We start from the raw sequence: 115,028 nt of genomic DNA on the forward strand, positions 1-115,028 counted from the left end.
ATAGTTGACCCAAAAATTAGGCTATCCAAGGTTGTTTGTTTCTTCATCGGAGCGGATTTGAGGAAATTCAGCACTAAATTGCACTTGCTCAGTAATGGACGCTCTGCAGTGAATGGGTGCCATCAGAACGAGAGTCCAAACATCACAATAATCCCACCCACATATTTGTTCAGGACTGTTTTTGGCTTGTAAACGGCGCTTGATCTGTGCAGATTTCTCTCCTGATTCAGACCAGACCACTTTTACACCAGAGAAAGCAATATTGTGGATGGACTGGAGTGGTGTGGATTATTGTGATGTTTTTATCAGCTGTTTGGTCTCTCATTCTGACGGCACCCATGCAGAGGATCCACTGGTGAGCAGGTGATGTAATGATACATTTCTTCAAATCTCTTCTGATGAGGAAGCACACTAGTCTACATCTTAGTTACCCTGTAATTTAGTACATTTCCAGTGAATGTTCATTTTTGGGTGAATTACTACTTTAATGATATCATGCAATAACATCAGGACTAGTTTATTTAGAGCATGCAACCAGCTTTTTCCCACCTGAGATGGTGTTTAATATTCTCTGCCTGCATCTCATCTAGAAAGTCGTGCAGGAAGCTTTTTGATACATGTCCATGATTGACAGTACTAGGTCGAGCAAACCAACCTACAAAGAACAGTAATGAGAAACAGACACCTGTTACACCAAACCACGTCTGAGCAATATTAGTAATTAATCTCCACAGGAGCAAAAAATGATGAATTCTGATAGATAATTCCCTAAAAGTGTCCAATATCACAAATGCAATCCAGTATTTTTGAAAGCAACAATAAACAAAGCAATAGTGTTATGGAAATTTTTAGTTTTGTTAATCTTGCATTGATTGCATTAATCTCATTAAGTATCTTTTTAAACATACAATGAATAAGGTAGTATATATAGTCCATAGGGACATTGAGTTATTTTATGTAACTTGGGCACACAACTGCTTTAGGTTGAAAAACAACAATTAAAGGGGAAACTATGTACCAGGAATGGGCAGTTTTGGAGAGTAACCAGACGTCTACGATGGATGAGATGTGGATGTGTTATTATGGGTTGATGTGCACTGAGCAACATGATTGGCTCAAAGGTCCTAGTCTGTCCTTCAATGTATCTTTTTACATACTCTAAAATGTGGACTGTGAGTCTGTGTGTTATCACTTTGCACACAGACTCAAGCTGTGTGTAAACCAGATCATTCTCTGCAGAGAATTAAAGCAATACAAAGAGAAAACTCTGTTTGGTTTTTCATTCTCAGTCACTGCAAATTGTTATTGAACTAGAATTTCCACGACAAACTTGGCAATGAGTGACAGCATTCCACAGCTGATCGTCCTTAACAATATAAAAGAGAGCTTGGAAAAATGTGAAAACAAATTAAGAGAATATAAAAAGCGAAAAACAAGCAAAAAGACAAGTTTCAGAAACATAGGAATTTTTATTTTACTTTTTGAATAACAGATGTGAAGCAGCAGAACGCTGAGAAATAAATTTCAATGCTATTTTGGAAAGAACTGAAAAATGATAGTTCTGTAGAAAATGCTGACAAAAGAACAGATCATACCATTCAGAATTCTTCTCTTTATTCCCTTAGACAATTGCATCAACCACCACAGCTGCCTCCATCCTACAGAGAAACTGCATCTGCACCGCAGTCCTTGCCGCCCGACGAAAGACAAGCACAACTTCGACAGCATCATCATCATCCAAACCATCTGCTCTGCCACCAGCAATGCCATCGGAATGATGAAATACTTCATGGCCGGAGTCAGCACCAGATCTAAAGCTCATGAGAGAGTGACACTGCAGCCAGACAGACTGAACGAGAAGAAACTGGAGGTAAAAGGAGAGTACGTCAGAACTTCCCCATGATTCAAGCGGCTTGGCTGAATAGAACTGTGATGGTCTCTCAACCATGGAATGAGAAAGACTTAAACGAGGCAAAACAAAGCATATCGTCAAGCAGTGGAAACACTGTGTCAACGGATCAAGACTGACTTTCCAGTCAAAGTGAACACCATCGAAATCACGCAGAAGATGCAGTGGACAAAGACTGTCTCAGACTGATCCAGATGTTTGCTTTTACTGGTGGAGAGGGGACATTGAAAAATTTCACTGTGCACATTTGATCAGCCAAACGGCGGCTGGACCAGAGAAAGCTTAGGCAGACTGACAACAGACTTTCACAGCAGAAGCTGGAGAAGAAGGGGGGAGTCGGGAGCAAAGTTCACCAAGGCCACGCAGCACAAACAGATAAGTCTGAAACAGACACATTTTCACTAAAGCTCAATGCAATGAAGAAAGTCTGCTTGCTCATGTTTCTGCTCACTGCAAAGAAGATATGCTTGCTCATTTTTCCTTTCTTAGCAATGAAGAAAAATGCTTGCCTTAATACATGATCACATTGGAAGATTAGAAAAGGATAAATCTTCTCTCGACAAGAACATAGGCACATAAATTAGCTTATAAACAAACGCCACAAAGATTATGGGTTAATGGAGTTGAAAGGGCTGGCAACTCTAATTAGAATGGATGAAATAGATCCAATTCCAAAATTAAGTGGAATTTTAGTTTGGTCTACTACCAAATTGCCTGAGAGCTGTTGCATCTTCAGAAAAAGCTATTTTAGCTTCAAGGGAGATTGTGGGGTACTCTGATGTGACTTTGCTCATGCCACACACGGTCTCTGTGATCCTGTTGGAACAGAAGACATCCCATTTGTCAAAGGCCAGGTGGCTCAGGTTCAATGCAATTCTATTAGAATTGCCAAAAATCACAATTAAAAGATGCACAGTGTTAAATCCAGCTACACTGCTCCCTACAAAGCAGGATTGGGAAGAACATGATTGTGTTGCCACATTTGAACAGGTCTGTCAACCAAGACCAGATTTAAAAGAATGGCCCCTTAGAAAATGCTGACTTAATTCTATTAATTGATGGTTCAGCATCTAGAGACCCGTAACCACTGCATATGCAACAATAAGATCTGGAGCGCTCCCCGCGCATTGCTCTGCGCAAGCGGCTGAATTGGTAACATTGATGGAGGCTTGAAAAATTGCTGATGGACAAACAGTTACCATTTATACAAATTCTTGTTATTATTTTGGGGTTTGTGGAAACACAGGAAAAGTTTAAAGTCTGATGGTAAGCCTGATCTAATTCATGATAAAATAGCAGCATTGTTAGAAGCAATTTTGCTACCAAAGTTAGTTGCTATCTGCAAATGCGTCACACATTCCAAAAGTTATGATTTTGTGGTTTTTTAGGTAACAAGTAAGCTGATACCACAGCGAAGGACGCAGCGATGAGAACAGAACCTTTTTTTTACCTGTGTAACATTTAACAATGATTAAGGCCCAATCCCAATTCTATTTTAAAAGATTAGCGTGGCCATATTTTGATTAGCGAAAACCAGGACATTCCAGGCCCAGCAATGAGAAACATAAATGATACTCAAAGTTTACTCAAAGATGCCTTATAATTTCAATACATTTAAAGTATGCCTCCTCAGTATTTCGTAATAACAATTCATACAATCTACAACCAAAGACACAAATTCAGAATTCTCAGAGGTTGCTCAACATGTTTTATTATGACAAGTTTAAAAAAAGAACGAATGAAATAATGATAGAAATAATGTCTCTTCTGTATTAGAAAAATTAATAAATAAATTACAAATAACTGAAAAATACCTCTGCTATATTAGCAATCCAAAAAAAATAAAAAATAGAAAAGCTCTCACAAACTTACGAAAACTAACAAAAAATATCAATATCTTTAGTTTCCTTCCTCATCCTCATTTTCCTCTTCATCCTGTTTCTCTTCCTCATCCTCCTTGTTTGCCCATCTATATTTTGCTGTAGAGCTGCTCTTTCCCAGCAGTTTGTTGTTGCTTAACAAATAAGTCTTTGCCTCCCACTTGTCCCAGCCGGGAGAGTAAGTGGGGAATTTCTTCTGTTGCTCATAGGTTCATGTGTATTTGCACATCGGCATGTTGCAGGCAGAAGTGCTCAGATGGCTGTCTGCTTGCTTGTTGTGACTGTGCAGTGTGCCCTATTGCTAGTCAATGTAATGTCCCAATAAAAAACAATGAAAACCATCATCACTTTCATCACTTTATAAAAAACAACCAGGACGGCCAGGACAGGACGTGTAAACAGGACGTTTGGTCACCCTAAAAAAAGATAAACGTACAGAAGCGAATACACGCAACTTCCATTTCCATTTCCATTTCCATTTCTCTCTCTCTCTCTCTCTCTCTCTCTCTCTCTCTCTCTCTCTCTCTCGAATAGGCAATCTTTGAGAAAATGGTTTAGCAATTTCTAATTATTGGGGGGATTAGCCCCCATCAATATGACGTTATGATATGACGTTAGCAAATATTAGCGATTTTTGCAGACATTTCTTTGAGTAACATGACCGTTAATATGAACTCAAAATTGAATGTAACATAAAAAAAATGATTTGGAGAGTAACCAGGCATCTACGATGTAATGTGGATGAGATGTGGATGTGTTATGGGGTGGTGTGCACTGAGCAACATGATTGGCTCAAAGGTAGTCTGTCCTTCAATGTATCTTTTTACATACGGTACTCATTAAAGCAATACCAATTCAAAACTCTGTTTGTTTTTTTTATTCTCAGTCTCTACAGATTGTTATTGATTTAGAATTTCCGAGACAATGGGTTTCCACAATTTATATCGAATGAATTTCCATGACTTTGTCCATGCAAATGTACTTATTCGCATTCTATGCGATATTTAAAATCCAAACATTAATAGAAAAAAATGACATTGCAAAAATAAATTTCAATTACTTTTAAAGATTAGAAAGTGTATTTTCAGGTTTTCCATAATTGTGTTACACATTCTTCAAGATTATCTTCTTCATAATTAACTTCTTCAAGACTGCAAACATTCATATCCAAAATAATGCTAGGCTTATGACACTTGTTTTAGATAAAGATGTATCCTGAATTTGACCATAAGCAACGAAGAGCAAATAAATCCACGAGTTAATGCTTAATATGAAGGATTTAACAACTTCAACAAAATTTTCAACTATCTTCTGGTAAAATTATGCACAGTGGACAGTCTAATACAACTTGATTCTAAAGTGTGCCATTGCAGATAATTATAAAAAAATAATTATAATAAAGGTAGAGAAACTCACCAATAATAAAGCCAATCAAGAAGAAAGCCGTGATTGCCGTAAACCGGCAGATCCAATTGATTAATTTGTCCTCAGAACCCATTTGATTAAGCACCACACATAACGCGTTGGAAGTTGGGAACTAGTTCTAGGAGGCGAGAAATGTAGGCGATTCTTGGTTGGCTTGTGTTCATTAGTTCATTGTAGCGAATCGATTCGTTTGAGTGAAAATGATTCACCAATTCGCTTGATTTATTAAGCAAAATAAAAGTTGCCGTGCAGCATTTTACGCGTTCCTTCGGAAATATAACTACATAAATTAGACTTATCTGGTTAGTTATTACCAAAAATCTCTAAGAAGCTATCAAATTCTGACTATTTGAAACCAGTTTGGTGAGCAAGAACACTCACGTTTAACTCGTGTTGTTTTCAGTTTTTCACTCTTAATCACATTGATTCAGTTACATTGGTTGTTTCAGACGGTGGTTATTTGTATTATACCAATACATGGCCAAAGGTTGTATTTGTACTAAAAGTGACCTGCTTGCCACTTCAAATGAATCGATTCAGAAGAATGATTCTAAAGATTCTAAAATCGCCGGTTCAGTCAGAATTCATGTCTGTAGTTCACACACGTAATATACAAACGTGCACAAAGTGACTCCTAAAATATTACAATTTCAGTTAATCTCTAATAATATTAGTAAAAGTAAAGTGCAAATGTCGGTAAACGGAATTAATTTGTTGTGTGGTCAGCAGCTAGACCTATTGCTCAATGGCGAATCGACGCTCGGGGAGTTGAGGAATCCGGGTTCTCTTGTGGGTGGAGGGTTATTGTGTAATTTCTTAGTTTTAATTAGATTTACTGGCAGGACACAGCTGGATGCGTGAAATGAAAATAGAGCTAACCATTTCGACGCTGGCACTCGCTAAGCAATAGATGGCGTCGTTGGCCCATGTTTGATTCATTTTATCCGACAAAAAGGTGCTAATCAAACCGCTCCAAGAAACAAATGATTGGGTCCTAAATAAAGAAAGAAAGTTTCAGTAGCCACAAGAAGAAAAGAAAATAGATATAAGTTAACAAAGAAGTCATGAATAGAAGTAAGAACTACTGGCAAGAACTCTAGCAGCTGCATTTTGGAATAACTTGTTTATTGAACATATGAAATAAGATTTTTGAAGGATAAGTTGCAGTTAAATAAAACACCCAGGTCTTTAACTGCAGATGCTGACATAGTATCCTAGTTGGGAATTACATTCTAAGTGAATCTGTGTACCGGATTTGGTCCAATAAGTAATACCTCAGTCTTCTCTGAATTTAATAGGAGACAATGCAATGACAATTACTGGTCCTCCAATGTTTTATATCTTTAATACATTTCTTTCAACTTGTTCAGTTTAGAAATTTCATCTGGTCGTGATGAAATATATAACTGAGTATCATCAGCATAGCAGTGGAAACTAATGCCATGTTTTCTAATAATGTTGTCAAGTGACATTATGTTTATTGAAAGTATCAGAGGGCCTAAAACGGATCCTTGTGGCACCCTATATTCCAAGTAAATAATAAGACAAGAGTTTAGTGTTTTTACTCCTCAGATCAAAATCATAACTTTCAGTAAGTGTTTCATTCCTATGTATTATCATTTTAAAAGTAAATAAACATTATAAAGCTAGATTAAGTGGATAAAAAATAGTCAAGAGTTTAATGTTTAATTTTAATGTTAAAGAAATAGATAGATAGACATATAGTTTGTCGATATGAATATATATATATATATATATATATATATATATATATATATATATATATATATATATATATATATATATATATGATACTCATTTTATTAGAAGTATTAGAACACACTCAATATTTTTTTTATTACTCAGGGGCCCTAAAACGCCCTAAAGACTTATTACTGATGAGCAAACGCTATATAAAAATGTCTTGCAGACGTCAAATAGACGTCCACGGCAGGATTCACTCGACAGGATACAGTTACTGTGGGGTCCCAAACCGGGCGTTTGGTGGGAGGCGCGTGATATGGAACATGAGCGGCACGCGGAGTCCCGGAGAAGCCGGCGGGATGAGCGTCACGGCACCAAGAGTCCAGCGGCTCAAACATCGGTGATGTTTACCGGCGGATCGCGGTCCGAGTATTAGCGTCGCGGTGCGTGCAAAGCGCGCGCGAGAGAACCATGAGCGTCGCGCTGAAGAGCTGGAGGGCCAATGAAGGACCCAAACACTTGATCACGGTGAGGAGGGATTCAATCAACCGCTTCCTGTTGTCAGAGTGTCCATACTGGCCCGTGCATTGAGTTGTCTGAGTTTGAGGTCGATCAGTTGGATTATTGTGTTTTTATTGTTTTGGGCAGATGGTTTGGATTGCTGTGAATGTCTTTCTGTTCTGGAAAACATTCATGGTGTACTTCAGCGGAGCGCAGTATTATTATCTACACAAGATGCTCGGGGTAAGAACTAGAGTTTATGTCAGACGTTTCGGGTGTGTGGGTTTTACAAGTCTGTACCTCTAGAGATAATAAAGTTTGTGTATTTTTTATAGTGTAATGTATATATTTGAGTTCGTTTAGACTTGAATCTTTGTTTGTGTGTAGCCATTGAGAAATGAGTTTGACAAGTGTGTGTTTTTGTAGAGTTTGAGCTATGTGTGTTTGCATTTTATTTTTATTTGAGGTGAGTGTGTATTTGTTTGTACAGATGGTGCCTGTGTTTTGTGTGTTGCTGTGAGATGGGCAGGATTTCCACAACACTCCTGAGTGAATCAGTGTAATTGTTGTCACAGGTTATTGTTTAATGTCCTGGAGAGAGGCTGCACAGGGACACACAACTTTCTGAAAACAGACCACACTCGTGTTAGCTAAGATTTTAAATGTTTATGCTATAATTGGACAATTGCAGCAGTTTAACTCTGTGAGTGTGTGTGTGTGTGTGAGCTGTAATCCCTCATATGCAGCAAGACTGTTGTGTTTCTGTAAAGAGCTGAACAGGCGTGTAACAACTCGCTCATCTCTTTACAGGAAACAATGCTCAAACCAACTCAACTGCAACTCACACACACATACCAACACGCATATATATAAAAAAATCTTACTTAGATTAATATTTAATTAAAAATCATTAGTACAATTGCAATATTATATATATTTTTAATGTTATTTAAATTTTCTCACACAGTATGAATTAGTTTTAAAATGTATCACTGCATTTATATTTCAGGAATGGCATCTTCCGTGTCATTTTCAGTGACCTTGACATTAAAAAGTGTAAAAACACTTGCTCTAATTCATGTGCATGTGTTTCTTCAGCTTGGTCTGTGCATCAGTCGAGCATCGGCCTCTGTTTTAAACTTCAACTGCAGTCTGGTGCTGCTGCCGATGTGCAGATCGCTGCTTACCTTCCTCCGAGGATCTCAGCGGGTGAGACTTTGAGAAAATCTTATATTTATGCATTTAAGACAAGTCTATCTTGTTTGCACATTGCATATATGCTGCTTCAGCTGCTGCATTTGCAGTGAAAAGATGTCAAAAGATTCAAAGACTTGTTGCTTCCATGCTGAATGAGGCTTGTTTTGACTTTCTGACTCTTTCTCTTTCTGTCAGGTGACCGGTAGACATGTTCGTCGGCTGCTGGATAAGAGCAAGACATTTCATGTGGCGTGTGGAGTCACAATTTGCATCTTCTCAGGTGAGAAACTATTGTTAAATTGGAAATTGAAAACAGTTATGCTTTAAAATCTCTAGTTTGTTAAATCATGTGACTACTTCCTCAGAAGCATTATTGTAGCAGCCTGGAAACGTTTTTAACATGATTTTTGATTCGTGAAGTCAGAAAATCATATGTCATTTTGAGAAAGCTCTTGCCATTTTTGTACTGTATGCATCAGACGGTTCATAAACAGACCAAACAGACTCCAGAACAATTAAAAGACCATGCAAGAGACAGCAGATTACACTCACTTCACGGGGGAGGAAGAACTGATTACTTCGGCTGAGTCACAAGTCTGTCTGAAAGCACTCTTTGTGTTTATTTATGCGTGCATGTTTCATTATTACTGTAAAGTAAAACAATAAAAAAATATTAAAATTAAATATAACAAATTATGCTTTTTTCACTCCAAAACTGCTGTAAAAGGTGCATAAACTCAGATTAATTATGGCCTACGACCAAACACTTCCAAAAATGAAAGTACAAAACCTGTGCTAATTGAAAGAAAACAAGTCGACAAAAAGACTGAATCCAAGATTTGGTGATAATACAGCATCATAACAGATTTTTTTTTTTAAAGGCTGGTGATTTTTGACTGGAAAACATCAAATTAGTAAAAATCAGTAAGTAATTAGTTAAGGATTTTCAGCACAGCACAAGGGTTCTGTTTTATTTACATTTTTAGTTACAGTTTTTTTTTAATATGTGCTGCATAAGCTCAGATCATTAAGGCCTATGATAAATCGGTTTCAAAAAGAAATATAAAAACTTGTGTTAGAAAACAAACTGACAAAAAGACAAAATATTTGATGATAATATAGCATAATGAGAGAATTCCAAGCATTTTTGTTCCATTTTGTCTGAGCACCACGAGTCTTACAACATGGGGAGAAAAAATCCCCAAAACATGCAAAAATTATCTCCCCTTTTTTTTTTTTTTTTTTTTGAGTTGTTGTTATACCCCGTGTGAGCAAAGTCAGTACGTTTGATGTTACAGTAACCAGCATTTTTTTGGAGAAAGAAAATCCCCTCTGGGTCAAAATAACCAGAACATGAACCAATATGAAGGCCAATTCAAAACATATCTAACTACGACAGCTGCTGAAATAACTCTGGTATGCTGCTGTCGGAGAGCTTGACCTGGGAAGTAACTCCGTCTAGTGTTGCACTGACAGGCCAGACTAGGTTTTGCTGGTCAACAGGTGTGTGTCTCTCTCTCTGTCTCTCTGTCTCTCTGTCTCTCTGTCTCTCTGTCTCTCTCTGTCTCTGTGTGTGTGTGTGTGAACACAGGAATATCCCGAGGGATTCCCAGCTGGTTTTATCTTGTGTCTGAGAACCCCCGCCCCCCCCTCCTCCTCCCCATTTCCTGTCTCAGTGCGCTTTGGTCTTGTTCTAATTACAGAGATCTAATGCATTCCGTTACCATGATGACTGCAACACACAGTCGCACACAAGAGCTGCTGAATAGACACACTGTCTTCCACACATGCTTGACGTATGCTGTCACCGTCTGAGTCGCTGATGTTTGTGTGTTTGTGTCTGCAGTGGTTCACGTGAGCGCTCACCTCGTGAACATGGTCAGCTTCTCTGTGAGATATTCCCAGGATTTCCCTGCGCTCAATGTCGCTCAGTATCGAGGACAGGTAACACACACAGACATTTATAGCAACATCTTCTGTGTTTGGAATAATTTATTTAATAAAAAAAAACATCCATTCTTCATTAGCAATATGCTGATTTGCTGCTCAAGAAACATTTTTGAGTATTATCAATTTTAAGAACAGTTGTGCTGTGTAATATTTTGGTAATAATGTTTTTTTTCCCCCTGTAGGATCCCAGAATTCTCATCATAAGCACAGGTGTCTGAATCTCTCTTCTTTACTTCCACATCAGTGCGTTGTGTTTAATAAACCGAAATGATGACGTGAAATGTAGGACGATTAATTGAGAAAGCCTGTGAAACACTCATCAAATGTGTTTCCTTTTATTTTGTGTTTAAGTGAAATTGTTAACTGAATTGTTTACATATCTATTTAACTGAATATTTAAAGTTATTTCACACAACTTAAAGTAAACATTAAACAATTCTAAACATAATTGTATTAATAGTTTGAATTGCTTATATTTTCATATATATTTGTCATTTTTATTATTATTAATATTTTTGATATTACTATTAAGGTTTCATTTATTTAGGTATTTGTATTTTTTTATATTATAATATTTTTGTTTATATTAACATTTTAAATTAACTTTTTATATATTTTTGTGCTTTTTTCAGTTTGTTGCCAAGGCAAATCATCTTATATTTATATTACATTTTATTTTAGCTTTATTTAATTTGACAAAATATGTATTATACATTATAACCTTGTTGAGAAGTCATGATCGTGTTGGCTCTTCTCTCAGTTCCTGGAGTTACTGGTGTTCTGTTGGTGCTAGTGTTGTTTCTGATGTTTACAGCGTCGTCTTACTGTATTAGGTGAGAACCTCTAACTCTTTAACTCTTATCTGACCTGACTCTGACCCTAGTCTCCTCTTCTTTAACTTTACACACACACACACAGTAATTACTTAGACTAGCTGGAGGGGTTCTTACCCTCTGATTGATCTGGGGCCGATGGGCTTCACTGCTCCATTGTCCTGTTATTATTGAGGTGCTTTAGTTCACTTTAGGACACTTCAAGAGCGTCTCGTTCCATCTAAGACACCTGAATGCTGTGCCACATGTTCTTTTATCTCACTCTCCTTTTTATTTGAGGGCAATTGTGTGTGTTTTTTCTCAGAGTCTCAAGCTACGAGATATTCTGGTACACTCACAACCTCTTCATCGTGTTTTATGTTATTCTGATGGTCCACGTAGCAGGGTGAGTTTATCAGTGTATTTACTTCAAACACGTACATACTAGATTGTCAAAATATTGCCATGCATTTGAACAGAAAAAACACTCTACATTTTTAGTATGCAAGAGTAGAATTAGTGTAACTATGCATACATTTTTTTTATGAAAGTCCTGCACGGATGGTGTGCTATTTCTAGAGTCTGTACTTGATGCATACTTTTGTATGTATCCACTGCATAATGAAAGGAAACTTTGAGATGTTTTTTTCCCCAACAAATTTCTGGAATGTCACACACAAAATATTTAGCAAAATGAATTGATGTGATTCATAAAAAAAAAAAAAATGAAATTATGATTTATTTATTTATTTTTAATAAACATGATTTCTGTTGGTTTTAAAAAGTCTTAAATCACCCTTTCAGAATGAAGGCATTAAAAAAGTCTTAAATCAGAGCTGTAAGTATTAAATTCATGAAATCATGGCTTTAAATATAACATGCATTACTAAAAATCTTCTTTCGTATTGTTTGTTTTGTTTTCCAATGCAAATATCTAAACATCAAGATACATTTACTTAAGATGCAAAATGAAGATACAAATTAAGATTAGAACAAATATCTCTCAAAACTTGTTTTCTTTTTGATTCTGATTCTGAATTATGTAGTTTTTTCTAAGTCCATTGGCAGATATTTTTTTCACAAGGTTCGGTTAAAGTTTTCTCCCTATTTCTAGTAGTTGAGAATAGAGATATTGAAGACAAGGCATTTTTTTGTGAAATTAATTAAAAAGTTGGAAGTTCTGTGAAAATTTGGGTGTTTTTTTTTACTTGTATGCTTTATGTGATATGATTGACGCCTCTGTCCAATAGCGGAACTTTAAAGTATCAGTCAAACGTGGAGACCCACCCACCTGGCTGCGTGCACAACAATCTCAGTTCATGGACCAATCACAGAGCAGCAGGAGAGAAGGGGGCGGAGTCTTCAGGTGCACCACAGACAGTTTGTCAAGAAGAGGCTCGTTTTCAACCCCATTTTCCTCAGGTCTGTCTGTCTGATTCAATATGATTAAATAATTGCTTCTTTCAGGTTTTTGTTTTTATACGTACATCTGTATGATTATCAGTGTGTGTGTGTGTGTGTGTTTTAGACGTGGTTGTGGGTCTCTGGTCCTCTCTGCCTGTACTGTGCCGAGCGGTTGTATCGTTTCATAAGAGGCAGCGCTGCTCCTGTTACCATTGTTTCTGTCTTTACTCATCCATGCAGTGTTGTAGAATTGCGCATGCTGAAGAGTGGCTTTAAGCCCCGCCCTGGACAGGTAAGCCCCGCCTCCACACAGTTACATTAAAGTTTGTTTACAAAGCATTTAGAATTTTTACAGAAGAAAAACAATGAAAATCCCGACTTTCCTTTCTCTTTTTAAATTAAAGAGTTCAGAAAGAGTGCTGTCATTCAAAAGCACGGGGTCAAGTTTTTAATTTTCTTAGGAAATTAATACTTTTATTCAGCACGGATACATTAAATTGATCAAAAGTGACAGTAAAAACAAATATAATGTTACAAAAAATATTTATATTTCAAATAAATGCTGTTCTTTTGAACTTTTCTGTTCATCAGAGAATCCTGAAAAAAATAAAGTTTCAGGTCAGCACAAAAAATTCAGCTTTGATGATAGGAATAAATAACATTTTACAATATATTCCCTTAGTAAACAGTAATTTTAAATTGTAATAATATTTCACACCTTTATACTGTTTTTGCTATACGTATGTTTGATCAAATAAATGCAGCTTTGGTGATTCTTTCAAAAACATATATGTGTATATGGACCGTTTTCTATACATGTTAGAATATATTCTATATAAAAATACATATTTAATATAAAAAATGTGTTTTTGTGATGTTTTCTCTAGTACATCCTGCTGAACTGCCCGAGCGTCTCGTCATTTGAAAACCATCCCTTTACTCTTACCACAGTGAGTGTGTTTGTGTGTATTACTGCATTCAAGTCATGATTGTACTCATGAAATAAATGCACATGAATATCACCGCAATGTCATAATTACCAGTGGGAAACTCAGGAATTCATTTAGACGCCAACTTGGGTGAGTCGATGAAAGAATCATGGCTAATTGGTATTGGCTGTAATCACATTTTAATTACACGTTGACATGTTTTTATTCAAAGTGACTAGCAAATTATGGATACAAAAACAATTACGAATGCTATTATTCTGAGTGCATATCACATCATAGTTAAGATTTCCAAATGCACAAGCCGGCCCTGAAAGCAGCATATGAACATGTACATTCTTCATAAACCGTGCTGAAGGCGTTTTCAATGATGTAATGCTGTTGAAGATTGTTATAGTATCAAATTGCACTCTCCTTCAAACAAAACATTCCACGATGGCTCACGTAAATGTTTCCATTAGAAAGCACTTTTGAAACATGCAAATTTAAGCAATAAACTTCTCCACACTTACACACTTAAACCGTTTTTCTGCCAAGTGAAACTTTGTGACCCACTCATACACTTCACTTAGAGATTCTTTAGCCGCAGGGGTCTGTTTCCTTTAATGCATGACTGTGCCCTGATCCTCAAACCCTGCTCTGTGTGTGTGTTTGACTGTGCTCCTCAGTGTCCCACAGGGAAGAATGCAACATTTGGCATTCATCTCAGAGTTCTGGGAGACTGGACCTGTGAGTACACACACACACACACACACACACACACACACTCGCATGATAAATAAAAGAGCCTGTGACCTATATGATCTCGTTCTAAGGTTTCTGTCAGAATGTGTGAAGTTTGGGTTAAAACACACTCTTATGCACACATTTATGTTTGCTTAGTCTTCTGTCCACTTAACGAAAGAAATACACAATGCAAATACACACACGTTTAGTTGACAAAGAAACTGCTTTGAACCACTAACAGCCATCTAAAATACTCTAGTGATTGCATAGCAGTGTCTTTAAAACCACCAAGAACAAATTAGCAACTACTTATCAAGAGAAACCCGTAACAACTTCATACTGAAGCATATGGAAGCCCCGTTTCAGCCACTGAATAAAAACAAAAAAGATAATTGCAATATTTTATTTCACTAACTCGCAATTCCGAGAAAGAAAATGATAATTATTAGAGGTTAACTTTGTTTTTGTTTTTTTAAATATTGCTTGAAACTCTTAGAATGCCTTAGCAAACACATAGCAATGTGATAACAATCGCCCAGAAAACATTTGCTAAAAATATAGATGTCCATATGTTGTTGATTTTCTTCTGTCTGTACTTTCTCAGCGAGATTTTCTCAGCTGCTGCTTCAACAGTCGAACAGCTCCGAGATCCTTCCCATGATGCAACAGAGAAGATATCCCATGTGAGTCTGCTGCATTGTGGGAACAGTGTCAGTGGCGTTAATGAAGGTCATGATCTCTCAGTTTACTAGGAGGTGAAATATCACGACCCTCTGACCGCATCTTTCCTGGGAAGAGACAACAGTTTTCCAGCGTTGTGTGGGCGGGGTGTCAGGTGACAGGCTTTAAAAAGCCTTGTCATCCAATCAGAACGAATGACATCATTTCTTTACATAAAAGTGTTTTTACAGTGGAGCAGTGTGTGTACAGTGGGGGAAATGACTGCACATCCTCATCCTGTGTGTGTGTTTGTTTCATTTTTAATGACTGCCTTGTTTTATCATTGCAAAACCTTCAGTGGCTGTTGCACAAATAGTATTTTCTGATTGGTGGGGTGGTTGTCAGATCTGTTTGTAATAGCATACTACCTTTACTAATATTTCCGAATGTATACTGTGCATAATATGCTAAATCTCTCCATGTAATACGCAAATGACCTACTACATTTGTCAAAATGTGCAGTATGGAGCTAGAGCACAGAGCACAGATGTATCCAACAATGCAATGCAAAAATCATATTTTATCTCGTTATTTAACTGGACCATTAAGAGATTTTACACTAAATTGGATTCACAATGCAAATAACCATATATATACCCAGCTATCAGGGAACATTCTCGGAATGTTTTGGCAAGGTTCTCTTAAGTTCTTCCAGTAAAATTATTATTTTTTTTTTTTTTTTTAGTTATTTGGTCTGTAATAATGCTCTCAAAACATTATTTGTACATTGTTCAAAGAATGTTCATGAAACGATTCTAATGTTCGTCTAAATAAAAAAAAATAGAAAAATAAAAAGTTTCTACTTGTTTCAGAATGTTCAGTGGAAATTCAAAAGTAACGTTCCAATAATGTTTGCAAAAGGATAAAATGGAATGTTTGCATAATCAAGATTTTTTTTTTTTTAAACTGGACATTTTAGTGTTCTAAAAACAACATTTTCATAACTTAATGTTTTCATAATGACCCCTGAGAACGTTTTACAAACATTCACACAGAACGCATCTTCTTCAATTCTAGCGTGTTGTATATTGCAGTAACAGACTATGCACAGTCTGCTGAAATAGCATGAGTAGTGTGGAGGTGCGTTTTTCTGCCCACATGCGACATCTCTAATCTCACTGGTTGTTCTGCTTTCCTGTCCCACCCCAGAGTGCATGTGGACGGTCCGTTTGGCAGCCCATCAGAGGAGGTGTTTAATTATGAGGTCAGCCTGTGTGTGGCCGGAGGGATCGGAGTCACGCCGTTCGCTTGTGTTCTACAGGCGCTCTTGTGAGTGAGACGACCTGTAACATTAGATCATTCTTAAACATCTCGGCTGTGTTCTAAATGGAACACTAGTGTACTGCAAACTGCACAGTACACACTGTATACTGCATTCCTCTTGTTCAACTGGTGGTTATGGGTAATAGATCATCCCATGATCCATGTGTACTGAAAAGATTATGCACTTTATACATACAATGTACTAAAAACAGTAAAAGTAAGCTATTACAAATATATTTGTGTAAATCTCTCCAATGTTTTTAACATTAACATTACTTTATTATCATTGTTTTAACATGCATACTGTATAGAAAAGGTATTGTTGTGTGTGTTGCAGTGATGACTGGCGTCAGTATAAGTTGAGAAGGCTGTATTTCGTTTGGGTCTGCAGGGACCTTCAGTCTTTTTATTGGTTTGCTGATCTATTGTGTGGCCTTCATGAGAGGGTAAAACACACACACACACACACACACACACACACACACACACACACTCACTAGCTGGGTAGTAACTGATAATTTGATTAATCAAAGGCCTTAAATGTATCAAGATACAGTAGATTTAATAGGGTTAAAATGCATTAATGTCTTAGAAAAATACTATATGCAAAATATAGACACTTTATGCATGAATGTTTCAAAAGGCTCTAGCGCCACCTAGTGGCATGTGTTATGCATGTGTTAATATCTAATGTGAAAAATCTTAAAATGTTCTTTTTCTAACAGTTGTTGTCCTCTCTCTGTAGCTGTGGCGGGACAATCGTCCAGATTATCTTAATGTTCGACTCTACCTCAGTAACACTCAGGGATTACAGGTGTGCACTTTATTCTCATTTTATTACTACTTCTTTAATATTAATTTATAACTTGAGTTTTGTAGATGCAAGCTTTGCTCTTTTGTTTTCAGAAAATGTAAACATCTAGCGGATTAATATGCATATATATCATATGAAGTCATTTCTTTCACTGTGTGTTTTGAAGAGCATCAGTGAGGAACGCTACCGTTTCTTGAGCTCCAGGCTTCGGATTGGTCGACCAAAATGGAAACAACTTTTCCAGGAAATAGGGAGAGCCAATCAGCTGTGAGTATGATGAATTCACTCATTACTGGCTGAAATAATGTAGTTATGCAGGCCACTTTAATGATTGCAGTAATCAAAAATGACGATGTGTGTTTGTTCTGCAGGAAAAGAGTGGGGGTTTTCTGCTGTGGACCCAAAGGGATGTCTAAAGCGTTACACACTCTGTGCAATTCAAACCCACACACAGGAACTGCATTTGAGTACAACAAAGAGTCCTTCAGTTGAGGGACGTGAACAAACCTATCGTTTAACACCAAATAAAAAGCCTTTAGAGTCTGTTTCTGAGGAATGAAGATGAGAGAGGACAAATGTAGATGAAGATGTCTGCAATTCATGCACAGCATCCTCAGATGAATGGACGGAAAGCTGGTAAAGAGTGTAATGAGATGGAAAACTTGCAAAGTTATGTTCTTATTCAAGAGAATATTTGTGATTCTGCATGTAGAGATAGTCTACGTGAACCTGCACAACCCTTGATAAACCCTTACAGGAACAGTTCACCCAAAAATGAACATTTGCTGAAAACGTCCTCATCCTCAGGTCATCCAAGATTAAGATGGGTTTGTTTCTTCATCAGGTTTGGAGAAATGTAGCATTGCATCAGTGTCTCATCAATGGATGCTCTGCAGTGAATGGGTGCCGTCAGAATGAGAGTCCAAACAGATGATAAAAACATCACAATAATCCACAGCACTCCAGTCCATCAGTTAATGACTTGTGAAAACAAAAGATGAAAAAAATCCTTAATAACATTTCCTTGAATGAAAATGTTCATCCTCTGTCGTCTCTTACGTCTAAATTTTTTCCCATTTTAGTTGGAAGCAATGGTTTGAAGTTAGAACGCCTTAATGATGGGTTTGTTTCAGCTTTTGTCTTCTCCAGATGTTAACTGATGGACTGGAGTGCTGTGGATTATTGTGATGTTTTTATCAGCTGTTTGGACTCTCATTCTGACGGCACCCATTCACTGCAGAGCATCCACTGATGAGAAACTGATGCAATGCTACACTTCTCCAAATCTGATGAAGAAACAAACTCATCCTAATCTTGGATGGCCTGCGGGTGAGGATATTTTTAGGAAATTTTCATTTTTTGAGTGAATTACTCCTTTATAAACTATATAAAAGGACTAGATCACCCAAAAAATGAATATTCTGACATAATTTACTCATCATTTAACATGTCGTCTTGGCTATTAATAGTTGTTTTGGTTTATTTTATACCTTTTCTACAAACTTTCATGAAAACCATTTAAAGTATATCTTTTTGTTCTTTTAAAATATTTATTTCTTATTTCTTTTGTGTTCTGTACAGCATGTTGCATTATTGTTCATATTTTATTAGGACAGAAAATACTCATGTCATTGTCCTAAATGAACTGCACTGTTATTGTATCACCACTGCCAAAGATTTTATTTAATCACTTTTTCATTTTTAATATTGCTTTGTATGTGTATTATATATAAACAAACAATACGTAAGTGCCACAGTGATGATACAAGCACCATAAATATCACCGGTTGACTAGAGACCTTAGTTGTGTTCAGAAAACTGTGTACTATTTATTCATTCTCATGCAAAACAGAATGCATTATGCAACAATTAGCATTTCAAGCAGTAGTATGCAACAATGTCATATGACCTCACTATGTTACATTTATATTTGTCTTGGAAATGAAAATTGTTATTTTGCATTTGAAATTAAGTAACTGTAAAAGCAAAAAAAAAAAAAAAACCTAACTTCACTCAGATTACATAAGGAGATTTTTTAAACGTTTAAACGTGGGGTTAATTCATCGGACTGGAAATTGAAAGTCAAGTCAAGCACATTGCATTATGTGATGCAGTATTTTAATCATATTTTTATTGTATACTGCACTTTTTGACTAATGTGTAGTATGTACACTAACGGTCTAAATTTTGAGGTCAGTAAGACTTTTAAAAATGTTTTGAAAGATGTCTCTTCTGCTCACCAAACCTGCATTTATTTGATTAAAAAATACATTAAAATCAGTAATACTGTGAAATATTTTTACTATTTAAACTAACTGTTTTCTATTGTAATATATTTAAAAACTTTTTTTTTTCGCACATGATGCGCAGCTGTATTTTCAGCATCATTCCTCCAGTCTTCAGTGTCACATGATCTTCAGAAATCAGTCTAAAATGCTGATTTGCTGCTCAAGAAACATCTCTGATCATTATCAATGTTGAAAACACTTGTGCCGCACAATATTTTGTGGAAACGGTGATGCATTTTATTTTAAAGATTCTTTGATGAATAGAAAGTTCAAATGAGTGGAATTTATTTGAAAAGGAAAGACACTTTTGATCAATTTAATGCATGAATAAAATCTTACTGACCCCAAACGTTTGAACAGTATTGTATGTAGAGCACATTATAGTAAGATTCTGAGCGCAGCCCTTGTTGCATGACTCCAGTTTGTCACATGACCTGACTAATGTGTCTTTTTTCCGTCAGTTTGGCAAATCTGTCCTCGCTGACATGTGTCTGTAGGGTTATGCTCTGATTCACAGTGTAGTCTGATATGAAGTCGATCCCTCCTCTTCACTGCTGTTCAGCAGCGGCTGTCTCTCCCCGTACACCGATGACTTTCGCCTCTTCTGGCGTCTGCGACACGCCACGGTGATAATAGTTGCAATAATTCCTGCCACGGCCGCCCCGAGGAGCCCTGCGGCCAGCAGCCAGTGCCAGATCTGCTGAGCTTGCTCTAGATACGGCGTCAGAAACTCCTGCACAAACCGCTGACCTGACAGAGATAAAAGTGATTGAGTACACACACAGAGAGAGAGAATGAAAGGGTAGGAAAATCACTGCATGCATGCTAATCACTCACTCGGGTCCTGTAAATATGCATATTCATATCCCAGAGCTTTAGTCGAGAGGAAATAATCTCCGTTTCTGTAGAGGGGGATGAAGGGGACCATGTAGTAGCCGTCGTTGTGTCCGATCGGGGCGTTGGTGGTCGGGTAGTGTGTGCGGGGGGGCTGGTGTCTCCTCAGCCATTGCTCAAAGATGCTGAAACACAGAGTTGCAATGAGAAAGACCACGGGAAATGAGGTCAAACATGTTTGGACTCATGTTTCATGAAACCTTTTTGGCAATCATTAAATATGCTTTTTAATTTTATTTTCTAAGGTGTGCTGGTTGCTTTCTTACTGGCTGAAGTCAGAAAAGCAAACCCTAAAATTTCTTAAATATAGGGTGTCTATAAGATTTTGCATTTGCATTTTTGTGAGACAGTTCAAATATGCATTAAGCAAAAACACACTTGAAGTTAACTTCAACCTGAGCTGAAGTTCAGAAGCTAACATCTAAAACGAGTCAACTCTTTATATCAATAAATATTGTTTATTAATTGCAGGGTTTCCCAAACACTGTATTGGATGAAAAGCTAAAAATTAAATCTTTAAAATGTAAAATTAAAATAACTTATCTTAAAATAAAATGATATATGACAACTGTATGTAACTTTTCTATTAATGCATGGTTCTCCAAAATAGGATTAATAAATCCCTGCTGATTTGTGAGTTGATAAAGTTTATAATAAATGAAATCATAAAATAATAAAAATAAAATTAAAAATGTACTGTATATGTGAAAAAATAAGTTTATATTTTTATTAATACAGGGTTTTGCAAATCCCTGCTAAATTTGAGTTGATGAAAAACTAATAATTAATCACATTTTACAAATGTTAGATTAAAATAAATAAATAATCTTAAATATTAATTTATTTACAATAATAATGCAGGGTTTCCCAAACTAGGATTTACTGATCCCTGATAATGTATCAGTTCATGAAAAGGTAATAATTAATTAAAAAATAAATTAATTACTTACAAAAAAAGACAAAATATAAAGACTGCATGTCAATTGACCATTAACTGGTTTCAGTGAACCATGCAAAATATGTAAATTAAAATCTTAGGGGCACTTCAAGTATACATTTTGGTTCAAATGTGACCCCGGACCACAAAACCAGTCTTAAGTGTCAATTTTTTGGAAATTGAGATTTATGTATCATCTGAAAGTTGAATAGCTCTGACAATATTTGTCCGAGAAACAACTATCTGAAAATCTAAATATGGAGAAAATTGTCTTTAAAGTTGTCCAAATGAATTCTTAGATTTGCATATTACTAATCAAAAATTAAGTTTTAATATATTTACAGTATGAAATTTCTTCATTGAACATGATCTTTACTTAATATCCTAATGATTTTTGTTATAAAAGAAAAATGTATATTTTTGACCCATACAATGTATTTTTGACTATTGCTACAAATATACCCCAGAGATCTAAGACTGCTTTTGTGCTCCAGTCAGGGTCACATAAATGTTCAACTGAAAAGTTTCAGAATCACTGTATAAATGCATATAATATTGCAGGATTTGATGGTGTCATTCATGATTATTGCACATTTTTACGAGTGAATTATGCATTGAAATAATCAGGGTTAGTGGTTCTGGTTTGCATGTTCGATCAAATGTTTGTTACGAGTTCCTGCATGCACCTGTCGATAAAGGCATGATGTAGAAGGAAAATGGGGTCGTTGGCGGATCCCTGCACTGAAGACATGGATCCGTTCATGAAGACGTGTAAGGAGTTGTGCATCAAGCTCTGACTCGTTACTGCCAACCCCGTCTCAGGACTCGCAAAACCTGAGAAGAAGGTGAGACCCGTTCAGTGTTTAGAGCCTGGTGTGTTAAAGAGGTGTACATTCGTATTGCTCTACCTTCCAGAGCGTTCCTGAAGCTCATGTTGGCGCGTCTGTCCATCAGGTCCGTCTCGTACTCTGTCAGGCTCAGCACTGACTCCACGTCTGCGGAGGTGGGCAGACGCGGGACACGGTTTCGGTCGTGGTTCCCTGGATTACGCAGTAATGGTCCCTCTGGAGACCCGTCACACAAAACCTCACGCTGGTTGTAGTCTTCTGGTTGTGAACAGATCACCTGCACAGGTATACAAACACGTATTAAACACCAGCAGACAGTGTTGCATAAAACAAAACAGATCCAGCCAATAAGAGTCAAGAGCACTTCGGGGTCATATTTTACCCTAAACTTAGAGGAAATAAACTACAAACAATACATTTCTGTTCAAAACGTTTTTTTTTTAAAAATGAATTACTACTTTTATTCAGCAAGGATGCATTACATTTATCAAAAGTGACTTCAAAGATAAGAATAAAATGTATCGGTTTCTACAAACATGTGAATCAGCACAACTGTTTTCAACATTGATAATAATCAGAAATGTTTCTTGAGCAGTGTATTAGAAAGATTTCTGAAGATCATGTGACACTGAAGACTGGAGGAATGATGCTCAAACAATCACTGCAATAAATGACATATATATATTTATATAGAAAATGGTTATTTTAAAATGTATTAATATTACAGTTTTTACTGTAATTTTAATCAAGTTAAATGCAGCCTTGATGAGCAGAAAACAACATTAACAAATCTTACCAACCCCAAACTTTTGAATATTAGTGTATTTATTTAATTTCATTATTATTTAATTTTTTAAATAATAAAAATAAATATTACGAGTTAACAAAACTTTTTTTTTCATTGTGAAATTGACAATTTAGATCAGACCACCATATACTCTTTTGTTGTTACAAAAATGCAAAAAAATAAGTAACCCTCATACTAAAAGCATGGTGTTATAAACGTGTTTTGAAAGTCTGTGCATTTTTTTTCTCCTGGATAAAGACTATCTCTTTGTAATGACTAATACAGCTCATTTCTCGTATGTTAATTGGATGCTATTTCACCTCCCTGCTGGTCTTAAGAGATGTAAGAACACCTACGCCAGCAGCAGATGATGAAAGAGAGAGAGAAAGATGAAGCAAAAGAAAATGACAAATCAAAACTCAATTTTAGCCTTTCTGAAGAAAATGGGAGTGGCTTCTGCCTGTATAACACCTGCAGGTGTTCTTTACTCAGCAGATAAAGTCAAAAGCATCTGTGATAATCTGGTCTGTAGATATGACTTCAATCCCTCCTTTTAAAGTCTATCAGGTGTTTTCAAACTTTAATAATTAAGGATAGAAGTTTTACATGTTTTAGTGCTTGTGTACATCTCACACCACAACATCTTTGTATTTCTTACAGAGCAGGGTTATTATAGTTAACTGAAACTAAAACATAAAAATCGTGTAAAAGTGTAAAAATATGTAAAAATAATTATATATATATATATATATATATATATACACTTTTTTGTCAAATTAATGCAGCCTTTGTGAGCATAAAAGACTGTTTCAGTAACAAACAGACCCCAAACTTGAAATAAAATAAATGCTAACTGAAAAAAAAAAAAAAATTTAGCTAGTTGCTAAGAAAACATCTCTCATATTCATTTAGTTTAACTTGATGTTCTAAAATAACTAAAACTGAATTAAAAATGAATACTATATTGACGTTTAAAAAAGCAAAACCTAATAAAAATGACAAGAAAAAAACCAATTACTAAACTAGTAACTAAAACTTTAACCAAAAATCTAATGAAAATGGAAAATATTTAGATTATAAAATGCAAAAGAATTGAAAAATGTTTTAAACTGTAATAATATTTACAATATTACTGTTTTTACATTTTTTTTAATCAAATTTTAAAAAACGTGAAACCGACCCCAAATTTGAAAGAAAATAAATTTGAATTGAAATCAATTTAAATATAAAAAACTTAAATTTATTATATTTCAGCTAGTTGCCAGGGAAAGTTTTTATTATTTCCATTTAGTTGGTCTTCATGTACTACAATAACAACAAATTTAACAGAAATGATTGCTATATATATACAGTACAGACCAAAAGTTTGGAAACATTACTATTTTTAATGTTTTTGAAAGAGGTTTCTTCTGCTCATCAAGCCGGCATTTATTTGATCAAAAATACAGGAAAAAAAATTAATATTGTGATATATTATTACAATTTAAAATAATTGTTTTTCATTGTATTTCTGTGATGCAAAGCTGAATTTTTAGGATCATTATCACATGATCCTTTAGAAATCATTCTAATATGATGATTCGTTATCAAAGTTGGAAACAGTTCTGCTGCTTAATATTTTTTCAGAACATGTGATACTTTTTTAGGATACTTTGATGAATAAAAAGTAAAAAAAAAAAAAGAAGCTATGTTTTTAAAATATAAATATTTTGTAATAACAATATACACTACTGGTCAGTAATACGGGGTCAGTAATTTTTTTTTCTTTCTTTTTTTTAATAAAATCAATACTTTTATTCAGCAAGGATGTGTTAAATTGATAAAAAGTGATAGTAAAGACAATATATTATTAGAATATATATTATTAGAATTTTTTTTTTTTAAATAAATGCAGTTCTTTTTAACCTTTTATTGATCAAATATATGAGACAGCAGAACTGTTTCCAACACTCATAATAAATCAGAATATTAGAATGATTTCTAAATGATCATGTGATCGACTGATGTTACATGTGACACCGAAGGCTGGAGGAATGATGCTGAAAATTCAGCCTTGCATCACAGGAATAAATAATTTTTTAAAAGTATATTCAAATAGAAAACTATTATTTTAAATTGTAATAATATATCACAATATTACTGTTTTTTCTGTATTTTTGATCAAATGAATGCAGGCTTGATGAGCAGAAGAAACTTCTTTCAAAAACATTAAAAATAGTAATGTTTCCAAACTTTTGGTCTGTACTATATATATATATATATATATATATATATATATATATATATACATATATATATATATATAACCCACATATGATAAAATTACTAAAACGTCCATACATACATACTTCCAGCTAGTAATAAATGCTCTCTCACACTACTAAAGCAACACTGAGTCAAAGTGTGTGTGTTGTTGCTCAGTGAAGCTGCTTTGGTTAATTCCCCTGTGGCTCTTGTAGAGGGTCAGTGCTGAAGTTAATGGGGGTTTTAGGGGCCAGACACACTCGTGACCCACTACAGCCCAACTTCACTGTTGTCACACAATCACACCTTTATAAACACATGGTCACACGGACGGCTTCATCAGACGCTGTGCTCTCAGAGCAATCTGTGACATAACCACAGCGCTACATGGATCAGTGAAACTGACATTTAACAAGATATAGGACCAAATATCAGTCACGTGGTTCAAAACAATACGACTAATAAATTCAGCGTGTTCACTTCCCATAGACCTGCACTGAAAACATGTCTATGCAGTATGTAGCTTAAATTCATAAATAAATGAAAGAAATATGTTTGATTTCCTATATGCAAAAGATTTAATTATTTTAAATGTATTTTCTTTTATTTAAAAACGGACACATACACCCCAATCACAATTTTTCATTTAGAATTAAATAATGAATTAGTTATAGTTATTTATTTCTTCTTAAGAACTGTCCATCATTTCTTCCACACAGCAACTATATTTCCTATCATACAATTTTAGTTTAATTTTAATTACTAGAAGGTTAAGTTAAACAAAAACATACTTTAATCTTGAAAACTCATTTAAAATGAAAACATAAATCTGTATGCCTGAAAATAGTTTATGAATAAATATTGACTTCCTGAAGCAACAACGTGTCAATGATTCTTTCAGGTTTATTGCTATTTTTATCCGTGTTGTAATTGTTTTTCTGCATTTTAATTTTTAATTGCTAATTAACGTTAACTGAAAATAAAATTTATTTTCAACTAGTTACAAAGGAAATATTTCAAATTGTTTAGTTAAGTAACATAAAGAAAACTAAATAAACAATTAATGTGTTATTCTTTTTATTATTAATAATGATAATAATTATTATTATTATAATTACTATTTAAAAAATATATTATAGGCTATTATCTTCCCCAAGAGCTATTACAAAAATATGATAATATTGGGATTTTAGTTCTGCTTTATGCGCCTGCAAAAGAAAACATGCATTAAATTGCACTTTTGAGTTAAAGTTGTAAAATTGCATTTCCTGAAATGCAATTTGAAATAAATAGAACAAACATTACTAGAGGGATGAATGACTAAACCATGCTGTATGTAAAGGGCATGTAAAATGAATTTGTAATGTGTTCATGTTTACCTTCCAGGAGGAGAACACCGAGGACGGGCTGATGAGGTTGGGGTTGAGAGGACTGCGCGCCCCCATCAGCTCATCCGTACACACCTGACAGTCTTGTTCATCACGCCAGTCCCAGTACGGGATGTTGAAGTTAAAGTCACCAGTCAGCTTCCGGATCTCATGCTCCCAGAACAGCAGGTAAACGCGATGCCAGGGCAGAAACGCAGCCGATTCATGTGCAAAGTCAATGTCGGCCCAAACGTTCCCGGGACCCCCGAGCAGCGCATCACGGGACACGTAATAGTGCATCCAGACGAACAGATCGTACACGCTGATGTTGGTGAACATGGGCGTCGAACCGTTGTTCATCTGTGAGTACACACCCGTCACGATCATATAATCAGGGCTGACTGTAGTTTTGGCCAGATTGAGGTACGAGATGAACCTCTGCCTTTCAGACACGGATAATTGGAAGATGCTTCTGCGCACAGATTCCCGTCGTTCCCCGCAGTTTGCACCGAAGTAACCGAACTTGCACTCGCCGCAGTCGAAGCCCATGTAGTTTCCAGCACACTGGCAGGTTTGGTTGTAAAACACCAGAGGCCATTGCTCGCGGTCGTCCAGGCCTGAATGTGGGTACTGCGGCCCGTTGGGAAGATCGGAGACCGTGACGTCCTGGCAGAAGCCTCGACCCGACAGGGAGCCGCACACCGAACCGTCGCCCGGCCAAACCGGACAGCAGCGCTTGCTCCGCAGGACGTCCGGTGTAGTGCACGGCCGAGGAAACTGCTGGAGAGACGGACTCAAGAACTGAATGAAGAACAGAAGCAGAGAAAGAGACATGATGAGAGCCAGACGCATTAGACACGGAAGAGTTAGGAACACTTCAGCTTCTCTTTACACTGCTTTGTGTTCCTCCTTTTCCACACACACACACACATACCCTCGTATCACATGCTAGGGATGAAATCAGTGACCCCTGCTTGTGTTTGGTCTCGGGACTCTGAGGAATGCTTGTGCGCGAGTCCAGCATGAGATCATTTCATTTACAGTTTGGGAAGGAACTCCTTTCATCTGAAAACAGGCATTTTAACCCAATAACCAGCAAAGTCAACACAGTTAATGATGATGTACAGATAGTTTTGCAACCTGCTGGTGTATGGTAGAGACAATATTGGTGGTCAAATTTAACAGTTTAGCTTGTTTTATGCATTAAATGCATGCAAGCTTGAATGCATATTTGATTTCTCTTCTCGTTTATTGCATATGCGCAACTGATCAACTGTTTGGGGCCAGAAAGATTATCTGAATGTTTCTAAAAGAAGTCTCTTATGCTAAACAAGGCTACATTTATTTGATCAAAAATACAGTAAAAACTGTAAAATTGTGAAATAATATTATAATTCCAAATAAATGTTTTCTATTGTAATATATAATAAAATGTAATTTATTTCTGTGGTTCAAATCTGAATTTTCAGCATCGTTACTCTAGTCTCCAGTGTCACATGATCTTCAGAAATCATTATAATAAGCCAAATTGCTATTCAAGAAACATTTTGGATTTTTATCAATGTTGAAAAGAGTTGTACTGCTTCAATCTTTTGTGGAAAGATAGATTTTATTTTTCAGAATAAATAGAAAGCATTATTTGAAATAGAAATCTTTGGTAACCTTATAAATGTCTTTAATCACTTTTGATTTAATGCATCCCTAATAAAAGTATTAATTTCTTTTAAACAGAAACACACCCTAACCTTCTGAACAGTAATATATTATTGTAAGTAGGCAATTTTTTATTATTCTAATTTTTTCAATTCTATAGTCCTGCAAATTTGTCAAATCACATCCATATTAATGCTAAAGCACATGTATTTGATGATAATTTATATTTTTGGATTTTGTTAGACCCTTTCATGAGCAACTTCAATTCAATTCATAATGCACTTCTGAAAATTTTCCATAAGTGTTTTTTATAGAGAATAAAAATCTCTAAGAATTTAATAATCACTTATTTGCACTGAGCCTCAAACTACTGAAGAATGCCATGCTACATGTCCAAACTATGGTGTCATCATGGTATATTTTCTAAACAATCGTTGTACTTTTGATGCTCTTGTTGATGAAGTGTATTTAGCTCTATATGTGTGTCATATGTTTTATCATGTGCCGTTTGGTGAAGCTGAAGGTATAGTGCTCTTAGCTTTCTCAGATCATAAGCTTGTCACATGTTAGCATAGTGAGCACGAGGTGCAGATAATCCAGCATCACAGGATTACTACGGCCGTGGGGTTTCTCTCTCTCTCCACAGTCAGGGTCCATCTACACAATCAAACGGTTTGTGCAATTCATTCATGATGCGAAGAGTGGCCCATAAAAGAATTTAGCTACTTAGGAATGTCTGAATGCAACTGCAACTGATGAGAATATATCCTTATTGCCCTTCATTTTGAAGAAAGTTAGCATGAAAGCACATTTTGAGCAAATATTTAATGTTTTTAGGTTTAATAAAATTCTTTTATTGCGATACTTTGCTAGTGAAATGTTAGAAGAACATGTGATTTAAAAATGGCCCAGAAAAAGTTACTTCTGATATTTTTCTTTTAATTGAATGATATTCAGAAATTGAAAAAGTACTTTTAATACTTTTAAGGCCACTGTTTTTGCTTCATGGTGCATTATAATCATTCTGTAAATGACATTTGCAACAGGATTTTTATATTTAACTAAAATGGAACCTTTATTTTCATTACTTTAGATAAATATGAAATTAAAAAATGAAACGATGTACTAAAATAACAAAAATGAAATAAAAAATGGATGAAATCTGCACACACACACACACACACACACACACACACACACACACACACACACACACACACACACACACACACACACACACACATATATATATATATAAAAAACTACAAAAAATTAAAGAAAAAAAAACAAAAGTAATGATTTCAGATTAAGCGAAGTCTAAATATAAAAAGGTTATTCATGTAAATTAGATATACTGGCCCACTAAAATAACTCAAACTAAATATAAAAAGAGATAAAATCTGTATAGACATACATTTAAAAAAATAGAAGAAAAGAAAAACTACTAAAAATGACAAAAAAATACAAAAAATAAATAAAATAAAATAAAATAAAATGGAATGTATGTTACAAAAAAATGTAAAAATAACTATAACAGTATATAAATGATACTAAAATATCACTGGCAATATTTACGTTTTTTTATTAGAAGTTGACATTTCTATTGCAAACGACAAATGCTTAATATTCATGAATACTAGTTTCAGATTCACTGAAAGTAGTTTTTAGAAAGCTATGGTTGTTAGCATGATAAATGGTATTTGACTAACTTGTGGTGTAAATATAAGATAGTTATTCATGTCAGATACACTGGCCTGCTGCTCGACTGCAGTGAATTTGACTTCAATACCTCGAGTGGTCTACAGGAGACAGTGTGACGTGAACTTTCGCCAGTCACTGGATAGAAGCAAAGACACTCACTAAATGGAGAGAAACTCACCTTGCTTTAGTCATTTCCTCATCAGAGCCATCTGTAGGAGTTCCTGTGATTGACCTCTGTATGGTGATTTACTGTAGTCTGAATGGAGGAGACCACTTCAGCTGGTTAAATGCAACACGGGTGGCTTTAACTCTACATGGTGGAAATCACAGGTTATGAAAGGAAAGCTTTAACCAAAGGAGCCAGATGTCAGTTTTAATGATTATACACTACCGTTTTTTTTTTTTTTTAAGAAATGAATACTTTTATTCAGGTAGGATGCATTAAATTGATCAAAAGGGACAATAAGAACACTTATAATGCATAAGATAGCAAAATATTTCTTTTTGGAATAAATGCTTTTCTTTTGAACTTTTGATTCAAATAATATAATATCAAATAATACTGACAAATTAAATATATCAGTTTCCATGAAAATATGAAGCAGCACAACTGTTTTCAACATGGATAATAATCAGAAGTTTTTTGAGAAGCAAACCAGTATATTAGAATGATTTCTAAAGGATTGTGTGACACTGAAGACTGCTGAAAATTCAGCTTTGAACCACAGGAATAAATTACATTTTACAATATATTCACTTGGAAAACAGCTATTTTAAATCAAATAACAATCTAATAATATTTCACGATAAACAGAATTACACAAATACAGTTTTTACTGTGTTTTTGCTGCTCTGGTGATCATGAGGCCTTCAAAAACATAAAAAATATTACCAACTCCAAAATTCTTAACAGTATAGAGTACTTTCTCATTTATACTTTTTTAAAATATTAATATTTCAATAATACTAATGATATTAAATATTAATAATAAACGTAAAGGTATAATACTATGATACTAAAATAACACAATATTTCAGATTTTATTAAAAGTTGAAACCGTTTATAACAAATGCCTAAAAAGCTACACTGAAACTTTTTAACAGTAGATTATTTTCCTATTAAAGGTTTATTTCTGTGTAGACCTTAATTAGAACAAGATGTTAGAAAGCTAAATCGAAGGACTGATTTAAAGCCATACAGCTACTGTCCTGAAAGCTGTAAAACATAATAATATAAATGTAATCAGTGTGATTGACTGAGGTTTTGGACAGAACTGCATGTGGCTGCAGGTGGAGATACGGTTCCTCTCATGTCCCTGTAATCGTCACTTATTGCTAGCAGCTTTTCAGATGCAGGAATCTTTATATATCATCTGTGTTTCTATGGCAACAGAGATTATGTCAATGTCATTTTGAGATGCCATTGAGTAATTGATTTACTGTCATTTTTATGGGTTTTGTCATATTTGTAGAAAGATAATCTCTCTCGGCACACGCCGCCCACTCACAACATCACATCACCGCTGGCCTTCAGTTCACAAGCACACTGAGCTTCAGTCTGTTCCTACTTCTGCAATCTCACATATTTGTGAATATAAGTGCAACAGGACAGACAACAGAAACAGATGCAGAGAAATGATTGAATTGTGAAAATCAGTAGAAGAATGAAGTTACTGGAGAATAAAAGGGATCTGAAAATATTTTTGCACTCATTTGTGTGTGTGTATTCATTTTAATTTATTTTAGTTGTAGTCATTTGTAATGTGCTTTTTTATTATGTGTTATTTTTAATTGTATTTTACTTTCAAGTTTAATAGTTGTAGTGCTAATTTAGTACTAGTTGTAAAAAAATATTAAACATTTTGTGTTACATTTTTGCTTAACTTAAGGTTTTTCGTTTAATATTTGTTTATGTATTTTAGATATTTACATAACAAAAATGTTTTAATAGTGTTACTTTAATTAATAATAACTATACTGATTATATTGTTTGTTTTAGTAAACTTATATTGTTCAGTTTTAGTAAATTCTTTTGTCATTTTTATTAGGTTTAGCTTTTTAAAAAATATATTTTTATTTAGCATTTTTATTTAAGTTTTAGTAAATTTAGTAAATTATTTGTAACTTATTTTATTTTAGTTATTTGCAAAGGCAACATTTCTCATTTTATATTTCAAAAACAATTTTAAATATTGATAGTTTTATTAACAGTAACAATAATAATTTTCTATTTTATATAACATATAAATGTAATATTTTAAAATGTTTTTTTTTATAATTCTATTTAACTTTTTCTTCATTTTAGTTTTATTTTGCTTTTCAATATTGTTAGTTTTATTAACCATTAACAATTCTGATTATGATATATTTGTGACACATGTAAAGAAATTATAAAATTGTCATGTTTTGTCAGTGTACCCTCTCTTAGGCCTGGTTTCATAAACAGGGCTTAGCCTAAACCAGGATTAGGCCATAGTTCAATTAGGACATTTAAGTAATTTTTATAAACATGCCTTAGAAAAAAACATTACTGGTGTGCATCTTGAGACAAAACGAAGGCACTGATATATTTTAAGATCAATCAGTACAAGTTTCTTTCATTTGAAACAACTCAGACTTGCATTTTAGTCTAGGACTAGGCTTAAGCCTTGTCTGTGAAACCGGGGGATAATGTCCCAATATTCAGATTAGCAGTCAAACAACATATTTCATTGGTTGATTAATTTTAGTAATGTTAGCTTAGTATATACCTTATGTAGGTTTTCTTCATTATTTTGTTTCAGCTTTATTTCAAGTGTTTCATAGTTTTAGTTAACAATAACAATACTGATTATAATATATATGTATGATATATAAAAATAAAGTGATAACAATTCTTGTCATGCTCTGTCAGTGTACCATCAATATTCGAATTCTCATATATATTCAAACATTTTTCATTGGTTCATTCCTAAATTGTTACGTTTGGCTCTTCCTGAAAAAAGCGACTGTCACCATGGTTACTTCAGAATGCAACTATATTTAGTGGCAAGTTTGTGTTTTGTCATTACTGAAACTTTGCCATTGAAACATAAAAAGAATATTGTCTTCTAAATAAATAATGTATTTATTACGTATTTTTAATTTTTACGTATTATGTATTTTTAATGGGCGTAAGGCCTTGATTACAGGTTTCAGACCCTCCCTAAAGCCTCAGTGATTCACAGCCAGTGTGTGATGTGAGAACAGCCTTTAATGTGAATCCATGAAGCTGAACAGCAGACCGTGAGTCACTCTCACACCAGTTTGAGCGGCTCTTCCCACGCACGCATCCAGCTTCTGAGTGTGTGTTTGTGTGTGTTTAAGAGTAATTCAGGAAGCTGACATGTACTTCATGAATGATTTCTGTTTAAATTACAAGTGTGTGTGTGTGTGTGTGTGTGTGTGGGTTCGGTCTTTTTTGAACTTTGAATGTCGGACTGTCTTGGAGTTTGCTTGACTTAATGTGTTTGTGTTTGTGTGTATTCTTGCATGTGCATGAGGACTCAATTACACACTTGAGCCTCTGATTACTCGTCATTACGCCTTTAAGAGCGGATGGGAGGGGTTTCCATGGAAACCTGACCCCAGATGCCATTGAACAATTACTCTTGTACTTTCTAAGAAGCGTTTAGGAAGCTTTCCAGCATCTGAGTGTAATTTATTACAAGCCTACACTCTGCAGTCTCAATCATGCTAATTCTATAATTAACAAGCATAATGCTATTAGCAGCATTCCAGCGCGGGTTGATGCGTCTCTGAGTATTTGGATGAACAACCAGCGGTCAAGTGAACAGGGATTAGATGGGTCACATGATTTCAGCGGGAGGAGGTTTTGCATTAGTATTGATTCTAATGATACCGGCCAGTTGTATTAATTGTTCTAAAATATTGTTTATAACATTCTAAAACTCCTGTGGCTCAATGGTAGTTACATTTTCTGATATTTTATGATAACCTGTTCTAATAGCGGGGTATGTTGTGACAATGAGATATAGGAGATGCTTTTAGGAGAGAAATCTGCACAGATGAAGCTGCTATTACAAGCAAAAACAGTTCTAAACTATATTTGGGTGGATTTTGATGTGATAGACAACAAAAGATGGACTCCTATTTTAGCTGGTGGTTTGAAGTTAAAATTGTCTTGGTGGATTTGTTTCTTGGATTCACAAGACTTTAATTGATGGACTGGAGTGCTGTGGATTATTGTGATGTTTTTATCAGCTGACGGCACCCATTCACTGCAGAGCATCCATTGATGAGACACTGATGCAATGCTACATTTCTCCAAATCTGATGAAGAAGCAAACTCATCTACATCTTGGATGACCTTAGGGTGAGTAAATTTTTGGGGTAAACTTTTCCTTTAAATATCATATAACAGCCTGTTTAATGGCCGTTTTGGTGAAATTTAACTGTAATTATAGAACATAAAATGATTCATGCAATGATATCGAACCATCATTCTGGACTACATGCAATTAATAATTGTATGTATTCTAAAATGCATGTGACAACCTGCCCCAACTTGACAATTACGAAAAGTAGGCAACTCTTGTCCTGAGAACAAAGTTTGACCTTTCTGGAAAAATCATTAGTAAACCTTTGTATTCCAGAGTGGTTTTATTGTGTTAATTTGTTTACCTTAAAGCTATATTGGAATTTTTGTTTGAATGGATAGATATTTGAAGTAAAACTTTTGACCTCGTTAGTGAGCCATAGTCCTTCTGACAGCTCCACAATACACATGTATAATATATATAAAAACAATCAAATATATATGTAGAAATACATGTGTTATATCAGCCCTCACAGCATCTTATAGTTTGCAGTATATGTTTGGTTTTGTTGGGTAAGTTTTGAAATATGGTTGGGTTTAGGGTGGGGTTAATGTTCAGCATATTGTTTATTCCTTTTTTTTATGTTTACATGTGAATATGGAAGCAGATTTTCCGCTGTAATCCATTTTGTGGTGAGCTCACTAAACGCCACCTCAGTCAGACATTTAAAAGAAATACTTGGTGAAACTGATTAGGAAGGTTACCTGTGTTTTTGTGTCCTGTTGAAAAAAAAACAGTCTAGACTAACTCATGCTTTTCTTAGTAAGGTAAAGGGGTGAAATCGACAGGATATAAATTACGACTTTGAGTGAGTATGAGAAATGCGGAGAGATTTATGAGGAATGATATTGTGGTAAACATCACAGGAAGCTTCTGGAGTGGTTTTGCCCTTTTAACGGTCGTTAATCCCGCGCGCAGTTGGCGGGCACATTAATCCCGCGCGAAGCCCAAAGCCACTTTGGCTAAAAAGCCCCATTCGGTAAAGCAGCCACCGCTTTATCCACTCGTGCCCGCACATATAATGACGCACGGTTTGGCTACGAGAGGAGTTACACACGAGATATCGATCGACTAACCGCGCCGTTTTGTGTTTTAAACTCTGGTGTGAAAATACGAGCGGGAAAATAAATCCGCGGTTGTGGGCGAGCGCAACGACGCGCGACGAAGATTCAGCGGTTGCCATGGTGAAAAGTGGATTAGTAGAAGTGACGCGCTCTTCCAGATCAAGTAGTAGCTTTAGCAACATCATGCTGGCTTGAAACAGACTCCAGAAAACAAAGTTTCCTGGTGAGTAACTTAAACTGTGGTCATCATAGCATATTTTCTTAAGTTGCTTTCAGAAATAATTAAATATAATTAATATTAAAATAAATAAATAAATCTACTTTTTCATTTTTGTTTGCTAAATATTTATTTAAAGTTTCTTTAATTTATGTTTTTTAAAATACATTTTTAAATTAATAATATTATATATTCTGTATTTCAACTGGTACATTACTGCAATCCTATTTTAGTCTTCTTTCACACTCTTTTCTTAGCTCATGAGAAAATCTAATTTACATTTTTAAAGGGCTAGTTTACACTAAAATTAAAATTCTATTATGATTTACTCTCCTTTATATAGTTCCAAACGTTTAAAAAATAACAGTGTGGTTAATAATAGCCTATAACAACAAATACCAAATTGTAAAATCAAGCAGCATAGTGGACTTTTTTATTTCTACATTTTTTTTACCTTTTTGAATAGGTAAAACATCTTGAAGCCAATTAAACAAATGGCCGCGTACGCTCTCAAGTTAGAAATAAAGTTGATTAAAGAAGATATTTTTAAACTTTGGTTGACCCCTAACGTTCTTTAAAAATATCTTGTTTTATGTTCCACGGAAGAAAGAAAGTCATACAGGTTTGGAACGACCTTCATAACGACAGAGTGTTAATTTTTGGGTGAACTAGCTTATGCTTTCATTTCGCAGCAAGTTCAATCATTTACATGCACGCGACCTCCTTATATATTCACACTGGTGTTAAATTAGCCCGCACCTGATCTTAAATCCACCGAATTAAATAAAACATCATCCCTTAGATTTTGAAAAGAGGCAATTTATATTTCAGTCCCGAATAGTGAAGTGCCACAAGGTGGTGGTCTTCTGCTGGTTTGTGCCTTTTTGAGGTGGGGTACCGCAGGGATTGGTGTGAGGCCCCCCCATATTTTAAAAACATATGCGATCTTGCTCCTCGATGAGGCTCCGAAACAAAAAAATAATTAAACATATTGTCACTCATAAGCAGGCACCCTATTACATGCGTTAGAGCCCCATTCATGCACAACAGCAGAAACGCGTGTTTCGCGAACGGCCCCATGATCGTTTGTCTCACGTTAAAACATTTAGTGATAAAATGATCACTGTAAATAATCAGCACAAGACGTGAGGAGGAGAGGAGAAGCGCAGGCTTGCAGGTGCCGTGGTCGGTTGGATGCAGCCAGTCTCGGGGTTCACGGGTGGGAGGGGTTGAGTCGCGGACTGGGATGTGTGTGCCTGATCACGCTTCGGCAGTGTTAGTGCGTGCCAAGAAGACGAGACGACACAACAGCTGTGGCTCTCCGGTGCCCCGCCGTTTACCGGGCTACCGACCCCAAATCTCCGACGATACACCTGTGGGAAGTACGCGCCATCCGTGACTTTAGTGGATTGTGGCGCTGGGCAGGTAAGAATAACCGTCACCAGAACATCACCACAGATAACCTGCGCACGGACACACGCTCTGCGCGCGAGTTTGGATCTGTGGAAGCGATGATGTTCTGGAATGAGGAACGCGCGCTCTCTTTCTGTGTTTGGCTCTCTGCAGATTATCGACCGCCCGCGATGTCGGTTGCATGGGTACCAGTGTGACTTCCTGGGAATGTATCTTGTGCAATTTCATATGCATTGCATGTATGGCTTAGTACGAATGTTATATTTGCAATGTTAAACATGCAGTGTCTTAACAAGACTGAGGAGATACAGGAGGTTGTTTATGAGATGCATTTGAGCACATGGAGTTCTGTGGCCACTGCAGTGTGATGCGTTTCAGCACCGCGGACAGCGCAAAGCTCCCGTTCTCTCGGTGATCAACGGCAAGGTCGTTCACTCTCATCCGTCCCGTTTCGTTCTTTTAGTGGATCTCTCTGCCTTATCATCCTGGCATTTGCGTTAATTTAAATGAAGTGTGCAATAAATGCCAGCACGATTTCAATGCGAATGCCTGATATTGGCGAGTTTTTTGTGGGATTGCAGTTTGTTTCCCCTCCTATTGTTTCTTTTATGCCGGAGGCAGAAGGAGGGTTCAGTGTGATGCATTAATTATTCTCCCTTCCATTCAGCTCTTGCCATAATCTTTTATTCGAAAGCGAGGCAGCTTTTTCATCGTCTCTCTAATGGACCCCACATTTTAACAAGGACCGAGGGTCCAATCTGCGGTTTGAAACTGGCCCTTGAATGCAGCTGAATGAGCAAATTAATTTATGCTGGTGTTTATTTATACAGATGCAATTGCTGTGAGACTAAAATGAGTTGCTTATGAAAACCACGCAGTACAAGTCCATTCATTCTGTAAATGCTCTCCTGGTTTTATTCAGAAAAATTGTCAACTCATTTTTGGTCTCTGTGTGGTCTGCAGTTGGAATGAATGGTTCTGACAGCCAAAATAAGTGTTTTTTTATTAATGTCGAGGGTATGAAAGATTTCTCAGCTATGTTGCAATGCTAGCTTTTTCATTGCACTTTCAGACTCATACAATACATCATGATACACTGAAACTTCTACATCAGAGATGAACTTGCAATCCTATACACTAAAAAACTGGTGTAGAAACAATTTTCACAAATTTCATAAATGTGTAAACTGAGTTGTCAATATAACAAAAATGATTAAAGTATGTTTTACAAGAAAGTGTTCAGTCTTTCTACTACAAAATTTTAATTTGTGATATTTACTAGCAATTTCAGAGTAAAAGTAAATCCTACACCAACTGTATGACACTTTTATGTTTTTAAAAACAGATTTCCTGTAGAATGATGTCATTAAACAATACTTTAGAAACTGTTTTCACTCAGAAATTACTAGTACTTTTTTAAAAAAATAATAAAAAAACATTAATTTTATACATTTTTCTATAAAAAAAACCCTGCAAATATATTGAATTAAGTGTGAAAAAGCAATAGTATTTTATTGTAAAATGTGCTCTTATAATCTTAATCTGATTTAAAACTTTGAGAAATCATTTTTCATTGTGCATTTCCCATGTCTGTTTGTGTGCAAATAATAACATTGGTGTGTCCATCTCCTCTCATTCAAGGTTATGAGGCCCCTCATCTCATGCCGTCCCCAGCTCCAGGTTGCCACGGCAACGACCCAGCATCCTTCTCAGGGTCGTCACAGAAGCTTTCGGACAAATGACAGCACAGTTCATAAAAGCCGCATGATTCCAGAATCCCCTTTTTGTGCATTCAGTAATAGCAAGTTCAGAGAAGGAGTGAAGCAACAGGACTGAACTACTTCGCTGTGATCGTGTCTTTGGCCTGAATAGGAATAGAATTTGCTCCGATATGGTCAGCTTGTATCTCTTTACGGTTTTGCTTTGGCGACTGGCGTCCTTGGCAGCGGTGGCCCAGTCCAACGAGCGGCGCGTCGTCGCCCACATTCCCGGTGACATCATCATCGGCGCCCTCTTCTCCGTCCACCACCAGCCCCCGGCCGACAAAGTGCACGAGCGCAAATGCGGGGCGGTTCGGGAGCAGTATGGCATCCAGCGTGTGGAGGCCATGATGCACACGCTGGACCGAATCAATGCCGACCCCAAAATCCTCCCTAACGTCACGCTGGGCTGTGAGATCCGAGACTCCTGCTGGCATTCCTCCGTTGCTCTTGAGCAAAGCATTGAGTTCATACGGGACTCGCTGGTTGCTGCAGATGAAAGCGAGGAGGCTGGGGGCGGGACTAGGTGCGCGGATTCGGGAGCCACGGCCATGAAAGGCAAGAAGCCAATCGTTGGGCTGATCGGTCCGGGTTCAAGTTCAGTGGCCATTCAAGTGCAGAATTTACTGCAGCTGTTTAATATCCCGCAGATTGCATACTCCGCCACCAGTATGGACCTGAGCGACAAATCACTCTACAAATACTTCATGAGGGTCGTCCCATCAGACATCCAGCAGGCCAGAGCCATGGTGCACATTGTGAAAAGATACAACTGGACCTACGTATCTGCCATCCACACTGAGGGTAAGTGATTCATTTACATTGTCAACGTCCAGATGTGAGTCAGTAAGCGGATTCAGACTCATTCAGCTGAAGTCTGTGAGTCATTTTGACCAATTCATTACAAGAATTACATCATGGGAGTCTTTTGTTTATGAATTGGATTCAGTGACTAATTCATTAGACTAATTCTTGTGAATTGCTTTCAATAACTTTTTGAATGTTTCATTGCAAAATCAGTCTTTGGTTTGTGAATTGGATTAAGTGACCAATTATTTAAACTGTTTCAATATTTGAGACTTTTTGACCAATTTATTACAGGATTTGTCATTTGTTTAACTGATTAAACTAGTGCCTCTCTGACCAATTCATTACAGAATACGGATCATAAAAATAATTAAATTGTGAATTGGATTCAGCAAGTAATTCATTATACTGAATTAACGTGTGATTCTTTTTAACCAATTCATTACAGGAATCAGATAATAAGAGTAATTTTTTGTGAAGTGGATTCATTAAGAAATTAATTAGTCTGATTCAACTTTTGAGTCTTTAATTATTTGATTCTTGTTATGAACTTCTCAAAGAGTTATTTGTTTATAAATTGGACTACACTGGTCAAGCTGTTCGTTTTCCATGTTTGCTGAAAAGGCATGCCATGGTGGTCTATTGTTTGTGTATTTTATCACAGTAGTGATGTTAAAATTCCATTTAAACTGCAAACTCATAGCTAAAATATGACTTGTTTTGCCATTCTACTTTAGATTCTGCATCAGTGCTGTGCTGCCCACACACACACACACACACACACACAACAGCGATGAGGCGCGATGTGCATGGTGTTTGTTACAGAAGTGTCACATGTGTTCTGTCTTTGTGGACTCTTTTAGTGTCAGATGGGAATTGTGCGTTAAGATGTTTGTGAAGTGTGTGTGTGGACATCTATAAAGAGTAAAACAAAAAGAAACACTTGTGTGACTAAACAAGTGTGACTAAAAGTTTATCACATGACATTTAGAGCTCAAGTGATTGGCTTGTGAACAAATACTGCACTAGTCGAGCAACTACCACTGAGATGATTGGGATAGTTTTCAGAGTTTATACGATTGTCTTCATGTATTTAATTTCCAATGGCTTTTGTTTTATATAGTGTAAGTTTTTTGTTTACTTTGCATTTTTTATATATTTTTTTAAAGCAATAGTTTCCTTTTTAGTTTTAGTTGTAGTCATAGCTCTGCTCTTTAGATGCTCCAGGCTTACAACTCTGTTCTTACACCTTAACATGTTTCTTTTCCTCTGAGGTCTCTTTCTCTCTCTCTCTCTCTCTCTCTCTCTCTCTCTCTCACACACACACACACACACACACACACACACACACACACACACACACACACACACACACACACACACACACACACACACACACACATGATGTACTTCCTTCCCCCCACTCCACTTGCTCTCCTTTCATCCCACTGTATTAGATGGATCCAGAAACACCCCCCCCCCACTCCACGTCTGCTCTCTGAGACTCAAGAGACTGTGTGTGTGTGTCTGTGTGTGTGTGTGTGTGTATGAGTGTGTGCATGTGTGTGTGCATGTGGTTCAGAGTTGTAAGCACTTTTACTGACTGGTCCCAAAAGCTGAGGACCTGGAATGTGTCCCAGACTTAATTAAGATCGCAGACAGTGTAAAACTGAACTGGTAAACACACACACACACACACAGAGAAATGGGCAAAAAGACACCCAGACATACCTGTTAATGAACGGACAAACAAAATATAACAAAAGATTCTCTAAAAATTACACCAAATTAAAAAAACACCAAAAATTGGTCCATATGAACAATGCACTATATTCCAAGTTGTCTGAAGTCATAAAGTATTTTAGTGTATTAAACAGACTGAATAGCTTACAGTAGCTGATAGCTTTCAAATCAAATTTTTGTCATTTGAATATGCACATTTTAAAATTTGACACGTTTGATCTGTTACGGGATGCCAATGATATTCAGCATCAATAACATCAGACATGGTTATGGCCATCTCTTCTGCAAAGCATGCTGGGAGAGCACACACAGTAGTTATGGTAAATGAAGCCATTGTGTTCCTAATCATCATTTAGTACAGAATGTATGTGTGTGTGTGTGTGTGTGTTTGTCAGAATCTGGTGGAGTGTAACCTTCACTTAAGACCTCAAGGACTTCAGCTCTCTTCCCACGCTCGCATCCGTCTCTCTGTCTGCCCATCTCATACCATCTCCTCTCAGGAATAAGCAGCTGTGGAGAGAGCAATTGAAGGATGGAAGAGAGATTAGTTTAACTAAATTGGGTGGAATTTAAAAGCAGAAAAAAGTGGCATGAGACGAGCGCTGGAAAAGAGTCGGAGATGGAGAGGGGCGGGGGAGTGAGAGACGGCCATAACGGAGAGAAAGCCAAATAGCACGATTAAGAGGAGAATATTAGAGAAGAGCAGAAAGTGAAATAGAAAAAATTCAGTTTGAGGACATCTGAGGAGCTCATCATACATGCTTAGTCTTAAAATGATGATGTACCCAGAAATGTTTTTAGTGGAATTTTGAAAGGTTCTCCAGTGATGTCATGATTCTAAACGGAACTCTGATTTTTTAAAGGGATGGTTCACCCAAAAAAATGAAAATCCTGTTGTCATTCTGACCCTCATGTCATTCCTTTCTACCGTGGATCACAAAATGGGCTCTAATTTTGTTGTTTTGTTTCTGTTCTACAGAACAAAGTCAGTCATACAGGTTTGGAATGAGTAAATGATGAGAGAATATTCTTTTTTGGGTGAATAATCACTTTAAAAACAAAGGTTCCATTTAGAACCATGACATCATAGAGCGCTGAAGTGGTGATATTTTTGTTGGCCAGCCCATAAATGATCAACAATCTGGAACCCTCGACAAAAACCCAGTAGGATTTTTCCATTGGCTTTTGGATCATTGACGAGAATTAGCTTTGTGACTAACAAAGGTTGATTCTTACACATTTTGTTCATCATGATGAATGCAACTGGTTTTAAAGGGATGGTAGATGAGACTCTGATTGGTTTATTGCACATTACGCCCAAGACACACCCATGACTTATTAAGAGAATAGCTCCAACCCTTTTTGACCATGTGCCCAGTGCACCGACCATTGTTCACATGGTTAAACTAGCAAAAATGGATTCAGACACATCCTAAGTGCACTTGCGCCGTGAACTTTACACCATAGGCTTAGATCGTTAAAATATGGCCCAATAATCCACAACAGTCCAGTCCATCAATGAATGTCTTGTGAAGCCAAAAGCTGCATGTTTGTAAGAAACAAATCAATCAAGGCGTTTTAACTTTACACCATTGCTTCCAGCTAAAATATGAGTTCTCTATCCATAGTAGCCTACTGCTTTCGAAAAATCAATCTTGTCTGAATCAAGGGAAGAAGCTACACAGATCAAGCAGCGTTTACAAGTAAATTATGATGTGAGAGGACAACAGTGGATGAACGTTTTCCTTGGATGAATCGTTATTATGGTTATGGACTCATAGATTTGGTTATGGACTCATAGATTTGTTTTTACAAACACAGCTTTTGGCTTGTCAAGATGTTCACTGATGGACTGGAGTGGTGTGGATTACTGTGATGTTTTTATCAATTGTTTGGACTCTCATTATGATGGCACCCATTTACTGCAGAGGATCCACTGGTGAGCAAGTAACATCAGAAGATAAGCGAGGTGTTATGGAATATAGAAAGTGAGGTTAGTAAAGCTGTCACATTGAGATGTTTTGGTTCTGGTTTTGAAGAGTAAGCGCTACAGCGAGGGTTTCATCATGACACTGGGCTGCTCTCTCGTCTTGTTTCGATCTGTTTCTTTTCTTTTGATCCCTTTACCTGCTTGCCTGCATTCACACACACACACACACACACAATGTGACACACCTGCAAGCACTTGTTTATGCGCTGGTCCTGTAGGAGAGATGCGTCTCTTTGTTTATCAGACTTCAGTGTGAATGAGAATATTTTGAATGATTATTAATGACAAACCGGCATATTCTCCATGGCAACCTCTCTACCTTCTTTCACTCTCTGTCCTTTTCATTTGAATTGTAAACTCTGAGCTGCGTGGGTGGATGGAGTGAGCGAGAGAGAGAGACAGGCACGAATAAAAGCGGGGTTTTGATGCGAGCTGCGTTTGCGTCGTTTCTATCAGCCACTAGCGCTGATGAGCGCAGAAACACAGCTGGCTTAACGAGGCACAGAATGTGCCCTTAACAAGCCACAGGAACCTTTACGAGGAGCACAGTCTCACAACCCTTTCTCATCGACACACGCAGTGCTGCCTAACAGACTCTGGCCGAAGCGCAAAAGGACACGGTGCCACTTAAGAACATACAGTCCTGCCTTGTTTAGTTCTACTGGCTAATTTTGTTTTTGTGTTTTTGTATCTGTGATGCCAATTGGATTGAATTCAGACTGTCTCTTAGAGGGTGAATCTGGCAAAAACATGTCTGGGTCATATTTCACCCCAAAATCAAAAGAAATCAAATAAGAACTGATATCTTAAAGAGAAATGGCAATTTAAAAAATTAAGCTTATTTTTAAGACTATTTGTGTTTTTATTTTATTTAATTAAAATTTCTCTCTAATCATAATGCAAAACATAGATTTACAGTAATGAGAATTATAAAACCTGATAATAATAATAAAAATTATCTACATGTATAATACTATATTATATAATCATTCTGAAATAAATTTACTGTGACAAATAAAATGTATATATAATAGTATAACTATATAGTATAATATTGATAAAATGTTATTTTATTATATTTTATTTATATTTTATGATTTTCAGTATTGTTTCTCTCTCTCTCTAAATATATATACATACATACATGCATATTATTATATAAATAATAAATACTTCAGGGTAAAAAATGACCTAAACTTTTTCTGATGGGATCAACTACAGGATTTTGTCTGTATGTATTAATGTAGGAATAGATATTTGAAGGTGAAGTGTTTCATCAGTTTAATATGCAGCTACAATTATCTAAAACCTTAATATATTTTTAGATTCATCTCTGCCAGGCAAAAACAGCTAATTTGACTCAACCAATGGACCAATAGCGAGAGTTAGGGGCGGGACTATCTGTTTATCTGCCCAATGACAGTATAGGAAACCTGTTTAAAAACAGTTATTTTAGCAAACGGCCTGGTGATGCATGTGGCCCTGGAATTGCACTCCTCACCTTTCCGGAGGTTTGTGAATCTGTAAATAGTCTTTATATCAGAAGTTGTATGTTTCTTAGCGTGTGTTTCATATGAAGCAGTGCAGACTCTGAAATGCATCTCCAGGAGGACATGGAGCATGTTTTTTTCACCGTTAGTTTCCATTTCTGCAAACGGGGGTGGAATTTTTGAAGTATTACAGCCTTTCTAATGTAAATGTGGCTTTGTTTTCCGTGCAGCAGACACTTCCTGTTTTATAAACAGACAGGTGACAGCTGGAGTCTTCAGTCTGTGGTGTTTTGCACGATGACTTGGGTTGCATCTGGCTGCAATCTGAACATTTTTATCTAATGCATAACATAGAATACAATTTCTTGCATTTCATCTTGTTAGGAAATATATGAATGTTTAAATATATTTATTTTGACATAATAGAGACTTGAAGCAACCAATTAGCAATGCCCTGGCAACCACACAAAACACCTTAGCAACTGTATAACAATGCCCTGGTGACCAGTGTCATGGCTGCAAAATTTTCACAGTAAAATCAAGTTGACTTAATATTATTCGTCCCACCCATGTGGTCTTGATTACATCAGCAGAACAGAAAATTAGTTTCGAAGGCTGAGAAAGTTATTACATTTTCATTAAAGCTATTTTTCTGATTTGGAATAATGTGCACTGATGAATCACTCACAATATGTGCAGGGACATTTATTAAGTGAGAAAATTGGGTCAGTTTTGATTTCACGTCGTTAGGCTCCTTGCACAAACAGCACAAACCCTTTTAGTTGCAGTTTATTCCTATAGAAATGGCAAAAGGAATCGCTAATCATCTCAAACCTCATGGGATTGAGAAAATGTGTTTGTGAATATGGCGTCTCACACCCTGATCTGCTGCGGGCCGTTTACTGTCATCCCAACGCTGCTGATGCTCTCTGACATTTACACAAACATCCATTCTGATCTCTCCGGCCGTCCGGTGACTTCATGATCCCAGACTCATCCGCTCTCAAGCCAGCTCTAGTTTCAGCCATGACTAATTTCTCTCATTAGATTTTTTTGAGGCCGATGTTAAATGGTGGCGGGTGGCTACGCATAATTTTAGAGATTTTGGATCAGAAAAGTGCAAAGACTTTTTTAAGAAAAAGATGGGTTTAAATGCTGAAAACTTGCTCTAAGAAAAGATTAAACATGCAGCATGATGATGACTTTGCAAAATCGTCTCTGTAAAGCCAACATGAAACAACGTTTGCATACCGTTTGACTTCACAATACATTTTATTTTAAAGTGAAAATATACAGTATAAATATACACATATTTATATATTCGATTTCAAAATATCAAAAAAGTGTTTACTATAACATTTTATCACTTTAAATCAAAGACATTGCTGATTTTCTCAACCCAAAAACAAAGTGTAAATGCAACTTTTTAAGAACTGCAACTGCAAGAAAAAAAAGTCAGAATGCACATTTATATTACACAGAATTGTGAGATAAAATTCACAATGGCCTTTTTTTTAATTCATTGGAACACTCTTTAATAAATATGAAAATTTGAAGTAGACTGTTATGTCCCACGTGTGTTTTGTGTATTTTGTTTCGTTTTTCTCTCTCTTTCTCACGTGCTTTTGTTTTGCCACTGTCTCTTTAAACAATTCTCAGGTTCATGACCATTGGACTATGCAGCTGTCAATCATATTTGTGACATCACAAAGCTCGACCAATCCGCTGACGTAGATTAAGTAGCAGAAACAATTTTACTCCGATAACCTTTTTTTACATTGTAGTTATTTATATTTTGCTTAAAGATAACAAAAGTATTTTATATAATAGTGATAATGATGTGCACTGAGAACCAGAAACGTACAAGTTTAAAAGTAAACAGGGTCAATTTAGATTTTATGTTGATTTTCAGGCACATATTTCAAATTATTTTTTAATGCATGTCATTTTCATCAGATCGTTTTGTTTTCTCTGAAAGACATTTATAATTTCACTTTCCATAAAATAAATGAAAGCAAAGCATTTAAGGATTTTCCACAAGTTCCTGTGAAGCTTCACCTGAAGTTATATTTATATTAGATTGAAATGTCATGTTGTTTGAGTGCAATCTTTTGCAGTTATTCAAGAACGTAGAAGGAGAGGAAATCATTTAAAACAAACGTTTAGAGAGATGATAGCCAGATTTTGAATGCATTACAGTGAGAGCCAATATTTTAAGCATTTAACCAAAAACCTATTCAAAAATCCCTATAGACTTCAGGACAAAGGAACTGGAGGTGCTAAAATTCAACTCATTTTTGGGTTTTGGTCTACAAAAACACATACCTCTGTTGTAGGTCATGCAAAGAGATGAGCTATTACAGAGGCCGTTTATTTTTTCATGGATCTGTCAGTTTTGAGATTTTTTTGTGCTTTTTGGCTTTTCATAAAAAAATTCAGTAGAATAGTAGAAAGAAACCATTCAGAGTATAGTACTTATTTATAGCACTTTATCTATTTGCGTCTGTAGATTTCAGTTACAATCCATATTCATAGCAAGAACTTAAATTCAATATCTTTAAAGACCCTTTTCTCAGAATGAGATTTTTTTTCGTGCACTGAGCCAAAAATCTCCTTCAGCAGCACTTACATATAACAAACTTTACAGTGTTATTCCTAGCCATTTTCTGAAGGGTTTTACAGTTTTTGCAACATTTTATACTTCAAAATTTTATATAGATAGATAGATAGATAGATAGATAGATACCTGTAGATAGATATTTGTTCTAGAAATGTATGCATATGTGCATCTTAAATTAGATAACACTTCATTTGGATATTTAACATAACATTTCAAATCTTGTAATGCAAAACATCAATCAGCTGAGGAAGTATGGTATATCTTTTGTCTTGCGTATACAGAGAAGTTTTAAAGAAGCAGCAAGCAATGACTTGCACATTTGGTTTGCAATACAGTGCAGAAGTCATAAGTAGTAATTTTATGATATTTTATCCAGCTTTATTGGTCTGCCCCCATTCATTTTAATTGCATGAGAAAGAACGGTGTGAATTCTCTCCACCAGAGATAGAAGGTCACACTTGTGGAGAAACATGACGGTGAGTAAATGATGACAGAATGAACTTTTGCTTTAAAAGTCGTCTAATGGATTCACACACACATAGAGACACATCTTCTCTGTGTATTCTCCGTGGCAATTAACCATGATGTCTAAATATCACACCAAATCAAAATAACATGCGCAGATCAAATTGTCAGGATTTCAGGACGCTTGTCTTTAAGTCTGCACTGATTCTATTAGGCTATGAGGAAATCTCTTGGCTTTACTGAACATTCAGCCGTCTCCGGTAGCACTGACCTGAGTTACACCCGTTCAGATTGAACTGGAAATCTGCCCAGTCTCGCTCTCCATCTCTCTCTTTTATGCCTTTTAACTGCTGTTCAGTGGTCAGATAAAATGAACGAGGTCACTTTTGTATGGAAATTCAGCGGAAATTAATCAAAGTGGAGAGAGAGAGTCACTTTTCTGCTCTGATGAAAGAAAAGCTTTTTTTATTTCAAGAGAAGAACAGATGAGAGCGATAGTGTGTGTTTGTGTGTGTGTGGGTGTATCCTGATTTTATTCTGCATTTATATTTCTCATTAATTTAGCGTTCTTCACCATCTGCCATTTCTCCTTCAGATGCTTGTCATGTCTTAGACATGCTATTATTTTTTTGAAGCTGTGAATAAAACAGATTATTGAAGCATGATTTACAAGAAAATAGTATTTCAATATTTAAACTTCTTGTTTAGCTCAGTGTGTTATTTTCTGTTTCTTTGTTAATTTCATTAGCGATTTATGAGTTAATTTTTTTTATTTTTATAAATCCTGCATCAATTTGTTTCAGTGCAGGATCATAATTCTTGTCTTTTTCTAAGATGCCACTGCATTTTTGTTTCAATTGCATTGTAGTCGCATTCTAGGCTTGTCTTCATTTGCATACGTGTCCTTTTTGGAAATTAATTAGTAACTAGTTTTAATGTAACCCTCCTCCTCTCAACATTAAGCTCTTTTGAGGAACATGTAGCAAGTTTATGGCATCAGATGATTATAGAAAAATTATATACAGTAATCAATAAGTCATGGCATAATATATTTTTCGTATAACTGTTAACTCATCAAAATATTTTAACCAATTTCAGTTATATTTTATATCCTTAAGAGATTCAACTAGACATAAAAAAGGTTATTATACTTCAGTTGAAATTAAACTTAATTTAAATTAGGAACGTTTTTGAGACATTTTCCAAAATGCCATCTTTTGTGTTGCACAGTAAAAAGAAAGTCGGATAGGTTTGGATTTAACATAAGGGTGATTAAATAATGACAGAACATGTGGTTAGAGATTTATTTGAGTTTTAACTATGGTCAGTCAAAGTCAGTAAGTCGGTCTCTTGCTGTCTAAGTAGGCGATTCTTGGCCAGAATAAGCTGCAATGTGTGCCAGATTTTTAGTCGATAGGCAAACATTTAGGATACATGAGACTAGACGATTTGTTTTGTAACGGATGAACTCTGCAGCATCGACACTGTTATTGATTCAACAATGAAACTGACATCTCCAGCTGAAATTAAACGTGTTTCATAATTGAAGAATTTTGCAGCATTTATCCTGGTATTTTCCTGTTTGTTGATATGAAGCTACTTTGAAACAATCACAATATAAATTGCTGTAGAATTAAATGTGACTTGATTAGACGAGGCACAAAACTCCTCAGCCGAGGGCTCCACACACATCTGTACTGATGGAAACAGCTGGACATCTACAGGTCCACAGGCTGCCATCTGTCATGACCACAACGGGACGCTCCTCTGAGTCTAGACACTGACATCCAGGCAGCTAGAAGACAATATTAGGGCTTCTCACAGAGTCTTCTAAAAGTTCAAAAAGTTTGGGGTCATTAAGACTTTTTAAAAGTTTTTGAAAGAGTCTCTTCTGCTCACCAAGGCTGCATTTATTTGATCAAAAATACAGTAAAATCTGTAATATTCAGAAATATTATTACAATTTTAAATAAGCCTTTTCTATTGTAATGTATATTAAAATATAATTTATGTGGTTCATAGCTGAATTTTCAGCATCATTCCTCCAGTCTTCAGTGTCACATGATCTTCAAAAATCATTATTAATATCAATGTTGTGCTGTTGATGGAATGTTTGTGGAAGCCGTGATACATTTTAATTCAGGATTCTTTGATGAATAGAAAGTTCAAAGGAACAGTATTTTTTTGTAATATTATAAATGTCTTCACTGTCACTTTTTATTAATTTAATGAAACCTTGCTTTAATTCTTTAATTAAGTAGCCAAACATACAAACTGTGAAAGCTTTTTCTCTCCTAAAAATTTAGTTTTTTTTAAGTGTTTTATTTAATAATTCTCACATTATTTTATAGGTTTATTAAGCTGTTTAGACACGACCATGTACAACTTCACATCTTATTTCAGATTGTAATACTTGTGTGAGTATTTTAATGCTTTTGTTTGCTTGCTTGATCATATTTTGTAATATTGTGATTAAATCTGAGCTGGTTGGTTTGGTTGAAGACTTTGACTTCTTTGAAGTCCCTATGAAAAACATAATGGGAATGTGCTTCCAGAACCCACACAGTGCTGGTAAATGACATGTGTGCAACCCATTGAGTGTCTTCTACCTGTCAATCACTCAAGCCAGCCAATAGCCAACAGCAGAGGAGGGGTTATGCGATTGTGATGTAATCCAGCACAATTCTCCAGTTTGAGTCTCACTAGCATAATCACAGATTAGGACATGTACAGTAGAGGAGAGATTCTCCATCACTATGGAGACGTTCATGTATGTGCCATCTGCTCACATGTGTGTATGTGTGTGTCGAGGTATCAGCACAACATTCCTCTCAAACCAAAAATGCTCGTAGCATTTTGATGTAGTACGCGGTTAAATCATGGAAATGATAGTGGGAGCATAAAGCTGAGGGGGAAATGCGTTTTAAGAGATGGATTTCCGATGATATCACCACGGGACATATTTCAGATGACGTTTTTTATTATTTGATGCTGGTGGATACTCCATTTGATTTAGTGCAAATACTTCACATAATGTAACAGGCTGAGAAAGAGCTTTCGCAGATAACAGCATCTGTCTCTCATACATGAGCAGAGGGGAAATTACTAGCCACACGAGCAATTTCTGAGGGGTTTTTCCAGCATTGTACATTCAAATTATAATTAGCACTAAATGTGGTAAGTTATCTTAAAGGTAGCCTATATACGTTTCTTTTACGGTAGCATTTTTACATTCCTTATCTGTTAAACTAATTTTAATTTAATTTAATTTAATTTATTTTAATTTAATTTAATTTAATTTAATTTAATTTAATTTAATTTAATTTAATTTAATTTAATTTAATTTAATTTAATTTAATTTAATTTAATTTAATTTAATTTAATTTAATTATTTTGGTGGAACCATTTTTCAATAACAGTTTCAGAATAATCTGCAGAAATTAAAGAAATGTTATGAATAAATTAGTCATGGAAAAGCTTATTATGAGAGGAAATATTATTATGTTTTTGTTGTAATTAAAATTTTTATAGTTAAATATAAAGTAATAAATATATTACAAACAGTCAAAAAAAACATATTTTACACTATAATTATACATATAATTTTCATTGCATATGGAAAGTCACTTAACAACCAATTAACATTTATTTATTTTTTAGGGTAGCTTTTTTTTCTGTCCATTTTTTTTGTTTGCTTAATTAAATTTAATTTGGTGCCATATTTCAAAAACAGTCACAAAACAATGTCATAAAAATGAGTCAGAGGAGTTTACGACATGTTTTGTTTCAATATACTGTACTAGTACTAACATACTAGTATAATACTATTATACATATTTCAACAGCATTCAACATATCAATCATTATAAGACATGTTAAACAAAAAATAAACAAACTAACTCTGGAACACAAAAGGAGACATTTAGCACAAAAGTGAATGCGTACGACTATGTTTTTATAAATGTATAGATAAAAATTTTGGTCTGTTTCTCACCGACGCCCTTCATATGACATTAGACAGATGGATATAGTCATAGTTACTTCTTTTTGGTGCTTGCTTTACTTCTTTCAGGTTGATCGGCACCGATTCACTATTTATTTGTATTGACAAGAGCAGCTTGAACATTCTTCAAAACATCTCATTTTGTACTCGACAAAAGTTAGTCATATGAGTTTGCGAACAACTTGTATTGAATTGTAATTTTTAGGTGAACTGTCCCTTTAAATCCAGAGGAATGAATGAAGACCTACACATTCCTTCACCTTTTCGTGGCCTAATGGTTAGAGAGTCGGACTCCCAATCGAAAGGTTGTGAGTTCGAGTCCTGGGCCGGCAGGACTTGTGGGTGGGGGGAGTGCATGTACAGTTCTCTCTCCACCTTCAATACCACGACTTAGGTGCCCTTGAGCAAGGCATCGAACCCCCAACTGCTCCCCGGGCGCCGCAGCATAAATGGCTGCCCACTGCTCCGGGTGTGTGCTCACAGTGTGTGTGTGTGTGTGTTCACTGCTCTGTGTGTGTGCATTTCGGATGGGTTAAACGCAGAGCACAAATTCTGAGTATGGGTCACCATACTTGGCTGAAGGTCACGTCACTTTCACTTTTCTTTTCACTTTCACTTTTGCAACAGTTCAGTCCAGAGAGAGAGAGAGAGAGAGAGAGAGAGAGAGAGGGAGAGAGAGAGAGAGAGAGAGAGACTGATAGCATCTCTCTTCAGCTCCAGTGTGTCTGCTGTAATTACAGAAAAACACACTACAACACATCCATGTCAACACTCTCTCAGGTAACACAACTGTTACGTCGCTCTTCCACTAACACACTGACGTATTCCTGCTCGGGTTATAAAGGGCAGCTCAGCGTTTGACGTTCAGATGTTCGATTTTCTGCTGTAATATTTATCCACATTCCAGCCGAGCGAGTGAGCACTTTGAGGTGGAGATGTGTGTGTGTGTGTGTGTAGTTTATAAATTAGAAGGTGTTTAGCCATCCGTTCCCTTTAGGAAATCACTAATGAGATCTCTATCGTTTCTCCTAGACAGCAGTGAGATTAAATGGACACTATTATCGGACTATTATTCTACTCTGTTTTTTTGAAGAAAAAGACTCATATTTGTCTGGAGAAACCTCAAACTGCTTTCAAGATACCGGAATATTCTCTTTATATATGACTTCAAATACTTCTGATGAAATTCTCTCAAAATCAAATGACCAAAAAATCAGATAATTACATGAATTTCTCATTAATTTGCACTTTAATTTGTGCCTTTTTAGAATAAATCATTCGTGGAACATTTTAGGCAATATGACGTGTTTACAGTTTTAACAATAGTTTGAAAGTAAATCAAAGTTAATGTATTGCATTGGTAGATATTTTAGTATAATATACTTAAGATATTTAATGTAATTTTTAACTATTAAGGATAAAATTAATTCATACACTTATAAAAATAATTGTACTATATTATAAAATATTTTACTACATTATAATAATTATTATTACTTTAATTTAATTTTAATTTAAACCATCACAGGGAGCTCAAAAATAAAATAAATTTAAATTGTATTTTATTTTATTTTATTTTGAGCTCCCTGTGATGTTTTAAATGTACATTTAAATTTTTATTTTATTTTATTTTGAGTTCCCTTTGATGGTCCTGAAGGACAGTAATCTCATGCTTTGAAAATGATCTCTGTTCAATGATCTTTGAAAGGGAAGTGAAGGCTGGTGTTCTCTTTATGAACGGAGACTGATTGCGTGTTTACGTCAACAGTGTGTGTGTGTGTGTGTGTGTGTGCCATCTGTTCTTGTCTTCTACTCTCACTGTGAGACTAATTACAGGACTTTACATGTACCCACAACAACCAGGACCAGAACCTGATGAAACCTTTTTGAGGAACCTCAAATCTCTCTCACACACATCTGACACCTTCACAGCTTCATTTATGTGTCGTTATTTAAATCCATACAGCTGTAGTCTGACACAATATCAGTATTTCACACTGTAACACAACTTTTTGTGCAAACAGATGAAATCTGCTCTAGAAGTGTGAATATTGTTAAATATATTTTTCTACATTTTGTTTGAGTTGGCCTGTACACTGAAAAAAAGATGGAAAATGTTTTTATAAAAAAATTTGCTAGTGAATTTTACAAAGAATTACAAAGAAATGTCAAGTAACACATTGAATTAAATGTGAAATTTGAAGCAGAACGACTGAAATAGTATTTCCGTGTAAAACGTGCTCAAGGAATCAATTTTGAAAAAAAAAAAGTTTTTAGAGTGTATTATTATATTTAACCTTATATAAAAACTGAAGAAGTCTGTTTTCATTTTAGTAACTACAATTTTAGTAAAAATTTTTTTTAATTAAAATAGTTTCAAAGCCATTTTTTCAGTGTTCACACAAAAGTATTGAAAATCATCTTGAAATGAATTTTTCTCTATTAAAAGAAGTTAAAAAGTAATATTCTGCCAATATATATATATATATATTTTTGGAAACAACATAATAATTTTTATGAATTAATCAATTCCCCCTGAATGTATGGGTTGGTTAGGATTAATTATTTGTGCAATTTCTAAGTGAAAATTGTTTCTATTCCAATATTTTACAGTGTATTCCTTAGCAATTTCTTATATATACACACACATGCACACACACACACACACACACACACACACGCACACACAGACACGCACACACACACACACTCACACACACACACACACACATGCACAAACACACACACACACACAGACACGCACGCACGCACACACACACACACACACACACACACACACACACACACACACACACACACACACACACACACACACACTCACACACACACACACACATGCACAAACACACACACACACACACAGACACGCACGCACGCACACACACACACACACACACACACACACACACACACACACACACACACACACACACACACATGCACAAACACACACACACACACACAGACACGCACGCACGCACGCACACACACACACACATCTTTGTTTTTGTGTAAAGTGTGTTCATCCCATAGGTGTAATGGTTTACAAACTGTATATTCTATGGCCCTACACCTAACCCTAACCCTCACAGGAAACTTTGTGCATTTTTACTTTCTCAAAAAAACTCATTCTGTATGATTTATAAGCGTTTTGAAGAATGGGGACATGGGTTATGTCCTCATAAGTCACCCTCTCCTTGTAATACCTGTGTCATACCCATGTCATTATACAGAGTTGTGTCCTGATATGACACAAAAACAAGAGCACACACACACACACACACACCTATATATAAAAGTATTTTAAACATTCTGAATATAATACTATGACTCATGACTGGTTTCTTTAGTTAACTGAATATTCATATTTGTTTGTTTGTTTCTTCCCAAGGGAACTATGGTGAGAGTGGGATGGAGGCGTTTAAAGAGATGGCGGGAAAGGAAGGGATCTGTATCGCTCACTCGGATAAAATCTGGAGTAACGCTGGCGAGCAGAGCTTCGACCGTCTGCTGGTCAAACTGCGCAAGTATCTGCCCAAAGCTCGTGTGGTGGCGTGTTTCTGCGAGGGCATGACCGTACGAAACATCCTGATGGCCATGAGACGACAAAACCTCGTCGGAGAGTTCCTGTTGATCGGCAGGTCAGTGGAGGAAAGAATGGGGAAAAACATTGAGAAACTGAGTGCGATTGTACTTGGCCTTCGACTGGAGATTTAATTTGTAAAACCATCCCGTCTACTTGAAGACCAACTTAAAAATGAGAAGTGTGTGAGAAACAGGGTTATTATAGTTAAATAAGACTACAACTATAAAAACATGTTTGCTACTTGATATCAAATAAATCTTAACTAATATAAAATATAACAAAAAAAAATCAGCTAATTAACAAGGCAACATTTCTCATTTTTATTTAGTTTAATTTGATGTGTTAAAATAACTAAAATTTGAAGAAGTATTAATAAAAAATATATAGACATTAAAAAAAAAAAGTTTTAATACATTTGTTGTGTGTAAAAAAAAATCTGTCTGTGTCCTTTTAATTAATTTTTATTCATTTTTTAGTTCTTTTATTACATTAAATACATGTATTTTTAATACGAGTTAAACTAAATGAAAATTAAATAATGTTGCCTTGGCAACTAGCTGAAATTATTTTGGTTATTTATTTTATTTCAGTAAAAATTTTTATGTAAGATTTTTGTTATGAGTTTACCTCTAATACCCCTGGCATGGCCTACTGTTATGAAATCTGCGTGATTTTTTCAGCATCAGCTGCTCAGTAAGGATGAGATCCAACAGGAAGTTATCATCATCCTCATTGTCATCTTCGTAGCCATCATCATCATCATCATCATTACATTATCTTCATCATCATCATCATCATTGCAGGTATGTTTCATAATTTAGGGTTTTATGCATCTTTAAAATAAAGGCTACAAAAGGGCAAGAAGAACCATTTTTGGTTCCTCGAGGAACCTTGCAGAGATCAATTCTTAGGAACATTTAATAAAATATAAAGATAACTTTTTCTACTATAAAGAACCTTTTGTGGACTGGAAAGATTTTATGGATGTTAAAGGTACTTCATGGAGAGATCAATGCCAATAAAGTACTTTTATTTTTAAGAGTTCACTTAGACACAGACACACGTTTCCTCTCTTGGAGTCTGAATGTCTCTGATGGCCTCTGTAAGATCCTCTCAGGCACTGTTAATGCCGTATTTACTGCTTCAGTCTCAGGTCAGATGGAGTGCTTCCTTCTATCTGAAGTGGAATTACAACAAGAGCCGACGGTTGACCGCAAAACAACTCATGTGTAGCGCAAGCATGTGTAGACAGAAATTAAAGTGGCCCTTAAAGCTTGTGCACACACTTTCTGTGAGGAACAGACTGAAATTTAAGTCATTAAGCTCTGGAAAAAAGTTTTTTTTTTTTTGTGCATCTCATGTGAGTGTGTGTGTAACATATCAAATCATTTCCTTTTCAGATGAACTATCCCTTAAAAAGACTCGGCCAGGTCCAATTTAATAGACCTATTTTCAATGGTTCAGCCAAAACTATTGAAAGTGTGTGCATCTCATAACTTTGTTTTCATTTCATAACACCCTAGCAACCACCCAGAAAACATTGGTAATACCCTAGTTACTCCTTAAAATACCTCAGCAACACCACATCAACCAGAACAACTTAGGACTGCTCTAGCAACCTACCAGAACACCTTAGTAATGCCATACCATAGTAACTCCCTAGTATGGTATTTCCATAGCAACCACCTAGAACACTGTAGTAACACCCTAGCAACCAGCCAGAGTATCTTAGCAACACCTGCAACAACCCAAAATGCCTTATTAATGTGCAGTAACCACACTGAATATATTAGCATGACCTTGCAACCAGCCAAAATACCTTAGTAGCATCTTAACAACCTCCTACAACACCCTAGCAACAACCCAGAACACCTTAGCAACACCCTTGCAACCAACCAGAACAAATTTGTAACCCCCTAGCAACTAGCCAGAATAGAAACGCAATGAAAACTACCCAGAACACCTTATTAACACCCTAGTAACCACACAGAGCACCATAACACCACACTTGCATCCAGCCACAACACCTTAGCAACCACCTACAACACCTTAGCAACAACCATGAACACCTTAGCAACACTCTAGCAATCACCCAGAACACCTTTGTAAACTTTGTAATGCTCTAGCAACTACACAGAACAGCTTAAGGCTGCTCTAGCATCCAGACAGAATGCCTTGGTAATACTCTAGCAACCAGCCAGTACACCTTAGCAATCAACTATCAAAAATCTATAAAAGATACTGACTGTAATACAAGTAAAAGCCATATATATGGTTGCTTCTTTTATTACAGTCAGTGTCCTTCTCAGATTTGTTGCACCTCGTTAAATCCCAGTTCTTCCACAGAAGTGTTCAGTATGACATTGGCAACTCATAAACATGACTTTGTTTCCTGGCAGACTGATAGAAATCGGTGCTTCCCGACTCCCGGAAATTGCGTGAAGACAGACAATCAGATTAGAGTTTGTCGCTGGAGAAGCTGTGGCCGTGTTTGTGTGCAGAACACGGCCGTCCAGCTTTCAGGTCAGACACGTGACAATCCAGAAACCGCAAGCAAATGGAGCGAACTTCATGATCATTAAACGCCCTGAGAGTGTTAATGATGCTTTTCCTGTCTGCCTCCCTCTCAGACAGGATGGGATGTTTTTTGCACTGGTCTGTGTTCCGCGCGGAGGAGCTGTCAAGTCTTCGTCATCCTCCTCTTCCTCCCGGCAGAGCCGAGAGTGTGAGAGGAATATTTAACAGATGAGAGTGAAAGAAAGCAAAGAATTCTGGGCCAAAGCAAGGGAATGACAGAACAGGCAGCGGAGATGTGTTTGCACTAATGTGTTTGTTCAAATTAGCCAGAGAGAAAAAAAAGAACACCCTAGCATCTACCAAGAATGTCTTAGTAAATTCAGTCATCAGAAAATCACAGAGACTTAAGTAACACCCTAGCAACTAACCAGAATACTTTAAAACCTTCGTAGCCACCCAGAACACCTTAAGCCCTGTTTCCACCGCTGGAACTTTACCCAGGAACTAGGGACTTTGGGCCGTTACTTGGTGTGTTTCCACCGCAGGAACCAGGATCTGAATAAAGTTCCAGGTAAAAAAATGCCCCTCAGAAAGTCCCTGCTAGCGAGGCAGTACTTTTTCAAAGTTCCGGAACTTTCGGGGTGGGACTTGGGCGCTAAACATGCTGATTGGTTGAGTTCACGCAGCATTGTGATTTCAACCACCATTTATCCAGTTAATTTTCAAAATATTACTGTTATTGTGTCATGAAATGTAGTTTTATAAGTATTTCAGACGAGAATGTAGTTGTTTAAAACTCAAATCTGTGGTTTATTTATAAAGACAGCGCCTATTTATAAATGTGTTTCGCTGATTTCGGAGACGTGAGCCCCACGTGATCAGCGGGAGCTCAGTGCTAGCAACCAACTAGAATACCTGAGAAACGCCCTAGCAACCAACTAGAATACCTTAGTAATGCCCTAGCAACCACCCAGAACACTGTATTATTACTGTGAAACTGCTTTGAATCAATATGTGTTATAGTTATATAGTCAAATGTCATTTGACATGACTTAGTAAAGCCCTAGCAACATGCAAAACAGCTTAGCAACGCCCTAGCAACCACCCAGAACATCCTAGAACACTAACACATTCACACAACCATAGCAATGCCCTAACAACCACCCAAAATACCTTAGCAATGTCCTGGCAACCACTCAGGACACCTTAGCATTGTGGAGACACTTTTTCTTTACTGTAGAAAATAAAAAATATAGTCCTTTGTACTATTCTGTTTGGCGCTGCTGTCCGCACAGAACATGCACTCTTTATATTGGTTTAATTGCTCATAGTATGTCATGTGGCATTCTACACAGGCTTGGCACAACCAATGTGGTTTCGTGGATGGGGCTTGTAGGATTACAAACATGTGAAAGTAGGAATATCCCAGATCCTCTTACGCTCTTGCTGGAGGATCTAGCACACACCAGCCCATCACGAGCGGCTCGCACATCTGCCCTCTCCTCGTTCCCGCCGCAAGCGTCTTGTAGGGTTTACAGAGATGCAACAATGGACCCGTCTCACTGAACTCTCACAACAGTGATCTCTACGGCCTGCATGACATGCATTAGCCCTGTCCTGCCCAAAGCTTTTACCCCACAGACCAAGCGCCAACTGATTAATGATGCTCCAAGTGTGTGTGTGTGTGTGTGTTTGGTGCAGTTGACACAACTATTCTTTTCCGGAACGAAATCAGAACCTATACCCTTCCACGGCTTGTTGCCATAGCAACAGAATTGTCACCCGTACCAACACCACCGCCTCCCGCCAGCCTCAGATTTAGTCAGAGAGGGATGTGAACAGGCGGAGAGAGGGTTTAAAGCCAGGCCTCTGGAATTACCATGAATATCTCGTTTTGCCTCCAGGATTCTCACTGATGAAGTACCACACACTCTCACAGACACAGGTCCAGCTGCTCAGAGTAAACCTGGGAAGAAAGAGAAACACGTTTTATGGTGTTTAATCAGTGTTGGTGAAGCTGCTTCTCATGCTCCTCATAATCTAACATTAACTACACAACCTAACAGCAAAAAATATTTGAACAAAATATTATGAAATATTTTACGTTATATAAAATTCCCTAATTGAGATAAATAATAATGATACATTTTATAATTTATATGTATAATATATATATATATATATATCGGAAAGTGTGGATTTTTAAATGAATTTAATTAGGGTGTTGTTAATAATATTTCATAAAAAATTATGAAATAAAAATGCAATATATACATACTGTATAGACAGATAGATAGATCTGTGTTATTTACATGGTATTATACTTGTTATTATTTTGAATAGCTTTTATTTTGATTCGTTGAGTTTTCACGTCATTCATTTTGAGTGATTTTTATTTATTTATAATTTGAGTGTTTTTAAAATCTTTTTTTAGTTAATTAGGTATTTCGTTTGTTTGATTTTAATCATTTTAGTGCAACATTTTATTTTCAGTTACATTTTTAATTGAAATGTTTGTGCAAGGATTTCGTGTATTTAATACAATTTACAAAAAAAGGTTTGTAATAATTTTAGTTTTGGTTTAATAACACTGATACCTAAAATTCTGAGAATCAGTTTTTGAACTGAAACATTTGCTGATTCATTTAAATGAGACTTCCTAATGCTTTAAATGCGAAAGAGTACAGTTTTACCGTTGAAAAAGGTGTTTGTTTAAGGCTGTAATGGAAGGATACAGACAGAGAGAGAAAACGTCTGTAAGTGTTGAGTGATTGCTTGAGTTTCCACAGTCTCAAAAGTTTCCTGACCTGCCAATCAAAAAGACAGGAACATTTCAATGTGAGAAACCCTGTGGGTCAGTCGTGTGTGTGTGTGTGTGTGTGTGTGTGTGTGTAAAGCCGTCCTATGATTGCCAGCACCCTCTGGTAAACTGTCTGACAAACTTAAGAATGTGTATGTGTGTGTATATCCATCAATCTTATGTGAATGGGTCTGTTTTTCTGTCCTGTCAGATTTCACTGTCTGTGTGTGTGTGTGTGTGTGTGTGTGTGTGTGTGTGTGTATGTATGCAGATGGACACAGCATGAGGTTTTGACCTCATGGATCTGATCTGCAGCAAGTCTAAAACACACACACATACCACTTAGCCTGACGTTTTTTAAGACCAAAAATAAAAAGATGAACACAAAGTGAGAGTATAACTCAAATACGTTTCAAAACTAAACCCATATTTAAAGGGATAGTTCACAAAAAATGAAATTCTGTCATTTATTCTTATTCCAAACTTTCTTTCTTTCTTCTGTGGAATATGATATGTTTAGCTGAATGCTCACACTGCTCGACTTTATACAATGAATGTGTGTGGACTAGGGCTGTCAAGCTAAAAAAATGCCTCAGAAAGCACTGGAAAAGAAGTCCACTTATTAACAATAAACGTTCCCTGCAGTTTTTCCGTCAAAATAAATGAAGAAATTAAGAATATTAGTATTCTATTTTTATAATTGTAATGTAAAATAAAATTATTATTACTATATTATTTTTCTTAAATATCATTTTTTGTTTTTCATTAAAATAATACATTATCAATATTTCTTTATTTTTTTGTTTTGTAATTTTTTACATTTTTCTTTTTAATTTGTGCGAAATACAGAAAAGCAGTAAACCTGTTTTTCAATCACATTTACAATCGCAGCCACAATATTTATTTTTGGTTGCTAAAATGAAAGAATCAGAAACTCAAATCATTTGACTGAAATCCTGTGTTTAGTGATGATCGTCAGGTTAGCTAAGCTCCTGCTCTGTATGTTCAGTGTTGTTTTAGCATGTGTGCTGTGTGAAGGACAGCTGTGGCCAGTGTTTTGACTGGCTGTAGTAATTGCGCTCTATTTTCTGCTCTCTCTATCTGAATGCTTGACGATCCCCCATCATGGCCTGACGTAAACGGATGGAAAGTCCACAGAAATCTCTAGTTCACTATTTACTTTTCATCTCTTCTGACACCTTCACAAACCCTGTTTACCACAAAACCCTTCATGCTGCACTTACTCTGTCCTTCAAAGCCAACGTGAGATTAAAGCGGACCCAATTTAAAGGGATAGTTCACCCAAAAATGAAAATTATGTCATTAATAACTCACCCTCATGTCATTCCACACCTGTAAGACCTCCGTTCATCTTCGGAACACAGTTTAAGATATTTTAGATTTAGTCCGAGAGCTCTCAGTCCCTCCATTGTAACTCCAGGTCTCCTGTCCAGAAAGGTAATAAAAACATCTTCAAAGTAGTCCATGTGACATCAGAGGGTCAGTTAGAATTTCTTGAAGCATCGAAAATATATTTTGGTCCAAAAATGATGACTTTATTCAGCATTGTCTTATATCCGGTTAGCGAACGAATCATTCGATGTAACCGGATCTTCTTGAACTAGTTCACCAAAATCGAACTGAATCGTTTTTCTGCTTCACGCTGAATCACACATGCGCAGTATCATCAGCTCCTTGGTTCTCAAATCTGACAGAAACGGTTCATGTCTCGAGAACGAGTCAATCTTTCATTCATTATCTGGCTCGTTGTTCATCTTCAGTGCTCTCTTCACAGCAGTTCAGTCAGTGTACTGTTTGAGTACATGCATTACTCGGGGATATTGGTTTGTTTGAACTCAGAGGGAGTGTCAGCCACGTTAAAAAAGTTAACAGCTTAAGTAATTTGTGGATTAATGCTTATTGGAGACGAGAACCGTTTCAAACGATTCAGTTCAATTTGGTGAACTGTTTCAAAAAGATCCGGTTACATCGAGTGATTCGTTCGGGAACCGGATATCACTACACTGCAGTGAACGCGCTCACAACAAGTCGTAGTTTTTGTTATTTTTGGACCAAAATGTATTTTCGATGCTTCAAAAAATTCTAACTGACCCTCTGATGTCACATGGACTACTTTGATGATGTTTTTCTTACCTTTCTGGACATGGACAGTAGACCGTACACACAGCTTCAATGGAGGGACTGAGAGCTCTCGGACTAAATCTAAATTATCTTAAACTGTGTTCCGAAGATGAACAGAGGTCTTACGGGTTTGGAACGACATGAGGGTGAGTCAATAATGACATAATTTTCATTTTTGGCTAAACTAACCCTTTAACTTCTTAATACATGTTTCTGGTCTTATTGATCTGTATTACTACAAGGACAAAAAAATTGAATTTTTGACCTGGGAAATGTCATTTATAATTTGGAAAAACATTTTCAGTTAACCTAAAATCTTGCTAATTATGATTCCTCCTAATGTAATAACTGTCACAGCAAAAATAGGGAATAAAGATTCATTTAAAAAACGTTATAAATTAACATTATAAAATAAACGTTAGCATTGGAAAGTAAAACGAGTTGCGAATGTTGTTTCATGTTGATGTTACCCTCTTGCTTTCTCTCTTGCCTGTTTCTGTCATTTGGCATCCAATTATCAGCCCATCTGAAGATGTCACTTCATCTACAGCCGTCACAACATTTTACACATGACAGGAGAGCAGAGAGGAGATGAGAGCATATCTGGTCTGATCTGGGCAGAACAGTCACAACACAATTCATTTGGAGGTCGTAACTGTCAGAGCGGAGAGACGGATCTGATGGAAAGACACTGGCAGATGCTGACGCTGTCCTCCTGTGACCCGTCTGCATGTGTGTGTGTGTGTGTGATTTCTTTAACGTCCTCTGAGTTCCGTCACCTCATGCTGATCAGCACATGTTTGCTGTAAAACCTTGGCGTGTTTTTCTTGTTGTCATGGCAGCAACACTAGCGAAGCACTCAGGTTCGATTCCAATCTTGATTATTTAATATTCATGTACTGTGGCATTCAAAAGTTTGGGGTAGGTACATTTTTAAAGCCACACAGTGTTACAACATTGACTTATTTACAGATCTCTCTTCATATTCATTGGGGGTCAGAGACAGTATTTTGACCCTGAAAAATTGAGCACTGCACCTTTAAAGCGATAGTTCATCCATCGATAATGAAAGTTCTGTCATCATTTTGTTCCTAACCAGAACTACTTTCTTTATTCCTCTGAGCTTAAATGAATGTAATACACACACACATACACACACACACACACACACACACACACATATATATTAATTTCATAAAATGTCATATTAATTGCTGAAATGAAACAGAAATGGAAAACGATGAGAAGGCCCTCAAGCCCTGTATTTTCAGTGTTGTCAAAATAAAGGTCCCAATTTAGCCACATCAGCCAGAACAGAAAAACTTATTGGCCATTGCCAGTAAATATAAATTTCCAAATGTCAGCCAATATATTGGCTGAAAAACTGAAAAATGTATTGGCCAATGCCGATAAATAAAAAAATTTTAATATCGGCCGATAAATTGGCCTTGACTATATATCAGTTAATCACTAATTGTTTCTTTTCTGAAACTCTAGAGAAGCCTCACATGAGGTGTGGCCAAACAGAAAAACTTACTGGCTGGTGCCGATAAAATCACCAAATATCGGCCGATATATCGGCTATATATCGGTCATCCACTAATTGTTTCCTTTCTGAAATGCTAGAAGTTCCACACTTGGGATGTAGCTGAACAGAAAAACTTACAGGCCGATGACAATAAAAAATGCCAAATATCGGCCAATATGACTGTCTTTGCTATATATTGGTTAACCACTAAATGTTCCTCTTTTGAAACTCTAGCACAGTTACATGTGAGATTAGTCAGGTAATTTTCTCCGGAGAAATATTTGAGATGCAGGAGACTTATGTAAAATCTTAATTTGCTCTACATTTGATCTCGCTACTCGATAAACACTCAAGATTTAAAAAGATCACATTTGTTGTTGTTGTTTTTTTTTTAACTACTGAGAGCGAAGCAGAGAGTGAGTGTTTTCTATAATGGTCTTTGTCATGGAGCAGTGGATGAGTTTTTGGGGCACAGCTGTGTGAAAGCAAGGATAGATATGATCCTTCGCAAATAAATGAGTCCAGACCATATCCGTCTGCCTGTTCATCTCCTTTCCTGATGGCACCAATGGAAATAAACAGAACACAAACCCAGTAAATACAGACTCGATCCAAACACAGGGGTAAATGAGTCAATCATGTTCACAGGTAGATGATGCTTATCTGCATTTATTAATAAATATAAGATATTTAATCCCACCGTGGCGAACAGGAAGCTCTTTATACACACCCACTCACACAGAGGCTTTTTGAGGTCTGCATGTTGAAGAGCAGACGCCCACATGTGTGGCGCTTGTATGAAGTATGAGAGGTCTGTTGTAAAGAGCCTTTCATAACACACACACACACACGCTGTAAGCTCTTTCACTAGATTCTTACAACTAAGTCAAAAATTACATAAGTATGTGTGTGTCTTACAATTTTGAGTTTAGTCTTTGTGAAAGAAATTCTTCAGCAAGTAAGCAAGCAGTAAGCATCGGGCTGTTGTTCTTCCCATCTATTAGCCGTGATTATATTCTCTATTGTACCTTTCATTTAATTATTAATTACCATTTGGTTTTGAACTGACCCCTCTAAAGGAATTTAATTGAACCTTTTGTGACAAATTGCTTGATAGGTTTCTCATTTGTCACTTTGCATAAATGAATCTTCTAAATGAATGCATGTAAATGTAATGTAAATGTCAATACCATGGTAAGCATTTCTTCGGCCAAAATACTAGTGATTTATTATTGTTAATATTGCAAAAAAAACTTTGGTAACTTGGTTTTTCAAACAAACAAAATTTTTACACTTTTGGAAGATGATGCCATGTTAATTTATTCTAATTTCACATGAGCAATAACTGTAGTAATTATGGTGTTTTAGTTGAAACTATGGTTAGAATGGAAAAACAGCAGGAAGTTTCATAATCACTTTCTTTCTAGTTCTGTTGTGGCACACAGAGTAGCTCCGCCCCACACTGAAATCTCATTGGGCTAAAATTGTATAATAATATGGAAAATATGAATATTAATCATCATATATATATATATATATTTTTTTTTGGCTGTGATTTTGTTGTTTTGCAATGCAATAGACTGTATGGGTGTGTGTGTGTGTGTGTGTGTAAATTGCTTTAAATTTTAATAAATCTATTACATTTTACTAAATTTAAAGGTGATATCGATGTGAGAACACTATATAATATATAATAATATATTATATTTGTATATGTGTTTGTGTGTGTGTGTATTAATGTTTCTTCAGTGATGGGAGTTTGATTGATGAGGCTCGTCTCATTTTTAAACACCTGCTCAAACACACCCAATGCATTAATAAAGACTGACATTGTGCTCAGCTTTAAACACACAAACAATCAGTCTCTCAGGCGCAGAAAGCACAGGTGTGACCTGTATGAGGCACTCCATAAGAGAAAGAGAAATGAAGTCGAAAAATAGCAAAAGTTGCTGTCAGATTTATCAAACAGTGATAGTTCTATCGCCATGGCGATCTGTCTCCTCGTCTCCACGGGGATGGGCTTGTTCTGATGGAGACGATGAGACAGCGATGTCTGCAGGAAGATGCCGAGAGTCTGAGAGATTTTCAGTTTTCGACTGCTGGAAAGTTCAGATTCAGAGCTGAATGGAGAAGCACGAGGAAGAGATTAAAGCTCGTTCCCTTCGGGAAAACCTGACAGAGATGTGATTAACGATCCGAGCTGAAAGTGAATGCGTTCTGCATTCGGCATGAACTCAGAATTGATCCTGTTTACATTTTTCTAAACACACCCGTGGTGTTATTGTGCGCGATTCATTAGGTCACACATCTCAGGAGTCAATAATCCGCTGCAAATAACAGTTCTTCGCAAGGCTGGTTTGTCAGAGAGCATTGTGGGAAGCTGTAATGGCTCTGGGGACAGAAAAGCTTTGGCGAAGAGAGGAAGTTGGCACTGAAATGGCATTTGTGCCCCTCTGATGACGACCGGACACATTCTGTTAGTGTTTGTGTACGGTCACGGTTCAGTTATCTTTGCTACGCAGCACTTGTTCCAGGCGAGCGTGTGTTTGGATGATGAACTGTGTTGTTGGTCAGAGCTTGTTTAATCCTTCACCTTGGGATGTGACAGCGGCGTCAGCTGCCCTCTGTCTCACTCCGTCTCAGATCAGTTATAGCAAAGACTGATTTCTATTGGTTTTACTCCTGGTTTTATCAAAAAAATGAAGACTTGTGTGTGTATGTGTACTTAAAAACTAGGATAATGTCCTTGAGAAGGTAAAAAGTCTATAGCCAAATGGAAGTGGATTTCACCAAGAATGTCTTAGAGAGGTCATGTTCTTGTTATTAATAATTTGATTTCATCCACTTTATCGCCTGACATGTGTCGATCCTCCACTGGAAGGAATTGCTGTGAAAGGTTCAGTTGCTTTTTGTTGATTTAGTTTGGGACACCTCAGAGTATACTATATTTGCCGAGGGGTGAAGGAGGACAAGGTTTGATCCACCAGAGTAATAGAGGAGTAACTTTTCGATTCCAGTTCATACAGAGGTTTCTGGTGTGGAGACCGCAAACATGCATTATTTCGAATCAGTTGGGTGGACTGGGACTGAGCAGAACTTAATGGACTGAAAACTATTCAACTCTAATGGAGCTTTTCATGGTGGACTGGTGGAAGTGTGGAAAGTGTTCAAATGGGAGGAGATGGATATCATGATTTAATGTCCTGGTTGCTTTAAGAGCCAGTCGTACAGATGGGTCCTAGTCTAATCAAGAAGTTTAGTTTGTCTAATTAAGTGACTTTAAGACATGTAATACAGTTTACAGATACAAACATGGATAATAATCCCATCTCTTTGCCTCATTTAAAGGTGCACTCCACTCTTGCAATCACATTGTTACTCAATAAGTGGAGAGAAGATTTAACAGACTCTGATCGTACTTTGCTGCATCTGTATTGTAATGGTTCTGTTCAACTCAATGAAAATTATCTTTTTCCATCGCTTAGGATCCTCCTAGATTTTAAGGATAGTACAATGCATTGTATATTTAGAAAAGGCTAATTCCTTTGTGTCTGTACGAAATGTTTTATTTGTTAAAGTTCTGCACAGAGACAAATGAAATGATAAAATTGACACTCTGAGAGTTTGCTAAGTCTGGTTGGTAGTGTTGGACCTGAACGGAGAACACCGTACACATTGTTGAAGAAGATTGTTGATCTGCATGCAGCTGTGGCTGTTAATGCTTTTATTTCTGTTTTAAACTCTGGTTGACTGAAACAGTTTCTTATTGTTTTATGGATTGCCTATGTAATATGTTGGGAGTTGATCAGTTTTTTGTTTTTTTTTAATAATTGACTTCTGTTCAAATCCCATGCTTTTAAGAATTTTTTTTAAATACTACAGTATTTTTTTAATTACTGTTTTCTTACTATCATTTTTTTTATTTTAGTTTTACACTTTTAGTATTTTATTTTGTAAATAAACACTATCTCTATAATTGTTTCAGTTTAGTTTTATGACATTCATTTCTATTTTATTTTTAATTTGCCTTTTTAGTTTATTATAGTTTTCATAGTTTCTTTTTTTTTTTTAGTTTTACGGTTTTAATTCAGTTTGTGTTTGGTATTTATTTTGTTTTCAGTTTGTCTTAGATTTAGTTTTTGATAGGTTTTGCTCTCTCATTGTTTCAGTTTAGTTGTATGGCGTTTTCTAGTTTTAATTTATTTAGTTTTTGTTTTCATTTTAGTGTTTTAGGGCTGCTAATTACAAATTAATATATTTGCATCATTTAACAGTATTATATTTCTCAGCACAGTCTAGTGTCATTGCTCTCTATTGCTCTTGCATGTTAAATATACTGTAGGTGAGCTGCAAAGGCTTCAAGGTTTATACTTTAGTCCGCGATCAAAAGTCTGAGATCTCAGTATGAACAATTCTACTCAGAGACCAAAGTATCTAAAAAAAAATCTATTCCATCAATTTATTTTTTTGCATTTATTTTTTTATTTTATTTATCCTAATGCAATTTAGGAGAAACATCTGAGATTAAGCTGATACTGAAACATTAAAGTGATCCTTTAACACACAAACACACAGTATATCATTTTCCTTGGAATCCCCCATAAGCACCCACTCGGATGCTGCCGCCATGGCTACAGTCTCAGCCAATCACGTCGCAGCCAGCTGTGAGGTCATCAGTCCCTCCACACAAGCACACAGGGTGTCAGATGAGTTTGCCCACAATGATGCCATCTGCACCCTGAGTGTGTGTGTGAGTGTGTGTGTGTGTGTGTGTGTGTGTGTGCTCATTTGCACTAGTTTCATTACCGAGGTGACTGTCCTTCTCTGTCCCGACTGAAGTGTGTGTTGTGAAGCAACGTGATTTGATGTCTGTGTTTTGTATTAAGTTTAACCCCGGGTTGATTTCTCCAGCTGACCTGTCGGCAAGGATGTAATTGAGTTCGCAAACACACACACACAAGCTCTGTAACAAACCCTAGTGAGCTGCCTTCCTCTATTTGTTTGGTGCTTGAGATGCTGCCTATGAAGAACATTTCAGTTCTGATGCCCATTAGGATTAAGCTATAAAATCATACATGCACAAACTTGCAACTTTGACATATGAACTCATAAATCACCCATAGTCAGTCTTCTTGTGTGGTTTAGTGAAATAAATAATTCAATACTGTATGATTATGTATTAAATATAATTATAATATTAATATGATATATTATTATATATTGTTATATTCAATTTAGTTTATTTATTTATTTGATTTTTAATTATTTTAATGTAATTCATTTGGGATTTTCTATATATACAATTTATTATAAAATAAATAATACATTCACATTTTAAACAAAATAATATGTCTGTATTTTAAAAAATAAATTTTGTTTTTAATGTGTTTTTATTTTTTATCATTTTATATTAATAATACATTAATTTGACATACTTTAAACAATATAATTTATGTCAATTTTTATTTTCTTGATTGATTTTTTATTATTAATATAAAAAAATGTTCATGCTGTTTATTTATTTACTTTTGTATTATTATTTTTATGATTTCTTATCATTTGTATTTTATTTTTAATTAACTTGAAATTATTATATTTGTTTTAAGGTCATTAGGATTTGGCTACAAAATCATATATACACAATCTTTTAATTATTAAATGTGTGCAACTTTGACATTTTATATAACATATAAACTCATAAATCACTTCTAGTCTTAATGTGTAATTTAGTGCATAGATATCATAGAAATGATTCAGTGGTGTATGATCTGTATGATTCAGTATTTCACACACACACACACACACACACACACACACACACACACACACACACACACACACACACACACACACACACACTTACATACAGATGCATGTGAGATTTTCACATGAACAATTATCAGTCTTTTAAAAATGCCTCTAGTTGTCATGGTTACTGGGGAAACTGGCATTGCAGGCAGAGAAAAATAATGAGTCATTTGTGTGCGGGTGTTCATTTAATTGGCAATTTGTATCTACTTTGTATCAAAACTATTTAATTTGTCCAAATGTATCAGTGTACGTTACGGGAAGGCTTCACGCTGCTGAACCGAATGTTTCAGCCTGATGCTGCCAAAATCACACACACACACACACACACACACACACACAGAGAGAGAGAGAGAGAGAGACAAAGAGAGAGAGAGGCTCAGTTCCAAAACATAGCCTTGCTGTCTGCTGCCTACATAGGGAACCACCTTCTAAGGCAACACCCTTAATTTTATTTAATCTCACAAGTGACTAACTTGAAATGCTGTTATCATGTTGCTAATAAGCATATAAATTATATGTATATATATATATATATATATATATATATATATGTATATATATATGTATATATATGTATATATATATATATATGTATATATATGTATATATATATATATATATATATATATATATATATATATATATATATATATATATATATATATATATATATATATATATATATGAAAATATAAAAGAAATTATACAAGAAAATGTCTTTTAATTTCGTTTCACTGAATAATTTATAAGTGCATTGATAATCAACATTTTTCTCTTTATCTGTCATGTTGGACGGATGATTCCCACTGAAATTGTTGCATTATTAGAAATTAATAATAACAGAATTAATTCTATATATTTCTATGTCTTTATCATTACTGAAATTATTATTATTAATATTGATGTATTTTATGCTGTTTATTTATTTTATTTAATATTATTATTATTTATTTAAAATTATTATATTTTATATTGAATATTTTTTTATTTTAATTATCTTTGGAGTTATTATATTTTATATTTGTTTTACTTTTGTGTGTCATAATACACATTCATATAATAAATAATCAACATTTTTTATTTTATTTGTCATCTTGGATGGATTTTTCCCACTGATCTTGTTGTATTGCATGCTGTAGTTCTCTAAAAAGGATGCATGTGATGCTGCCTTATGACTTTGCACACTGATTGGTTCTCTCCTTCTCAGTGACGGCTGGGCGGACCGCTACGACGTCACTGATGGGTACGTGCGCGAGGCCGCCGGCGGGATCACCATAAAGCTGCAGTCCCCAGACGTGAAGTGGTTTGATGATTATTACCTGAAACTACGTCCCGAAAACAACCTGAGAAATCCCTGGTTCCCTGAGTTCTGGCAGCACCGCTTCCACTGCCGGCTGAAGGGACACCCGCAGGAGAACAACAAATACAACCGCACCTGCGGGAGTAAGTGACCACAGCATTAAAACAATTCAAATGAACCTGTCTGAAGTCTCCATTTGTGTGCTCATGTGCTCCCTCGTTGACGTTTAGCCGTTTGAGAAGAAGAACAGTAGTCAAAGAAAAGCAAATCCTCTCTGTCGCAGACAGAAACATGATTTTGTTCTTTCATCCAGACTTCTTCTTCAGATATCACACCTTCCATTAGTCTCGCTGTCTTTCATTGGCTCCATTTATCTGAGCTTCTGCTTGAGTTCAAAGAAACTTTTTCAAATGATCCCATTAAAAATAAACAGAACAAAGAACAACCTCTGAAACAGGAATCAGAACTGTTTGCATATAAACCCGCATGAGCAGACAGACAGAAAGCAACAGTTTGGACAGAGATGTTGCTTTAATGTCGGTTCAAAACTGAAAATTTCAATCAGTGTGTGCCGAGGGGATCAGACACTTCTACATGAAATAAAATTTGCTGTGAAAGCAAGACTTCCAAGCGCAGTTCATAATCACAAACACAGTCTAATACACAAACATTTAGCCTTTTCAAGAACAGTCGAATCTATTTGATGGAATGAATCACTTATCCAAGTTATAAAATAATAAGCGATAAAATACTCTTTGTGGAGTAGTTTGTTGTTGTTTTTGTTTTCTCTCTTCCATTTCTTTTAATTTGCGAGACAATTTGAATGAATACATATGGCATTTGTAATTTGGGGATATTATTTATTATTAATATACCAAACTCGCACAAATGCTCCCAAATGTATTTTGGGGTCATGCATATTACATTTCGGGAGCATATGCGACCAAAAATTTCGAACCTTATTAGATTTTTGCTGCTGCTGTAAATCAAGTAGCTACTGCCAATAAATTTGCCGATTCGGTGCACAAGTAGCATATTATAACCCTTAGCAGATCTATACAGGTGGAGCTGGGGAAGGTGGAGGATTTCAGGAAACCATCTAAATGTAAAGCAGCAAGCTGCTCATTGGCTGCGTAAGCAGCATGAACAAATCAGCTTGTGTCAAGTAGTTTAACGCTGTGAATATAATCCATCCCAATCATTAATCCCAATTTCCTCCTCCTCCTTCTCTCTCAGAGCGGGATTCTCTGCGTCAGCAGTACGCACAGGACACCAAGATGGGGTTCGTGATTAATGCCATCTATAGCATGGCCTACGGCCTCCACAACATGCAGAAAGCTCTGTGTCCTGGTATGGTGGGACTGTGTGATGCCATGTGGCCCATCGATGGTGCAAAGCTCCTCGAGTTCCTCATGAAGACCAACTTCTCTGGAGTGTCCGGGGAACACATTTATTTTGACGAGAACGGAGATTCACCTGGGAGGTACCAGACCCATCCAATCCAATTTAATAAATAAGATAATCAATCTGCCAATCAATCAAACAGTCACTTAGTCAATGAATGGATCAATGCATCATTAGACTGATGAATCCATCCTTAATTTCCATTCATCTTCATTTCAGTGCACTAAATCGATGCTACTAACTGTGTTCATAGTTACGTGATCATGAACTTTAAGAAGATGGGGAAAGATTACTTCGACTACACGAACGTGGGGAGCTGGGACAACAGCGGACTGCAGATCAATGACGACGAGATCTGGCCCAACAAAGACGACATTATTAAATCAGTGTGCAGTGAACCCTGCGATAAAGGTCAAATCAAGGTCAGGAGACAGCGAGCTGCTTATTTACCCCAATAGTGATGTGTAGTGATTAATAATGCTTAATAATTGTGTTTTTGTTGATTAATATATTGGAGTAACAAGTTAAATCCGACTGGATTCAACTGGTTTGGCTTCAGGGCACATTTTACAGTGACAATCAAGTGGTGACTGTAAAATTAAAAGCATGGATCTTTGATGTCTAAATGAATTTTGATGGTTTAATGCATCATGCATACCAGTTTTTCCAGTCATGTTTGTTGCACGTGGACCTGTATTTCATGTAATCTGGATCTGGAATCTTTTCTTTACCTTGTGCAGTTTTATTCAGTGTTTTTTAGGACAAGGGCCTATTGTACAATCCATAAATGTTGACACTGGTGTAATTCAGTGCATTTAGAATCCAGAAATATCAACGTTCATGTAAAAATGACTACTTTCTTCAACAAAACTTGCTTATATCGTGTCACCCCTTGATGTCCAGAGTACTAGTAAAACTAGTTAAGAACCACTTTTTGTTGTTTCATGTCAACAACAAAAGAAGTTTAAAAATAATATAAAACATAAAATAAAAAATGTAACTGTATTTATATTATTATTATTTTCATTAATTTTATCCAATATAATGTAATTTACAATATTATACATTCAGTATTATTTACAATATACTTACAATTTTAAAAAGCTATTTTAAAAGTAAATAAACATTCTAAAAGTAAATATAATATTTATATTTACTACACAAGTATATACTACAAAAAAAATTATATATTGATTTTCTAAAATATTATAAGTTATATATTTTTAATATTATAAGGAAATAATTTCTTCAGATTTTTATAGTATTATATAATAAAATATTTTTTTACACAATTTATCCACTTTAACATGACCTGGAACATCACAACTGTAAAGCATAAATTAACTTGTGAATCATAGGCAGAACATGATATAAAAGCAAATCACATTTTATGTTTATTTATATTTATATTTATTTAATGTATTTTCTTCTGAAATATTTAATCTTTTAATTAAAATTATGCAATATTGTATAATTTATATATTTTAGAAAAGAAAAAAATTTAGTAAATAAACACTGCAAAAGTTTATTTTTTTCTGAAATATTATAAGCAGAATATTACAAGCTATATATTTAAAATAATATGAGGAAATGTTTTTTTTTTTTTGTAAATTCAGTTTATGTTTACAGTAAGTGTTTTATATACATAATTTATCTACTTTTCGATAAATTTAAATATAAATTGACTTACTATTATCATCTGGTGAATCATAAGAAAAACCAACAAATAAAAATAAGTTAATAAAATTAAGTTAAAACATGATATAAAAGTAAATCTAATGTTTATACTTGCTTTATATTTATTTAATATATTTATTTATTTTCTTAAATATTTAATCTTTCAATTAAAATTATGCAATATAATATAATTTATATAATATGTATAATATTTTAGAAAAAAAAACATTTTAGTTAATAAACACTACAAAAATTGAGTTTTTCTAAAATATTATAAGTAGAATATTATAAGTTATATATTTTTTAAATATTATAAAGATTTTTTGTTGTTGTTTTTTTTTTACAGTAATTGTTTTATACTTAATATATCTACTTTTCCATGACTCCAAAGCATAAACTGACATAAAATCATAAATTTACTATTTAGTGTTTTTCCTCACTGCCACCTTTCTGTGTCACAACCCTGCAGCTGAGAAGCTGTTTTATATCCTGATGTGATTATCTCGTCCGCAGGTGATCCGTAAAGGAGAGGTCAGCTGCTGTTGGACATGCACTCCCTGTAAGGAGAACGAGTTTGTTTTTGACGAGTACACGTGTCGCGCGTGTGAGCTTGGATCATGGCCCACCAATGACCTCACTGGTGAGTCCACAAACACATCAACCCACCGACGGATAAAGACTGCAGCGTAAAGATCAGAAAGATGACACAGATCCGTCTGACCCCGATTCTCCTGCGTTCACTGCCTGTGTTTGTATTACACTGAGGGTTCAACGACACGTTTTATCCGTCTCTATTCATGTCCAGTTTAGTACATCTAATTCTGTAAAGTGCTGGAGCTCCGGCCACACACCGATACTCAAATACAAATCTAACATTTCATGGAGTGTCAGATCTCCAATCACGACCAAAACAAGTTATTTGCAAAGTGCATGATTGCATCTCTCTTACATTGCCAATAATAGAAAGAGAAGGAAATAAAGAGAGATATGTGTGCTGTAGAAAGCAAATGCATTTCAATAAATCATTTCAGGGAAAAGCGAATACACACACTCATTGAGTTAAAAGGTTAACAGCATCAAAACCGTCTGAGCTGAAATGATCAAATCTGTCTCTGTCATCAGCCCACACATTTTATTAGCGAATATTTATACAATCAGATAGAAAGAAAGAATCATACAGCCAATATTATCAAGTACTGTACACTGCAACACCCTCTTCCATGATGTTGGGTTTTTTTTCGCCACACTCAAATGATAATAGTTAGTCAATATATACTTTTTCAATTTCCAGGGCCTAATTTTTAAGAGTATAACATTTTTATAGAAGATATTTATATAGATTGTTACGATGTCACAAGATAAATATTCTATTTATGAAATGTTACATATATACATACATATATATAATATATAAGATTTTAGAAAATATTTACAGTACATATACATTTTCTATTTATTTGTAAAGTCTGTTTTTTTTACAATAAAATTTTTAAATGTTTGCTTTCTAAAATGTATATTTTGTCCAATAGAAATTGCTCATTTTAAGTGCAATCTCTATAAAAAAAATTTTTTTAATCCTTAACATTTTAGAAAATTTAAGTTATTTTCATATTTATTTTATTGATTATAACAAAAACTTTAAACATTTTATGTGTCTTTGAGACATTGTCACAGTTCTTCTGGATTGAGTCTGTCTCAGTTTGTTCTGTATCTTCATGTTACTCCAGACAGACTGATGATGATCAGATCAGATCTCTGTGTGGAGCACTGACTAGATTGTTCCAATTAATGGCAAAAATTATTTATGGAAATATAAACTGATATTTCCTACTGACACACTACAGCAAAATATAGAAATAACAGACTTAAAACCATTTTTGGTTGGTGAAAATACTAGTGGCCTTAGATTTTTGCACACCACTGTATATATATATTTTTAAAAATTAAATCCTTATCCAGTAATCACGAGTATTTGGAAAAAATCTTACAAGCACCACTAATTCTTATTTTCTTCCTTTGTTTCAGGATGTGACCCCATCCCAGTGAAGTATTTAAGGTGGGGTGACCCTGAGCCCATCGCAGCCGTGGTCTTCTCTTGCTTGGGCCTGATGGCCACGTTCTTTGTCACCTCTGTCTTCATCATTTACCGTGACACTCCGGTGGTGAAGTCGTCCAGTCGCGAGCTGTGCTACATCATTCTGGCAGGCATCTGTCTGGGCTACCTGTGCACCTTCTGTCTTATAGCCAAACCTCACGTCATCTACTGCTACCTGCAGCGGCTGGGCATCGGCTTATCACCCGCCATGAGCTACTCAGCCCTCGTCACCAAGACCAATCGCATTGCTCGGATCCTGGCCGGCAGCAAGAAGAAAATCTGCACCAAGAAGCCTCGTTTCATGAGCGCCTGCGCCCAGCTGGTGATCGCTTTCCTACTGATCCTCCTGCAGCTGGGCATCATCGTGGCGCTCTTCATGATGGAGCCTCCTGACGTCATCCACGACTATCCCTCCATCCGCGAGGTCAACCTCATCTGCAACACCACCAACTTAGGCGTGGTGGCGCCGCTGGGCTACAACGGCCTCCTCATCATGAGCTGCACATTCTACGCCTTCAAGACGCGCAACGTTCCCGCCAATTTTAATGAAGCGAAGTACATCGCTTTTACCATGTACACCACCTGCATTATCTGGCTGGCCTTCGTGCCCATTTACTTTGGCTCGAACTATAAGACCATCACCATGTGCTTCTCCGTCAGCCTGAGCGCCACTGTGGCTCTGGGCTGCATGTTCGTGCCGAAGGTTTACATTATCCTGGCTAAACCAGAGAGGAACGTCCGCAGCGCATTTACTACGTCAACAGTGGTGCGCATGCATGTGGGAGATGGAAAATCATCATCCGCGGCCAGCCGGTCCAGCAGCCTGGTCAATCTATGGAAGAGACGAGGATCGTCGGGAGAGACACTCAGGTGTGTTGAATTGTGCACATATAGTATTCAAAAGGTACCTTTTACTAATAAACATCCTTTAGGGGTAAATAATGTACAAAGGTGTATCTTTTGAAAGGATACTGCCTCTAGTGACAGCTTTTGTACCTTTTTTCTGAGAGTCTAGATTTGCATTTCCTAAAGGAAACTTCCATGCATTCATAGCACGAAATAAATAGTGTTAAATTTTGTTAAGTTCAGGTTTTATGCTTCGGTTCTGTCGCTCTGCTGTTGTCATAACACTGAGCGCACGTCTTTTTGTGCGGTAATGATGGAGCTGTTAAGTTATTGACATCCATAAAAAGAGAGTGTTTACCTTAGAAGACCTGTGATTATAGGAATGAATGTATTCAGTGTGTCTGCTCACACTGCCGGAGTGTTTACCACAAAATATATGTGTTCACATATGCTACATAACGCATAGATAAATAGAACCATAAGTATTAGTTTAGTCATTTTACATTTGTATGCTTAATAAAATAATTACTGTAAAATCTTTCTTAAATACTTTTTTTTCTTTTAATTTGCAGGGAAATATTATAATAGTTCCTGTTTTGGTTAATATTTTTATAATGATAATAGTTATTACTATTATTATTGTTATTGAGGCTTTTTTTAACATCATTTTTATTATTATTATTATTATTATTTTTTGTGAATGAAGCACAGCATGCTTGGAGCTTTTTTAAAACAGTGTTTTAAACCATGATCGCAATTTTTATCAGAAAAATCACAATTATCATTTTTTTCCCAAAAATGTTGTGCCCTGATAGATAGATAGATAGATAGATAGATAGATAGATAGATAGATAGATAGATACTTTTTTATTTTACAGTGAATGTAAAATTTGTGTAATATTTTTGTAAATTATAATTATTATTATTATTATGTACATGTTTGGACAATTTGTGAAGCTTTACAAACAAGCACAGCAAAACCTGGATTTAGATATGAACAGAAATAGTGATGTTATTTGCACTGGAGTAATTTTGCAATCATTTTAACTGAATATATTATTTTAAATGCTGTTTCAGCTCTAATGGGAAGTCGGTGACGTGGGCCCAGAATGAGTGCAGTTCCAAAGGTGGCCACCTGTGGCAGCGTCTATCCTTCCACATTAAGAAGCGTGAAAGCAACCAGACGGCCGTGATCAAACCTTTCTCCAAAACGTCTGAGGGACGCTACTGCGGAGGCAGCGACATCAACACCGACAACAGTAACACCAAGATGCTCTACGAGGTCACCGAAGTGGAGGAGCGCTACCCCATCACCTACCGGCCCCACACACCCTCACCGATCAGCACTGTGACCCAGAGAGCAAGCATCGCTTTATCACAGAGCGCCTGCGCCACCAACTCCCAGGTCATGAGTGTCTCTACGTACATGTGTCAGCCTCCACACCGTGGCAGCAATGGTGGAAGTGCGTCGCAGGGCTCTTTGATGGAGCAGATTAGCTGCGTGGTGAACCGCTTCACTGCTAACATCAGCGAACTCAATAGCATGATGCTCTCCAACTCTCCTCCAGGGAGCCCTGTGGGTTTGTCCACCAGCGCGTCCGCACATGCTCAACCTGTGGAGCCCTGCTCCGCTCCGCCCTACCGCCTGTCCCGAGAGATTTCCATGCCGACCACCATGATGACCTATGCTGAGATCCAGCCCCTCCCACCGGTGGAGTCTAACGTGGGAGGGAACGTAAATCGCCCCACCCCTCCCTGCCCACTTTCTGGTTCTTCACGACTCAAAACCTCGCCCACGACAAGTGGGAAGGAGCTAATGGGGGGCGTGTCCTCAGCTCTGGAGTCGCCGCCCAATCAGCAGGAACTTGAGGAACTGCTAGCGTTGACTCCGCCCTCCCCCTTCAGGGACTCCGTCGGGTCGGGCAGCGGCTCGCCGAGTTCTCCCTCTTCTGATACCGAAATGTCCGCTCTTCCGCCCATCCCAAAATATGATTGCCTGGTGCTCCGACACTACAGCCAGAGTTCGTCTTCGTTATGAGGACGACAGATGGAAGAATGATGTAATTCACTCCGGCGGAGATGGCTTGAGTGTGTGTGTTTACATGTTCTCACCTTCGGACCAATGCAAAACAGGGCCCTGTGGAGGAATATCTCCAGCATCAGACCTGCAGTTGAATCAAAACGGTGTCTAATCGTTTCATCTAGTTGGCGTTCCGTTGGTCTATTTTGGTAGTGGCCTTAAACAAACATGGCTTTCATCTAATTAGTGCTGTTTTTATGATGACTACAGTATGTTGTTGTGCCCCCAACAGGACGGAGGTGGACGAAAACCCAACCTGGGACGTTCCCATACACGGACATTACAAGCTATTTTGCTACGTTCATCATCAAACAATGAGATTATTAAGGGCTGGGAAAAGGCACGGCAGCAAAGGGAAAAGTCTGTATAATTACATGTTGAGTAATCTTTAGCTCATACACTCGTATGCGACTGCTAGTGCACTGTAATAATTGAAGAGTGCGAGGTGAAGTCTCCGATGCTTTCTGAGATTTAAACGCAATCTTTGAACAAAGTGCTTTGTTTGATGTACCACAGGACAGCGTGAGAGAGACCGATACTCAGACACATCAGTCATTGTCCATGATTTTCTCCTTATTCTCTTTTTTCACCTTGTTCTTCCAGTTTTTTCCCATTTTTCTACCTGCCTTTTTCAGGAACTAATATATTGGTGAATCTCATGGAAGCTGTCAAGATTATATATCATTCATTCATTCATAAATAAATAAATACATTAAAAAAATTATATATGCATATAGCAAAAACTAAATTTATTTTAGGACAATTTGTTATTTTTTATTGTAATCATTTTTTATCTATATTATTATTATATTATTTAAATTTGAATATTGGGTCAACATTTAAAAATACATGAAAACTACAATTATCTTAAAATATGCTATATTTTATTTTATTTGAAGGTTTATTGATTTATAATAAATAATAGATTTTTTTCAATTTTATAGATGTATTTGCAAATGTGGGTTTTGAAATTTAACCTGAACATGACTTCATGAGATTCATCTGAATGTTATTTATTTATTTATTTTTATTGTGTTACCAATCTCCTTCCCAAATCATTGTGGTACCATGATACAATGATGGTACCAGATGATGGTAATACCATGACACTCCAAGTTACTTCTAAGAATACCATAGTAATTACATGGTAGTGGAAGAAGTCCAATCACCCCTAACAAACTAGTTCACTGTGGTTCATCATTGAGCTGCATCAAATAAAATCACTCAGTGAACAACATTTTGGTCCAGTCAACATGGAACGAAAATGCACCATGTTTACTTTCTTAATACACATTCCTGGTGTTATTTTAAACAATTAATATGTTATTCCAAAGAGAAATAACTTGCTCCACCTCTGAAATTATGTACAAATTATGCCACATTACAGAAGTATAATGGGCTGCAAATGGTGTTTCATGTTGTCCTTAATCAAATAATACTTTTCTCTAGCAGAAGGGCTTTTTTATGTAATCTTAAAGATGTATCTAAACAGTTTATTTTCCTGAAGCTCTATCTATCTATCTATCTATCTATCTATCTATCTATCTATCTATCTATCTATCTATCTATCTATCTATCTATCTATCTATCTATCTATCTATCTATCTATCTATCTATCTATCTATCTATCTATCTATCTATCTATCTATCTATCTCTTTGGTTCTATCATTCTTTCGTTGTTCTATTCTATCTATTAGGTTTTGAATCATAAAGAATGTGAGTTATAAGTTCACCATGAAGCCATTCTAATCATTTTGATTTATCGTTCCTATTAATTGTGTAAATATCAAGGGCATGCGCAGAGCAACAAGTCTAGTAAAGTTTTAACAGTGATTTATAGTCAAACCTGAACAATAGCAGTAATCTTACATGGATTACACAAGGATGGAATACCAGAAGATTTTACGAGTCTAAAGATGATTTTTTGTATCATTCCCTTGTGTACAGAACATGCTTAGATGAATGTGAGGCTATTCAAGTGTTAAGCAATTATATGAAAAACAAAAAAGTGAGATTTACAAGTAATATTTATCTTAATAGAGCTTTTAGTGCCAAAGGGGGGAGGGGAGGGTGATGGGACGAAATGTGTGTTTTTCGTAAAATAATAATATGAATAGTTTTTATGGTGATGAGTATTCTTTTTATATATTATAAATATATATTATAAATATACCAGACTTTGGGACTCAAAGCAATACAAACCATACGCATATACAAAGCACATCGGCTTTAGGCGATATTTGTGCCACATCAAGTTTTTTAATCATTCTGAAACTTCTTTCTGTGAATGAGAACTACTCTTGCATCCTATTTCAGGGATTTAGGCTGCGTCTAGATCAGAAAAGCATCAAAACTAGATTGCTCGCATTAAAATCAAATCGGTCTACACTGAAATCTGCACACTTTATAACCCCCATTAACCTGACATAAAATTCTGTTTCAAAATATTGTGCATTTGAATTAACACTGTTTTATGAATTTTGTTTGTTGTTTAAATAAGTACCTACAATTACATTAAATCCAGTTGACTATTGTTGTAGCAATAGTATCATTATAATAAGTAGTATATGATGATAAATCATGTTGGTCACTTCCAGTGTAGACAGCCTCCTAACCAGGCACAACACGATAAAATATTAACACTTATTTCTTATTATGACTTTTTTTCTCACAGTTCTTTGATGATAGCTCACAAGAGATCTAAAAACTGAATTCTGAGATGAAGACTCAGAAATCTGAGATATAAACTCAGAATTTCAACAAGAAGATCAGAATTATAAGATGTAAACTCAGAAGTCTGAGAAACAAAATCATAATTGTGAGATCTAAACTCATTATTCCGACAATAAAGTCAGAATTGCTAGATCTAAACTCAGTATTCCAACAGTAAAGTCAGAATTGTAAGATATAAACTCAGTAAACCAACAAAGTCAGAATTGCAAGATCTAAACTCAGTATTCCGACAATAAAGTCAGAATTGCTAGATCTAAACTCAGTATTCCGACAATAAAGTCAGAATTGCTAGATCTAAACTCAGTATTCCAACAGTTTACCATAAAGTCAGTATTGTGAGATCTAAACTCAGTATTCCGACAATAAAGTCAGAATTGCTAGATCTAAAGTCAGTATTCCGACAATAAAGTCAGAATTGCGAGATGTAAACTCAGTATTCCGACAATAAAGTCAGAATTGCGAGATATAAACTCAGTATTCCAACCATAAAGTCAGAATTGTGAGACCTAAACTCAGTAAACCAATAAAGTCAGAATTGCGAGATCTAAACTCAGTATTCCAACAGTAAAGTCAGAATTGTGAGGTCTAAACTCAGTAAACCAATAAAGTCAGAATTGAAAGATCTAAACTCAGTATTCCAACCATAAAGTCAGAATTGTGAGATCTAAACTCAGTATTCCAACCATAAAGTCAGAATTGTGAGATGTAAATTCAGTATTCCGACAATAAAGTCAGAATTTCGAGATCTTAACTCAGTATTCCGACAATAAAGTCAGAATTGCGAGATCTAAACTCAGTATTCTAGGAAAAAATACCTTCTGAGATTGTGCAGCAGATCAGTGTGAGCCGACAACTGTTTGTCGTAGGAAACTTGTCACATTGTGCCTGGTTAGAACAGTGTTTAATTCATGGACTGCTATTGTAATAGAAAGTGCAATTGTGTTTTCTATGTATCAAACATCAAGATGATCAGAGGAATATGGTTTTAAAATCTCGTCACACAGTTTTGCTAAATGGCTATTTCCTCAGAGAAAATACTGTGGTCAATGTAATTCATCTTTCTCTTTGTTTACTTTTCTAATATATATCAGGGTCATATATTGAATCATTTATCTGTGTGATTTCCAGATGATCTATAACATGCATGTCATTTGGTAATAAGCTTTATTGTTTTTGCTACAGGTACACAGGAACAGCCGGAGAGATTATTCAGATTTATTGCGGTACATTAGGAAGCAGATGCGGTTTGTCAGGAAAGGCTTAAATTTCATTCGCGAGATCAAAAACATGATGCTTGAAAGATCCTGTGAAATATTAATAAATCTGCCCCTGGAAGGCGATCTCTCCTTTTTCTCTATTTCTGTTTGCAAGCTCTTCATTAAGTGGGTTTATGAACATGACAGATACATTTGGTGCATATGTAGGAGCTCTGGGTGGAATGTCAATGTTGCTGCCTATAGTAGACTCACATTGATGTTTACATTTTGCTACATTATCATGCTTGCTGGAGTACATGGGATCTTTTATTAGTGGTGAAATGCAATCATTTAGCATTTGGGCTACAGAACATATCTGTTCTGAATGTCTCGCACAAGTTTGTAGCCGAAGGACGAAACCAACTCTGTGACTCCATCTCAAGTGCTAACATCTTTTTGTGTATAATTCTTTACTCTCAAGTGATCGGTTCTATTTTTGTTATATCTATATGTATAGCTATATATATTGGGACTTGTGTTTGCTGATTCTCTGATGTAGAGATTCTGTAGGATGTTGATCATCATTGACGTGGTACTGCAGATGACTTTTGTTAACATTTGTTGATATTCCAGTTTCTTGCAGTTTTGTGGGGAAAATAAAAATGTGAGAAAATGCTTACGGCTGTATAAAAACATTTTCAATTTTCTTGACATGGAAACCGTTGTGGTGTGGTATGAAATCTTTTCAGTCATTATTAAAAACATGGAATAAATCCACCTGTCTTTGAGAATGAATTACTTTGTTGAGGCAACTTACACACACACACACACACACACACATATATATACACAGTAAATATATACGTTTTAGTATACTCATGGTGTTGAACGTTTTTTCCATTTTATCTATTTTATTTTTTAAATGTCTATATAGTTGGTAACAAGGTTCCAATAAAGTTAATAAATGTTGTTCAAATATACTGCACATTATTAATTCATAATAATAGTTAATTTATACTTATAAATAAGTTCACATTCTTCCAGTTGACATAATTTTTTTTAAGGGGGACATATTATGCCCCTTTTTACAAGATGTAATATAAATCTCAGGTGTCCCCAGAAAGTGTTTGTGAAGTTTCAGCTCAAAATACTCGATAATTCATTATATAATTTAGAAAATGGCCATTTTGAGTTGAAGCAGAAACATGCCTGTCTCTTTAAATGCAAATTAGCTGCTGCTCCCCGCCCCCTTTTCCAGAATAGGGTGGAGCCTTTATATTTACATTTACATTTATTCATTTAGCAGACGCTTTTATCCAAAGCGACTTACAGATGAGGACAGTGGAAGCAATCAAAAACAACAAAAAGAGCAATGATATATAAGTGTTATAAAAAGTCTCAGTTAGGTTAACACAGTACACCTAGCATGAGATTTTAAATAATATAATATAAAGAAAACAGATAGAATAAAAAAAGAATAGAGCAAGCTAGTGTTAGAGGTCTTTACACACACACATACAATTGCATAATTAATGAAAAAATAGAATATAAAAAGATTAGAAAGGTAGTTCGATTTTTTTAAAGAATAGAATTAGAATAGTGAGTGTTAAAGTTAGAGGGTCAAATAAAGATGGAAGAGATGTGTTTTAAGCCTTTACAGCTCGTTCGTCAAATACTCTTCCAAAACAAAACATTTGTATTTTTTTAAGGTTTTGATTATCACGTCTATTGCGCTGAAATCATGCATTTTTAAACCAATATCCGTTTAAACTTATATATGGTATATATTACAGATACAGTATATGTATATGGTTTTCTGAACACACAGAAAGCAGTTGTCATACTAAATTAAGTACTAAATTAAGTTCTCTTTCATGTCTTATTGCACTTAAATTGTCAAATACTCATAAGTTATAAAAACACAGTTAGTTATGTCTGTGAAGTTAAACAGCTGGGAAAGAAATATCAAGTTTATATTAAATAAAACTTTGCCATGTTAAAACTTAAAATGGGGGGTCTATGGGATTGACTGCCTTTTGGAGCCAGTCTCTAGTGGCCAGTCTATTAATTGCAGTTTAAGTCCCTTCCATGTTGGTTTCAAGGGAGAGACCGGAAGGTTGCTGCTTATAAAATACAAGTTTTTTATCGGGGTTCCCCATGTAAAATTCACATTCCAGGGGCTAAACATCAAGTTATCGGGGTCCCTTCAACCCACAGACATGAAAAACACCACATGCCAACAGTGCTAAAGTAGCCCAATTTTGCAGGAAAACTGGGGACTTGGCAACACTGCTAATATGGCATTGTTGCCCGTCAACAGCCAAATAAGTTTAAATTGTACTAACATTTATTTTAACTAATAAAAAAAAAAATTTTACTTTAAATTTTTTTCTAATAGAATAAATTTACATTTTATTTTGGTTAACATTTATTTTAACAAATTTAATTTTTTTGTTATTTTTAGTTAATAACTGATTGGGGGTGCATGGTGCACAGTTATATACATTTGGCAAATTCTTTTTATCCAAAGCAACAAAGCTACTTACAGTGTATTAAAGTCCTATATATTAATATCCATTCCCATGGGAATCAAACCCATGACCCTGACTCTACTGTTTGAGCTACTGTAATGTTGGTTAATGGTCACATTAAGGCAAATAAATACCTCAATAAGGAAAAGTTCCGATATTATAAGATAATCAAATAATGTGTAAAATAGTAAATCACCTTCTATACAGTGCATTGCCATTTTGTTTATTTACACATCATCTTCCATCTTATGGACCAAAGTCAGAGATATTCTACTTTATATGGATCAGCATAAGTTACCAAATGTGAATCTGCTTCAGCTTAATCCGTTATTATTGGCTGACTGGTTCAATATGATGCTGCTGAATAATGTCTGTTATTGTATTTCCCATTTCAGAGCTCATAGCCAACAGCCTCCACAATGAGCCTCATTCATCACTCACAAGCAGAATGAATTTGTGTGCGAATTGTTCATGCATCCATTCTTACGTAAATTGTGCATTGAATTGCATTCGACAATTGGGGTAAGAATAGTTTCAATTCTGCAGACAAATACTCAAACTCTGAAGCGCTGACAGACTGATGAACATATGAATGAAAGTGCGTCAGTATTATTTTCCATCACTCAAACAAATGTCTTGCTCTCACCCGCACACATGCACACACGGCTTGTGTAGAAGTGGGCGGAAGTTTCCATTATCCAGTTTTCATTCTCTTTTAAAGACTCGGAGCATCAAACACGCTTGGCATCTTAAAAAACCCAGACTCCTCTTTGCTCATGTAGCTCATGTTGCGTATATAGTTTTTTTTCCCACTCTGTGCCCTTGTTACTTGACAAATCTGAAGCATTCATGAAATACATAAGTAAACTAAACTGCAGAGAGAAAGCTGTGGACAATATTAGAAAAATCTCTCTCTGTGGAGGAGGATTGATACTGTGTTGACACGAAGGCCATCGCCTGCAGCCATTCAAAAAGATTTAACACTGTTAATGGATTTGTGCTTTATAAAAACAGATATAATTCACATATGATACTGGACAGACCTTTAGATGGAAGACTAAATCTGCCTGGCTTTGGGCAGAATAAAATGAATTGAAAACACAAATGGAAACCAAACTAGCCATGTTTCATTAAGAAAAAGTTAATTTGCTGCAGTAAGAGTTTTGTCACATGACTTCATTGCAGAATTTATTCTGTACACAAGTTTCCATTGTAGTTTATGCACACTTTTTATTGGATAAAAATGTATCTGACTCAGTTGCGCACATATGTTTTTTTATGCACATTTTTAACATCTTGGGCTTTACATGCTGCATTTTATTTTTATTTTTTTAATGAGATATCCCAAAATGCGCATATAAATTGCATTTGTGCTCCATCTGTCTGTCATTGGTTGTACAAGTGAACCATCCTTTCTAGATCAGGTGATGCACAAGAGACTTTTTAGCTACTAATTTATTTGTAATTTTAAAAGAATCTTTTCCTCAAAAGCACTGTGCTGCAAACCTGCTGCATGAACTCTTTCCCCTGGAGCTTTTTATTTTTTCTCACTCACGGATAGGATGGAGATCGTATCTCAGCAACTCTAGTTTATAGTCTCACCCAGCATGAGACCTTTATTTCACCAGCCCAGATCATTTAGCAGCAGACCAGCAGTGTTTCACTTCTGAGCTCATTTATCAGCACTACATACACACACACACGGCAAAGTCATGTGAGTCACTGAACATGCAAAGCAAAAATGGTTACAGTACGTTCAAAATACAAGACGGCACAGTATATACTGTATATGTAAAAATAAACATTGGAGTATTTAGGTCACATGACCTCATTACTTTGATTAAGTATTGATTCATAAATACAGTTCTTTGCATTTTTATTTATTTTTTTACTTTTGGCAGTCTGACCAAATAGTCTAGACAGAGATGTTAAAAATAATAGTTACTGATTTCTGGTCACTAGAAATACAGTGTAAAAAAATGTTTAGCACATTTTAGTACAATTTTAGAACATTTACATCAAATTTTCACATTTAATTCAACACGCTTCTGTTTTATTGTAATTGTTTGTGAATTGTACTATAAGTTAATCTTTTCTACACCATGTTTTTCCTGTGTAGTAGTCTCTATGGAAGTCTGTTTCCTCCATGCAATAAAAAAAGGTAATTGCAACTTTTTATCTAACAATTCAGATTTTTTGTTTATATATCACAGTAATGATTTTACTAAGAGAAAAATTACAATTGCAAGATATATAATTTTTTTTTATTGCAATTCTCTCAATTGTGACTTTTTTCAGAATTCTTGCAATCCTGTTTTTTTTTTTTTTTTTGGTTCTACAAAGAATAAAAAGTAAAATGTGACTTTTTAATCTCACATTTCTTCAATTTTATATCTCACAATTTTATATCTCACAATTCCAGGTTTTCTTCTCAGAATTGCAAGATTGTCTCTCACAATTCAGACTTTATATCAATTATAAGTCTAAATTGTGAGATACAAACTCACTTGTTTCACAAGTCTCTGTCTTTGGTTGTTCAGTACACATATTGTCAAACGCATACAGAGTAATTTATGCATAAAGGATAGTTTTATACTAATAATGCATACTGCATACTATAGAAGTAGCCTGATTTGGTGTAAGATGCATGTGTAGTGGAGTGACAGCAGATGGCGAGCTTATGTAATTACATGTGGGCTAGAGCAATGAACAGCAACACGTCTAAATTCAAGACCCCGAGATCATGTCATTCAAACACACACACACACACACACCATGAAAATGTGTGGTGATTACACTAATCACATATGAGACTGTTTTAGGCGCACACACACACACACACACACACAGAGCTGTCAATTTCAAGAGCCCTCATACTCAAGCCCCTCCACATGAGCATATAATGTAATGCTGTTGCATTTGTCTTGTCTTAAAGGCTGCTTCCTGTTTCATGTGTGTCAGTTTACTTGTACTGTGTGCTCATCTGTAACAGCAGAGCATCCCTGAACAATAATGATGGCAAATACATGCTACCATACTGCAATTTCTGCAGTATACAGTATGTATACTGAGGACAAATACTTATGATTTAATTTTAATTATTTAATACTTGTGATTATTAGTATTAACTATAAAAATTAATAACTTATGATTACAAGTATTAATGATATTATACTATTACATCTATTTCATGTCATTATTTGGTCTGTCTGCCAAGGGTTAAGATGTTGAAAAATGATAAATAACCTAAATGAGTAAGATAATGAAGTCATATGACAACAATGTTGCATAATACACCCTTAAAAATAATGTTGCTGTTTTTTGTTTTTGCATTGATGGAACCTTTAACATCCATGGAACCTTCTATGTTCTTTATTGCAGAAAAAAAGTTCTTAAGATTAAGAAAATGGTTCTTTAATATTGTATAAATTCTAAGCAGTATGCTAGTGCTCTGCAATCTCTCCTTTACTATTCCCACTTCACAAGCGTAACAGCGACAGGAAACTGCCCTGAAATCATCTTCTCATTAGTGTCAGCAGTACGGCAATGATTCAAAACAATTCTGGCAGACCAAACCCTGGTGCCGCACCAGGACTCCAAGTAAAACAGCTGTTTTAAAGTGGACACACTCAAACTCTCACTTCCTTCTGTCTTCCTAACACACACACACACACACACCTCTGGCAGTGCTGCACATCTAAATAGCCCCAGTGACTAATTCCTGTGCATTTCAGCATTCAGCGCTGTCTATTCTGGGCTGTTAGGATGGAGTGTGTGAATCATTGTCGCTGTGGTAATTGCTCCTCTTTGTCTTCCCCCACCCTCTCCGTTCTGATTGGTTAATGAGGCTCTTTAAATGCACCAGCTTGTTCGTTCAGTTGAAGAGACAGCTGAGCTCAGAGGGGGACATCAGATGGCCTTTTCTGTCTTAAACAGCTCTAAATTTAATCAGCCAATAGCATTTAGGAAAAATAATGCAGGCAATGTTTGTTGGCTCCATATATTTTGTTGCTTACTGCATCATTAGCTGTTAAACCATTAATGGGGCAAGGAAGTTTTTGTTCGTACAGCAGTGGGGCACATTACTGTTCCCAAAGGTCAAAATATGTGTTATGTTGTGTAAAGTCTTAGTGATTTAGTGTGTGTGTTTGCAGAAGCTACATACTGCTGCCTAGCAATTATATGTTCATACTGAAAATCGTTTGGGTTTTTCTACACTGTTTTTCAACCAGGTTCTGAAACTTGCATGAACTGTTCAGGGCACATGAATATTTAATGAGGCAAGCTTGACAAGTTTGTGACTGGTTATATATACTGGTTAATAGTTCAAATAAAAATTTACATTTCTGGACAATATGTGCTCATCCTCAGGTCATCCATGATCAGGATGAGTTTGTTTCTTCATCAGATTTGGAGAAATGTAGCATTGCATCAGTGTCTCAGCAATGGATGCTATGCAGTGAATGGGTGCTATTAGAATGTGAGTCCAAACATCTGATAAAAAACATCACAATAATCCACAAGTAATCCACTCCACACACTGGAGAAAGTGTTATTATGGATTATAAAATCATATTTTGGCCAGAAGCAATGGTTTGAAGTAAATCTTGATGGATTTGTTTCTTACAAACAAGCAACTTTTCGTTTACATGGGATTAATTGATGGACTGGATTGGTGTGGATTACTTATGTTTTTATCAATTGTTTGGACTCTCATTCTGACGGCACCCATTCACTGCAGAGGATCCACTGGTGAGCAAGTGATGCAATGCTACATTTCATATTTAGGTCAACATTTACATTAACTTTCTGACAAGCACACAATGTTTGTGCTATTGAAACACACTGAAGACCTTAAAGAGCAAACATTTAAGCAAATAGCTGAATCTTGTATTTGCAGGCCTAAAAACCGTTAACCTCAAATGCTTAAAATAAGTCAGAAGTGAAATGAGTAAGTTCTCCCTGGCACGTCCTTCTGTTGTTTTGCTGATAAAGCGGTTATAAAAACCCCACAGAAGACTTGTCAGAAGTGTGTGACTCAGGTTTTAAATGTCATGACTGCAAAATTTCACTTAACTAAAGATCTGTCTCCAAGGGTTTGCATATTTCTAATGCAGATATACTTTGGAGACATATTTGTTGAAAACATCATTAGAATTTAAATTCAAGACAACACTTAAGCTCTGTAACAGGATTTCTGACTTCAATATGACTGTTGTTTTTGTTGAGTAATTGTGTCACTGTAAATGTGTGTGCATGACTAGATTATATGTAGTCTATTTGTCCGTATGATGAATGGGTTTATATTTTTTTTGGTCAGTGTATGTGATTGAGTTAATGCGTGTTTTGTCTTAAGAGCTCATTATTGTGTGTGATAGAATCAAACGCGCCTTGTTTGCATGATAAATGTGTATTTGTTGGTGTGATGATAGCATTATTTCATCTGCGCGCGCTCACTGGCATGTCATGTGACTCGTGTCATATGATCGTTGCTGTATAAGTTCAGTAGCACGGGGCTGGTGAGTTTTAGTGCTGCAGGTGCGCTGAAGGACACGAAATAGTTTCCTTGCGTCCGGTCAGTATTGAACCCCGCGCTGTCCCGTTACAAATTACCGTTCGTCTGCCATCGCGATGCGCGCACTCGCCCTCATTGTTTTGTTGGCGTTCATCGGCGGGTCTGCGGCCGACACCCCTGCCAATTGCACCTACGAGGACCTGCTGGGCACCTGGATCTTTAACGTATATAATGTGGGTCAAGACCGAACCATCAACTGCTCCAGCACAGGTCAGACCTGATCAGACCATCATACGCTTTTGTCTTCCACGCGGAAGTTCAGTGTGTTACTTGAGGTCTTCACCTGAAGATCTGTGCCTTTTTAATACAGTCGACCTAATTCTAGGCGTTATTCTAAAATGATGCATTAAGGATGGCATGAAGATATACTTTTGGCTTTTTGAATGGCCTACTCTTAATAACGCTGGTACGGTGGTAGTACAATGATTAGCGTTTCTTGTACTTCGATTTATTATTTGCCATGCTACTGAATGATTACCATGTTCCATGTTACTCCCAAAACATTGATGCTGTCTGAGAGTGCAGAAGTGTAAATACTATTGTCTCTTTATGATTTTGTGTATATTGTTTACTTCCGTTGTGTTTTAAAACCTACATAACTGCCCACGAATGCTCTCTATGAAGGCGTCGTGGGTGCATCTAAATATTCTAAAAAGCATATGAAGTACATAATACAGTCTATAAAGAAAGCTCTGTTAGTATTGCTGTAAGACTTTGACATTTACCATATAACATGCTCCTATGCCATGGAATTTCCAAAGTAACTACTTTATACATTTGGCTTTTTGTATGTTCTTAGCAATGACATTATAGTTCAATATTTACCATGCTCATATACCATGGTTTTTCCAAGTTACTCAAAGAATACAATGCCAAAAACATGGTAGTACCATATTAATGTAGCATAGTAGTTTGTCAGTTTCAATTAAAGCATATTAATTGTATTTAACAATGTTGCATTAGCATTTTAATGTTGCCTGAGAGTACAAAATATACATTTCTGGTTAACACATGGTTTCCTTTTCCTATTGTGTATGTTGTCTGTGTTTTAAAACCTAGTGAACTGTCTCCAAAGGCAGCATTTGTGATCTTCATAGCACATATGATGCAGACGCAGGTTTTGAATTGTAGCCGTTGTGTTTGCATAACACCAAAGCTACTTCCTTAAGTTTCTAAATTAAACTTTGTTGACTCTTCAACAGGAAGGTCAGTGAAAACGGTCACTGTGGACCTGCAGAAGTTGTCTGTTGCTGTGGATGATCTCGGTCACACTGGCTTCTTCACTCTCATCTATAACCAGGGTTTTGAAGTGGTGATCAATGACTACAAGTGGTTCGGGTTTTTCAAGGTTAGCATGATGAGACACTTTTAGTCTTGGTTGACAACACATGACTGGTCAGATGACTGAGATTTCAAAACCGAAGGGAAATTCTGACATCAGTTTCACTGTTTTATATTGTACTGGTGTGTTTCACTTAAGAAATGTGGTATGATTTTACACATGCAATCTCTAGGATCTGAGTTCTGGTGTTATTTTAGTGTCTCTGTTATATTTTCAGCTTAAATTATTTTTAGTTTTAGTAATTTGTGTGCTTTTGTCATTTTTCTTAGTCTTTAAGTATTTCAACTTACTATTGCAGTTATCATATATATATATATATATATTTATATTATATTATTACACATTTTTTATTATATCCTATTACTACGGATCACAAGATGTTGCTGGGGAGTCACATAAAATGGTTATTTAAAAGCAGTTAATTAATAATAATAATAAATGTCTAAAATGCGGTTAAATATTGTGCATTAACAGTAACTTTACTGCATTGAGATTTTTTTTTTCTCCCTCTCTCGGTGTCTAGTATTCGAAGCAGGGTTCAGAGGTCACCAGTTACTGCGATCAGACACTGCCCGGTTGGGTTCATGATGTTTTGGGGAATAACTGGGCCTGTTTTACTGGGAAGAAGGTGCAGCCCATCCCACCTCGAATCGAACACAATCACATGTTTGGATCTGAACACAATCTGTAAGTGTGTCAGCACTCTTTGTTCTTCTCTATTGTGATGCAACTGTTCTTTATCCTGCTGTATATCTTGATAAGGTCTCGTGTGATTTCATCAACCATAGTTGATGTATTTATTGGCTTGTATTGGTAACAAACATCTTATGATCTCTAGGCTCATGAAGCTGCCATACACAAACAACATGGAGTTTGTGAATCAGATAAACTCTGTTCAGAAGTCCTGGAAAGCGACAGCATACAGTCTCCATGAGACCTTCACCATACAGGAGATGCTGAGAAGATCAGGAGGACATGCTTCACGTGTACCACGGTACACTTACTTTAATTGGTGCAGTCAGGGCTTTGTGTAAAAAAAAAAAAAATAACTGATGCCTTTTAAAACTGAGTTTGGGCTCACAAATGTCTAGTGCAATTTTAGAAGCATCTTGCACTAAAACAATAATGAACTGTATTGGAGAAATATATAAAAAATTGGTTGCAGTATAATTTGTACTGAAAATGAAGAGCAGGAATATTTAGTTTAGAAGATAAATTGTCAATTGTGATGTCATGTTGGGTTTTTCCTCTCTCTCTTTCTCTCAGACGTGTCAGACCTGTGACGGTTTCTGCTGACAGTAAGATGGCAGCCGGTCTTCCAGAACACTGGGACTGGAGAGACGTGAACGGAGTCAGTTATGTTAGCCCTGTCCGCAACCAAGGTGTGTGTGTGTGTGTGTGTGTGAAAGAGAGAGAATAAGAGGAAATACTGCAACAAAATGGTTGCTTCAATCCATGTCCTGTATTGCTCAGAGTTGAGCATGTGATTTCAATCAAAAAAACCCTTGCAATCCTGTACCACCTAGAGTTGAGTTCTGGGAATAACTTCAATATGCTACTATTGATTGATAGTGTTCACTCTCCAATCCAGGAAGTGTGTGTTATTTTAGTAATGTAGCTTTTCTTGCTATAGAACAGCCTGATAAGTGATGCTACAAACACTACCAGAAAATTATGAAGGTTTTGTCTAGTGTGTTTGGCTATTGTTTATTTTTATAGAAATTTCCGTAAACCTAATCCCGTATTTTTTTTTTTTATTGAAGTGTATAATAATTTTGAAGTAAGGTTTCCATAGAAGAACCTCTGGATACTTAAGTAAATTTCATATAACCCAGGGTTTCTTTCTGTCAATTCTTTAGGCCATTTTTGCCATTGCTATTACAGAATTTAGTGATTTTTACTTTTAATTTACTACATTTATGTAATTCATTTTCATTTTTTAAATTAATGGCTTTTTCAATTAACACGTGTGAATATTTTTTGTTTGACGTGTGCAACATGCAGTAACTACATCTTGTTTTCAAATATATTTAGTTGTGTGTTACAAGGATATTTTTGGGAAATGGATATTTTGGACTGAAGTGATTTGGTTTAAGATCCGTGGTCTCTGAGCAAGGCCTCATCACTAGTTTGTCTATTTAAAGCGCTCTTATTTCTGTCTTAAGATGTCTAACTGTCTTTGACTAAAGGTTCTGATCACATTATGATTTTTTGAAGAAAAAAAATTTCCACTTGTACCTAAATCATACTACTCTAAGGTTTACCGTCTCATCTTTTCTGGTCAGTCTTTTACTGTTGACGAGAGGAACGGACTGATTTTGTCTGGCTGGTGGCTTGTCTCTGAAATAAGTGTGAGATGATCATTTCTTCAAGTGATGGTCGACATGTCTGGAGTGGCCCGTTCCTTTCAGAGTCTGATAGCATCTCACTTTTGCTAAGAGCGCCTTCAGATGCACAGGAGGCATTTGAGGAGGAAGGAGAGAGGATTAGAGGATGGATCTGTAGGACAAAGTATTGAGGTTGTAAATTGTCATTTTTCATCTCTAAATGTTTTCCTCTCTTCTTTCTTAAGCTCGATGCGGCAGCTGTTACTCTTTCTCCACTATGGGGATGCTAGAAGCACGAATCCGAATCCAAACGAACAACACGCAGCAGACCGTGTTCAGTCCACAGCAAGTGGTGTCCTGCTCCCAGTATTCTCAAGGTAAAAGCACGTGTTGATGCACGGGGGCAAACGTTAAATATGACCCATGTCTGTGCTGAACTTCAGAGGACCTGTCTGCATATTTGCAGTTATAAAACCATGAATGTTTGCTTTTCCAGCACCCTTAGGATTATGGTTACACAATCCGATTGAGATCAGAATGGATTCCTTGCGTAAATGTTTGACTTTGGTTTCTTTTTTTTTAACTTCCTGTAGGTTTTATTAAATCAAAAAGATTTTTTTTTTAGGGATGCAAAATTGTATATACAGTACATTTTAACATTGTTTATGCATAATTTAAGCTTTTCAATGTTTTAAATGTGTAAAGTTTCAGGATAAAATTTATTCTAATTTTAGATGCATTTAAGTAACTGTCTTCATAACACCTAATGGGAGGGTGGATTGGGAGAGAAATGAACGCATGTTAAAGAGATTGTTTTTTAGTGAAATTATTATAGTTAACAGCAGTTTTAGAATATAAAAATATGTATATAATTTGTGCATGTATGTTACTACCAAAACAATCTGTTCTGATCTGTCAGTTTAATTTATTCATTTTACTTTTATTCATTATTTGATTTATAATACTATTATTTGTTATATAAATGACTAATAAATTATAGAAATATTATAAATTATGTAATCATTTAATTAGAAGCATTGGTGTCATTCCATTGATATTTTACTTTTAAGATACTATTACTACATGTTTTTTTTGTAAATTTAGATCATTTATTTTTTCAGTTGTAGTTATTTTGAGTACTTTAACTTAAAATAAAATAAAATGAGTAGTGTTGCCTTGGGAACTTTATTATTTTATTATATTATTAGTTAACATTTCAAGTAATTAATGTCTTTACATTTTAGGTAATAATTATAACCCTAGTTCTTCAATTCTTTCTTCCACCTTAAATTTTGCAATTAAATGGATGTTCTGACATTAACATTTTGGATTTTTTTGCGTCTGTATTTCAAATGATTTTGATGTCTTTTGTACAGGTTGTGATGGAGGTTTTCCGTACCTGATTGGTAAATACATCCAGGACTTTGGTATTGTGGAGGAGGATTGTTTCCCGTACACCGGGGATGATTCTCCCTGCAAAGTACCTGAGAAATGCACAAGGTACTACGCCTCTGATTATCACTATGTGGGTGGGTTTTATGGCGGCTGCAGTGAGGCGGCCATGATGCTGGAGCTGGTCAGGAATGGCCCCATTGGCGTGGCCCTGGAGGTCTACCCAGATTTCATGAAATACAAGGAGGGCATCTACCATCACACTGGCCTCCGTGACTCCAACAATCCATTTGAGTTGACCAATCATGCAGTGTTGTTGGTGGGGTATGGGAAGTGCCATAAGACCGGCGAAAAGTACTGGATCGTGAAGAACAGCTGGGGAACCGGATGGGGCGAGAATGGGTTTTTCAGAATCCGTCGTGGAACGGATGAATGCGCCATTGAGAGCATTGCTGTAGCTGCTACACCAATCGCCAAACTTTAGAGAGCATAGACGAATTGGTCCGTTCAAACAAGCATGGTTGGGTGAAATATTTCGAAGTATTTTGATAATGGCAATTCTGAAAACTGTAAAACACTGCTGTTCTTTTTTTTTTTTTTTTTTTTTTTTGTGAAAACCGTCTTTTCCCATGACCTTCAGCAGACAGGTTAAGTGATCAAAGAGGCCATGAAGATTGAACTTCAGAATATTTCTCCCTTTCAGGTTTCTTTTTGTAGCAAACAGTTTGAACATGTGAAGTTACAAGTCTCTATAGATTTGATTCACTCTCGTTTCGCAATTCATCATACATTATGAAGCTTAAAACTAACTTTATTTTCGCTTCAAGGTCTTCACCTTGGTCTGGTTTCATGGGAGTCTACAAAGCTTTGTCTTTCTCTCTCTTGCTGGCCTCTAGGGAATGTATATTTCTTCAGTGCCTTTTACTGCTTCTGTTTTTGGTGGGGTCATTTAGTTTCTGCTTCTTCAAATTCCCCAGTAATCATCTTCCTCTGAGCCACCTGATTCTTGGGTCACCAACTCCTCCAATTGTTGCCCTTACCCAAAACCACCCCCATCTAGAATGTAGTTTTGGTTTTAAATTGATCTATTTCTTAATTTGTTTGTTCTTTTACACACAAAGTTGTCCTGTCCTTTTTGTACTATTCGTGTGGATTTCCACAAGGACTGTGTAATCGAAAACAGCATTATATATATATATATATATATATATATATATATATAATTTTTTTTTTTTTTTTTTTCTCTCATGTTATACGTGTGCTAATGAAAGTAGAGTGTCTTAAGGTCCTGCGACCATGCCTCGGCTTCTTAAAATAGTTTTTTTTTTTTTTTTTTTGAAAAAAGGGATTTCAGATTTTCATTGATCCATGTGAGCTCTGAAAGTCACATTTGTACTCTGCTTCCTCAATTTTTATACCACTCTTTTATTTGGACAGAGTAATTTTTTATTCCGAGAATATCAAGTTGGCAGTTATTCTCAGGAAAATCAGTACTTTTGGTTTAAAGAACGACACTTTATCAATAGCAGTAGACTAAAGGGATGTGTATGTATATTTTGAGTCCTTTGCCAACAGTTAAGCTTCTCAAGACCATATGAATCCAATGATTTTATCATAAAATCTTTGAATTTTTTTTTTTTTTGTGTGTGTTTGCTCCTGTATGTAATGATTTTAATAAAGTTGCTTTTTAAGGTACTTTTGACCTCCGGTGTGCTTGACTTTATTTTTACTTTTTTGTAGCCTAAGTGAAAAGCGCATTAGTATAAACTTGTTCTGTAAATCAATTTCAGTTATTTTTAAGTTCAAGTGAGTGTCTGTCATTTGAGATGTAATGCACCTGACATTTGTCATAACTACAGCATCAATGATCTCTGGGTACACAATTGTTTAAAGCTTAAAGGAACTGCTTGCATCAGAATTAGTTAAGTCATTGTTCTCTTGTCTCATATAACCAATCCAATGCATTTTGCACTGTTTGAAGGAAGCAATTTAAATTTACAATGACTGAAACCCCTTACAAAACTGTGCTGTGGTGGTGCCATGGGACTAAATGATTACTATATAACTGTATAAACTGGGTATTGAAAATTACTTCAAACCATACCATGGTATCATGGCTCCATGATACAATGTCCAAAAGTGTGTGTGTGTACTTACAAATTTGCACCCAAAAGTGAGCTAAACCTGTCGGTACTCACCAAAATCTTTTAGGGTTGTTGACATTTGTAGAAATGGTGTAAAAAAAAAAAAAAAAATAGTTTTTTTCCCTTGTAGAAAAACAGAAGTGGTGTACTAAGTCTATGTAGTGTCCCCATTTAGATAGCTAAATGTGTGTGCGTATTTTCTGACAATTTCAGTACCAGGTTTAACATGTTATATTTTTACAGGGGTTCTCAAACTTTGTGGGACCCCCTCATAATTTTATATATAAAATTTTGGGTTCAATTGTTCAATGAAATCGTAGTAATCAAAAACCACATCTAATGAGCTTAATAAAACATAAAATGTAACAATTCATGTATTAATTTATTTGTACAAATATAGGGCCCTATAAAATTATATCTAAGAAATTCTGTGTTGCCTGTTTAATTTTTTCTGGATGTATGATTTAATACAAATTTATAATCAAAAACAGTAGTAACAAGATGAAGGCATCAAAACATTAACTTTCAACTACTTAACTCGTTACTTGTACTGTGCTGCACAACATGTTTACTGTTAAAACTTAAACACGGAAGAACATTTGTGATTATTCCTATAAAAATAAGTTATTATTATTAACTTTGAGACGTGCATTCTATTGCACAATGGTGATATATTTCTATTAAAATATATTCAGGTTAAATCTGACTTTTATTTTGATGGGTTGTCGTAAAGACCTTTGATTTTCTCTAAGTGTGTGTGTGTAATATGATTTCTCAAATGAAATGGTGAATTGTTTGTTTAGTGAAGATGAAGTTCATGTAATGTCCTCCTATAGTGAGGTCTACCCTCATGTAGACATGAGATTATTTCGCAGACCCCACTTTGAGAACCCCTTTATTTTTAGGATAATCAGTGTAAATTTACAATAGGCCTTACATTTAAGTCTAGTCTTCGCACAGTTTTGAGACCTTTACCACTGAAACTGCTGATGAAAACATGTCAGTTGCTGAAGGCGTTGATCATGCGAAGTACATTTCACAGCTGTTCTATCTGCTAGCCTACTCTTTGTTAGCGTTTAATCTAACTGAATAAATGATCTTTTTTGCCAACTGTGATTACCATACCGATGATGAAGTATCAACAGATGCTCAGCCCCTCCGTTTTCTCACGTATCTGGTCTCATGCTCGACTGACGAGTCACAAGTTGTGCTTTTCTCTCTGCGGGGCGTTTCTGTTTCTCCCCTCAGAGTCTGACCGCGGATCACACGCGTCCATGATCGGCTCCGTCTCACACAGACATGCAGAACCATCACCTGAAGGAGCACTTGTATAAAATCCTGGTGATCGGGGATCTGGGTGTGGGGAAAACCAGCATCATCAAGCGCTACGTGCACCAGAACTTCTCAGCGAACTACCGCGCGACCATCGGCGTGGATTTCGCGCTCAAAGTTCTCAACCTTGAACAGGAGACCGTTAGACTGCAACTCTGGGACATCGCCGGTAATTTACACTTTAAAAAAATATATTCTTCAGATTTTTTTTATTTTCTTTTTTATATAAACTATTCTTCTGTGCCTAAGATTTGTTTAAAATTGATTATATATATATCAACAACAATAATATAAGCAAAATAATGACACAATGAATTTTAGAAATATATTCATTTGTATAATATGTACAGCCTTAGACACTGACTATGTGCGTATTTTTAACTTGTGAAAGTTCATAACTTGTATAATATTTGATAGATTAAAAGATAGATAGACACACACACACACACACACACACACACACACACACAAAGGCTTTATATAACTTTCTTATGTTGTTATTTCTTATGTTGTGGATCAAACGTATTCAAATATGTCGTAATCTAATTACGAAGCCGCGTTGTTTTACTCTCTCTTGAATAACGTTCCTCAGGCGCGCGCTCGCTATGCGCGGTCATGTGTTCGGCGCTCATGTGAGGGAGATTTCCACCTAAAAAACACAGAAGGAAAACAGGAACGTTGTTGTAAATAGATTAAATGAGCAGAGACATCAGACAGGAGCGTGATTTGCCAACTCTATTACAGAGGTATTTGGGCACTTAAAACGTTTACATGACTGAATGTCATTCCATTTGTTATCAAAAAGCCATTTACAGTAAAGAAAGCATAATTTATTTGGTTTTAAATGGAAACTATTTATCTCTCTGCTGTCGCACTCGTTTATAATGGACGTCTCACTACCCAGATACAAAAATGTGTTAATTCTGAAATTATTTCCGTATATTTTTTAAGTTCTATAAGTATAAATATCTATAAGTTTTAAAAGTTTTCTTGTTTATGGAAACATTAAGGGAACATTCCATTTTAGAATTTTGCAAACATTATGGAACGTTACTTTTTAATATTCTCTGAATATTCTAAAACAAATAGCAACATTTAAAAAACTTTCAACTACAGTGAATCTGAAAAGAAAGAAAAAAAACCCATGAACCATGTAACAGATAATGGTTGTGTGCTAACATTTTTAGAATGATATTAAAGACCACATAATTTGAACAAAAGTTCTTGGAAGAACTTTATTCTTAACTTGGTGGCTGGGTAGTTTCTCCTCATAGTTTCTCACTTCGCGTCTCCAGGAACTTCTGACACTAATCCTGAGCACTGAGCTTTAAGTTTAACGGCATGAAGCTGGAGCTCAGTGGAGTTGATCACTTCGAGCCGTTGGAATGTGCTTTTCCTCATTAACAATATCCAGGCTTTAGTTCTGACCCTTGGAAATGTGTACAAGAATCTCAAAGTATGATCACGTGGATCAAAAAGAAAAAGAAAAAGCAAAGAGACTGTGGTTCTAGCTCATTCGCCCAAGGCTTCAGCTGAGGATAAACCTCTCATTGTTGTCTTTGAGTTCTGCCGTGATCATCATGAAGTCACGGTGAAATGTATGTATGTTCATGACCTATCTATAGCTTTATCTGTCATGTGGTTTGTTCTAAATCATTCTCTTCCGTAGGCCAGGAGCGTTTCGGGAACATGACGCGGGTGTATTACCGAGAGGCCATGGGAGCCTTTATTGTTTTTGACGTCACACGGCCATCAACATTCGAGGCCGTGGCCAAGTGGAAGGAGGATCTGGATGCCAAGCTGAGTTTATCCAACGGCAAACACGTGGCGGCCGTATTGCTCGCCAACAAGTGCGATCAGGGCAGAGACGTTCTCACCAACAATGGCATCAAGATGGAGCAGTTCTGCCAGGAGAACGGCTTCGTGGGATGGTTTGAAACTTCAGCCAAGGTACTTGTACATGAATCATCTCAAATCACCATCAGTTTTCAGATATTCAAGATCAGTGTACACAGAGGTTAAAAGGTCACGTGAGAGGTCACGGTGAGGATAAAGAGTAAATATGATTTCTTTGTTTATTTTTTATTCCATGGCAAAATAAATAAATAAAATAATTGTGAGGTATAAACTCGCAATTTTGAGAATAAAAGGCAGGATATAAACTCAGAATTGCACAATACAAACTCAAGATATTAACACTCTGTTCTAATAATAAAAGTCTGGATTGTCTTAATTGCAAGAAAAAAATCACAATTGTGAGAAAAAGTTGCCTTTTTATTCTGTGGTGAAAAAAAACACAGAATTGTGTGTTTTTATCTCATAATTCTGAAAAAAAAAAATTCTTGCGGTTACAAGATTGCACAAAAATTAAGAATTGCTAGATAAAAAGTTGCAATTACCTTTTAATTTTTACATTTAATTTTTAACCAAGAGATTACAATTCTGTTGCATTTACTCACCCAGAAACTTGTGGTCAGACTCCTCAGATGACAAGGTTAAAATTCTCAAATTTCATTTATATTTATTAATTGTTATAAGAATCTATACTACTGTTCAAAGGTTTAGTTTCTGTTACATTTATCAGAAGATTTTTTCCAAAGTGACTTACATTGCATTCAGGCTATACAATTTTTTATTTTTACCAGTATATGTTTTCCCTGGGAATCAAACCCATGACCTTTTGCACTGCTAATGCATCGCTCTACCACTGAACCATAGTTAACGTTTTTATTGTTTTTGAAAGAAGTCTTTTCTGCTCACCAAGGCTGCATTTTTTATGCAAAATACAGTAAATACAGTAATTTTGTGAAATATTATTATGATTTAAAATAACATGTTTCTATTGTAAATATATTTTAAAATGTAATTTATTGCTGTGATCAAAGCTGAATTTTCAGCATCATGACTACATTTGTAGTGAATCAGGTGTGTTTGTGTGTGAAGATTATCAGAGCTGACAAAACCGCTCACACACTTTCTGCTGACTCACAGTCCTTCGGCTACAGTATGTCATGAATATTCACGAGCTAATTAATGCAGTCACAGCCAGAGACGAGGTGTGTGAACACTGACGGGATCTCTCTCTCTCTCTCTCTCTCTCTCTCTCTCTCTCTCTCTCTCTCTCTCTCTCTCTCTCCAGGAGAACATTAATATAGATGAGGCCGCACACTGTCTGGTGAAGCACATTATAGCTAATGAGAATGATCTGCTGCAGTCCGAGGTTGCAGACACCATCTCGCCGCAGCAGGAGACCAGCCGAGGAGGAACCTGCTCGTCGTGTTTCAGGTCCTGAAGAAGATCTCCAGAGGCTCTCTGAGGAGCGCCTCTCCATTCAACCTCATCCTGGTTCTTTCAGGTCTTTCCATTGGGTTTTTTTTCTCTTCCCATCTCATTCACGTCTCCTCTCGACTCTGTTTATCTGTGTCAGTGCCGGAGAGGCAACCCTGTCGCCTTGTCTCGGTTTCTATGATTACAAGCCTTATCGAACACTTTGCAGATCAGAACATTTTTAAGGGAAAGAGACAATGTTGAGAAATTCATCTGCAAAAACTTCACGAGAACTTCAGGTTCCTGCAGAATCAAAACCCTGAAAGGCCAATGCTGCGTTTTACCGTCCATTCTTTCATTTTATTATCATTTCGCTGACCTACTTTGCTGTTAATTCATAGTTTTACTTACAAACAAAAATCAGCTGAATAAGCAAAGCCAACAAATTAAAAACGTTATGAGTAAAGTGAAACTGAAAGTGAATTTTCCATAATTTTTGTCAAGTCAGCCGAAGTCATTCAGCTTATGAATTATTCAGGTATGATGAATTTGAACATTTCTGGTTCAAAATGTGCAGTTGCAGATTTTTCTAAAACAGTGTTTCTGAAAGTAAACAGAAGAACCACGTAAAGGACATTTAAAGACTAAAATGCAAGGAAAACAATATGTCAATATGGTGTCTAACTGTAAATGTCTTGTATTCACAACCCTTCAAACTCTGAAAATACAACTTTACACAGATCTGCATTCATTTCTTGACTTCTGCTCCTAAACACTAAAATATGGAAATCACTTTTAGTGATCCTTCTGATCACACTGAAAAAAGTGCTTGTTTTCCAGTGCTAATGTCTGAAGAGTATTAAATCAAGATACATTTACTTCTGTAAGTCTTGTTTTAAGAAATTGATCCAAAATAGGTTATCTGCCAACACCTGCCAATGGGCTCAGAAAAATCAGCTTAATTCAAAGGGAAAACAAGTTTTCATTCCTGAATGACAGATACGTATTTGCTTGCTTTAAACATCAACTCACTTCATTTTACTCAATTTCTTCATATGAAAAAACTTCATATGTCTGATTTTTTGTTTTTGCAATGCATGCAATATTAATGCTGTAACTTTATTTTTTGCTTGAATTAAGGCCTTATTTACATATACATATTTTATTAGAGCATATATTATGATGACCTGTAAATAACCCTCTATTTACCCAGTATACAGCAGAAAGGTTCAGAGTTAAAGTATTAATAAACATAATCTTTAATAAAGTGTGTGTGTGTGTGTGTGTGTGTGTGTGTGTGTGTGTGTGTGTGTGTGTGTGTGTGTGTGTGTGTGTGTGTGTGTGTGTGTGTGTGTGTGTGTGTGTATGTGTGTGTGTGTGTGTTCCCTCTGCGGTTGTTTTTCTCTCTGCTGCTGGGATTTGAATGTGTTCATGTTCGGCGAAATGCTGCATGATTGTGTCTGAGGTTATTTATTAGACTTTGTTGTATTATTTAAAAGCAACGTTTGTGCAATTAGCAGGAGCAACAGGAGCCTCTAGAGATGCTTTTACACAAACATCAACTCATACAAACCTCTCCAGAAACAGTTATTGAACCCTGCAGTTTTTGATTATATAATGTGTATAGATAATATCTATGAATATCTACTATTACAGACAATTGGCCAGATTCACACACACAAACACACACATATACACACACACACACACACACACTCACACACACACACACACACACACACACACACACACACACACACAAAAGAAGTTCCTAGTTACAGGTAACCCTAACATCAATACAGTATGTTATTTACAATGATTTTTAGGAATTTAAATTCTTCTGAAGTTTCGTCTTTAGATCAGTCTTCAGGAAAAAGACAACATTTGAAAGAAACGTCAAAAAAATTCTAAATTAAAAAAAAAACTAAATTTTAAATATTCTAAACATATAATAAAGCAGTTAAGAAGAATTTCATTCTTAAGAATGTTTTGTGAATCCGACACAACAAACTTCTCAGTTTGATTTAAAACAATAAGAGATGCATTTATTACAAAAGTTCATTAAATGTTAATCATATCATACCAAGTCTGTACAGGTAAAAAGCAGAAATGTAAAGAATGTACTTTTAAGGCATGTTAATTCTTAAGTGTAATTTTTTTTTTAAATGTTAAACTATGTGACCCAGTAAAAGATGCAGAGAGAAAAATATTTGGGCCTAAATTGAAGACTTATGTATGTGAATTGCATACAATTTCCATCCATTTGCACAGTTTCATAAATTTATAAACATGATGTACTGCAAATTTGCAATTAAATTGTCAGATCTCTGTAACAACACTAATAAACTGAATGTGTTTAAAATACACAATAACTGGCTTTATATATTTATGATCAATAAATCCCATGTAACTAATTTTTAGCCATTTTTTAAAACCAAGTTGATACTTCATATGCTGATTCTAAAATATGATGAAATAAAATGCCATAATTTCTTGAATGCGGAAATCTTTCCTGTTTTATTAATGTATGACTGTCAAATATGCATCACATTAAGTTGATTCGTTTATGTTAAAACTGTGCGATTAAAAGGCTGGAGATTTTATATACAATTCAAATACATCTTCATCCATCCATCCATCCATCTTCTTCCACTTATCCGGGGCCGGGTCGCGGGGGCAGCAGTCTAAGCAGAGAACCCCAGACTTCCCTCTCCCTAGACACTTCCTCCAGCTCTTCTGGGGGGACACCGAGGCGTTCCCAGGCCAGCCGGGAGACATAGTCTCTCCAGCATGTCCTAGGTCTTCCCCGGGGTCTCCTCCCAGTGGGACGCGCCCGGAACACCTTCCCGGGAAGGCGTCCAGGAGGCATCCGGAACAGATGCCCGAGCCACCTCAGCTGACCCCTCTCGATGTGGAGGAGCAGCGGCTCTACTCTGAGCTCCTCCCGGGTGACTGAGCTTCTCACCCTATCTCTAAGGGATCGCCCAGCCACCCTGCGGAGAAAGCTCATTTCGGCCGCCTGTATCCGGGATCTTGTCCTTTCGGTCATGACCCAAAGCTCATGACCATAGGTGAGAGTAGGAACGTAGATTGACCGGTAAATCGAGAGCTTCGCCTTGCGGCTCAGCTCTTTCTTCACCACGACAGACAGGTACATCGACCGCATTACTGCAGAAGCTGCACCGATCTGTCTGTCAATCTCCCGTTCCATCCTTCCCTCACTCGTGAACAAGACCCCAAGATACTTAAACTCCTCCACTTGAGGCAGGAACTCTCCACCAACCTGAAGTGGGCAAGCCACCCTTTTCCGACTGAGGACCATGGCCTCGGATTTGGAGGTGCTGATTCTCATCCCAGCCGCTTCACACTCGGCTGCAAACCGTCCCAGTGCAGACTGAAGGTCCTGGCTTGATGAAGCCAACACGACAACATCATCCGCAAAGAGCAGAGACGAAATCGTGTTGTCACCAAACCTGACCCCCTCCGGCCCCTGGTTGCGCCTAGAAATACTGTCCATAAAAATCATGAACAGAACCGGCGACAAAGGGCAGCCCTGCCGGAGTCCAACACGCACCGGGAACAAGTCTGACTTACTGCTGGCAATACGAACCAAGCTCCTGCTCCGGTCAAACAGGGACCGGATAGCCCTTAGCAAAGGGCCCCGGACCCCATACTCCCGGAGCACCCTCCACAGGCCGCCGCGGGGGACACAGTCGAATGCCTTCTCCAAATCCACAAAGCACATGTGGACTGGTTGGGCAAACTCCCATGAACCCTCCAGCACCCTGTAGAGGGTATAGAGCTGGTCCAGTGTTCCACAGCCTGGACGAAAACCACACTGTTCCTCCTGAATCCGAGGTTCTACTATCGGCCGGATTCTCCTCTCCAGTACCCTGGCATAGACTTTCCCAGGGAGGCTGAGAAGTGTGATCCCCCTGTAGTTGGAACACACCCTCCGGTCCCCCTTCTTAAAAAGAGAGACCACCACCCCGGTCTGCCATCCCAGAGGCACCGTCCCCGACTGCCACGCGATGCTGCAGAGGCGTGTCAGCCAAGACAGCCCCACAACATCCAGAGACTTGAGGTACTCAGGGCGGATCTCATCCACCCCCGGTGCCTTGCCACCGAGGAGTTTCTTGACTACCTCGGTGACTTCAGCTTGGGTGATGGACGAGTCCACATCTGAGCACTCAGCCTCTGCTTCCTCAATGGAAGACGTGACAGCGGGATTGAGGAGATCCTCGAAGTATTCCTTCCACCGTCCAACGACATCCCCAGTTGAGGTCAACAGCTCCCCACCTCTACTGTAAACAGCGTTGGTAGGGCACTGCTTCCCTCTCCTGAGGCGCCGGACGGTTTGCCAGAATCTCTTCGAGTCCGACCGATAGTCCTTCTCCATGGCCTCACCGAACTCCTCCCAGGCCCGAGTTTTTGCCTCCACAACCACCCGGGCTGCAGTCCGCTTGGCCTGCCGGTACCTGTCAGCTGCCTCAGGAGTCCCACAAGCCAACCAGGCCCAATAGGACTCCTTTTTCAGCTTGACAGCATCCCTTACTTCCGGTGTCCACCACCGGGTTCGGGGATTGCCGCCTCGACAGGCACCGGAGACCTTACGGCCACAGCTCCGAGCGGCCGCTTCGACAATGGAGGTGGAGAACATGGTCCACTCGGACTCAATATCTCCGGCCTCCCTCGGGATCCGGTCGAAGCTCTGCCTGAGGTGGGAGTTGAAGATCTCTCTGACAGGAGGCTCGGCCAAACGTTCCCAGCAGACCCTCACAGTACGTTTGGGTCTGCCGAGTCTGTCCAGCTTCCTCCCCCGCCATCGGATCCAACTCACCACCAGGTGGTGATCAGTTGACAGCTCCGCCCCTCTCTTCACCCGAGTGTCCAAGACATACGGCCGGAGGTCGGATGAAACGACCACAAAGTCGATCATCGACCTACGGCCTAGGGTGTCCTGGTGCCACGTGTACTGATGGACACCCTTATGCTTGAACATGGTGTTCGTTATGGACAAGCTGTAACTAGCACAGAAGTCCAATAACTGAACACCACTCGGGTTCAGATCAGGGGGGCCGTTCCTCCCAATCACGCCCCTCCAGGTGTCACTGTCGTTGCCCACGTGGGCATTGAAGTCCCCCAGTAAAACGACGGAGTCCCCTCTCGGAGCACTTTCCAGCACCCCTCCCAGAGACTCCAAGAAGGCCGGGTACTCTGCACTTCCGTTCGGCCCGTAGGCACAAACGACAGTGAGAGACCTATCCCCGACCCGAAGGCGCAGGGAAGCGACCCTCTCGTTCACCGGGGTAAACTCCAACACATGGCAGCTGAGCTGGGGGGCTATAAGCAGACCCACACCAGCCCGCCGCCTCTCACCATGGGCAACTCCAGAGTGGTGAAGAGTCCATCCTCTCTCGAGGAGTGTGGTTCCAGAGCCCAAGCTGTGCGTAGAGGTGAGCCCGACTATCGCTAGTCGGAACCTCTCAACCTCACGCACAATCTCGGGCTCCTTTCCCGTCAGTGAGGTGACATTCCACGTCCCTAGAGCTAGTTTCCGTGTCCAGGGATCGGGCTGTCGAGGCCCCCGCCTTCGACTGCTGCCCGATTCTCTAAGCACCGGCCCCTTACGGTCCTTCCTGTAGGTGGTGAGCCCACGGGAAGGCGGCCCCACGTCGCTCCTTCGGGCTGAGCCCGGCCGGACCCCGTGGGGGGAGGCCCGGCCACCAGGCGCTCGCATACGAGCCCCAACCCCGGGCCTGGCTCCAGGGTGGGGCCCCGGCTGCGCCATACCGGGCGACGTCACGGTCCTTTGATGTGATCTTTTCATAAGGGGTTTGTGAACCGCTCTTAGTCTGACCCGTCGCCTAGGACCTGTTTGCCTTGGGAGACCCTACCAGGGGCATATAGCCCCGGACAACATAGCTCCTAGGGTCATTCGGGTACTCAAACCCCTCCACCACGTTAAGGTGGCAGTTCAAGGAGGAGGATACATCTTCAATTCTGGCCTATTTTCAGATTTTTATTTTTGTTGATTATCCTAAAAAGCACAGGCACAATGAAAGGTGTTTGGTGTGTTTGAAAACAGTACTAATAGATATGTTTTGTATGTTTAAATCACTATTTAATCATTTTCTTGGCATAATTTGCTGATGAATTGGACTGTGTCATACACTGATGTACATATCTGTGAGAGTGTGCATGTGTGTGTGTGTGTGTGTGTGTCTCTCTGTGTGTGTTCGCCCAGGCCGTGTGCTTCCAGTCTCACGGCTCCTAATGAAATAAATTAGTTGCAGATATTCCAGGTCAATTCAGCTCTGACCCGACACACATGGAGGAGAATTCATTTGATATGCAAACTAGAGCACGACCGGCAGGTCAATGAGTCATTTACTCTCTCTCGCTCTGATGTGGTGGGCTGACATGATACACATGCTTCTGCTCCTGCATCTTGAGAGGCTTTTATTGCCCTTGATTAATGGTGATCATGATTGTAAAATTCCTCTTTTATTTATTTAGTTCTCTCTACCTTCTCAGAAAAAATGCATATATTCAAATTGCTTAGAATCTGCATGAATCTGTTCTTTGTGAAAATGTATGAACATGGTTAAAATATCGATCACTGTGGAATAATTAAAGTGCATGGGATTGAAACAAACTGGATTTAATGAGGATAAATATATTAACCCTGTTATTGTGTATTTAAAAAAATGTAACAGTTTATTATACTCTTATCTGACCTGTTTCATTTAAGTATGACTGACAAATATGCATCACATTAAGTTTGTTAAAACGGTGTTATCTAAATGTATTTAAATTTATATTAAATTTAAGTACATAAATTTAAAACGTAGGCTTAATATTTTTGACTTGTGTACATGTAGCATGTACATTTGAGTATGAAGACAGTACTATTGTAAAAGCTGAGCGTGGCAATTATGTACAAAAAGATTGTTGCCTAAACAAACTTTTAAGGCAGAATAACAAACCTTTTAAATGGAAGAATAACAAACTTGCATTATGATACTTCAGATACTGTTCACCTCACATACTGTTTACTTTTGCATGTAATCATACGTCTATCAAAAATTCATTATTTAATAGTAAACAATCCATACAGCTTTTTGCATGCAATTTTTCAGCACACTATAGTTTAGGATGCATTAATCCTAACCTTGCATTGGATACAATCATTACCATTCAGCTCAGGTCTCTATGTTTGTATCTTTTTTCTTTTCTTTTTTTCCGGTTTCTCATCTTGTATCTTGTTCAGTATCAGGTTGAATTTCTTAGAATTGGAAAGAGTAGATTCATTTTCGGTCTCAATTACTGAGAGATGTTTAAGTCCATCGATCATATTACAACCCTTCCCTCTCTCTGGGATGTTTTAAATGAGGAGATGAATTGAATTCTGGGAATGGCTGACATCGCCCCAGAGCTGTTTGGCTCTGACAGGCCGTCACAGTCCACAGGAGAACAAGGTCTTCCTGTCACACAGAAACACTTTTCTTCTCTTCTCTTAAAGGTTTTGCCCTCTTTTTATTGTCTTTTTCTTTTGCTCTTCTATAATTAGCTGAAAGTTTTGAGTAGTCCATATATATATATATATATATATATATATATATATATATATATATATATATATATATATATATATATATATATATATATATATATATATATATATACACAATAAAAAATCTGAAGCATCAAGAAACCGCAGAGACATAAGATAATATTAAATTATACTATATTATACTATATAATATTATATCATATTCTATTTTATAATTCACGGCTGTGCAGATTATATCTACTGCAGCAAAATTGTTACAATTACATCCGAGCACGCTGTAACAAATAAACTATCCAACAATGCAATTTGCATTTTCACTTAGTATAACTAGCTTTTTTTAATATTTATTTCTTCACTCCCAATACAACTTTAAAAAATAATTACGAAAAAAAATAAATAATAAAATGACAATTTTTTTAATGTAAAAAGGTGCTTAATTGTGTTGAATGTTCACTTGTAAGTATAATTTTAATATAGTCTTAATACTTTTAATAATTCTTAAAAGTAAATTAATATTGAATGATTACTGATAATATAATAAACCACAGTACCCAAGTGTGCACTCATGACTTAACAGACTTAAGCACTCTTTTAAAAATGACAAAAAAAAAATAAAAAATGTTTCACATTTTAAAGTACAATTTGTTTTATGTAATCTTTTGCCATGCTTCAAAAACTAAACCCATTTTAATGTGTTGACTAACATACTAAAGCACATGTACTTGATTATTATTTTAACTGTAGTGTATTTTGGTATTTAATTTAGTTCATATATTTTTAAACTGCAAATTCATTATAAAGGTGTGAAAGTAAATGTGACAACACTCCTAATGTTTCAAACACTTCAGTGATTAATTTCTAATAAATATAATTTGCCATTTTAAAGTTTGAGAAAAATGTTTTAACTTTTCAGTCCGGTTATATTATAATAAATAATAAATGCCTGTTAAATGTGTCAAATGCTGTCTGGAAATGTATTTATACCACACAACTAGACACACACTTCAGCTTTGATTAAAGGATAGAAATCAGTGAAAGAGTATGACCCCGAAGACTGAGGATTACAACATTAATAAGGATGTTTGAAATGGAGATGATCTGTAAATACTCCATTTGGAGAAAGAAAAGAGAAGCTTTAGAAACAGGCCAGTGAATTATAGCAGATAAAATCAAAATTGACATCGCTTGACATTTAATTAAAACTAAATGTGCATTTGTGCATTAAAATGAGAGAGAGTGGCCATCAGCTGTCTGCAAACAAAAATGCATTCATACAGCTGCTGCTATAAATGCTTTCATTCATAAAGCATTCACAACAAAAGTCAAATATAATTGTGATGCATGTACAGCAGGATTTAAAGAACATTTGTGTAAATGCATGAATGTGTGTCAGCATGTTACTCATGCTTTGCTGCAGATGTGTGTGTGTCACTCAAACAATCACACATACACACACACACACACCTGTAGATTGCAGTAATCACTCATCTGGAGTTTATGCATCTCTGACACGTGCAGTAATGAGAAAAGCTACATCTGTGTGCGAGTGTGGCATCTGTGAATAATGCCACGCATGTCCAGACGTCAGGAAATATGAGCATCCCAGAGTCGAATGAAGCTCAGATTTCACCCAAACTAATACTGACAGGCATATCATATCATAGATCATCCACGAGCAAACAAATGTCAGTAACAGACGCTCATGTGCAGGTATGTGATTGAGATCAATAGTGGACAAAGTCATAAACTCCCCTGCTGAAACCTGACAAACTGAACGAGACACACTCAGGCTGAGTGGAGAATAAAACACTAGTGTACTGCATAAAGCACAACACAATGCAACAATAAACATCTTACATGCTGGAGCACATGATATCACTACCTTAAAAGTTTGAGGTCAACATGAAATCAAAACAGACTATTACTTTGAATACGTTCCTCATCTTATAGTGCATGATTCATGAGTTTTGACTAAAGCAATATTGCTATTTTTGCATGGAATGCAGCGTCTAATTTACAACATTATTGTCACTGACGGATGAAGCACACAAATCAAGTATACTTGAGTAAAAGTACTACAATACAGTATTGATCCAGTAAAAGTATAAGTAATCCTTTTCAGTTTTACTGGAGTAAAATAACAAAAGTTACTTTAAAGCATTAAAAGTAAACCATGTTTATTATTTATTTCAGCCATAGTCAGGATAGTTTTTACGGTATTTCACAATTGCTAAAACACATTTTTTGAAACCTTCACCCATATTCTCAAAACTTTAAACACAAAACCCAGTCTTTAAACTACATTCACAAACCCCATGACTCTTCAGGCAAAATCAAACACTTGCCTCAAAACCTTTTGATCTGTGCTCAAAATCAAACAATGCTTTCAAAACATAAACACAGCCAGTCAATATATAAACACTCATCAGCATTCATTAGACACTACATCCAAAAATTGACAACACAGCGTCCAGGGCATGTAGTTACAGATACAATTGTTTTATTGCATATAGAAAATAATTTTGCCGTAAATAATTCACAACTCAGTAAAGCAAATATATTGCATACTGTAAGTACTGCAAGTAATACAGTATAGAATTTCTGAGTGAGTGACGTGACATTCAGCCAAGTATGGTGACCCATACTCAGAATTCGTGCTCTGCATTTAACCCATCTGAAATGCACACACACAGAGCAGTGAACACACACACACACTGTGAACACACACCCGGAGCAGTGGGCAGCCATTTATGCTGCGGCGCCCGAGAGAAGTTGGGGGTTCGATGCCTTGCTCAAGGGCACCTAAGTCGTGGTATTGAGGATGGAGAGAGCACTGTACATGCACTCCCCCCACCCGATGCACTCCCGATGGTGGAGAACCTTTCTGAATTGCACTCAAAGGGTACTCTGTACACTTGCTTCATGCTTTCCCTGTTGCAATGGAGGACAAGGGAAATGGTAGAAAGGCTGACACTGTTGAAATCTTCAAAGTTTACATTGTCTTCTACAAGTCTTTGCTGTATTTCACGCAGTCGGATGACGTTGTTTTGACGAACCATATCAACAATGAGAGCCTCTTGCTGTTGGGAGAACAAAGGAGTCCTTCCACCCTCATTTGGTAGTCTTGCAATTCTACAAAAGGGAAAATGCTCTTACAAATGTATACATACAGAAACAATAGTAATGGACATCACATTCATATGTAAAATGTATTCTAAATCTTTTTTTTATTTTTTCCCCTTTTTATTGACAAACTGATGTACTATATCAAATGTCAAATTAGAAAAACAATACATTTACCTGTTCTCCTCTCTGAGTGTCCTGATTATGGTGGCCACAGTTATCCTTGTACTCTTCCTCCTCGTCCACCACATCATACACAAACTCTTCCTCCTCTGCCTGTCACATTGTTTCCATCCATTGTGGTATCAACACTCAAGCCAACTGTACTGGCTTATATTCTAGACAAATGATTTGGTCATCATTAGAAACAAGTGTGAACAATTTTGAGTTGTTGTGTGTAAATGATGACAACTGTGTTGTAGTTGTGTTTAACTTTTGCCACATGTATTTACCATTTTGCAAGTGAGTAAGAATGTGCTTAGAGTTTTGCAAAAAGAGTGGATGAGATTTGCAAACAGTGTCTTAACTACCTGAACTTGTTTATGATTTTGCCTACAAAGTGACTGATTCGAGAAATGGGTTTAGGCCACTGAACATTGGGTTCAGAGAATGGGGTTTAGTTTTTTAGAAATTGTGAAATACTGTAATAAGACGAAAATCTGAAAATAGGCAGATTTTTCTTAATTTAGCACCAATGTTTACACACTGTCAAAACAAGCAACTTCGGTGTACTAAAATAATAATGATAATTCATCTCTTAAATCATTACAATTATGAAATT

The 115,028-nt window shown here is 36.4% G+C and overlaps 6 protein-coding genes and 1 long non-coding RNA gene across 7 annotated transcripts in view; 5 read left to right on the forward strand and 2 right to left on the reverse strand.

Annotated features, from left to right (window-relative positions):
• The window catches only part of LOC132123154 (glutamate carboxypeptidase 2-like), a 15,000-nt gene extending 9,033 nt beyond the window's left edge, over positions 1-5,967 (reverse strand). Inside the window, exons 1-2 of the mRNA XM_059533715.1 lie at positions 5,206-5,967; positions 550-655 (exon numbers count right to left, since the gene is read on the reverse strand). Of these exons, the coding sequence (XP_059389698.1) occupies positions 550-655; positions 5,206-5,287 (188 nt within the window). The 5' untranslated portion in view covers positions 5,288-5,967. The remainder of the gene's footprint in view (positions 1-549; positions 656-5,205) is intronic.
• A 1,245-nt stretch (positions 5,968-7,212) lies between these two features.
• On the forward strand, positions 7,213-18,521 carry LOC132123387 (NADPH oxidase 4). Its single transcript, XM_059533970.1, has 18 exons — positions 7,213-7,446; positions 7,567-7,662; positions 8,518-8,628; positions 8,812-8,896; positions 10,463-10,560; positions 10,749-10,776; positions 11,327-11,399; positions 11,704-11,784; positions 12,629-12,800; positions 12,907-13,074; positions 13,670-13,732; positions 14,398-14,458; positions 15,060-15,138; positions 16,325-16,444; positions 16,776-16,884; positions 17,184-17,252; positions 17,419-17,519; positions 17,624-18,521. Exons 1-18 carry the CDS (start codon positions 7,390-7,392, stop codon positions 17,742-17,744), a joined length of 1,692 nt encoding a protein of 563 aa, XP_059389953.1. The 5' UTR covers positions 7,213-7,389; the 3' UTR covers positions 17,745-18,521.
• Positions 18,522-19,848: 1,327 nt separating this feature from the next.
• On the reverse strand, positions 19,849-27,533 carry tyr (tyrosinase). Its single transcript, XM_059533972.1, has 5 exons — positions 26,630-27,533; positions 22,280-22,496; positions 22,058-22,205; positions 20,378-20,559; positions 19,849-20,290 (listed from the first exon to the last, which is right to left on the reverse strand). Exons 1-5 carry the CDS (start codon positions 27,467-27,469, stop codon positions 20,052-20,054), a joined length of 1,626 nt encoding a protein of 541 aa, XP_059389955.1. The 5' UTR covers positions 27,470-27,533; the 3' UTR covers positions 19,849-20,051.
• A 9,324-nt stretch (positions 27,534-36,857) lies between these two features.
• Positions 36,858-80,238, forward strand: LOC132123389 (metabotropic glutamate receptor 5-like). Its single transcript, XM_059533973.1, has 9 exons — positions 36,858-37,035; positions 38,665-39,587; positions 55,314-55,563; positions 71,514-71,749; positions 72,843-73,089; positions 73,264-73,432; positions 75,201-75,327; positions 76,713-77,652; positions 78,706-80,238. Exons 2-9 carry the CDS (start codon positions 38,915-38,917, stop codon positions 79,664-79,666), a joined length of 3,603 nt encoding a protein of 1,200 aa, XP_059389956.1. The 5' UTR covers positions 36,858-37,035; positions 38,665-38,914; the 3' UTR covers positions 79,667-80,238.
• A 2,168-nt stretch (positions 80,239-82,406) lies between these two features.
• Positions 82,407-84,415, forward strand: LOC132123390 (uncharacterized). The gene is made up of 2 exons (XR_009426507.1): positions 82,407-83,025; positions 83,064-84,415. It is a non-coding gene; the product is annotated as an uncharacterized LOC132123390 (long non-coding RNA).
• Positions 84,416-91,683: 7,268 nt separating this feature from the next.
• Positions 91,684-97,299, forward strand: LOC132123392 (dipeptidyl peptidase 1-like). Its single transcript, XM_059533976.1, has 7 exons — positions 91,684-91,954; positions 92,947-93,092; positions 93,610-93,773; positions 93,925-94,080; positions 94,353-94,468; positions 95,659-95,790; positions 96,790-97,299. The coding sequence occupies exons 1-7, from the start codon at positions 91,801-91,803 to the stop codon at positions 97,287-97,289; spliced, it is 1,368 nt and encodes a 455-aa protein (XP_059389959.1). The 5' UTR covers positions 91,684-91,800; the 3' UTR covers positions 97,290-97,299.
• A 2,723-nt stretch (positions 97,300-100,022) lies between these two features.
• LOC132123155 (ras-related protein Rab-38-like) lies at positions 100,023-104,214 on the forward strand. Its single transcript, XM_059533716.1, has 3 exons — positions 100,023-100,450; positions 101,951-102,231; positions 103,421-104,214. The coding sequence occupies exons 1-3, from the start codon at positions 100,249-100,251 to the stop codon at positions 103,571-103,573; spliced, it is 636 nt and encodes a 211-aa protein (XP_059389699.1). The 5' UTR covers positions 100,023-100,248; the 3' UTR covers positions 103,574-104,214.
• Positions 104,215-115,028: the final 10,814 nt, after the last annotated feature.

Source organism: Carassius carassius, chromosome 41, assembly GCF_963082965.1.
Source record: "Carassius carassius chromosome 41, fCarCar2.1, whole genome shotgun sequence".
NCBI classification, from domain to species: Eukaryota; Metazoa; Chordata; class Actinopteri; order Cypriniformes; family Cyprinidae; genus Carassius; species Carassius carassius.

What these genes read in the sequence shown, in the direction of transcription:
- tyr (XM_059533972.1), bottom strand. Translation starts at nt 27,469, where the DNA reads ATGCGTCTGGCTCTCATCATGTCTCTTTCTCTGCTTCTGTTCTTCATT. An exon ending in CGGTGTTCTCCTCCTGGAAG is followed by an intron (nt 22,497 to 26,629) that starts GTAAACATGAAC and finishes ATACCTGTGCAG; the next exon opens with GTGATCTGTTCACAACCAGA. An exon ending in CATCATGCCTTTATCGACAG is followed by an intron (nt 20,560 to 22,057) that starts GTGCATGCAGGA and finishes TCTGTGTTTCAG; the next exon opens with CATCTTTGAGCAATGGCTGA.
- LOC132123389 (XM_059533973.1), top strand. Translation starts at nt 38,915, where the DNA reads ATGGTCAGCTTGTATCTCTTTACGGTTTTGCTTTGGCGACTGGCGTCC. An exon ending in ATCTGCCATCCACACTGAGG is followed by an intron (nt 39,588 to 55,313) that starts GTAAGTGATTCA and finishes TTTCTTCCCAAG; the next exon opens with GGAACTATGGTGAGAGTGGG. An exon ending in GCCCACCAATGACCTCACTG is followed by an intron (nt 75,328 to 76,712) that starts GTGAGTCCACAA and finishes CCTTTGTTTCAG; the next exon opens with GATGTGACCCCATCCCAGTG.
- LOC132123387 (XM_059533970.1), top strand. Translation starts at nt 7,390, where the DNA reads ATGAGCGTCGCGCTGAAGAGCTGGAGGGCCAATGAAGGACCCAAACAC. An exon ending in ATCCCTTTACTCTTACCACA is followed by an intron (nt 13,733 to 14,397) that starts GTGAGTGTGTTT and finishes TGTGCTCCTCAG; the next exon opens with TGTCCCACAGGGAAGAATGC. An exon ending in AGTTCTGGGAGACTGGACCT is followed by an intron (nt 14,459 to 15,059) that starts GTGAGTACACAC and finishes GTACTTTCTCAG; the next exon opens with CGAGATTTTCTCAGCTGCTG.
- LOC132123155 (XM_059533716.1), top strand. Translation starts at nt 100,249, where the DNA reads ATGCAGAACCATCACCTGAAGGAGCACTTGTATAAAATCCTGGTGATC. An exon ending in GCAACTCTGGGACATCGCCG is followed by an intron (nt 100,451 to 101,950) that starts GTAATTTACACT and finishes TCTCTTCCGTAG; the next exon opens with GCCAGGAGCGTTTCGGGAAC. An exon ending in GGTTTGAAACTTCAGCCAAG is followed by an intron (nt 102,232 to 103,420) that starts GTACTTGTACAT and finishes CTCTCTCTCCAG; the next exon opens with GAGAACATTAATATAGATGA.
- LOC132123392 (XM_059533976.1), top strand. Translation starts at nt 91,801, where the DNA reads ATGCGCGCACTCGCCCTCATTGTTTTGTTGGCGTTCATCGGCGGGTCT. An exon ending in TTTGGATCTGAACACAATCT is followed by an intron (nt 93,774 to 93,924) that starts GTAAGTGTGTCA and finishes TATGATCTCTAG; the next exon opens with GCTCATGAAGCTGCCATACA. An exon ending in CATGCTTCACGTGTACCACG is followed by an intron (nt 94,081 to 94,352) that starts GTACACTTACTT and finishes TCTTTCTCTCAG; the next exon opens with ACGTGTCAGACCTGTGACGG.